Source organism: Brienomyrus brachyistius, chromosome 1, assembly GCF_023856365.1.
Source record: "Brienomyrus brachyistius isolate T26 chromosome 1, BBRACH_0.4, whole genome shotgun sequence".
NCBI lineage: Eukaryota > Metazoa > Chordata > Actinopteri > Osteoglossiformes > Mormyridae > Brienomyrus > Brienomyrus brachyistius.
The window spans coordinates 28,270,127-28,412,798 of NC_064533.1; the positions used below are offsets into that span (position 1 = coordinate 28,270,127).

The following is a 142,672-nucleotide window of genomic DNA, read 5'->3' on the forward strand; positions in this document are numbered from 1 at the left end:
ATGGAAGAGACTTCTCCTCGTGGCTGCGGCTCCCTTATAAAGAGGCCTTACACGGCCCTTTGTGACTTGGACGCAGTGTGGGGCGTGGCGGTGGCCACGGCAGCTGGCGGTGCGGCCCTGGCCTCGATGATTCTGGCGCTGGTGCTGTGCCGCCTGCGACAGATCACAGAGAATCACAGCAAGGTGGCGCCACTGTTCCTGCTCCTTGCTGCCATCGTCGGGCTCTACGGCCTTAGCTTTGGGTTCCTTATCGAGCGCAATGAACCCCTCTGCATCGTCAGGCGTGCCTTCTGGGGAGTGCTATTCTCTCTCTGTTTTGCATGTCTGGTGGCTCAGTGAGTGCGACTGTACCGATTGGCACTGGGTGCTCATAGCGCCAGTGGTGGTGCCTTGGTGGGGCTAGCGGTGGCCTTGGCCGTACTAAATCCAGAGTGGATTTTGCTGACTGAGGTGCCCCAGGGCCAGGAGGCCTGCCAGTACAAGCCACTGGAGCTGGCAGTGGCTTGTACCTACATGCTGGGCCTGCTCCTAATAGTGCTGGGGGTGTGGCCTATGGTCTGTGCAGAGGGCAGCCACAGTTGAGACGCAGTGCTGTGTGGCTACTCCTCACCTGCCTGGCCTCCGCCCTGCTGCGGGGCGCCTGGCTCACCTTTTTCTTGTGTGGGAGCAAGTAGCTTGGCCTGCCCTCCATCTGGGATGACCGGGCACAGGCGGTGGTGCTGGTGGTACAGTCCTGGTTGCTGCTTCTACTACACACCGTTCCCAAAGCCCACGTCACCTTGCAGTCCCCACTCCGCATGAGGGAGGCCAGCATTGAGGATGGCATTCCCCTGTCCCATGTAACCGTGTCCCAGGGCTTGTCAGTCCCTCACAGCACCTCAGGTAAGGCACTTGTTATATATCGCTTTGACCTACTCTGAGTGTTTGAGAGAGAGCATAGCCCTCACGATTTCCTCTCTCCCACATGTACAGCTCCGTCTGGAAGTCAGCATAATGGCAGCGTATGAACAGGGTCCAGCGCTGCCTGCTGTAGCACGATGACCTGTCACATGTTTAACCAAAGAAGCTTGTTATAATTTACTAAAGACAATCATGGAAGTGTTGTTCCTTCAAAGTAGTACAGAAATACTGAGGTGAAAATTAATTAAATAAATCCATCCAACCATCTTCCTAAGCTGCTTAGCCCAGCCTAGAGGACCGTTTTGGGGATTTTATAACAATAAAAACTTTGTAAAACAATTAACAGATGTTGGCGTGGTCTCACACGCAATATAGACAGTAAATGTGTTTAATATTTACCAATTACCTCTGCCCAATCCTGTTTCTCATTTGATTACTTGTTTATGATTACAGTTAACTGCACTGCTACCATGTTTATACACCTGATTAAAATTTATGAAACCGATCCTCGCATGTACTTAGCTTGAATAAATCTCCCACCATGTGTGTACCTTACAGTTTAGCATCTGACCACCTTGTGTTTCCACTGTTGTATTTGGTTCGGTGTTAGTTGGGTGTTGGTCCTTAAGTGTACCTTACCAATATACACCAATTTAAAAGGCAGAAGTTTTAGATATTATGCTTTGTGTGAAACAAGCTGTCAATACACCAGGGGTATAATGAAATATAAGTATATATTACAGTGTTTCCCCTACCATTACATTAGGGGGGCACCTCCCACCCCCCTGGAAGGCCAAGTTAATTTTATTTAATTGTATTTTCTATATAGTGCCAGATCACAACAGAAGTCATTTAAAGTTACCTTTCCTATAGAACAGATCTATACATTGTCCTTTTATTAAACTAAATAGCCTTATGTTATCTTATTTACACAAAAGCTTGTCATTTTGTCTCTACACGGTCGCACGTGTACAATTCTCCTATGCTCGCTGTATCTGCATGGCAGAGTTCCGCCCTCTTGCGCGTGCACAGACACATGCGCGCGCACACAGGTGAGCGCACTCCCACCAGCGGACAGAGAGCATGCGTCAACCACCTAAAAAGCAGACAAAAATGTCTGTTTTTATGACTACTGTCATTGAAAGAAACACAAGAACACCGTGAATCCTGTCGGTGTTCGCCTGCCCCCCCCCCCAAAAAAAGCTGTAAACACCGTATTACTTAATAATCAGCAATAACAACGATAATAAAGATCAAAGAAAGTGGGGAATGAAAATTCAAAAACTATCTGGCTGCAGCCTACCGTACAAATATTAACCTAGCAGGCTAAACCCCTAACAACCCACTATCAGATATTCCAGCTGTGTAATAGTGGGAGCAAGCAAATTAAGAGGTATGAGGGTATAAAGACAATCACAACACAGTTAAACAGCAAGAAGGAGAGAGAAAAGAAAAGAGAATTAGCGTGCCGTTGTGGCCCTGGTACCTAGTCGGCAACTCTGAGCTGTGGGCAATACAGCAACCACTGAAATGCTCCTCCAAGTCGCCAGTATTCTGGGTGAAACACGAAAAAAAAAACGTGCGTGTGTCATTGTCAGTTTTTGTTACTCACGATCCACCATCCAGGCCAGGCGAATCAGATCGTAGAAACGAACATTCGGCCAGCAGATGCTCCTGGACTAACGCTGTGGCTCCCTAAAGTAAGACAGGAGCACAAGAGTTCTTTGGGTTTAACTAACTGATGGTTTATTCTTAAGCAGGATCACCTTCGTCATTGTCACCATCAATGGCACACATGACAACTAAAGAGAGATAAATAAAATATAAATCTATACATCCGTTTGTTCCTTCTTTAAACTTGCCGTTAAACATTTGCCGTTAAGGCTATACAAAGTTATGCAAATCAATGAAAATTAACGCTGAGCTTCTGGTCCGCTTATTACATTTATTTAAAAGAAGCACAACTCCATGCGAATTTACTTGCGATATTAGCTAACAAATAATGAATTTCAAATGAAATATAATCATAAAACAACAGTAAAGATAACTGTATACTGTGTGACTTCGCAAAGCTAACGCAAACCTGTTAGCATTTACATGTCCAGCTTTGTCGCAGAGTCATTAAACGCTCCACCTTCAGCTAACATGAGAAACATGAGTCTGAGCTCTATACGGCGATCATGTAAAGGCATAAACCAAGAGGTATATGTAACGCTCGTGTCACTGAGAAACAGAGAATATAAGCTACTGGGACAGTTCTAGGTTCGGAAGGAGTTGTTTGAATAGCTTAAACAATGGATAAGTACACCAGAGATAAAACCTTGGGTTTATAGCTGGAAATTTTACTGAAATTACACATACAATACCACACAATTACACATACACACACAACAGTAGCAAAATCAATTTGACTCATCTTCCCCTCTTTCCCTTCCTTATTTAGATCCAGGATAATTACTATCCCAGTTTTAATTAGTTTTGTCAACTAGATATCTCTTTTTTTTCCTAAGACCGGTCTGTATACTTACTCTTGGATTGATAATTAGATTCATTAAACTATTTACCTTCTTCCCTTCAGTAACTCAATCTGAAAGAGTCTGCAACTCTTACTATAGCGCCTTTCTTGAATGTACTGACCTTTTAAATCAGGGTTCTTTTAGAATGCAGCTAAAAATATACTATTCAACTCAAACCATATGAACATGGCAAAGGAATTCAATAATGAACAGTACATCACATAGGATGTCTTTATAATACGATTTAGTTCAACGTTCCGTTCACTCTTCATTCATTTAATCAATGAGAGGTAATTGCACAATCCTACCACAATATCAGTGAGATAGTCTTCCAGTAGGAAAAATAAAGTTCAAACCTTGTCCCTTCGAGCCGGTTGTGACGTTGTCTCAGCCTCTTAAAGCGCGAAATCCTTGGGCAAACCTCGCCGTCCGATGTCGTCGTTCACGCGCGTCTCCTCACACATGCACACAAGCTAATGAAACTTCCGTCGTTAACCCTCGATGCCCGGGAAACTCTCCCGGGTAGAATTAAAACCTGGCCCACACAACAGGCCATAAACATTACATTTTTTAGTCAAAAGTACTTCAATCTTAACAGCTGAAAAAGAAAAATGAAGTTTCTATTTCACAGGGAATTCAAAATGGCTACCTCATTTTCCCACTATACGTTAGCCTCAGTACACATTAAAAGTAACATAGAAGACATAAAATAAAAAACAAGCAGACTTTATACATTCAGTTGTCAAGTAAAGCCGAAAAATAACCCATTTACTTTGAATTAGGTCTTCAACATCTTCCGTTCGAAAACGAACTTCAGTTAAACCGTTTACTCGTACAAAATACTTCTGTCGAACTCTTTAAAAACACAACAAACTTACCTCTGGTTAAGGTCGCTACCGGATCAACAATCTGTAACACTGATTTGATGGGGAAAAGATCCGAAATTCACCAAAACTAGAAAATACTTCTAACTTCGCATCTCTACTGCTTCTCTAATCGGCTGCCGTTAGTTCCTCTTTCTTATGCACTACATTACTGCGCGTGCGCGAGGAGGGCCACGCTGTAGGAGGGCTACGCCAAAATCGTAACATTTCTTACAAGTAAACGTTTTAACGTGGAAATTAGACGATCTCACAAATCTTTGTTTTGTGTCTTATCTCATAGTTAATTGTTCATTTAATTATTTATTTTACTATTTATAATATTTGTAACCTGGCTTACATATAACTCAAAAAAATAACAATACAGTCAATTTTTAAACGGCGAGAGACCGGTTCGGAAACATATGGGGAGCTAACTTAACGGCGGTTTGGTTGAAATCTGAAACATATCGGGGGTCAACTTCACGCAGGATGTTCATTTCAGCTGTGAATTCTGGGATTCTGTGTAACTACACTGACAAAGAAATTACGTATAAATAATTTAATGAAAACCGATACATGCGAGGATTTTTTTCTTAAAGTAACACGTGAGTTTTTCAAAACAAACATATGAAAGCATGATTTCGACGAAGCAGCTTTGCGATGGACTTCTCCTCGTGGCTGCGGCTCCCTTATAAAGAGGCCTTACACGGCCCTTTGTGACTTGGACGCAGTGTGGGGCGTGGCGGTGGCCACGGCAGCTGGCGGGGCTGCCCTGGCCTCGATAATTCTGGCGCTGGTGCTGCTTTGCTGCTTGCGACAGATCACGGGGAATCACAGGAATGTGGCGCCACTGCTCCTGCTCCTTGCTGCCATCGTCGGGCTCTGCGGCCTTAGCTTTGGGTTCCTTATCGAGCGCAATGAACCCCTCTGCATTGTCAGGCGTGCCTTCTGGGGAGTGCTGTCCTCTTTGTGTTTTGCATGCCTGGTGGCCCAGTGTGTATGGCTGTACCGATTGGCACTGGGTGATCATAGCGCCAGTGGTGATGCCTTGGTGGGGCTAGCTGTGGCCTTGGCCGTGCTGCAACCAGAGTGGATTTTGCTGACTGAGGTGCCCCAGGAGGCCTGCCAGTACAAGCCACTGGACCTGGCAGTGGCTTGTACCTACATGCTTAGTCTGCTCCTAATGGCGCTGGGGGGTGCGGCCTATGGTCTGTGCAGAGGGCAGCCACAGTTGAGACGCAGTGCTGCGTGGCTACTCCTCACCTGCCTGGCCTCCGCACTGTTGTGGGCCACCTGGCTCACATATTTTCTATATGGGAGCACGAAGCTTGGCCTGCCCTCCATCTGGGATGACCGGCCACAGGCGGTGGTGCTGGTCATACAGTCCTATTTGCTGCTTCTACTGCACGCTGTTCCCGAAGCCCACGCCACCATGCAGTGCCCACTCCGCATGAGGGAGGCCATCATTGAGGACGGCATTCCTCTGTCCCATGTAACCGTGTCCCAGGGCTTGTCAGTCCCTCACAGCACCTCAGGTACGGCACTTGTTATATATCGCTTTGACCTACTCTGAGTGTTTGAGAGGGAGCATAGCCCTCACGATTTCCTCTCTCCCACATGTACAGCTCCGCCTGGAAGTCAGCAGAATGGCAGCATATGAACAGGGTCCAGCGCTGCCTGCTGTAGCACGATGACCAGGCCACTGAGATCATGATCATAAATGCAGTGAGTGAGGGTCCTCAATCAGCACCTCACACACACACACACACTGAGGCAACCCAAACGCTGAACTGAAAATACAGATTTGTTTTTGGATCGTTCACCGTGACTCATTGATACCAAGTAGCCACCATGCCATCCATTCCACTCCCGTTCTTCTCTTCTGTTCCACAGAAACTGTTCACTATAAACCACTAGACTGCACGCTGAGTGTGTTTATGTGAAGTCGAGCAGCTGAAATCACTGAGACCTTTTGTTTTGCCGCTGAATCTAAAGTGTCAGGTGTTTCCTAAACACCTTTGAAACTGTAATGGCAGTGCTGCAAGATGTGGACAGTGGACTTACAAATGAGCCTGAATGAGTGATGCATGCTGTCTATCCCCAAACAGCCTGGAGGCATTCAGCCTTATTAAGAATTATATTAAATGGGATTAGGAAGGAGTTCTCCTTCCCTGGACAGTGAATCGGCACCAATGAAGAACATACTGACCTTTCAGAACATATATCTGATACTCATTTTGGCAGATTTGCATTATATTGTCATATTTAACCTTTGGGAGTTTTTGTGCTTTTTTTTTTGTTTAAAGTTCATGATATTGATAAATGCTTCCTTCAGCTTTCATATTTAGCTCAGCTACCATTTCAAAATTTGTTTAGATGAGAGTGCATTAATACTTAAAATGTCATGCCCGGTTTATTTGAGAAAATGCTTTTTTGCATGGAATTTGCATACGTCTCTAAGAATTATTATTTTCACTGATATTGTACATGGAGGCTTTCATATCAGCTGTATGTACATAGACTGCGTCTTTTCCTGTATGGTCACAGTGAGGCCATCTGCAGTTTGCAAGTTCAAAGCCTGAATATGACTACATTGGACCCACCAGACTGAAGATTATTACTGTATTCATTTTTTAGTGGAATTTTTTCTTTTATTATTTTTAATTGTACTTTTCCTGCAGAGATGAAGAAGGTTCAGGATTTTATCTTCTAATGTCCTTTCGCCACTGAATCACGTCTTTCAATGTACGTGTTGCCAGAGTTGTATAAAAACAAAAATAAATATATGATAGAGACATCGTTTCTTCAGTATCATGGTATTTTATTTAATAAAATACTGATTATTGAAAATTCCACTTTCATAATGTGTGTCCCTAAATAATTGATCACATGAGCTTTTTCCCCATTTCATCTTGTTTTAATATATAGTCAATATTTTACGATGTACAAACTTTTGTTTGCTTGCTTTGTTCGCTGTCTAGGTACCCTGGACACGTTTAAACCTCACTCACTGCTGTCACATTTTTCACAAAACTAACTTGTTGGTATGATTGACGAACCCTAATCATGGTAATGTTGTTCCTTCAAAGTACTACAGAAATACTGAGGTGAAAATGAATTAAATATATCCATCCATCTTCCTAATTTGCTTGCGTCAGCCCATAGTCTAGAACCTGGTGCCTTTCCCAATCATCCTTGGGAACTAGGCAAGGCTGCACCTTGGAGAGGATTTCCAGTTAATTTCAGGACACGTACACACACCTGCATAGCAATTACAGGTAATATGGAGATATCATTTAGCCTAATGACATGTCTTTCGTCTGGGGGGAGAATGCCTAGAGGAGACCTGTGCAATGCCGGAAGAATCTCCAACCCTGAAGGCATGAAGCAATTGTGCTGCCCATCGAGCCCCACCTGAGCATATTTTATGTAAATGTTGTTATAAAAAGCCATCCTTGCGTAGGACAAAGATCCAAATGCCCCAAGCTAAACAATGCTGTCTATAGAAGGTGAATCTCCTTAAATTATGCAAGATTATTTTAGTAGAAGTTGCTGAATGAGTTTTGATGTTTGATTGGTTGAAGAGAGACTAAATAGTGGATTTTTTTGTATGGTTTGCAAACCTATGCGGTATGTTCAATAAAAGGTTGCAGAGAGAATCATCCTCCAACCAGTGCCTGGTTACTTTAAAGACATTGCCTTTTTGAAAATCTTTTTTCAATCAATACACATTCGGTTGTTATTCATGTTTCTCTTACTCTGCACGTGAAAGAAAGTCACAACCTTTCTGTTATCTAATCTGGCAATTCCAAACACAACAAACATAACCACTCTAAGATTTTTCCCTTAGGATTTGCTAATTTTACATGGTAACCATATCAACACAATCTGTGATTTTGACTCGCCCCCATGCAGGTTAGTCCAGGTTCCTCCTAAGTTTACAAAAACTTGTTGAAAAATTTGTTTAAAAAATCACCAGCACTGACATTCTTGTAGAACATACAATTGGAGAATAGTTTTTGAGTTGGAAAGATAATGTTCCAATTATTTTGGTACAGTTTTTCATTTCATCTTATACTTGTATTTTACAAATGGTCCTTTTTTATGACGTAGATTTTCTTTCTCTGTGTGACTTTAAAATCACTTCAGCAAAGGGGCCGTAACATAAATAACATTAAAAAGATTTCTACATTTTAAACTTTAAACTGGGGCGGCCTTATGGAAAACTCGTACATACAAATGAAATGCCATAAAGTCTGTCGCATTAAAAAAAATAAGGTCAAATACAAAGGTTCATACTTTCATATTTTCTCAATTCTTTATGTTGTATTTTATGTTGCACATGAAAACACTGCATGGCTTCAGCGCTTCGTCAGCTCAGCTAAAATGCTCAAAAACAGAAAACAACTTACCCCTGTAAATATGGCATCCATGATGTCATCAGTTTTCACCCATGGATTTCAGCACATAGGCTGCATATACACAGGCTCTTAGCCTACTGAACAATACGAGTCAGCTGGTCACTCTCCCGGCAGGGACAGTGGCCACTGAAAACTACAATTTAACACAGGTGAGGCACTTTTTGTACTTTTATTTACAGTTTTCAGGACTGGCAAATCGAAGGTGCCATGGGAAATGGAGGCCAAATGAAGCAGTCGCTCAACCGATCCAGACAAGATTTATATCGATTTTTGCCAAGAGGTAGAGCTTTCAGAATAATGTGTTTTATCAAGGGCAAAAGGGAAACTCACATTAGCATGTCGCTCAGCACAAGATTGTTAACAATTCGAGTTTATCCACTTACGTAAAACTTTTGGAAATTGATTTATGTTTGGTTAGCATCTGGGGGCGGCATGATGGTACAGTGGTTAGCACTTATTATTATTAGCTCTTGTTATTTCCACCCACCGGCCACTGGTGTGGGACTCTTGACAGAGAATCTCTCTGACTTGGATGTCCAATCGGGTGTAGTTATTGGAGACACACCCCTGTCAGGATTTATCCCCCATGGATACGCGTACTCTTAATTTGCACATGTTCTAATGCATCACCATGCCGCCCCCTCTTGAGTGTTGACTCAACATGCTGAATTTTAGTTGTATATTAGATATAATAAAAAGATTTATGGGTGGCATGGTGATGCAATGGTTAGCACTGTTGCATCACACCTCTGGGACCCGGGTTCAAGTCTCCACCTGGGTCACATGTGTGTGGAGCTTGCATGTTCTCCCCATGTCGTCGTGGGGTTTCCTCTGGGTGTTACAGTTTCCCCCCCGTGGTCCAAAGACACGCTGAGGCTGATTGAAATTGCTAAATTGCCCGTCGGTGTGCATGTGTGAGTGAATGGTGTGTGAGTGTGCCCTGTGATGAGCTGGCTCCCAGTCCTGGGTTGTTCCCTGCCTCGTGCCCAATGCTTCCGGGATAGGCTCTGGACTCTCTGCGACCCAGAAGGATAAGCGGTTTGGCAAATGGATGGATGGATGGGTTTCTGTAGTTGTAAACATGCATTTCACCAAGTGCTAAAACTGACTAAAAGCAACTTAGAATCTGTATTTAACTGGGTATAAATCTGAACTCTAGATGTCTCTTTTTTCTGTTTCCTCCAAAACGTTCGACTGCTCTGGACCATCCGTAACCATGCAACATTTTTCAGGGTTTGTTTTGTATATCCATTCTCTTTATAAATCTGATAAACTTTGTATAAACGTGAGTACAAATGTTTTGCAGCTATTTTGTTTATACAAAGCCTTTATAAATGAGGCCCCAAGTTCCTATGAGTCAAGTGTAGAATCCAAGAGCATCTATGCCGACCATAACCAACAGATGGTAGGTGAAAATGGAGTAAGTCTTTGGTCGGATGAGCTAGTTTCCCATTAACATTGCATGTATTTATTTAGGAGATGCTGCCCCCCCTTTTTTCAAAGTGACATAAAAATGAGGCAGATAACTTTGCAATGTGATCCATGACACACAATTTCACAGGAAACATCTGGTTCTTATCCTTAAGTTGCTCCTACACAATGTGCTTAATGCCCTCTTTCTCCTTGTTCAAGGCCTCATAGGTAACTGCAAATGATGACTCATTCTGCATAAAAGTTCTCTCTAAACCTTGGTTATTATTCATATCATCACTAAGTACCATGAATTGAAACCAAGGTTGAAACCTGTGAGTGACAAGACAGTTGTTTCTTGGATGATGTTTCTGGTTAAAATATGGTTCCAGTGTAATTTCTCTGTCAGATCCGTAATATTTGGCATTTATTTTTTGCCTGCTAATTAGGCTTGTCATTCTGCCTGGAAACTGGATTAAAGAAGATGTTTTAATTACTATCTAGAGGTATATTACTAATAAAGTGCAACTATTTTTATACAAGCTTTTGCATAAGTAAGGGCAATATGTGATTCAATTGTTTCATTCAACAATTTTAGGTCAGTTTTCCCCAGATCCCCAAAAACAACAAAGTTAGTTAAGGTTAATTAAAATGAGCTGGCAGTTTATTAAGTACCCTTTAACATAACATTTTCTGAAACCACTTGTCCTATTCAGGGTCATGGCGGGAGGGGTGGGGGGGGGGGTGCAGATGCTATCCCAGAGCCTATGAGCACAAGGTGGGGAACAACCCAGGATGGGGTGCCAACCCACCACAGGGTACACTCGCACACCATTCACTCACACTTGCACACTATTGGCCAATTAGTTAACTAATTAGCCTCAGCATGTTTTTTGACTGTGGGGGGGAAACCCCACAACAATATGGGGAGAACTCCACATAAACTCCACACACATGGAACCCTGGTGGAGAATCGAACCCACATCCCAGAGGTGTGAGGCGCCAGTGCAAACCACTGTACCACCATGCCGACCCACATTAAAAATATAAAAGATAAAGGAAATGCTTGTGGAGGATGGATGGAATATATTAAAATACTTGCAATGTCTGATTAAGCTGATACACATGAACACATTTAGGTGCATTTTCACTGAAATGTAAGGCATTTAATACACCATTGATTACAGCCAATGAAACATATGAGGTTCATCCATTTCAATAACTAGTCATCCAAGTCAGCACTGGAGTAAGCCTAGAGCATTTAAAGAAGCACAAAGCATCCTAGTTGGATCATTAGCCCATCACAGGGCAAGCACTCTGGCACTAGGGGAATCTGAGAGACATTGATTATTCTAATAATGTTTTTGGACTGCAGAAAGAAAGTGTAGAATCTGGAGGAAGACACTACAGCCCTGGGGAGAACATGCAAAGTCACATACCTGTACGGACACAGCCTGTAAGGTTGGGTATCGAACCCACAGTTGTGAAAGTGCAAGGCCATATTGCTAATGACACTCAATCAGTGATAAAAGTTGACAGCCCAGGGTTGGAATAGATGGATCAATGGTGTCACCATGTGCTTCTGCTAATGAAACTCAGCCAACTGGCTACTGGAATCACCAGGGTTTAAATAAGGTCAGCTGAGGGGAGGGGGTTAGGGTAGGGTTGGGGAATGTGAGATTGATGGAAAGTAGTGGGAGTCCCAATGATAATCCCAGTGACAGACCCAGTGATAATTCCAGGAACATATCCAGTGGCAGACCCAGGAATGATCCTAATTGCATTCCATGTGGCAGTTCTAGTGACATTTACAGTGGTAGTAAGTCCCAGTGATAGAAAGTCTTGGTAGTTTAATGTTTTGAGAGTTCTTTTGCCAGATTATTTTGACTGCCTTTGCAAAATGTAACTCCGTCCCCCGAGTTCTGCTCTGTGTTGCTCGTACAGGCTCAGCTCCACTCCCACTCTCTGACCACATAAACAGCTGGATCTTCTTACTGTTTAATGATGGAAAACAAGTGAAAGATGAGTATGTCTATGTTCAACGAAAAGAACATATATAAATACACACATATATATTGTTCTGTTTATTATTTTGCAATTGCTCAGTTTTAATGGCTTCAGTTAATCAGTGAGTGGATATTTTTCTATAGTCAGTCATTGCACAGAATTACCATCAATCACAAGGTGTGAAAGAGACCCAGTTGTAAAGAAGATTATTATACAGTATTTTACAGGATGTATGCATGCCGACTACATGTAGACGGGAACTCTACACTGTACACAATTTCAATGAATTAATTAATTAGCACACAGTTTATCGAGTACATTTGCTCAACACAGCACACTACAAACTGCCTCAGCTCACTTCTGGAGTGGCACTTTTTCTTGGGGGTGGTGCTTAAAGCCCACCCATGCTCAGAAGGGTGTGATGAGAAAGAATTGATTGAGCTTTCCTTCATTTTGACTGAGACGTGCTTCTCATTTCCCAGCAGGAGTAAAGTAATAAGTGGTAAGCACACTGTGATCCAGTTCAGGGAAATGGGAGCAAAGGCCCTTAAAGGTAAGAGACAGGCTTACAAGAGAACAGAGAAATAGTTCAAGGCCAAGGTGCAGCATACAGGAAGGAGCCCAATAACCAATCACAGTGATATCAAGGCCTTTTAAGAACCTCTTTGCTATTTTCCATACTTTTACCTGTGGCTTCAGAGACCAACAAGCACTTGTATTTTCCCTGACACTCTAATTTCATGTTGGTGCTGTAGAGAAGGGATTATGATCATGCATTGTCATGATGCATCTTGATAACAAAAAGCGGAAACTGTTTCACCTTTGAGCCGAAAATGGGCTGTTAACTATGACTGATAATAGCTCAGGTTATTTTATTGTAGAGTTGCAGTCAGTTTATCTTCAGAGAGAGCGACAATGCAGCTTTTGAGCAGCCAGACATCGAGGGACAGATGTGGTTTGCTGTTCAAGGTCAACCATTTTCCTAAAAGCAATTGTGTTTGCTCAATTTAGCATTTAATGTGCAGCATTTATTTATTCGTTTGTTTTTAGAAATTAAATATAAAAGCTGCTTTTTAATGCATCTGCTATTAAGCAACGTAGTTCTTGAATAAAAGAAAAATATTAAATTTCTTTTAAAATGTAAGGTTAGAAAGTATGGCTTTGATGTTCTAATTATCAGTCTGGACATTTTAATTATAGCCCATGTTAAACCTATAAACAAATAGGGTTAAGATAACACTCTAGTATCTTGTATGTGTGCTAAGGGCGTTTAAATGATAAATGCAGACACACTCCCTGTCAGCAGCAAGCCTTATTAGTGATGTGTGTGGCTCAAACACATGCTGTCAAATGTCAATACAGTAGCTTCAAGTTAACAGGAGAAAATAAAACCTTATCCAGAATGCTCATTGGGTGCAAACAGATGTGTGTCCTCCATGCTAATTTAGCTTTGTAAAAAGTGTCACTTTTTAATTTGGGTAAACCTGTGATGTCTTAATGATGTGTTTTGTACTCAGTTTGCCTGGTGGTAATGGTGGCATATGAATGGTAGCGCATTCCATTTGCATGGACTACATTTCCCATCATCCCCTGCCAACTCGCACTCAGAAAACTGCAAATTTCTACACAGTAGTTTATGGCTAAGCTCATTTATTTACACCAACACCTTTGTGAACAGTGAACCGCAGACATACAACAAACATGCACACCACTGTCACAAACTCACACGTTTGCCGCTTTCTCTGGTCCCCTTGGCATAAAGGTTCCCTGCGGAAGCACATGCCACCGTGGGAAGGTTCCTTTATTGCCAATTGTGGAACGAGGGTAGGAGATGGTTTGGCAAAGGGGGGTGAGTGATGTCATGTGTATTATTACTTTGTTACGCACTGTTTGGTGTGTTGTTTGAAATGTCAGGGAATGTATGTGGCTAATGTCTAGCTATTCTGTTTTGTTGGGTAGTGAAAGTAGGTATTGTAAGTTGTAGTCCTGAAGTACTCAATTCTGTTTCCCCCTGTATTTTTGGCCTGTCCCAATTAACCTATTGGGAACCGGTATATAAGAGGAGGGGGCTCAAGTAGAGTTTTTTTTTTTTTTCTTTGTTGGCCTGGACTTGAATGCCAGTCTTGGTGGTGTTGGCTGAAGTGAGTTTTTTCCCCTTTGTTCATCTTTGAGTGGTTTGCCCTGTGGTTGAGTAAAGCGAATAAAGCTATACGTTCTTTTTGGCGCCGACTACTGGAGCTGCACTTTGTGCACTGCATATCAAGGATATGGTTCACTCTTTTTCTATAATCATAACAGAGTCTGCACTAAGGCAACAATGCTTTTTACCTTTGATAATAGAAGGTACTGCTGAATCCTATTCACAGCTGCTTGAACTTAAAGGACTTCTATAATTAATAAATATATATATATATATATATATATATATATATATATATATATATATATATATATATATATATATATATATATATATATATATATATAATATAATTATAAGCCATAAAAATTAATTTAATGTGACTAAAGACCATGCCACTCATCTCAAATGTAAAAGTTATTGGCTGGCATCTTCCTGACTGACATGATGGATCTGCAAATAACCAGGGTTGTGGGTTCCAATCCCACCCCAGCCCTGAGTATGTGCTGTTTGAATGATCTCCCAGCAGGTTCTCTGGCTATTCTGGTCTCCTACCGCAGTGCTCAAACATGCAATTAGGAGCAACAACATTTTTAAATTGGCTGTTCTGTTGCTATGGGCCCTGTGCTTACCCCACACTCACTGTGACTCTATAATGGATGAGCAGTTTAGAGAAGACAATATAGTCGATGTCTTTTCATGAATCTGAATGGACATTTAAGCGTCTTTTGATTAAATTTCAAATGTACAATTTTAAGCCTTTCAAATGCACAATTCCCCACTAACCATCAAGCGTATATACAATTACACAATGTGTCACATACTATACATACCATAATATGGGGTGTGTGTACTGTATGTGTGTGTGTGGATTACATGTATATTACATTGTGGGGACCAAATATCCCCCATAATGTAATAAAAACCTGTCATTTTGACATTGTGGGGACCATTTTCAGGTCCTCACAAAGATCTGGGAATGCACTCATCCATACATTTTCAGAAACCACTTGTCCTATTCAGGGTCGTGGGGGGTCCGGAGCCCCCAATGAGACAGGGAGAACAGGTAAACATCACACACACAGAAATCCAGCAAAGACTCTAAGTCCCAGATGTGCAAGGCGACAGTGCTGACCACCTTACCCACTATGCCCAAAAAGGCAACCAAACAACCAGAAATGTCAAAAGTGTCTTATTTGGTTTGGTTACTTATGGTTAGGGTTAGAGCTGGGTAGGGGTTAAGGTTGTCATGTTGGGAACGGAATGAATGGAGAGTCTCCACAAAGATATAATTACAAAGTGTGTGTATAAAAAGCAAGAGAACATGGGAATGGGAATTCTAACCTTGATTAGCTGACAGTGACAAATGCCCTGTTGAAACATAAGTCTATAAGGCAATATGATTTTGTTGACTGTGGTGCTGGCAGCATGGCTGAACAGACTGGCAGAGTGTGGGAAAGTGAGTTATTGGTGCAGAGTGCAGCTGGAGCTGCTGTGCCGCCCGGAGTGAACCAGATGGTGCCTCTGTGACAGCTGGAATTAGGGAGAGGAAGACGGAAGCCAGAGGCTGGTATTAACTCGGCTATGTAGCTTCACTGCTGACTCTCAGCAGCAGACGAGTCTTAAGGCATTTACACTCTGTGGGATTTAGGGATATTTGGAGGGTCTCTGTTGTACGGATATGTGATTGGCATTGCAATGGGGGTTTGAGGGAAGTTATAAAAAGAAATCTTTATGGCAGGTTTTCCTTTCTGTGAGGTATGGAGATGATCGAAAATGGTCTGGTGAGGGAGAGGGTGGGGGGGGGGGGGGGGTGTATAGTCCATCATGTGATGGATAACCTGAAAACTAAAGGATTTAAGAAGATGGCTTTACTTTTTCTGCCTTGGGATAATGCCATGTTGACTGATATTTCTTTTGTTTTTGGTATTTAGCTACCCTAAGATAATTGATAGCACAGATGAATATCGACCCCACACAGCAATTTTTATTAGTTTCACTTTTAGGTCAGCTGTCTCCATCCTATTATTGCTCTCTTCACCCAAAGATGTGGGATGACAGTATCTTCGATGACCGGAACACTTTCGTTCAAAATTCTCCTTACTTCAGGACGATATTTTGACTTTACAGTAGTGCAGTAGTGGTGCACATTTGTAGTCATCAAACTAATTTTGATTCGTTCCTGGTTAGCGACATGCTGTACGATACTATCTATCGATGCCAAGCGATGGCAACATCTACCCATCTAACCCCATCGTAAGTCGAGGAGCATCCGTCAACAGCATTGGTCTCCTAGACTTTATTCAGATGAATGGTTCTTTGACGCCTAAATTTTTCTTTGACGTGACATGTGACCAAACTGAATAACAGAAATCTGCTGACACCAGCAAGGATTGTATGCATTGTTCCTGTGACTGAAGGATTGACACTTTGTCACAGTCTAAGGTTGTGCACATCCTATTTTAATACACTGAGGAGCAGATTAATCGCTGAAAAAGGTTATACATGTAAAAGAGACGACATATGGGATCACACCAGTCATCGCAGTTGTTTCAGAAATCATCTTTTCCCAGAAGCCACTGCTGCAGCGGATGATTTGGACAGAAATTTTGGACAGAGACATTGGACAGAAATTTTTACATTTATTAAGATTCTGCTCAGCACTTCTGAAATATGGACCTGGGTGTGTGGTAGGACCACTCATATGCAAGAAGCATGAAATAACCCAAAAATTATGCAAGAGAGGTTTGGGGGGAGGTTCCCTGTATCCATTGTTTTGATATCAACAAAAATGTCTACAAAGATAACAGTGACAGAAATATGGATATAATGTATCTTTGCATCAGCTCACTTCTTGAATTATGTATGTGATAATAACCCCTTGCTTATGTCATTTTAATGATGTGCAAATGTTTTATGGTATGCTTGAACGGAGGTATCATCTGTGTTGTATGTTATAGTGTAATTGTTTCGTACTTGCAGAAATGCTCAGCCACTTTTTGGCTGGATATAATGTTAATATTTGTTTTTACTTGAATAATGGTGTATGTTTTGGAGTGTATTTAATAATTTAATGTTTAATAAACTCCTGAAAAAAATTTGCTGTATTTAATTTTCAGTGAAACGGCTGGAAAAAGCTGTACCTAATTTTAGTATGAAATGCAGGATATTTTGTTACCCAGTATTGCTGTTGAATTATTAAATAATAGATATCATGGTCATATAAAGTTAAGCGTCGCCAGTAAACCTTTTAATTCTAAACATCAAATGCAGGTAGAGAAGGCAGAGGAGCTTCAAACATATTTACTCTTCGAATTCACGATGGCCTCAAAATGCACCAGCCACTGTTTTTTAGTTGTTTACAAGTTTATCTGTTGTAGTTATGTATTTCATGTTCTCACTGTCACTTCTACATGATTTCTATGCTCCACTGTACGTCGGGGGGGGGGGGGCAATCATATCCGCAAAGACTTGGTGTGACAACCTTCACGTCAGACCTGAAGCACCAAGAGAAGTTCTGTGTACGTGCCAATGTGCTGAGAATAATACTGAAGCTAATGCTGCTGTTGTTGATTCTTAAAAATTTACAAAAATAGATTTATGACAAAAAATTTGGTGCCTGTTTTAAGTATTCAGTTAGTTTTTCTCTTAAGCCTATTATGACTTTAATAATCCTAGAATTATAATTCCTGGCAGATAAACTCCATACTCAGGGGCAGTACTGTTGCCTCACACCTCTGGGACCCAAGTTCGAGTCTCCGCCATGTGTGTGGAGTTTGCATGTTCTCCCCATGTCGTCGTGGGGTTTCCTCCGGGTACTCCGGTTTCCCCCCACAGTCCAAAAACATGCTGAGGCTAATTGGAGTTGCTAAAATTGCCCATATGTGTGAATGTGTGTGTGAATGGTGTGTGAGTGTGCCCTGTGATGGGCTGGCCCCCCATCCTGGGTTGTACCCTGCCTCGTGTCTGTTGCTTCCGGGATAGGCTCCGGACCCCTCGCGACCCAGTAGGATAAGCGGTTTGGAAAATGGATGGATGGATGGATAAACTCCATACTCCCACACCTCTGCATGGACAAGTGGGTATAGAAATTGGATGGATGGCTGTGATCTGGTCAATTTTTAAGTAAATAATAGTATAAATAATGTAACCCTCAGTTGCCTGAAAACCATTGTAATTGATTTAAAAATATCATGGCATGAACATGGAATAATGCATTTGTTCACTCTGTGGTCCTTGTACACAATCATGAGTGACAGCGGGTCCTTCATATCGTCCTCAGGCGTTCTTTGTTGATCAATCACTGCTGTCCGCAGTGACTCATTTGGCATTTTCAGCTTCCTTCTACCGGCTTCCCTCCCTTTCCTGTCCTACTCTACCATTCTGACGATCCCATGCTGGTAGATTAGTCACATCTCCAAGGTAACACCTTATTCCCATGGTGCAGGTTCTCATTTAACCACACGGATGTGAAAACCACTCGTCGCTATTGCAAGGAATCATGCCAAGCGCTGCTGGAGTGGCATTTGGGGGATGCTCTGATTGCTGTCTTGTAAAGTTGCCGTATGGGAATGCTTTGAAGATCTAGGGATCATTTTAATTAGTAATCAGTGACAATGCACCAAAGCCAGAACTGCTCTTGCACCTGATTGGTCACTGCCACAAAATAAACATTTGCCATCTGCCTATTTGTCATTTATTCAGTTTTACTTGAAGGTAAATAGAGACGCGTCCTAAAGCAGATTATTAAAATGATCACTTCGCTGCTTATGGCTCAGATTTGTGGGCAACTATTATACACAAAAATTGTGTTTGGAATATTAATATTGTTATTACTAAGCTTTACATGCCGTATGTAAGACACCTACAGTGTAGACATGCTGATCCTTCAAAGGTAGAGCATAACGGTAACCATAGAAACCCTCATTCATAGGGTAAAAGAAGAAGAGGAATGCAGCTGCATGAAAGGGGTGAGACTTGCTAGCCGCCCATATGATCCATTTGCCAAGAGGCTATTAAATTTAACGTTTCAGGGAAGGAGTCTTCTGCTGGTTATCCTTCACCTGTTTATACTGTTCATAAACCCATGCATGAGTACACTCGTCAGAGAAATCAGAAGAAGGTATGGAGCATATAATCTTACTAGCGCAGGTCAAGTTTGTGGTCCACCTGCTGTATGCGGAGTGTTCAGGGTGGAGAGGAAACCAGCCACTCAAGATTCCGTGTCATTATTAAGCGATTAATTTGTCCATTAAATGCAAGAATCCAAGCACTCGTGAGAATAGATAAAATGGTGAATTAATCATTATTACATCTTTGCAGCTCATATTGTACTCCTTATTCATATATATTTCAGTGAGGTTTCACTGGCAAGCAGTGCTTCTCTTTTCTCATGCAGTGTGTCCATGTTTGGCATAGTTTTGTGACCAATGCAAATGCAATTTAGGCACCGGATTTTGGGCCTTTTTGGAACCCTGTTAGTTGAATCACTTTATTTTGAAAACTCAAGTATGCCGATGGTCAGGCCTCTTTCACAGACCGCTAATTAGCATTCACCCGACTCTGACTCACCTTTGTTGCTGCATATTTTCCCATTCATTATAGAAGACTGAGTGACTGCCATCCCATCCCCCCATCCTATGCCTACTGAATGCTGAGATTCAGCCTCAAGTCTCCCTCTGATCATTTCAGTGGTTATGAAAGATGGATTAGTGATCATTATCTATTCATTAAATATGTAAGGCATTCATCAATCTTCAGTACCACTTGTCCTATACAGGGTTGCCAGGGTCCAGAACTTATATCCCCAGACACAATGGATGCAAGGCAGGGTATAACCCAGGATGAGACGCCAACCCATTGCAACGGTGCCAGGGGAGCATGCAAACTCCCCATGCTGCGAGTCTGGCTGGAGAATCACACCCAGGTCTCCAGAGGTGTGAGTGAACGCTGGTAACCACAGCAACCTCCCCCTTTTAAGTCTGAAATCCACTTGTTATTTGATTAACAAAGCAGTCATAATGCTAATTAAGTTTTAACAAATGTATCTTGACTCCTTCAGAGTTTCAGCCCTGCTCCTGTTATACCCTTGAAAACACCTGACAGAAGCCAGAAACTCTCATCCTCAAGAGATGCAATAGTGGAGCATCTCATTTACACTTGAAACACAAGGTGAGGTGGCTTGTCATCTAAATAATTACCCCGCTATAGTAACAGCTGATGTAAAGCAAAAACCAGGATAATCTTTGGTCCCGAGGGACCGGGGCTTCAGAGCTCTGCAATACTGAAAATGACATGGTCTCTGGGTGTGTGTGGCTGGTGCCATCTTAAGGAACCTGAAAAGCACGTCTGATTCGCTGAATTAATAATATGTGAATGTGCGGGTGTGATTGGAGGGAGCGAAAAAAAAGTAATTACAAAAATAATCACAAGGGGGCAGAAAAGGTAAATTGACTGTAGTAGGGTGCTGTCAGAGTTCGCGGGTGTGGAGGGGCAGGCTGGCAGGAAGGAGGCAGGGAAGGACGAGGCAGGCAGGCTGAATACGGGGAAAACGGGGATTTATTGCGGGGAAGACGGAAGATAGCCAAAAGACAGGGCGCAATAACAAGACACAGCTGGGCTTGATTGGGGAAGCACACGTGGATAATCAGGGGGGGCGTGGCACACAGGAGGATCGGAGGAGCTGGGCGTGACAGGTGCAACACAGGTGTGCTATTTAAAAAAGGAAAAATAAGGTTCCATGTGTGTGGAATTTGCATTACTCCAGCCCAACCCCAACCCCCCTCAGTCCAAAAACACCATAGCATACCACATAATACTAGTAGTAATAATTTTATACACATTTAATAACATGTATAAGTTAAGGGGATGCACTTCATCACACCATTACCTCACCCATCCAGGGTTGGGAGTTTGCATTCCATCCCTGCTGGAGGTCATGCTTGCATGTTCTTCCTCAGATAAACAAGGTTTCTCCACAGTCCACAGATATGCAGGCAGGTTAAGTGTAATCTCTAAACTGCCCATAGTGTATGAGCATGTGTGCTATGGGATGGACGGACATTCTTGTGGCCTGTGCTGCCAGGCTCCCCCCCCCCCCCCCCCCCCACTGGATAATCAGTTTAAAGATTAATGGATGGATGGATTTATAAATTAGGCCTCAGAGTGAGCTTTCAGTTCTTAATTCACAAAGGTTCATGTATTTTCAATACAATATGTATGAGCAGCACTGCTTCAAGAACTCTCATGCTCTTTTATTCAATAAGCAGGCATTGAAGATATTGATTTCTAAGAAAATAATATATGGTCAGATATGCCATATTTTCAGTAAAATGATTGAAGTTTATATTATCTTAACAGTGTGGCATGGTGGCTCAGAAGACAGCACTGCTGCCACACAGGGGTTTGAAACAGGGGTGGATTAACTTATCTAGGGTCCCTAAACTAACATCGGTATGAACACTTAGTTATTGCTAGTTGTCACGAATGGGGAAGGAATGATGATCCAAATGCAGCTAGGAGTAAACAAAAGGGACTTCACTGAAAGACTGAAACACACACTATGTAACAAACAAATTACTACATAGGGGCAAAATAGGAGGGAGGGAATATCCCAAGGGGCACACGCCCCTAACACAGAGCATACTAACACTAACCAGTCATGAGTGGGAACCAACACAGAGCACTAAAACTAACAAAGGAGTAGATAAAGTGGAGGCACATATATACACTAATAATGAGGGCAACATGAGCAACAGATGCAGAACATAATAACTAAACATTAGGAATCACATGTAATGGGGAACAGGCTAGGGTAATTATGAAGACGAGGGGACGACACTGGATTTCTGCTAGCTGGACAGGACAGAATAGATGGAGACAGATCCTGACATAAGTTAAGAAGCTGTACTTTTTTCCTGAGGCTGGGTGGAGCATTAGCCTGTAGGCCTGTAGCCTGAGATATCCTATACATTATTCTGCCCCTGGTTCAAAGTTGTTGTGATGGCTGCAAAGAGTTGTGTCCAGAAATTGTGTTCACTGTGTGTGTGGAGTTCATGCATGTTCTCCCCATCTGTTGTGATGGTTTCCTCCAGCTTATTCTCATGGTACAAAGACTTATGGTCAGGCTGATTGCTGTCTCTAAATTGCCCGTAGCATATGTGCCTTGTGATGGACTTGCATCCTGTCCATCATCCCAGCTAAAAGACCCCCATGATCATGACTAGGCGACGCCCCTGGAAGATGGATTGATGGCGTCAGTTAACGAGAGATCTTCAAAGTACAGAAATCTAGGTAAGCTCCAGTGTCTGTTTAGCAGCGAATCACAAAAAGCTAATGAAAGTGAACTCACTCAAGGCCGCTCTGTGTAGATCAGTTCAGAGGGAAGATTCGTCCCTGAAGGTTTCAAGTGGATGCCAGCTTTCATTTCACCAAAGCAAATTAATTTAAAGGAGTACATTGGAGCTTGGGGATACCCTCAGCTAGTTTCAAGGTCTTAATTGGAATATTGTTAAAAATTCATCCAAAAAATATGCACATGCTCCTGCCCTGCAGGGGTGGAGTCACCATCTCTACAACAGATGAAGCAGTGGCTCATTAATATGGCTGAGCTTGTGGGTGGATGGTTCAGTTATCATTACTTCTGGTAACAAAGAATTTGGAGTAAGGACCAAGTTTCTGATTTCCGTAACACTGAGCCCATTATCCTCCCGAACCTTATCAGAATACCTGACTGCAGAAAAGGCACAAATAGCGTTGTTTTCACTTCAACAATGCATTATTAAATTGTATTGATATAGGATATGAAACCCGTAGACCCCTCATTGATTTCAATTAAGAAATGTACTGTTAAATACTACTTAGAAAAGCTTTAGACATAAGTACAAAACAGACTGCAGAAATAAACAATACAAACCTGTTATGCAAATATCAAAATTAACCTTGGAAATCAAGCTTGTGTTGAAAGAACAACACAATGGTAAAAAAAATATATAAACATTGCCTGTCAAAATCACAGTCTACCACTTTCAATATTTGAAGCATGTTTCATGCATATCTGATGAGAATAGTCTAATTCTCTGCATTCAATGCATTAGCGCTTCTTAATCTGACCATTGGAAAAGTAATTAGAAATAAACAAAAAATGAGAGCCAGTAACATATTCCCAATAACTCACAATGTCATTTGAAGTTTGTAGAGATTCCCCAATCAGTGCATGGAATGGATTTGAGGTACAGGATGATTTGATGGCTGGCCATCAATATGCCAGGCACCACCAGGGGGAGCACTCAGCAACACACGCCAATTATAACCATGGTTTCGTCATCTTCTTAAGTGATAATAATAGGACAAGGCTGGCGACCCATGATTGCCCTCATCGGGGGGTGAAGCAGTCCTCCTTGGTGAGGCGTAAAGCCCATGCAGGGAAAATCCCTGAGAGAGAGGAGAGAAGGAATGGGTCTGTTAATAATGTTAGTGAACTTGCTTTCTTTAGCGAATATTTGAGGACGATTGCCGCCAGTCTTAAAGCCCCCAATATTGGTATTACTTTTTGTTCTGTCTTTTTGCCAATAAACTTACCCAGTTGGGGGTTTTCCTGTATCTCTATCTCCTGTGCCTTCCATCCATCCATTTTCCAAACCGCTTATCCTATTGGGTCGCGGGGGGTCCGGAGCCTATCCCGGAATCAATGGGCACGAGGCAGGGAACAACCCAGGATGGGGGGCCAGCCCATCGCAGGGCACACTCACACACCATACACTCACACATGCACACCTACGGGCAATTCAGCAACTCCAATTAGCCTCAGCATGTTTTTGGACTGTGGGGGGAAACCGGAGTACCCGGAGGAAACCCCACGACGACACGGGGAGAACATGCAAACTCCGCACACATGTGACCCAGGCGGAGACTCGAACCCGGGTCCCAGAGGTGTGAGGCGACAGTGCTAACCACTGCACCACCATGCCGCCCCCTCCTGTGCCTTTTTGCCCGTAAAAACTTTTTTGACATTGGTACATGTAAGGAGTTTTTTCAAGCATTTCTACCCTTGAGGCATGTAGAACATGGTAAGCATTTGCCAGTCTCAGCAACATGAACCTTAGCTAGCTGTTCCACAGCGTCTGAATAACACTGTAGTTCCAGAGATTTTTCCATGGATTTTCTGCGGAATTACCTGAAAGTTTTAACCATTTCATTTCCACTAACTGCCTTTAACTGGATGCAGGTTATGTTTTATATTCCAGCAAACTTTACAGTTGGCACAATGCAGTCAGGCAGGTAACATTTTCCTGGCATCCGCCAAACCCAGACTCATCCATCAGACTGCCAGATAGAAGCGTGATTCATCACTCCACAGAACTCATTTATACTGCTACAGAGTCCAGTAGCGGCGTGCTTTACACCTTTCCATCCGACGCCTGGCATTGTGCTTGGTGATACGAGGCTTGTGTGAAGCCCATTCCATCGAGCTCCCAGCTCAAAGTTTTTGTGCTTTTCTTGTGCACTTATTGAGTCAACAGGTAGTTGGTGACTTTTATGTACTACGTGCTTCACTACTCTGCAGTCCCGTTCTTTCACTTTATGTGGTCTGCCACTGTGTGGCTGAGTTTCTGTTGTTCCCAAATGCTTCTTCTTTGCAATAAAGCCGCCACCCACTTGCAGTTATGTATGATCCACCATGGCTGGGAGCAACTGAGAAGGATGGCAGCTCCATTACAGAGAGAGAAAGCTTAGCAGCGAAGGAGGGGAGGGGAGCTAAGCAGCTACACAGCTTCCCCGAACTCCCCTGTCCTGACTATGCCAGCACCTATCCCCGAGCCCCCCCTGGCCTGACTACATCAGCACCTATCCCCGAGCTCCCCCTGGCCTGACTACGTCAGCACCTATCCCCGAGCCCCCCCTGGCCTGACTATGTCAGCACCTATCCCCGAGCTCCAACTGGCCCAACTATGCCAGCACCTATCCCCGAGCTCCCCCTGGCCTGACTACGTCAGCACCTATCCCCGAGCTCCCCCTGGCCTGACTACGTCAGCACCTATCCCCGAGCTCCAACTGGCCTGACTACGTCAGCACCTATCCCCGAGCTCCCCCTGGCCTGACTACGTCAGCACCTATCCCCGAGCTCCCCCTGGCCTGACTACGTCAGCACCTATCCCCGAGCTCCCCCTGGCCTGACTACGTCAGCACCTATCCCCGAGCTCCCCCCCAGCCTGACTATGCTAGCACCTATCCCCGAGCTCCAACTGGCCCAACTATGCTAGCACCTATCCCCGAGCTCCAACTGGCCCAACTATGCTAGCACCTATGCCCGAGCTCCCCCTGGCCTGACTATGCCAGCACCTATCCCCGAGCTCCAACTGGCCCAACTATGCTAGCACCTATCCCCGAGCCCCCCCTGGCCTGACTATGTCAGCACCTATCCCCGAGCTCCCCCTGGCCTGACTACGTCAGCACCTATCCCCGAGCTCCCCCTGGCCTGACTACGTCAGCACCTATCCCCGAGCTCCAACTGGCCCAACTATGCCAGCACCTATCCCCGAGCTCCCCCCCAACCTGACTATGCTAGCACCTATCCCCGAGCCCCCCCTGGCCTGACTACGTCAGCACCTATCCCCGAGCTCCCCCTGGCCTGACTACGTCAGCACCTATCCCCGAGCCCCCCCTGGCCTGACTACGTCAGCACCTATCCCCGAGCTCCCCCTGGCCTGACTACGTCAGCACCTATCCCCGAGCTCCCCCTGGCCTGACTACGTCAGCACCTATCCCCGAGCTCCCCCTGGCCTGACTACGTCAGCACCTATCCCCGAGCTCCCCCTGGCCTGACTACGTCAGCACCTATCCCCGAGCTCCCCCTGGCCTGACTACGTCAGCACCTATCCCCGAGCTCCCCCTGGCCTGACTACGTCAGCACCTATCCCCGAGCTCCCCCTGGCCTGACTACGTCAGCACCTATCCCCGAGCTCCCCCCAGCCTGACTATGCCAGCACCTATCCCCGAGCTCCCCCCAGCCTGACTATGCTAGCACCTATCTCCAAGCTCCCCCCTGGCCTGACTACGTCAGCACCTATCCCCGAGCTCCCCCTGGCCTGACTACGTCAGCACCTATCCCCGAGCTCCCCCTGGCCTGACTACGTCAGCACCTATCCCCGAGCTCCCCCTGGCCTGACTACGTCAGCACCTATCCCCGAGCTCCCCCTGGCCTGACTATGTCAGCACCTATCCCCGAGCTCCCCCTGGCCTGACTACGTCAGCACCTATCCCCGAGCTCCCCCTGGCCTGACTACGTCAGCACCTATCCCCGAGCTCCCCCCGGCCTGACTATGCCAGCACCTATCCCCGAGCTCCCCCCAGCCTGACTATGCCAGCACCTATCCCCGAGCTCCCCCCCAGCCTGACTATGCTAGCACCTATCCCCGAGCTCCCCCCCAGCCTGACTATGCCAGCACCTATCCCCGAGCTCCTCCCCAGCCTGACTATGCTAGCACCTATCTCCAAGCTCCCCCCTGGCCTGACTACGTCAGCACCTATCCCCGAGCTCCAACTGGCCCAACTACGTCAGCACCTATCCCCGAGCTCCCCCCCAGCCTGACTATGCTAGCACCTATCCCCGAGCTCCAACTGGCCCAACTATGCTAGCACCTATGCCCGAGCTCCCCCCGACCTGACTACGCCAGCACCTGTCCCTGGGGCTCCTAATCCTCCTTTTCACTGGATTGTATAACCTTCATTATCTATTAAAGACCAGCCTCTCTGGGCTACTTCTTGTGAGGTGTCTGTTGTGTGCATGTGGATGTATTTACACCCCACCACAAAGGTCTTGGAAGCAGCTGTAGTGTGAATAACAATTCTATTTTTATTCCAAGAATGCTTAAGTAGGATACTTCCTTGCGTTTGCAGGCTGGTTCAGACCCAAGTCTTTTCCTTGGGTCTTAAGATCAAGCTTTCTCCTGGCTGTCAGCAACAATAGGAGATCTACATCCCAATTATGCTCATATGACCTTTGAGCAGAGCAGATATTAAGTTCCATTGTCACTACTGTAGATATCACTGTGAATAGTACAGTAAACATTAGGGATGAATATGGATACATTATTCAGAAACGCACAGATAATTTGTTGCAATCAGATATTTTTTCTCCTTGAACTTTTACGATATTAGTTGTAAAAAGTCAACAAAATGTCAATGACTGACAGTTCTATGTTTCTTGAAAATTATTCATTTCAGCATGCATGGCCTTTTATTCCACTAACTACTCATTTCAGTCACCACAAATGTTTTAGAAAGAGATCGCTATATTCTGCAGCTGACCCACCAAGCTAACAGGCAGCGGGCTGAGAATTGACCATTCCTGGGTGTCACTCTGGGTGTCATGTTCTGTTTGCCTGACCCTATAAAAGTAACTGTACTATTGTACAGAAGTAATTCATGTTCCCCTAGCAAACTGCATAGTAACATTAATATCAACAATCAACAAAATATCACAAATGCCACGTCATTGGAAGTTAAGATCATTACCAATCAACTGAAGAACATTTTTCTCTATAACTACTGTATATAGCAATTTCCAATTCAAAACTGAATTTTCAAATTATATGTTTTTTTTACAGTTTCTGATTGTTCAGTGCCCCTGGTTTGGCGGGGGGGGGGGGGGTCATCAGATAGTTCATAAAACTTAGTGTAGTTAAGAAATAACAATTGTATTGCCAATGAATATTAGTTTGGAAACCACAATTTTAATATGACCTATTATATTATCCAACCCCCCAATTAGAGACAGAGAGATAATTTTGTTGGTTGAACAAACACAGAGACTGATAATGACATTGCAATGCACCAATAAGTAAATGTTGAATTATTTAAATGGTGAAGTGCTGTGGAACTTTGCATTATGTTGCTTCACTTTTTTATTATGTGACATGAGTTTCAATTCAGAACCGTGAGCTTCTGTGTTTTGCTTCCGTGGGACCTTCGTTAGTTTGGTGCCGTTTAGTCTGCCTTCCGCATGCGTCTCCACCACCTGCCTACGATGTAGGGCCACAGTTTGCCTCACTAAACGTGCATCAGTCGAATCATTCATCTTCAAGCCGCTTGTCTAGTAGCAGTTCTTGGTGAACCTAGAGCAAATCACAAAAACAGGCCTAAGATCACAAGGGTGCCTAAGGGTGCTTAACACCTTCAAATTAATGATGTGTCCCTTCAGGTGTCACAGGACACAAATGCAATCACACACAGTCATACAGTAAGGAGACCTTAGAGACTTCCAGTCAATTAACTCATCTTTTTTGTTTTTTGTGCTGGGGAAAATATTAGCCTTGTATGATATTTGGTGTATTTTTACTTTTAATATTATCAAATCTTTCACCGAAATATATTACATAACCAAAGTGAACTAATTGTAATTTGATACTTTCATCATTATAAAGCGTAATGTGACACTATAAACTCAATGGTCAAAATGACTCTTCACAGTGTGCTCTCAACCAAAGTTCAAAAACAGGTGAAGCCGTCTCTGGGGTTAGCTAATTAATTTCAATTTCAAATGCTTGCAGCCATGGCCTGTTTCAAAGACACTCCCACCTCACTCCCTCATACTGAGTAACATACCCGGGTCTGACATCTCGTCACAGCGCCACCTGGCTGTGAGGATGTCTCGGCTTGTAAGGATGCCTCTGAAGGAGCTGTTGTGGGCATTCGCCACTGAGCAGAAGCCCCAGGACTGTGCCATGTAGAGATAAACATAACAGCCATTACGCTGATGATTCGCAGTAATCACGGTTCTTTCTATGAATTTCATTCTTAAACATGAGGAAAAAAAATAAACTGGGATGGTACTGTAATTCTCGTCTGCTCGTTTGAATCTCAATCGAAGAACTTACATTTTTCCAGAATTTCCCGCTGGGATCAATAAAGTTCATGTTAACCATATTTTTTCTGCTAACACTTTACTTAAGGCCATGTTTTTAGTAGTTTATAAACACATTCATAATGCATTCATAAAGCATTATAAACATGATACATTTACAATGCAGTACAAAGCATCCTTAATGCTTATAACAACTATTAAAATGCATTATAAAGGTATATATAATACCTTATAGATCAGAGCTTCATAAGGCAGTCATAATGCATAATACACATGGGTATTACGTGTTAAGCCTTTTGATAAATATTTAGAGCCATGTTTATAATGCTTTATGAATGCATTATTATTTGTTATGAATGAGTTTATAAATTACGAAAAACTTGACCTTAAGTAAAGTGTTTTTCTTTGTTTTCTTGTGGATAGATGCGTCTCTTCTCCGTTGGTTTGCAGCCACAAGGTAGCTACTCACAAATTAGACAAACAAAACTAAATTCCGTTAGATCAGAAAAGAAGTTTAAAAGAGATAATATGTGCAATTAGTCGTCTTTTATATATCCCATAGAAACTACTCTAGTGCAATAATGCAGCACTGTACTGGGACTTGTCATTAAATAGAGGGTTTTGTGGGTGTCGATGTCAGCGGCCCAGCCAAGATGCAGTAACCAGTGTCAAATCCCTCAGCCAGGTAGCTCTTACAGGTAAGAGTCACGTTACCTGTCTGAAGTCGGATAAAGTCTGTTCACCCTGTTTCCTTGCCATTGAAACTCAGGTAAGGGTTTAAATGGCACGGACAGGTTGGTGTCCCATACGCAGATGTGTATTAGATATCCAGTAGAGTCCATGGTGTAGGGGACAGACAACACAAGTCGCTAACAGATGAGGAGCAGCCATGAAACAGCTGGAAGAGAATAAGTGCAGCTGGAAATGTGGCTCCAAGTGAGTCTGTGGGAAGGACATCAACCGTGTTTCCTGTTCCTTCACAAAGAGTGGATCACTGCCAAGAGGTAACACAACTCCGTTTTTCATATTATAAATCTGATTTAGTTATATACATGTAACCACATAATACAGTCTGTTTTTAACAGAAGATAGGTGCTGAAACCTGTAACACAATGCTTGCAGAGCTGACATATATAATTTTATTTGCACTTAAACGTTGTTGCACTTTATATGAGATAATGTCTGTGTAGAAAATATTTTTGTCTATAAAATTACTGATCATAAAAAGCCAGGCCTTCAGAGATTTCTTAATTTAATGAAATTATATTATACCTTCGGCTATAAATATTTTAAATGAGATGAAGTGTACTCTTGGGTGCTGGATTGCCTGTGGCTTAATAATCGCAGAGTTGGGGTGTAAATCATTGGCCCCAAGGTAATTCAATTTGATTATGATCATTTAATAATTCAGTTAATCAATTATTTGATTATTTTGATAAGCAAATCTAAATTCATACCTTTTTTTTTAATTCACTCAAAAAACACCCACAAATATAACCATAATATCGTATAATTGGGCTCCGCCTGGGTCGCATGTGTGTGGAGTTTGCATGTTCTCCCCATGTCGTCGTGGGGTTTCCTCCGGGTACTCCGGTTTCCCCCCACAGTCCAAAAACATGCTGAGGCTAATTGGACTTGCTAAATTGCCCGTAGGTGTGCATGTGAGAGTGAATGGTGTGTGAGTGTGCCCTGCGATGGGCTGGCCCCCCATCCTGGATTGTTCCCTGCCTCGTGCCCATTGCTTCTGGGATAGGCTCTGGACCCCCCGCGACCCAGTAAGATAAGCGGTTTGGAAAATGGATGGATGGATATTGTCCATTTTTAAGGCTAGCATTACTTTTTTCTTAGCTAGCTAGTTAGCTACCACTGAGTTTTTACCATAGCTACTATAGCTAGCAAGAAGAATGACTTTCTGTGCTGCAAAAGAGGGCCAGTTCCCAAAAGCGTCATAGCTGAAGGATTATCTTAACCAACAGAGAAAGGGTTCTGTGCTACAAAACAGGGGTGAGTTTATCAAAAGAGTCATAGTGCAAAGATCATCAAGTAGTGCTTCCTTTATGAATATTAATGAAGCTTCCCCTGTAATTTTTTCAGAAATGTGCATGATGTCACTGCGACTTTGCGTATCTTCCTGCACGCGCAAAAGCACAAAAGCACACAACCCTGAAATAGTAGTATCCCCGCCCCCCCCAAAAAAATCATGCATTGATGCAGTTCAATCACAACCTTAGTAATCCTTTTATCACGATGCATCAATGCATCTCTACAGCCCTACCACAGACCCACAAAACGATAGTGGAGGTTGCTCATTCTTAACAGGTTCGGCATTGTACAAGTTCTGGATATATGGTTAGAACATGACAAGTTTGCAGTGTTGTACATTATGAATAGTTCCATAATTGTAATATAATGTAGTTAAATGCCAGACAATGTTTGATGTCGCATTAATGATTATTACTTTTATTTTCAGGTCAGCCTTTCACAGTCTGCGAGATTTCTCTCCGTTAGCATGCCTCAAATGCATTCATGATCCTCCTCTCTTAGAGACTTCAACATGCCAGTAGAGTCAATCAAGATATGTTTTGACAAACATATTTCTCCTTTTCATTCAAAAGGATGGATTTTACATGGTGGCAATGGAAAGCAAGATCATCTTCTACCACTAAGGAAGGTGGCGATGCCAGATGATAGTTTCAGCTCAGTTCTCCATAACTGTTGTGGTATCTCGTCCAACTGAATCCAAACTGTGGCTACTTGAAATGATGAGGCAGATGTTGGAGGATGTCACAGATGGCTTTGGCATGGAAGAACTGGAGTGTAAGATCTGCTTTTGCATCTACACCCTGGGAAGCCGCCGGCCTAAGGTGCTGGACTGCTGTCACCGACTTTGCACCAAATGCTTGACTAAGATACTTGATATGGCAGAGGAACGGTCCATCACCTGCCCCTTCTGCCGCTACCCCACCACCTTGCCAGAGGAAGCTGTGAGAGGCCTCCCAGATGACTGCAACCTGGTGGCAGCCCTGACCATTCTGAGACGCGATAGACGGAACCTCAGCCAGAACTCCACCGCTGAGCTCCTCCTCAGCCCCAGGCATCTCGGCTCACGGGTTAACACTCCCACTTCCTACAACTCCTCCAACTGCCTGGTCATCACTATGATAGAGAATACCCAAGAGCCAGCAAGCCCCCATCCCAATCCACTAACCCCTAACCCAGAGTACAGCTCTCCCAGTCCCGAGTCTACAACCACTGTCTACCAACGCAGGTCCACGTTGGACTGGACTTCCATCATCTGCCAAACCTCAGCCAAGGCACTGGTCTGGCTGTTTGGCCTGTTCTACATCAGCTCCCTTCCTCTAGGGGTCTACCTGCTCATAGTGCAGGAGACAATGCTGGGGATCCTTTTGGTCAGCTTAGTGCCTACAAGCCTGGTGACCTTCATGGTTTATGGTCTTTGCCAGGACTTGTGTCAGAAGTTCTGGCACTGCATATCATCCTAACACCATACAATAAATATGTGTATGACAGAGTGACTATTCGGAATTAGGGACTTGGTGACCAGTAGAGGGTTATCACCAAGGACGTAGCTTTGGTTTGAACATTGGGGGGTTTGAGGTCTCCACCCATTTAGAGTGAGACATTATTATTGTGGGCTTTGTATTAGCTGGTTTTGATTATTGCGGGAGTTGAAAGCCCCACTGCAACTTACGCCAATTGTAATCACCACACGGTGACTATGACACAGCCTAGACGTCATGTCAAGATTGGGAGGCTGTGCCTTTGATCTGAAAGTTTCTGGTTCAAACCCCCAAGCTGACATATTGGTTTCACCAAAGGACCCCAGAAAAAGGTCCTTAACTCCGAATTGCTGCAAGATCAGGCTGACTTTGCCTTCTCATTAGTAACTTGGATAAAAGATTTATGATTATATTAAAACCCCATTACAAATTATATTTTTGTATTTCCGATTTTTTTAATTTTTGTGATTTTGTGAAAATATCTTTTTACAAAGCCAAAATATTTAAAAACCTACTCATTATACTTCCCTCTTTTGTATTAATGAATTCCCAAAACATGTCCTGTCATACATTCATAATGAAATGCTATATATATATATAGCGATCAGACATAACATGAAAACCACTGACAGGTGAAGTGAATATCATTATCTTGTTACAATGGCACCTGTCAAGGCTGCCATTATATATTAGTCAAGTGAACAGTCAGTTCTTGAAGTTGATGGGTTAGAAGTAGGAAAAAGGCAGCATAAGGATCTGAGCGACTTTGACAAGGGCTGAATTGTGATGGCTAGAAGACAGGGTCAGAGCATCTCCAAAATGACAGGGCTTGTGTGATGTGCCCAGTATGCAGTGGTCAGTACCTACCAAAATCAGGCCATGAATGCCAACCAGTGAACCAGTGGCAGGGTTATAGGCACCCAAGGCTCATTGATGCTCATGGGGGGTGAAGGCTACCCCGTCTGGTCCGATCCCACAGGAGAGCTACTGTAACACAAATTGTTGAAAAAGTTAATGCTGGTTATGATAGAAAGGTGTCAGAACACACAGTGCATCACAGCTTGCTGCCTATGGAGCTGCATAGCCGGAGACCGGTCAGAGGGCCCATGCTGACGCTTGTCTACCGCCGAAAGCTCCTGCAATGCTATGCACCTATACTGGGAATGTAAGCATCAGAACGGGACCATGGAACAATGGAAGGTGGTCTGGTCTGATGTTGCATCATGTGGATGGCCAAGTGCATCATTTACCTGGCGAAGCGATGGCATCAGAATGCACTGTGGAAAGAAGGCAAGCTGGCGGAGGCTGTCTGATGCTCTGGACAATGTTTTGCTGGGAAATCTTGGGTCCTGGCATTCACGTGGGTGCTACTTTGAATATACCCCTTCATAGCAATGGTATTCCCCTGTGGTAGTGGTGCTTTTAAACAGGTTAATGCTCTCTGCCACACTGCAGAAATTGTTCTAGAATGGATAGAGGGGCATGAAAAAGAGTTCAAGGTGTTGACTTGGTTTCTAAATTATGCAGATCTGATCACACAGGTGTGGGATATGCTGCACAAACAAGTCCGATCCATGGAGGCCCCACCTCACAACTTCCAGGACTTAAAGGATCTGCTGCTAAAGACGTAGTGCCAGAATCCACAGGACACCTTCAGAGGTCTTGAGGAGTCCATGCCTCAGTGGGTCAGAGCTGTTTTGGCGGCAGGAGGGGGATCTACACAATGTCAGGTAGGTGGTTTTAATATTATGGCTGATTGGTGTATATGTTCGATGCTATAAGCACTTATAACGCAAATCATACTGCTGAACTGTTATGTCTATTTGTGACTGTGTGCTACTGTGTATTTTACTGGGCTAGGCCAATGTCTAATCTACCAATGAACAAAAAATATAAATGAAACATTTCATATTAAACATAGGTGTGTATATATATATGGATATATATATATATACATATATATATATATATATATATATATATATATATATATATATATATATATATCCATATCTATATACAGTGGGGCAAAAAAGTATTTGGTCAGCCACCGATTGTGCAAGTTCTCCCACTGAAAATGATGGCAGAGGTCAGTAATTTTCATCATAGGTACACTTCAACTGTGAGAGACAGAATGTGAAAAAAAAATCCATGAATTCACATGGTAGGATTTTTAAAGAATTTATTTGTAAATTAGGGTGGAATATAAGTATTTTGGTATTTCGGTGGCTGACCAAATACTTTTTTGCCCCACTGTATATCTTATATCCATATCTATATATATCCATCCATCCATCCATTTTCCAAACCACTTATCCTACTGGGTCGCGGGGGGTCCGGAGCCTATCCCGGAAGCAATGGGCACGAGGCAGGGAACAACCCAGGAATAGGGGCCAGCCCATCGCAGGGCACACTCACACACCATTCACTCACGCATGCACTCCTACTATTTAGCACGTCCAATTAGCCTCAGCATGTTTTTGGACTGTAGGGGGAAACCGGAGTACCCGGAGGAAACCCCACGACGACATGGGGAGAACATGCAAACTCCGCACACATGTGACCCAGGCGGAGACTCGAACCCGGGTCCCAGAGGTGTGAGGCAATATGTGTGTGTATATATATATATATATATATATATATATATATATGTTAAAGCTATATTTATACAAATATAATAATACCAACATTAAATATGAATATAGCTGCTTTCATCCATCCATCCATTTTCCAAACCGCTTATCCTATTGGGTCGCGGGGGGTCCGGAGCCTATCCCGGAAGCAATGGGCACGAGGCAGGGAACAACCCAGGATGGGGGGCCAGCCCATCGCAGGGCACACTCACACACCATTCACTCACACATGCACACCTACGGGCAATTCAGCAACTCCAATTAGCCTCAGCATGTTTTTGGACTGTGGGGGGAAACCGGAGTACCCGGAGGAAACCCCACGACGACACGGGGAGAACATGCAAACTCCGCACACATGTGACCCAGGCGGAGACTCGAACCCGGGTCCCAGAGGTGTGAGGCGACAGTGCTAACCACTGCACCACCATGCCGCCCCCTAGCTGCTTTCAATTCAATTTTATAATTTCAATTAAAAATGCCAAAAGTATTTTTTTTGGTTACTTATAGTTAAGGTTAGGGTTGGGTAGGGGTTAAGGTTGGGATTACGGTTTTGTCCATAGAAATGAAGATATAAGTACAGGTCTTTCTGAATGTGTGTGTGTGTGTGTGTGCGTGTGTGTGTGTGTGTGTGCGTGTGTGTGTGTGTGTGTGTGTGTGTGTGTGTGTGTATTCTTTGGAAATGTTTACTAGTATTTGTATTGAAACTAATGTGAAATCAGGGACAACTGATGACTACAAAGCACTAAATACTAAAACGTCTCAGTATTTCCTGCTTACCAATAACTCCACAGAATATCTACAACAGAGACATTGTAGAAATATTTATGCTCGGTTTTTGTTTGTGTGACTTATCCTGTTGGGAGCCACTTTCATAAATGTAACGTGATTTATAGTGTCGCGGAATTGAGGTGGCGTCTAACATCTGCCGGGGCTGCTCTCCTCCAGCTGCTGCAGGTGGCTGCTTTTCGAACCCTTGGCCACACATTCATCTCCTGCAGCACGTTGGACAGCACAAGTGATTTGTGGGGGAGCAGCAGGGAAGAGAACTAGAGGAGCAGATGCCAGATGGATTTTGATTTCAGGCAAGCTGGCAACTGAGTATAAAACAGCACTGGACACAGCTAAAAAGCGGAGGAAATCAAATAAGAGAAAAGGGTGTCTCTTGTGAGGTTTCATTACAAATATAAGACTGTCTGTTCACTTCAATAACATAAACGTTCAATAATGTGTGCTTTCAATACCTTATACAATGCTCTTGGCACACTGCCAGCTACACCTTGGCTTTAGATTCGAAGAAAACCCGATTTTTCATGTTCATGTTTATTTCAAATTATTTTCATATCATAGAGATTTTCAAAATGAAGTTTTGAAATGATACTCACTGACTAAAAAACCCCAAAGATCTCCCACTCCCAGGTAAATGAACCCAAGATCTTTAAATAGTCAGTGTTTTCATCTAAAGTTCATAACGAAGTACCAGTTTTACATAATTTATGTGACATGATGTGAACACAGAGAGGACAGAACTTTGTATAAATGTGTCATTCGTTGAAATTATTTGCGATGATTTGATCATTTGCTGTTCTAAAATTATACTAGAAGAAAATAAAATGTATTATTTTACAGAATGGCTCGGTAATCAGCCAACACATCTATGAGGCAGATATTTACAGTGGCAATTTTATGCCATGAATTTTATTCATAGAGCAGCAGGTTTTGATTTGACACGCTCCTGAGATATTAGTTTCCCATTCCAGGAAGCTAATGCTTGGTAAAAGTGTGGAATAACAATTAGTAAATGAAATAGTAAGCAGAGAAGCCTGTTTCAGGTTACACTGTGTAGAGCCATGAATGTTTTAAACAGCTGAGACCATGCCAGATTAGAATTTTAAGTAAGGTCCTATAGAAGAACCTTGTCTGGAACTGACTGTTACCTGGGATTCTTTAGGATTTCATGTACTATATACATTTAGTGTCAATACTGTAGACATTTTTTTCATTTGATCTCACGTTAAATATTAAACGACGTTTAGCATTCCTAAATACGAATATGTCTAAAAGCAATCGCTTATACATTACCAAAACAGCAAGATACTGAATGCAAAATCAGTGTTATAGAAGGAAATATCACACGTCTTCACTCCATTCATTTTACAGTGGGCTTCCATCTCCCTATTCTGATGCACAGACTTACAAAGTTTGATATGGAAAAGCAGAAACTGACAATAGTATGAGATTTAGGACCCAAGAGATACAGACTGAAATATGAGTTGAGCTTTCTGGTGATTAATGTATACATTTTAAATTTTTATTTCTGTATCATGTGGTGTATATGGATAATATTCTTAGGTTTGTGCCCTCAGTGTGAATTATAATATAGTTTTAATAGCAAACCACATTACAATGCTGTCTTGAAAATATCATATACACAGTAAGGTTATGCTCCAAGTATCACATGGGCCAGATAGATGCCCCCTGGTGGACATCATTCAGCACTTTACAGCAGCATCCTGATTTGGAGTTTTATTTCAAGCTGTTGTTTTTACGGTGCTGTTTGATAATGACTGATAATCACTGCCCTAGTCCTACAGATACATGTAAGTATCACTGCAGTTTTATCCCAGAAATCTGCCATCACCTGACCTCAGAGTCTACAACATCACATCAGAGTTCTAGAACCTCACTTTCATTCTGTGTCTTCCTCTTAGGTAGTCAAATAACTTTTTCAGTGCAACGGTCTAACACACATGTGCAATATTCCACTTTTTGTGTACAATATACTGTCTTAATATTATTTCTGTGAAATAATTCACTCATCCGCCCAGGTCATGTACTCTGTACCCTGTATCTGCATCTGTACACAGTGTGTATCCACTTACTCTGTCCTGCAATTAGTGTGTTTGCTGCTTTTATTTATTTTTATATTATATATATATTTTTTATTGTCTCTTCTCATCTGTCTCTATCTATCTATCTATCTATCTATCTATCTATCTATCTATCTATCTATCTATCTATCTATCTATCTATCTATCTATCTATCTATCTGAACCACCTTCCTGTGTTACCATTATGACACACAGTACTGTGTGGAAGTCTTAGGCAGCCAAAGAAAAAGATGTTTAAATGATCTTTATGTTGGTGTAAAACTTCAATATTATGCCTGTCAAAGTGTGTCAGCTTAGCCATTTGAAAACCTCTCCTAACGTCACCCCAGCATTTGCAGCAGCCATCCAGCACATCCATGTATTTTTTGACCTGGCCACTAGCACACCTCTTATAGCTAATCAATATCTGACTGACTTTTTTAACTAATTAAATTAATTAAGTGAAATTCACCAAATACATGGAACAGCTGAGGTGCCCCTGAGGGGAGGTTTGGGAACTGAACCGGTGTTCATCTAGCCATCCAACTAGATATCAGGAACATTTTGGAGAACAGAAGAAAGTCTTCTAGTTTTTATTGTGTTATTCTTAATTTGCACATGTTCTAATGCTATATGGTGTTTTTGTTCTTGTGCTAAAGTGCACTTACAGTACTAACCGGATAAACAGCTTTAAAACCTTTCTTTTGACAGCTTCAGACTTCAGCACAGTAACGTATATATAGGATGCTCTCTGCTAGCTATGTGATGTCTGCACAGACCTTGCTTAACAAGACAAGTGACAAATCCCGGCTAGTGATGTTCATATTTTAGCGTGAAACCCGCTTCATGCTCGTATCCCCGAAAACAGAAAAATGGTTTTCAGAAAAAAAATCCACCACGTTTCCTTTCTCTGTGATATATTAGGCATTTATAGCCATTTCCAATCAGTTTAATGTACGCTGCTGTACGGACAGCATGCTGCATTGAGGTCAGCTGAGAATATGGGTTCAAACAGACACAAAAAACACTTTGAATACCCCATATGAAATTGTACCTAGTTTTTCAGTAAAACTATAGATCTTCTAAAGAAAAAAAAATATTAGAAATACCACAAAAAAAAAAAAAAAATTCTGCACCCAGAAAATTACAATCATGTTCACATTGACATTCAGCCGTTACTACACCTCAGGAACCAAAAACTGTTAAGATAGTGAAAGCACTCTAGAACTTCCTATTACACTCCATTGCCAGGCACTGATTGGCTGTTCTATAATGTACTTAATTTACTTTAATAATGCTGCTGCCAGTTCTAACCTCTAAACCTTCTTTTATTCTTTTGATGCCCGTCTAGGCTTTGTAGGACGGAAGATAATTTCTTACACTCTAGGATTTTCTTTAATTTTTCAAAATTACGCTGAGGGCACGCTTAGGTAGCTTAGCTGTCAATCTAGCTTCTGTGAAAAAGATATATTTAAGACTGTGAGGTACAGATCAGTTAAATCCTTCCATTACATTTGGTGCCATTTTAGTTTTGTCCAGTAGATGCTGCTATGGGCCCAAATACTGTATCCATCCATCCATCCATTTTCCAAACCGCTTATCCTACTGGGTCGCAGGGGTCCGGAGCCTATCCCAGAAGCAATGGGCACGAGGCTGGGAACAACCCAGGATGGGGGGCCAGCCCATCGCAGGGCACACTCACACACCATGCACTCTCACATGCATTCCTACGGGCAATTTAGCAACTCCAATTAGCCTCAGCATGTTTTTAGACTGTGGGGGGAAACCGGAGTACCGTGGGGGGAAACTCCACGACGACATGGGGAGAACATGCAAATACTGTATCTGTAGTCTTAAATGATATCATAATTAATACGAATTTTTTCTTGAGGATTTATGAGTGTGTATGAGGTTATTTGTTTGTTTTAGTGAAATTGTAAAGGTGAAAATGAAATGAATAAGACATCAACTCGTCACGCTTCAACCCAATTGAAAAGGAACTTGGGTTTTACGTAAATATACATATTCTTTCAGCTTCGCCTGACTGACGCAGCACCATAGATCAATACTTCCCTTAAAAGTGATGATGGATATAGACATCAACTCATCTGAGCTGTATTGGTTTTTGGAAGCAGAAAAGGACAGCCAATACAAACTGATACCACCAACACAATGAGTACAAGTCATAGAATCAAATCCAGGGGTGGATAGTTCAGGTCCAGAAAGTAGGAATCCAGACCAAGGTTTTGTTTCAACCAACCAGTTGAGTATTAAGAGTCACAGTCATAATGCTCAACTGGACGGTTGAACCAAAACCTTGGTCTGGATTTCTACTTCCTGGACCTGAACTATCCATCTATGGATTAGATTTTATGGCTTATACTCATTCTGTTGGTAGTACCAATTCGGGACCTGATCTTTCCATCTCATCTGGGTTGTGGGTTTGAACCTTATCTGCCACAGATTACATATTTCCTCTATTACATTGGCTTCCTCCTGTGGCTCAACCACATGTGATTTAATGTCACTTCATGTCTGAATGGACTGGTCCCAGTACCAGGTTTTCTCATACCCTCTGCTGGCTGGGATGGGCTACAGTACCTTCCATTTGTTGTCAGTATGCACTTGAACTGTGCTGGTACTCACCAGTACGCAGTACCAGCACCTCTCATATCTGCTGAAACTGAATAACAAGGGGAGTCCTGACACCTAGCACTACATAACTAAGGGAGTACTGGCACATGGTACTGAACAACAAGGGGAGTACTGATACCTGACACTAAATAACAAGGCGAGTACTAGCACTTGGTACTGTAAAACAACGGGAGTACTTGCACCTGGCACTAAATAACAAGGGGACTACTGGCACTTGATGCTGAATAACAAGGGTGGTACTGAGACCTGGTACTAAATAACAACTGGAGTACCGGCACATGGTACTGAATAACAAGGGGAGTACTCAGACCTGGTGCTGACTAACAAGGGAAGTACAGACACCTGGTACTGAATAACAAGGAGAGTACCAACACCCGGTGCTGAATAACAAATGGAGTACCGACTCATGGTACTGAATAACAAGAAAAGTACAGACACCTGGTGCTGAATAAGAAGGGGAGTACCAACACCTGGTACTGAATAACAAGCGGAGTGCAGGCACCTGGTACTGAATAACAAGCGGAGTGCAGGCACCAGTTTTTCACCACTTAAAGCACTGATTTGAGTGAATAGGCAGCTCAAAGATAGATAAAAAAATAATTGTGACAGCCTCAGACTTCTGCATTATCGATACTGTTACCAATGTTCCATTAAGGTATGGGTTACAGTTGTAAGCACTTTGCCATCATGCTACCCATGCTCAAAATAGTTAAATAAATAACTTAAATGACTATGAACAGACACATCTAATCTAATAGATGTGCCAGAAGGCTCTCAGTGACAGCTACTGAACCCAAGAGGCAATAAAAGAGAACTTATCTTCGCAGAAAGGGAAGGAGAAGCCAAAGGGGAAGATGTTTCTTTCATTTCCGTATTTACATACTTCTGTATCAAGATATGAATCTTTCAATACGGACTGAAGAAAGAAAAATGCAACTATTAACTGATTTTAGGTTCCAGACATACCACGGACATTTACTTCATAATATGTATAAGGAAAAGTCCGACTTTTTATTATTATTTAATCAATAATCCACAGATAACATTTTAAAAAAATCTGTTGTATTATGCTTTAAAAGCATTGTTGCTATATGTCCCTCAGAATGTGCAGTCTTACATTTTATTTCGAGAATGACATTTCACATTTTGTTTTGTTTTCTCTTTCTGTTTCTGTAGTGAGTAGTATTCCTAGAAGCACAAAAGTAATCATTCATTTTATATAAATAATTTGAAGAATAATCAGTTATAATTGGGGAATTTATTACAGATCACTTGTGATTAACCATGATCTGCTTGATGATCTGCCTTTTACTTTGTGACTAACCATTATCCATTATAATTCGGCCGTACGTACGAAGTGCTTTTTGGGCTTATATCACAGCTGTGTGTGAAGGGTCACTGCAGCCTTTCTTTCTGCTTTCATTTATCCCTTATCCTATTTCAGGGGCATTGTTATTGATATTTTGATATCACGTGCACCCTGTAATAACAAGAAAAGCAATAAGCACGCCAAAAGCTTTTTTATTTTCATTTTAATTTTAACTGTTGCATTAAACTACACAGACATTAGGACCACATAAGTCACTACCGCAAAGCCACTACATTCCCCATAGTGCATCAAGTGCGGCGTAAAATCAAGCGCTGTGATTGGCGTAGACGCTGTTTCCTCATGAGTCAAATGGGGTCTCCGAACGTCTTTGTGTCTGTCAACAAGGTCACTTGTAAACGCGTGTCAAACCTGCGGTTCCCGAAACAGGTGGACACCATAGATTATGAACTACTTGTGTGTGAATTTTTCCAGTGATGAAACAGGCTTTGTAGAAGTATTTTTTATGTTGTCATACATTTCGCTTTTGTCACTTAGCAGAACCAGTGTGGAGACGAACGAGAGAAACGAAAAATCGTTATGCGTGAGGTACGCCCCCTGTAGGCGTAAAACGCGAGTAAAGAAATGATGGTCATGCATGAGGTACGCCCCCTGTAGGCGTAAAACGAAAGTAGAAAAATTATGGCCATACATGAGATACGCCCCCTGCAGGAGGTACCACGCTGACGTCCGGGGGAAGGCGCACAGTGAGGTAAAGGGTGCAGCTCCTTACCCCGGCGATCTGAGGGTTTCGTGTCAGTTAATCATTTAATCCATAGACAGATCCTGCTTTTTAACACTTATTTAAGTGAATACGTCGCACTTTTTCTCTTAATATTTAAGTGACTGCGTTTCAGCCTGAGCTCCAGATGGACCACAAGGCGCGCCTTTGAAGAGATGGACATGATCGCCGTGAGGCTCGGGACGCGTCAGTGTTTCACCGCCGCTCTTCGCAGTCCGTCGTGCCCGAAACACTGTGTCACCTCGGCTGCTGACCCTCCGCAGCCCGACGACCTCGGCAGACACATCACCCGGAGGGCTTCTCGGCCAGATCCCCCCGGTCCTGACCCTCCGTCTGGCTCATTCTTACGGCGGAGAGGAGCGGGAGCACTCGCCGGCTTGGGCTACGGAACTTTCTGTGTGCGACGCTGGTGCAGAAACGAGCTTCACACGGGGTTCGGCGCCGCACTGTCGCTTCTGAAGCACACAGTTTTAATTGCCCGAGGTAGGAAAACCCTTTCTAAGCATCTTATAGACTATAGTTACAAAGCTGGTTGTGAAAATCCATCAAAGGCAGCCAGATGGTGACGTCATCACATCCAACGCGTGAATGCGATGAGTCTGATGTATGTACTGTCCGAAGTTTAAGTCTTGAGTAAAATGGGAGTATCTGTTTCTTATGCACTTCCTGGTTTCAGTATATTGTACATCTCAAAGCTCTGTTTCTGGACCTGCAATTGCGTCGGTGATCCGGTCCCTTTGACAAACCGAAACTGATCTGAGGTCGGTCATCAGTAGTATGGTCTTTGAAGGCATATGATATTACGGATATTGTCTGTTAACTTGTGTACTATCCGAAATCCGTTTTGCTTTGGGTAGCAGTAAGTCTGAAAATATACCCCCATTTCTTTAAGTGATTATTCTTCAGTTCGTGCCAGCAGTTTACTGCTGTTTTTGAAATATTGCCTATGAATACGCAAACATCCGTCAGTTCTTGATCGATAAGTGTGGTTTCTTAGACCGCCTACTTCACATATAAAGCTGAAATAAAAGGGGGATGAGAATATTTGAGCTGTTTTAGTTCACATTTCTACGAATAACACAGCTTCATACTGTTTATAAATCGCTGTCATTTTAGTAAACATAAATCGAGCTGTTACTGTGAATATAAGGCGTCAATAACGTTAAATATATATGAAGTATTACGTGATGTATAAAGTATACCTGTATTATTGTAGTGTAAACCACATTGTTTGCAGTTAAAATATTGGTGACCTTTTCAAACTGTAGAATATCACATACACACACACACACACACACACACACACACGGGGAAAATCTTAAGTAGGCCTACGTTTCACTAACCCCATGTACTCCAATATAAAATATTGTGAAAAGTCTTAGGCAGTCAAAGAAAACGCTGCTGTCATATTCATGTTGGTGTAAAACTGCAGTATCATGTCTGTCAAAGTGTGTCAGCTTAGCCATTTCACAGCCTCTCCTAACGTCAGTATTTGCTGTAACTGTCCAATACAATCGTGTATTTTTTGACTTCCCCACCTCATATAGCTAATTGTTATCTCATTGAGTCATTTAAGTAAGTTAATTAATTAATTGAGCTGGTGGTGCAATTAAATACATGGAATAACTGAGGTGCCCCTGAGGAGAGGTTTGGGAACTGAAGTGGTGTTCATCTAGCTATCCAAGAAGATATCAGTAACTTTGTGGAGAAGAGGAAATTCTTGCTTATTTTTATCGTTGTACTATTAATTTGCATGTGTTGTAATGTTAAATTGTGCTTTTATTGTTCTGAGCACATATACTTGCTACCCAAAAAAATATCTTTAACCATTTTCTTTGACTGCCTAAGACTTTCACATAGCATTGTACATCAAATAATATACATATGAAACCAGTAGGCTTTCTAAGTTGTTGAACCTGTATTTCAGGTTCCTTATCACACGACGTAATTGTCTTTGCTTTGATTATCATATCCTTAACTATTATACGAATATAAAATTGTTTCTAAACAATTATAATATAATTACGTCTTGCTTTCAGTGTTTCTCAGTATGAGTGTACATATGTGGTATTATATACAGTACAGGCCAAAAGTTTGGACACACCTTCTCATTCAATGTGTTGTCTTTATTTTCATGACCATTTACATTGGTAGATTCTCACTGAAGGCATCAAAATTATGAATGAACACATGTGGAGTTATGTACTTAACAAAAAAAGGTGACATATCTGAAAACATGTTTTATATTCTAGTTTCTTCAAAATAGCCACCCTTTGCTCTGATTACTGCTTTGCACACTTGCTAAACACCTCTGGGAACTCCTTCAAGACTGTTGGAAAACCATTTCAGGTGACTACCTCTTGAAGCTCATTGAGAGAATGCCAAGAGTGTGCAAAGCAGTAATCAGAGCAAAGGGTGGCTATTTTGAAGAAACTAGAATATAAAACATGTTTTCAGTAATGTCACCTTTTTTTGTTAAGTACATAACTCCACATGTGTTCATTCATAGTTTTGATGCCTTCAGTGAGAATCTACCAATGTAGATTTGACGTAGGTCATGAAAATAAAGACAACACATTGAATGAGAAGGTGTGTCCAAACTTTTGGCCTGTACTGTATATCATCACGATAGATCTATTAATCAAAACCAAAAGTAAAAGAAAAAAGATTGTTGCTGTTAGTCCGGCATCTCTAAGCTGTCAGTCACCCGTGTAATGTAAATTCACAAAACACGCTAGTTAAAAGCTGTAGACTGTAGACACACTAGCAACTGGGATTTCCAGCCTTCCTGAAACCAGGGACTAGCAAATAAAGATGGAAAAGAGCTTTAAAGTGTGTTTTTATATAAAGAAAAGGTCCTCTGAGGTGAATGAAGGCCCATTTTTTGCAGACCCATGCAGCTGCCCTGTGGAGCCCAGGGGGTTATGGGCCCCCTGTATACTAGGGAAAGACCAACAGAAAATCAGCGACACTTGCTTCATGGTCCCTGTTGCTGTGAGATCTTATTGGGATATCAGTGGTGATTCCTTAAGTCTTCTGATAGACTGGCACTGCATCTTAACATACGCTGCAGTTTATCAGTATCAGCAGTTTCCTTATCTAAATGGATATACACAGTTTGCTCAAGTAGCTCACTGAGTAGTCAAGCTCATCTAGAAGATCTAGCTGCTTCCTATTGGCTGGGAATTAGAGGTTCGGGATTGATCTATGTCACCAATGGTATAAAAATCCCACTTGTAAAGTCTCAGCAGCATAGTTTCAGTGAAATAATGATTTATTGACCAAAGTAATTCATGTGAAACAGTGTAGACATACATACACAAGAGGCAGCTCAAAATCAGATAAGGACAGGTCTGCATTAGGCCTGGGCAGTATTCCGCATTTCTACAGTATATCAGTTTATTTTCAAAATGAGATATAGGATAGCACATTACTATTTATGTTGATATACTTTTATTTTGATTAAAATTATGGCTTTGTTAAAGATATTTAATAGAGACCAATAGTATTCCGTCCTGGTCACTAATTTCACGATAGCTTCAGTCGTGTTGCTGCACAGAATCCCAGAATTCATGGCTAAAATAAAACTGTTAGGTTTTCACGCAGAAGTCAGACTAAGGAAAAAGCAAGGAATCATTGTTGCTTGGTTCAATTTCACTTTAAAACATTTCCAGACGGCTCTTTAGATTTAGTTTTTTATTCAGAATCGTTCACTATCTGTTATGCCATAAACTGAGAAAAAGAGTTTGTTGGTGGACATAGTGGAGTGAGATGTTTTTGTGACGTCGCTGCTTTATTTGACCCATGCAACGCTGATATAAGCATAAATTATTTTTTTCTTTATTTTGAGACTTCTGTTTGGAAAATGTCTATACTGAATGCAACGGGGAAGGAAACCCTGTATTCTATATTGTTTTGTCTGTTTCCTTTAAGAAATGTGTTTGGGACATTTCACAGGTGGCTTTGATTTAAAACTGAACATTTAGCCCACTTTATAGAACATATTAATGTATATGCAATGTTGGTCTGTTCTGCCTAAAAATATGGAGATATGATATTTGGTCCATGTCGCCCAGCCCTACTCTGCACCCACTTTCATTCACCATACGACTCTCAACAACAAGGACTGAGGGTGACCTCCTGGGGTGTGATGAGCCTGAGACGGGTATAAGGCAGGAAAGGATGCTGGCCTGTCATATTAACTAGCTTCCCAACAAATGCTAATTCAATAAGATCCTTATCACCTTTGGTGTCAGATGAAACCCTAATTTTCTCCCCGACATCCCCCTTGATCATCATAATTTGCTGACTGTGTCCCTATTCAAATCGACCAAGAACACTGGAGCATCTTCAGTAGTGGCCTGTCATCCAGAGGACCCAAAGAGCAGGCCATGAGCACTTCCTGTCATGTCGGGGATGCCAATCAGCTGTTCTTGATACATAACCTGATGTATAACCTGACCTTGTCTACCTGTCCTCTTCATTACAGAATTGAGTACCTCAATCAGAACCCTGCAGTCTGAAACGGCCAAGTCGGAGAACAGGAAGTTCTTCTTTGACACCCACGCTGTGGTTCGTCTGCTGGAAAACAGTGGTTAGCCACACAATGACTTAAACAACATTATATGTGTAATCCCTCTGAGGGGTGTACTATGAAGCGAATTTAATGGCTTAGTGTGGTTTCTTGAGACTTCCAAGTTTTGGGTACTACAAACGCAATTTAAAATGGGGGATATTGCCATGGTAATTGAGCTGCCTAACCTGTTCTGAGCAGGTTTAAGTACAGGCTTTCAGTTTAAAACAGACATAAATTCTGCCCTTTTACCAAATAAATGTGGCCTGTGTATAGGGGTGGATTAAGGGTCTGTTCTCACTAGGCGATCCGTACCGTGCCCAAGCATATTTGTCCCCCAAAATTTAGTTAGTTTGACTAGTGTGATCACTTCATACTGTACCCGGGCCTCCTTGGGCAAAATTCAGTTGTACTTGAGCACGGTACGCATCTCGTGTGATTGCTAACCGTGCCCGAGCACGAAACACAGACATGACGTCAGTGGTGCGACTGGTACACGCATGTGCACATGTACACTATACATGAACTGGGCCCGGAAGGAACAGATTGGGTAGGCTGTACAGGTTGGGTAGCAAAAAACATCGTGGCCAAGGGATCGCTATGGTTTACGGGAGAGGTGTAGTGTTTGCTGGAAGTTTGAGTCGTGCTCAAGCACGGTACAAGGCAGCCAGGCCTAGGGTGAGTGCCCCCTAAATGTGCCGGTAGCGCTGAAAATGAAGTTTGCCAAGCAGAGTGAATATTAACTATCTCTTGCCAATCAGAAGGTGACTCTTAGTTTGCATCATAAGTTGCTGACACCAAAACCACCCCTTGAATGTCAACACGCACAGATTCTGATTAAGAAACTTCAAGTCAATTTACCAATTTGATAACCACTATTGTAGTACCATTTACCACTGATTGTGACAATCAGTGTTAGTTAAACTGATTCGCATTAACTCTGAGATTGTGAAGCTTGCTTTTTAGTACATCCCACTGGTCTGTAATAAGTTACTGGAGAATAGTTTGGAAATGAAACACTATCCAAAATATAGATTTTAGAAAGTAAGACTTTGACAGCTTTTTTTATTAATATTATTATTTTTAAATCATACTGTTACTTTTTCAGGGTTCAGCTCGCAGCAGGCAGAGGTCGTCGTGAGCGCCCTAATGAGAACCACAAATTCCAACATGGACATCATCTATAAGGACATGGTGACCAAAGTTCAGCAGGTACGCTGGGCTGTTTCCTTACTGTTAAACAGGTCTGCATGTTTTTAATACCTCAGGCTCTTCAGTGACGTGATTTATGTGGCGGTTCTTCCTTTGTTTGTGTTCTATTTACCGTATGAAATGTATTGTGCATATTAAATTGTGCAATAATGAAGTACATTCTGATGCACATAGAGCATTGTATACTGTACTGTAGTTACTATAATGCGTTTTTGTTCCAACTCAGCAAAATACTTTTTGGTATGTTGATCATGCAGCACATACATTTTTATGCAAACTGTGCAATAAATTTAAGTGCTATGTAACTATTATCTGAAAATAAACACGACTAATCAAATATATAAAACGGTTGAAACCAAGAGGTGTCATGCACAGGTTGATTTATTGAATGTAAGCATGCAGGTTTTCTGTTGGCCTGCTATAGGAAATCATGCTTCAGACAGTGATGTCCAATATTGCCGCCGTAAAGAAAGACATGGTAATACTGGAGAAGAGTGAGTTCTCCACGCTGCTGACAGAGAACGAGGTGAGACGAGTGCATTGCATGCACAGGAATTGGAGTTATGGTGTTATAGATGTATGATCTGTAAACACTGAAGGGACATTCTGCTATAGGATATTACGCGTTAAATATATACTGTATATATATATTTATTATAGAAAGTCAAGATTGAGGTCCTTCAGTTGAAAGTGCAGTTGAATGTGAGTATGAAACTATTCATCCTGTAGTGTACCAGTCCTTTTGGCAAAAGTTTGAATTTCATAAATCACTAAATCAAAATAAACAATGAAACTTTGTGTTCTGCTTTAGGATGTGATGAACAAAGTGCGTTCAGATTCTATTTTGGAGATGAACCTGGAGAAAAGCAGAGTGAAGGAAATGGTAAAGTCCATTGTGTGGGGGCTGGTGTCTGTGGGGTATGTTGTATAGCTTTTATTTGTGTAAGTTTGCACTTGTGAGGTTATATATTTCCACATTTTAACAAACCAGCCAGAAAGTGCTTTTGTTTCGTGAGAATTGTTTATAATTTGAGCTGTTGGTTAAGTTCTCCATAAACAAGATTGATGGGCCGAATGGCCTCCTCTCGTTTGTAAATTTCTTATGTTCTCATAAATTATTTAAATAACATATGTACAGATATGGCCAGAAGTATGTAGATGCCGACTTGACCGACATCTCATTCTGAAACCAAGGGTATTAATATGAAGACGGAGGGATAGGCTCCATCAGCAGCATTCAGAACATTTTGATTGGTTATAGATTTAAATGGCGTAATAAAATAAAGACTGTAACACATAAACTTGAGTCTTTTTTTAAATGGTTATATTTCCCACTCTTGTTATCGTAGACATTTACAATAACATTACAGAATGCAGAATTAGGGAACGGTGTGACATTTTAAAGCCATTATTTGTACACGATGTCAGAAGCACAATGGCTTTCAAAATGTGCTTCTTCTAGGCGTTTCATCTCACCTTCTCACATCTGATCTCATTCATAGTGGACATTCCGCTTCAGCCAAGTGATGGGATTTATTTCGGTCAATGGACAGACTTGAATCAATACCGAGGTTTTTTGTTTATTGATTTCACAATTGTTTTATTGTTTCTAATTCTGTAAACTCTGATTGCAGAGAGCGGAATATGAAAGAAAAGTACTGGCAGCACGAACACAAATGATGGAGATGGTATGTATGAATGGCCAGCAGATGTACCATGATGTTCACCTTACAAATAGAACCTGACAATTTCACTTCTCATAGTTAAATTTTATATAATGCAACAGAAAATGTGCCAGTAACATACGTTTTAACCTCATTACCAAAAATCCATTGAGCAGACCACAGGCTCTTCTTGAGGTCATGAGGTCTTGCTGATAAATGGTGTTTTTCATCACCTTTGTCGCCTTTGACACCTTCTTCCAAACTGGCTGTGTCATACATCCCTCAGCTTTGAGGGAGACATGTTCCCCTTGCCCATATTAGGACATGATCAGATTGCAAGAGTCCCGTCATCACAGGTCCTTGGAATAACAAAAAATGATACAGGACTAGTAAACTCATTGTCTCCCTCTTGTGGATAAATAAGTGTACACTACTTTGCAAAAGCCTTTTGGCTGCCATTGAAAATAATGTATATTGGTATAGAACTATAATTTTATGTCTGTCAAAGTATTAGCTTAGCCATTTCAAAACCTCTCCTAAAGTCACCCCAGTATTTGCAGTAACCATCTAACATATCCGTGTTTTGGCTGACCTCATACACTAGCACACTTTGTTTAGTCAGGATGTTAACTAACTTAGCTGGTGGTGAGATTTAATGAAAACATGGAATGGTTTAGGTGCCCCCGAAGAAAGGCATGGGAACTGAAACAGTGTTCATCTAGCCATCCAACAAGACATGAGTATCTTTTAGGAGAGAGCTTTAGACATTCTTATACTTTTTATTGTAATACTGTTCATTAAACAGTGTTTTTTTCTGAGCAAATACACACTTACTGCCCAGATAAACAGCTTTCAAAGTAAATTTCTTTCGTACAGTACTCTGTCATTTTTGTGCAGTTTATCTGTTTCTTGCTTTTTAAATATATGTCTTCTAAAATGATGTCATGACCATTGATTTTCAAGTCCTGTCCAAAGCTACATGTTCATTTTGATGATTTCTATGTTCTTGTACTATAATACAAGATTTGTTATGGGGTCTTAATTAGGAATCCTGTTCTCACGCCTAGAATTCAGAGCAGGATCGTCAGATAACCCAGACTAACATGAAGATAGACACCGAAGTGGCTGGACTGAAAACCATGCTGGAGTCTCACAAGCTCGACACTGTAAAGTACCTGGCAGGTAAGCATCTGTCAATCAGTGCAGTTTGTCAGTGGAATAATTTTGTTATTCTGTTTAAAGCATTTGAACTATTTTATGTTGTGGTTTAAATATTAAATTAAGCTAAAACTAATAAAAACTTTTTCAGTAATCAGTATTTCTAGTAATTCGGTTTGGAGACTCTCTTGCTCCTACGATAATTGAAGAACAAATTACCAAAACTCACTCGTGATAAAGTCATCATGTAATTCGGTGAAGAACTTTCATTAAATATTCAAAACTCGCAAGTCCACAGAAATTTTCTCTAAAACATATGGACTGGTCCACTACCCTCAAGATTTACACTGTGTTATTCGGAACACGTGTGACAATAAAACTTGAAACTTGAGTGAGTTTTGAGAATTTGCTCTTCAATTAGCCAGGCTAACTATGTGAACTGCAAATAATTCCTGGATAATGAAACAGTTCTGAAAGATTTATATTTAAGGAAGCAGAATTTTTTTAATGATTAGTGCTTCTGTTTGTTTTCCTTGCAGGATCGGTTTTCACGTGTCTCACTGTGGTCCTGGGATTTTACCGAATATGGATGTGACGTTAGGCGGACTACTGCCTCCATGTTCTCGGTTCCTCATTACTGTAGTCAGCGCTTAAGTTTTGCGTTATCTCAGGTACAAAGTGCTGAATGGGAGAGGTCGTGCACAGTTTGGGGGTTTCATATCTGACATGAGCGTCGTAAACAAGGGGTTAACTGGGTCGAAGTTCAAATGGTGGGCTTTTCTAATAAATGTATCTATTTATTTTAAATTATGGACCACTCGTTGAATAATTGTGATGTCTGCCGATTGATATATTACAGGCTGTTTATCATTTTTGTTTAACATTTGCTGCCTTGTAACGTATTCCAAGAATTTGTAGCTGTGCCTTAAGCAGTCCATTTGAAGTATCCCTTATGAAAAAAATGCAACCTTTTCTCTTTAATTCTGACCATCCAGACTATTATTCTTCTGGCTTCAAGGCCCATCCTGCCCTACATGGGGTGGAACATTCAGCAGAATGCATGTCGTTCACTTGATATGTGTTAGTCTGAGATTGTCAGCATGGTCAAGGCAATCCATTGTTTCAGATGACAAACCACTAAGAAGCTTGTGGGAGAAACACTTGTGCCCTTTGGTCTTGGTGAGATGTAAACCATGCCAAGCAAAACATACCATGATAGTGTTTTCTCGCATTATACAGGAAATGCAGCATATAGTTAGCTAGAAGTCAATGCAAAATACTCACATTTATAATCCATCCATTTTCCAAACCGCTTATCCTACTGGGTCGTGGGGACATTTATAATCGTATTTCATATGTTGTATATGGTTTAGTTTTGATTTAATTTATGCAGTGTACAAACTTTACAAATTTTTCAAATAGCCTTAATTTGGAATAAATATAAGATTTAAAATTGTCTGGTTACTTACAGGCATTTTTAAAATAGTGTTTTTTTTTTCTCAACTGTTGTCATCCTGGAGTTTTTGTATCTGTTCATTCTGGTTTGATGTCACCTGCACTATGGACAACTGCACTATTACAATGCAGACATTATATATGAAATTCTTTAATTAGCTGTACATTACTTTATATAGTCGATTCATTTTTTTCAACATGCACTATTCATACCTGTGTTATTCAGTGTAAAACTTTTTTCCCCTTTTAAAAAATATTTTGAAATGAGTTTAATCCATATCCATCCATCCATTTTCTCTAACCGGGTGTCCTGTGCAGGGATGCGGGGGTCTGGAACCTATCCTGCAACCAATGGGCACAAAGCAGGGAATAACCCAGAACTGGGGGCCAACCCATTTCAGGGCACACACACCAATGAGTTTGAAATACGATGTATGCAATGTTCACCATTTAAATCAGTCAGCATGTACGCATGAAATTAATGACAAGTTTTGGTCAGCTTGGTGGGCAGCAGTTTCATACACCACCTCTAGGGGCGGTGTGGCTCTGTGGGCTAAGCCTGTGTGCTTGTAATCACAAGGTCACTGGTTCAAACCCACCCAAACCTGCCCTTTCAAGACAGCTTACTCTACAAAGAGGAACTTGAGGGAGGTGTAAAGACAATTTCCCCATCGGGATCAATAAAATATTATTATTTTATTCTATCCAGTAATTACCCTAGCAAGATGTTTTAATATGATTACATTTTAATATGTCTGGCTTCCAAACTTCTTTCTGGATCTGTAGTTTATATAATTTATCAATTATATAATATGATGGTTGATATAAATCTGTGACAATGTATTCATAGTGGGTGGTAAGGTGTCACCCAGGACCACGGTGGCTCACTTTTACCAGCCCGTGAAGAACACAAGGAGTGCCAGAGTGCTGCTTTCTCCAGTGCCACCGCATACTGCAAGGTAACAGTATGACTGTGTCAGCCTCACTCTGTCGTGCTGAACAACTTGGGTGCACACTTTACATTTTATTAATTTAGCACTTTTATCGGAAGCAAAATACAGTTTTGGAGAAAGCCGGGTCAACAATTCCTGGAGTAATTGGGAGCTAAGGACCCAGTAGTGGAATCACTCTGCCTGTTCTAGGATTTTAACCAGTAACCATCTAAACAGAAGTATAGTGTTCTAACCCACTGAGCTACACCTTGGAGGAAGGCAATCCCTGATCCCAGTGCTCAGTCCATCCACAGCTGATGTGTCCAGTGCACATAAGGTTACTGAACCAAACACCAGGACAGCCAGGTGAGCGATATGTTCATGGTCATGCTCAAAAGTCCAAAACCAGTTTAGCGGCGTACCTAAAGCGCTTTAGCCTGTTGTAGTATGTTAAAGTGCCAGCAGAGGGCGCATGACAACATGCAGAAAAATCATGGACTGACACAAGCTAAATAGCAGTATGTCTGTCACTGGTAGACAGTTATCATATTTGTATTTGTCCCTTGAGAAAAAAACGACAATTAAATCACTGCTTTGAATTAATCTTCCTATAAAAGGGAACATTCCAATGAGAATGGGGAGTTTATTCAACAATATTGTCCTGTGTACTGATGCTATGGCGCGTACACTGAGCGTAAGGTGTGTACATCAGCACATCAGGAAAACGAAAAAGTTATGATGTCAAGACAACTATCACTCGGAGCAGCCATCACCAGGCCCGGTGGTGAGTATCCCAGCAGCAGGGACTGATAAGGACGGTGGGGGGCCGGGGGTCTGCGACCGCAGGGGACTCGCCACTTCTTAGAAAATCCGTGTTTTTCTCCACTCACTCGCGGCATGACTGGGAATCCCCCCCCGATTGTTTGGTATCACCGTGAAGCGACGCTCACCTACTTTCTAAAAATTTGCATAGAATTTCCAATGACATCACTCTGAACGACTCATTCCGACTCATTTTGCCAGCACAGGTCACATATTTCAGGGAGTAAAATCCTTTAATTTCCTTTTATTAACTAACCCAGACTTGTTTTAGTAAGAATTAGGTAACATCAACGATTCAGGTGCCGTCTAACAAACTAACAATAAGTTCACACCTTAGTGAACTTTTTGCTCTGGTGATCCTCTCCAGACTCCTGTGTAGGAATATTTAGCTCAGGTGAAGTAATATCTCCACCAATATGTACTGAAATTAATTAAATTTTCATTAATTATTATTTAATGATGATTGTTAACTAATTGTTATGCCGAATGGTTGGTTCCTCCAAACTCGATTGCGAATCCCAGTCTGTTAATGTGAGACTCAAATGGGATTCGCTAATTACCGGTATCACTTTATAACCTGGGTTAGAAGGCTCGTCCAGTGAGCTGCATCACCAGGTGATGTAAACAATCGGTAGCGAAGCTCCCCTCACGGTCATGGAGAGAGAGTCTCGCGATATTTCAGGCGAGTTTGAGGTTTCAGAGCTTAGTAGCCAGATCGCACAGAGGCAGGGACTATTGTGAGCACTCAATGAACGGAGGCAGAAGTAAAATCTTATAAGGCTGACGTTGTGTAAAAGACATGCAGCGGCACTTAGCTGAAAATGCTGAAGACGTAGCTGAACACAAGAGTGAACCCAGCCGGTGTTCGCAATCACAATCAAAAGTCATACAATCAAAAGCACCCAAAAAGCAAAGAACAGAGAAGACAAAAACAGAAACGGCCTGCGAATAACCTAAGGTGACGAGGCGGCAGGTCTTGCAGACGGCCATTTCTGCATTAGCGCACAGTCGCAGAAAAAGTACGTAGTGGGGTGGTCCTTCAAATTGGCCACTGCAGAGTCACGATAGGCCTTTAAGGAGACATCTCCTCTTTGAGCCTCAATCAAAGCCTCCCTAGTAGGAGGGAACCTCGGGGGAAACAACCAGGTTCTCGAAAGTTGGGGTATCGGGTTCACACGTCGAAGCAGCTGCCATAGCTGGTCCTGACATAAACGTGTCAGCCAAATCAATATCTATGCATTGAAAAAAGCAGCACATCATTTGCGCATAGTACTGGATCGGGGACAACTTCGGGTAGAGGGACGAGTCTCTCTCCCGCAGTGTCATTACCCGGAATGAATGTAACACCCAGAACAGGTAATTGTTTTTGTACTGCAACACGCACATATCCTGAGAAGACAGGGGTACTCAGGTATACTGTGCGTAGAGGAACAGCGGTCACACGCAAATCAATGCTCTGCACCAACACATCGGTATCACAATAAGACATATCACAGAGTGGAACAACAATGGTCACCGGGTGTCGCACATCACCTTCACCGAGCGAAACAGAACCGCGATCTGCACCCTTCTATTCGCAACACGGGCATCCTTACGTTTAAGGGCGGACAGATTGAAATGATGTGACCCACCTCGTGGCAACAGAAGCATGATGAAACAGACGAAGGAGAAGGTGCTACAGGACGGGGATGAACTTTTCGGGGTAGCGGAGTCGGCGTGACCACAGTCCTATGAGTCAACACGAACTCGTCGGTGAGGGTGGCACCTTCAGCTAGAAAAGTGACTTTCTGCTCATTCAGATTCAAGGACACCACAACACGATCGGGAAGAGGAATGGCTCACAATCTGGCCACTGTGAAAGACTTGTATCTGTCATTCCTAAGATGAATTGATGCTGTATTGGCTGCAAAAGCAGGCCCGACAACATACTAAATAATTATTGTGGTCTAAAAGCAGGTGTTTCAGTTTCACAGTCCAACCCCTGTACATGTGTGTCTATGTCTGTCATGGAGAGCAAGATGGGGTAGAGGAAAAGAAAATTCATCTGCAGGGATCAGAGTGTTATTAAAGAAACTCAAATTAAAGACCTAAAAATATGATAGTGTTCACTTCTGCTCTCTCGAAACCACTACTGTGAAACCCTAACTGTGTCTTACTAATTTGCTCTCCACACTCAAATTTAATCACATGTCACTATGCACTGTTCGCACAACATGTCACGCAATGCCACCAGTAATAATTCCATAACAAAATTCACAAGTTCTTTTGAAGGGCCACATCATTCAAAACGCGGGAAACGAGGAATCAAAAGCTAAACTTGTACTTTACTGTGAACGTCACTTGTGCATTTGTGCTGTTTGCCTGTGCAGCTGTCATTGTTGTGCACGAGCTACTCTTAGCCAAGAGGAGACTCTGCAGGTACTATAAGTTCAAAGGAGCAAGAACTGCTAAAAAGTACAATAACATTTCTGTATGTGTGCAGCCTCTCAGTACAACTGCTTGACAGAAACGTTTACATGGACGTAATCATGTGTCGGCAGCTTAATGTTTAGGAAAAATGTAAAGTGTGGAGGCAGGGGGAACAGAGGACACAGCTGAAAAGATAACAGCAAAGCATAGGAAGGCGTCACCCACAGAAGGGGAGGGTTTTTTGTGGACATTACATTGAAGTATTTTGCAGATATAAGTGATACATATTTGAGAAAGCAGGTTGAGCCAGTGCCTGCAGTCGCTGGGAGTTAAGGGTCCAGTTGTGCTTTTCAGAACGTCGGATTTGAATCAGCACCTACGGGGGAACCATGACAATGCTTAGGGGTTAGAATTACTGCAGTCCTACATAATTTTTGCATTTTTATATAGAACAACAGGTGCAGTGACCGGTTGAAAACCCCTGAAGGTGTGGACATACAGCGCTACCCCCTGAGCCCTTGAGAAACAGTCAATTTGCACAAAAAGCACAAGATTTTGCAATGCGATTTTTTGTTTTCACAACACATCTTACTCTTAGATGCCACAGACCTCAAACAACTTGTGGTTGGGAGCTGACAGATTAAAACAGTATGGGACACATTTCAGAGAAGGATGCAGTGTCTGGTATCTTCCTAACAACTGAATGCTCGATCATGAAGAAAAGATGGTATGAGCTGTATCTCAAGATATATTACAAATGTTTGGTTTATCTGTGTAATGATTGGTGTTATTAAGAGAGTGACAAAGTATTAGGGGAAGGGCCATGCAGATATCTGCTGTCCGATGAGCTGGCGTCGCTGCAGCTTGCATCTATATTCAGCTTGTGCTTATGCTGCAGCTGTGTTGTTCAGCCACACCACTTCCCCTCTCAGCGCCTCCCCTGTCTCGCCTTCATGCCAAATGTGAAGAAGCAGAAAAACAGCAGCTCACTTCCCCTTGCGTCTGCTGGACACATACATCCTGAGGCACAATACTTTTACCTCCAGTTTGAAGGACAGCGGAGCGACATCCCTCAGAAAATCACAGCCGTCAAACCCCACAGGTAATGTAAACATCCTGTTCTGTTACCTTGCTTTACATGAATAATACAAGCACCAACACACACTCCGGGCAATTTAATGAAACTAAATTGGCTCAGTGGGGTTAGGACTTCTTGTAGCCTCTGACCAGAAATTTGTTCATTCAAATCCTGTGGCAGGCAGAGTACGTTCCTCTGTTGGGCCCTTGAGCAAGGCCTTTAGCGCCAGGGACTGTCTGGCGTGTCACTTTGGATAAGAGGGTCTGCAGAACAATTTAAAAAATGTTAAATGTGCAAATTGAGCCTTTGGGGAGGATGGTGTGTGGTTCAGTAGGTTAGGACACTGTACCTTTGCTGGTTCGAATCCCAGCGCCAGCAGAGCGAATTAACCACTGTGTCTCAGAGCAAAGCCCCTAACCCCATATTACTGTCTGCTTTCTCAGAAATGTCAGTCACTTTGGATATGAATATAAAGGCTTACTTCATAAAATGCGAATCCTAACTCATGATGATATTTTATGAAAGAATTGCGATTTTATTAAAAAACCATTACAGATTTTATTTTAATATCTGTGATGTCTTAAATTACATTTTTATATTAAGCCAAAGTACCTAAAACTTCATTAGTTTGCTTGCTTCATTTGTGTTAATTTTAGTGCAAATATGGACTATTATGAATATGAAATGCTTGATATACTGTAATTAGTTCTGTTATCCTTTTGAATACATATGGTTTAATTTCATATACACTTTACATACCATGAAAAATACTGCCGAACAGTTATGTCTATGTATGCAGAGAGTAAACTACATGTCTTTGGTCTGCGGAACTTAGTATGTGACATGAGAAGCTCACACGGGCTGCACACACGGGCTGCACATGCAGAGAGCAGAGGCAGGATCAGAACGGCAAACCTGCTGGTGCAAGACGACACATAGACACCTGGGAAAAAAAAACACACTATGTTAACCCAGCCATCCAGGCCAGCCTAAGCCACCCCATCGCAGGGCACACACACACTCATTCACTCACACACACACTCATTCACTCACACACACACTCATTCACTCACACATGCATTCCTACGGGCAATTCAGTAACTCCAATCAGCCTTAGCATGTTTTTAGACTGTGCGGGCAAACCGGAGTACCCGGAGGAAACCCCACGACGACATGGGGAGAACATGCAAACTCCACACACATGTAACCCAGGCGGAGACTCGAACCCGGGTCCCAGAGGTGTGAGGCAACAGTGCAAACCACTGCACCACCACATTATGTTAATAATTATTTTAAAAGGCAAATATATTTAGGAAATACAAACTGTCCCTGGGTTAGGAATACGGACAAATCGTACTTATGACTGGGCTTCCAGAAAGTTTATTATATGTAAAAACTTAGGTAAAATATAATGGTTCCTAATAACGAACAAATCGCACTACTCTGTGATGTTCATGAAAACATTGCACGGCTTAGGTGGTTCATCAGCTTGATATACAGCACTGTATATTATTATTGTATTATTACTGTATAATAATAATAATGTTATTTTTCCAACTTACCTATAAATTCGACTTAAAGAAGGACTTGGGAATGGAACTCGTTCGTAACCTGGGGACTGCCTGGACCGAGACTTTTAAGTAAATTTCTATCTATGACAGATCAGATATTTATGCTATTTTTAATTTTTCACTTCCTCGCTGTTCATTCAGGTGCCCGGAGATGCCTAATCTGAACAATACTTCCAGTGTTACTTTTCCTCTGGATGGAACCAGCTCTGTCGCATTGGTGTGGATCTACAGTCTGACACTAATCGGCGGGATCGTCGGGATCATCTTCATGAGTTTCATCCTGAGTCGGCAGAAGGACAAGCTTTCCATCACGAACATCTCCATCATCAACTTGGTGGTGGTCCACGGCACGTTTCTTCTCACGGTGCCCTTCCGGATCCATTACTTCGCTACCCAAACATGGACTTCCAGCTTTTACTTCTGCAAGCTTATAAGCATCGTTATCCACACACACCTGTACCTCTCCTTTTTCTTCTACTTGGCCATCTTGGTGGTGCGGTTCTTACCTGTCATAGGAAGGAAGCCGATGGGCTTCAACCGGCCGTTAATAGCGTTCCTCGCCAGTGCGACCGTCTGGCTGTGCTTCTTCCTTAGCATATTTCCACTTCTCTGGATAAACTATGGAAAAGACAAGAAGAATAAGAATGATGGAACATGCTTCGGGTTTCAGTCGGATATCAAGGATTATGTCATAACTGTCAACATCATATTGGCTGTCGTCATAATAGCTACTAGCTGTGCTGCCCTAGTCATCCTGTTATTGGTGCTAATGAAGATAGCAAGGTCAAACCATGGGAATCTCTTCTCCCACCAGGAGTTTCGGGCACAAATAAACAACATAAGGTTCATCGCCATCATGTTTATCTGTTTCCTGCCCTATCACACCTTCCGGATCTATTACGTGTTGCACTTACACAACGATCAAACTTTAGCAAACAAAAATGAGGTATATTTGGCCATTACGTCATTGTGCTGCTGGGATCTCCTGACGTTTGTTATAATTAAAAGGTGAAGGATTATCTCTCCCATTTATTCCGGCGTCAAAAAACGGACACTGAAGAAAATCAGCTTCCATACATACATCCATCTTCTACTCGTTTATCCTGGTTAAGACAGTGAGAACTAGTATTCAGTGCTGTATTTGGACAATCCAGGACCATCATCAAACACTTGCTAAAAATGCGGAACATGAAGAATGATCCATGAATTAGACTTCACTTTCCAGTGAAGCAATGGCTTTATTGACATTATAAAGCATGAACTATCAATTATTACTATTATTTTCTGTGTATAAATGGATAGAAATCTTGTGCCTTGCAAACTTTGTTTTTTTTCACAGGTTACTGTTCAAATGTCCTTTTTTATCTTGGATGTCAAAACAACTGTGTTTTAGACTGTAAACTTCAGCTGCCACAAAAGTAACTGTGTAGTAAATATGATACAAAAAGTTATCTGTCTGAATGTGGGGGGTGGCGTTGCGTAGTGCAAACGGTAACAAATGTTCACTATGACAAACGGTCTTGCTGTAAGCGCCTAGCCTACAGCATCAGTCGTCAGGTCAGTCGTCTGCTTCACTAATATATTTTCCTAATGTGAAGTACATACAGCATACTATCTTTTAAAGAATGTATAAAAAGCCCGATTTGAAAAACAATGCATGCAGCTCATTTTATACTACTTATGTTTTGTGTTCCATATACAGAATGCAAGGATTGCAAGATTCAAATAACCACTGTTTTTTGCACAAGTTCCTCTAATACTTTGGAATGAAGAGTAACAGAAGCATGTAGTTTTGAGTATTCCCGATAGTGTTATATGTGACAGGGGCACTCCATCTTCCGTCTCATATTTCAGAGGACAAACGCACAGCTAGCACACCCTCCGGCCACATCAAAATGGCAGATTATTGAAGTTGCCCCTGTCGAGTATCTTCAGTTTCTTCTATAATGGGGAACCCAAAATAAAGTCTTGTCCAAGCTGATTTGCCTGTTGCATGTGGCTTGACTGGCACATCATTGTTGTGCTATAGACTAATAAATTATTATATACATTTTTGCATATTGTCACTGGTGTAAATTCTCTTAAATTAACTGTTTACTTAAATGTTTACTTTGATTTAAATGCTTTTTCGTTTAAACTGTGTTTGGATATTCAACTGAGTACATTTTTAATCACGCTAAGGTCTCCAACATTTAAAATACAGTTTTAAAATACTGTACAATGTCCAGTACCTGCTTCTCATTTGCATATTTATTAATCTGTTTTATGTGCCACTTGGTCACATTTTACTAAGAAAATGTTTTACATTACATGTTTTTACATTTCTTCATAGACCACAATTTATAAGCTACATAATCTATTATAAACTGATCCATAAAAATGGTACGACAAATGGATACTTTATTATTGTAAACACATTATTTTCATTTTCTTTTTACAATATGACACTTAAGGTCAGCCACGTTCCAACTCATTAGCGTTACAAACAAAGATGAAGAATTAAATGTCTCATAAGTGATATAAGTCTCCCATATTGCTGGTCCTAAACAGACCACGTATTGCCAGCCTAGTCTATCAAAGGTGGTGGAGCTAGATTCAGTTTGAATTCAGGCAGCTCCTTAATCCCAGGTTGGAAGATGCCAGGCTTCTGCTTGAAGGAATCCCGGCCAGGCATCTCTCGTCCGGTGAGTTCCATCAAAATGGAAATCTGTTGTTTTGTTAAAACAAAAAAGAAAAAAGTAAAGATACACATACAAATGAAACTTTATTCAACAGTGGCCCAAAACCTTTTTGTTTGGAGATTCCCCAAAAATATCAGTCAAGTCAGGCCCTTTCAATAAAAAGAAAAATTGAAAACTTGGTAAGGCTACGTTTAGCTGAGCTAAGTTTACACTCCATAGTTTTCCAAGTCATCAGATCCCTATACCCTTCGCACTACACAACTTGTCATTTTGTAATCAGTAATCTTGATGTTGTGGCTCACACATACACGACTGATCAACGGCAGGGCTCATGCACTACAAGGTATTTCACCGGGAGGAATCGCTGATGCGTCTGTCTGGTCTCCAAACTACGTTTTGTTACAAAACCACACGTGAATGACACTGGAAAAAAATCACAATTATAAATGTCAATGTGTTACAAACTGTTAAAACACTTTAATTAGATGGCAACACATACGCATGCCATTCACAAATGCACGACAAATTAACCCTTGGGTTTCACCTCACCCCAAGTCTTCCGCTTTCAGTAGCTATTGCTCATCACCACACTCATTGCCAGTTACACTTTTCACACTACAGGAATAGTAAGATATTTATAATAAATAATAATAATAATAATAATAATAATAATAATAATAAGTCTAGCATGCAAAAAATCAATATACAATAATAAGATATTTGGCATGCGAAATTTCTGATGGGTGTCTGCGATGCATCGGTGATTCCATTGGGTCGGGTCTTTGAACAGTTTACACCAGGGGTGTCAAACTCGAGTCCTGGGGGCGCTGAGTTCTGTGTAGCTTAGTTCTTTCCCTGTTCCACCACAAATGATTCAGTTCAGAAGCTGTGTGGTAATTAGCACAAAGAGTTGAATCAGGTGTGCTAAATGAGGGGAAATCAAAAACTGCGAAGGGCTCCAGAGTTTGACACCTGTGGTTTACACATAGCGACTGAGCACCAATTCGCCAGCACAGATCACGCACCAATTTTCCTCCAATCTGGGCCTTTTGTTAGCAATGCAATGCAATGCAATGCAATTCTATTTATATAGCGCATTATCACAACATTACATTGTCTCAATGCGCTTTACATTTCTGCCACGTAAAGACCCCCCAGTGAGTAAGCCAAAGGCAACGGTGGCAAGGAAAAACTCCCTAAGAGGAAGAAACCTTGGGAGGGACCAGACCCAAAGGGGGGGCCCATCCTCCAGGGGCCGGCAGAAGAGTCAAACAAAACAAGATTGTATAATTTAAGCTAATACAGGGGTTGAAATTTCAGTCTCGATGCAGGGGCAGACCGGTACAGACCGGTGCAGACCGGTGCAGGCACGGGGTGCTTAATGCATGATGGCAAGATCAACAGTGGCACAGCAGCGAGTGGAAAATCTGGAAAGCGGTGAGTGGAAAAGTCATATAGTGTGAGCATAATGGAAATTAGCTGCAACGCTCAAACAGCAAGAGTAATGCTGTTTTTATCATCATTATCAATACCTAAACATATATGTAAATCACACATGTAAATTTCACAGTACTGAGTCAGCTGACAGAAACCTGACCGAAACGGACTCTCGCCTTGTCGCTATTTCTGCAATGACACCTGCTACGCACAACTACGTCATTCAGCTGACCTTTAACCCAGACAGAACTCTTCACGTATGAGAAAGGAGTTCATGGAGGAATAAGAACATCATATTTGCTTAGGTTTTAAGGGTAGATAAAGCACAACTATTCAAGCTTGGAGTAAAAGGCTGGAGAATGTGACGTACCCGAGAAGGGTTCTTGAAGGCTCTCTTCAGAGAATCTGAAGCTGCAATCTGAGCCCGATCCAGCTCTGTTAACTGAGCAGTGTTAAAGGATATTGCTTAATGCAGAACGACACCTGGTGAGTGTTTCTCCTTAAACAGTGGCAATACACAAACTTTTATCAGTCTGCTGATAACATTATCATTTGAACTGCTTTAGATTAAAGATGCCGTTGGCACAAGTCTAAGAAGATATAATGGCCATTTAATGAAAAAAATAAACTCAGTTTGTCTTTGATGTGTGCAAATGGTCTAATAAGCTCTTTCAGAAACTGCTTCAGTAACTTTCACAGCCATTCAGCTATACCTCCTTACATAATGAGAATGATCAGAATTTAAAAGGGAACTAACTGCAGTGAATGCATACATACCTCAGACTCTTGTTCAGCCTTCTCAGCTGTGATGGGAAACCACTTCCTCTTAGGTGACTGGCACTTTAAACAGGCCCACTCCGGGGCCTGAGCCTCCTGTTGTCTCAGGCTGTTCTGAAGGCAGCCATAGTGGTAAACATGGCCGCAGCTATATTGATACAAGAGGGCAGAACGAAAAATCAACTGATCTTTCACAGAGTGGTGTCGCATGAGAAACGCAGGCCTAAGTCAACAGTGGGTTCCGGTCGCCTCACCTGAAAACGACGAGCCGGGCCTGGGAGTTGCCCCCCCCCCAGCTGTACCTCTGAGTGCACACCCCACATCGTTGATGGGAGGGGGCAAGGCCACGTGACACGGCAGATCGCAGGCTGCAAAGATACCAGTGCAAGTCCTGGCTGAAAAGGCTACTGGCCGCCTCCATGAGGGTCTACACACACAGGAGAAACAGCAGATGGTAGGAAAATGTCCTCCAACAGAAGGGAGGTATTGTTCTCCAACACAGGCGAAGCAATGTTTTCAAACAAAGGGGAGATAATGTTGTACAACAGAGGGAAGACAGCATTTTATTACAGATGATATGCCATGTTCTCCAACTAACATTCTAGAAGAAGGATGACAAACTCATTCATGGAAATGGCCATATGAAAAACTACCAATGAATTTGCAAGCCGACTAAGACCTATTTAGTTTATAACAGTATGACCCAGACTTTAATTATTATTATTATTATTATTATAAAAAGGAGATGAACTTTAATCAAATCAAACTTTACTGATCCCAGGCGAACATTACTGAAATAATTATTGAGTGGAAGGATAACCGGTGCCATTTGCAAAGAAAGTTGCTAAGGAATGACAAGCTATGGGGCAATTTAGGGGCTGCACCCTTCAAAGGACGTGGTTGGTATAGACTTTTTCCGTTGTGTCCTTCCAAAGTCCGTGCAATAAATCTTGGTACAGAACGAAAGGATGCAATTCTAGACTGCATTTGAAGGAGCCTTTGAAATGAGACAGCATTATCTAGTGGGTTTATTTCCAAGCATCAGTTACCACGGTGAGTCTGATCTCAGTTTATGGAGCTAAAAGTGATCCGGTTAATGCTTTTAACCCGGGATTGTGTGCGAAACCCGCTTTTTCTAGAGTACTCCCCTAAAAGTTCCCTTTTTAAATAAAACACAACAATGATATAAAACACCTCTCTGAAGATAATTAATTAAATCAGATGCATCCACTAGGTTAATGGACTATTATTCATTAACTTTTGCCTGACATTATTCACTGGAAACTTATTCTAAATGAGGAATAGCCTGAGTTAAGTTCCAAAAGATTTAAAAAAAGACTACAATTAGAATTGCTTTGCTGAATTTTGTGCTACTGTAACTTAATGCAGTATAATGGGGTGGGAAGAGGAAAAATATAATGCAAGTTCACACAGGATGATTCCTACTTCCCGGATTGCGTTGTACTGGTACACAAATTCATCGTGTGGTTCACTTACATCATTTTCAGTTCAGAATACACAAAGCAGAAGAATACATTTCCTGATATGGTCGAAACCGAAATACACTACATGGAAAAAAGTATTTGATCTTTTAAACAGGAAAAAACTGCTTCATAAAATAAAGGTTGTCTGACAAATGCAAATCCATTTGCATAAGGCAACTTTGCATCTTGCAAACGTTGTTTAAATATATATTTTTTAACACACTTGTACATTTCCTCAGTAAGATAAGATACACTTTAGTGATCCCAGGGGGAAATTCATTTGCAAATATATTTGTAGTGTCTAATGTAAATATGTTCATTTAAGCTACCCTGATATCGGTAAATTTAAATTAGTGACCAAACATGGCCATTAGCTAATTCAGTAACAGACAATAAGTTCTTTTAGGTCTGGGCGAAGTTAAGGACATCTGCTAATAAACTACTCATGGAAGGCAAAATTCTTTAAAATATTTACCCTGAACGAGCATCCCACTGAACATGAGGACAACAAACAAGTCTGCAGCATTTGATAAAGAATCATTATCAGATGTCACGTCGACATCACATAGATATAGCATTCTTCCAGAACATTCTCTCTGGATCTTCAGTTCCCAAAGGAACGAGCAATATATTTCATGTATTTAGGAGATGCCGTTCTGCGAACGCACACACCCCATGCCTAAGGCATTTAAGCTGACAGTTTTATCAAACTGGTACTGGCTTACTTTCTCATAGACGTAAGCATCAATTATGCCAGAAATCAATGTCTTCACTTCCCCGTAGCTGCCGACGTTGTGAAGCGAATCCTAAGATGAAATCAGATCAGATAAGACCACATGTGTCTGTTACAGTGCAGTAACTTTCACACAGTCTCTGGGTTTAAAACAGTCTATTTAATTCACGATGTGCTTATGAAAAAGACAATGCAACTATCGGTATTGTAAAGTTTGTTTCTTTTTGGGTGTTTGAGGCACGATACTATCTATGACACTAGTGCTGAATCATGCCACCAGTGGCCTATTCTACAGAACTTGAGTGCAGGAAGTTTTTAAAATATGCACAACTACAACTGGTTTAAAATAACTGGATCATCACAACTGATTCATATGTACATATCCATTTAGTATTTATATAACATGGTATTTATATCAGGGTCTATGCAAGTCAGCATAAGCAGAGCAGACTAATAGTAACAGGTAGAAACCCCTCACTCCTCTGTAACAGAACGGGCCCAAACACGTCCTTAATTTTTAGCGAAACCAGAAAGCCCAGTTAGATGGTGGACTAACCTGCCCTACACAGAACCAGTACCTGCATAAGCTGCTGGAGGATGTCCATTAGAGGGATGTAGGAAGTCATGCTTTCTATCACCTCCTTGGTGAGGTTTTTAATGCCTGTGGGTCAAACGGAACAGGAGATAAAATAAAATAGTAAAATGTCATGACCTTTGGGGGCAGGGACAAGGGCAGTGTTTTCCAACCCGGTCCTCGGGCACCCCCAGACAGTCCACATATTTTTTCCGGGAGCTGGAAGGGAGCAAAATTGTGCACTGGCTGGCAGGGAGCTGGGAGGGAGCAAAAACGTAGACCATCTACAGGTCCCCAAGGACTGGGCTGAGAAGCAGTGAATTACGGTACAGCATCTGACTATCTATATTATTAATGTGTCAGTTTGGTACAATTTACAGATACTAAACATTTTCTTTCAAATATGCTACAGATCAGTGTTTCTCCATCCAGTGTATGAGGATCTCCAGACAGTACACACTGTTTCTCCCTCCCAGCACGCATGAACTAAATGATCAAGAACACAGAATAATTGGTCCAAGTGTGATGGGAACTGGGGGGGGGTTGTCTGGGGGTCCCTCAGGACTGGGTTGAGAAACACTGCAATAGATAAGGGTTAATGCACAACCAACCGTACATCATACATTTTTAAACACGTGGCTGCAGATGTGAAGAACCGCCCAACACAGAGTGCTTGAAGACTTTCATGTTTACGAACCAAAAACACATTTATTCGTAGAAATGCTGGAACAGCATTGTTTTTTTAAATCCTGTCGAAGCACCATATACTGCAGTATGGAGCAGTCTGGATGGTACGAAAAATAAGATACTAAGCCTACTACTATTAAACACTTTGCTTATATGAGACCCAAGAAAATGTTTCCAATTAAACTGAAGTCTTTGGCCAAAACCATAAGCCAGCCGTTAATTTGAAATTACCAGCTGCTAAGATGAAAAGCCCGTCTTTATAAATAAACGCGTAAGTGTGAGTTAATGCGCTCCACCCATGCATTACATGTTTTTAATTACACTCCATGGAGGCAAAGTAATGTAAATATATACATTCAGCCATTGTTTCATTCATTTAGATTCATGTACCTCCAGGAAAATTACCAAATTTCCCTGAGGTGCAAATGGGTGTGTGAGCGGTGTGAGTGAGTGGTGTGTGTGAGCGGTGTGTGTGTGAGTGAGTGGCGAGTGTGCCCTGCGATGGCTTGGCTCCCCGCCTTGAGGTATTCCCTGCCTTGTGCCCATTGCTTCCAGGATAGGTGACAGACTGACTATCTGTGCCAGACTGACTATCTGTGCGGTTACAGAAAATTAATCAACATCTTTCAGTTTAGAGAATTTGACATTACCATAGTATAATTAGTTGTAACATTTGATGTTTACTAAGAAATTCCAAAATATAAATTTAAAACGTGTGATTACACATATAGATTATAGTAGATTAGATCACATTAGGATTAGATTAACTTTATTGACCCCAGGGGGATATTCTTGTGCATACAGCAGCAAGATACATAGAGCACAGACAAACATACATATACTGTAGTGCAATATAGACAATGTGCAAAGACAGTGAGTCCCATTATGTGCTAGCCAGTCTAGACACTTATTAAAGATGTGTAGCTACACTTGAGGAGGTAAGATATGGACAACTTTAAAATAAATCTGATCAAGGGAAACAAAGACAACATATTTGGCCAAGAAAGCGTTTAGGGAACAGAGCTTAATGAACCAACTTGGTACCAACAAGCATGCTTGAAGTTAAGGGATGTTAGAGGATTGACCTCAGATTTATCCAGGAAAAAAAATGAACAATTAATGAATAATTTGGGAATTTCATTAGGACAAAATTTTTCTACATTTTTGCAAAAACTTTACCATACCACCAAGCTCAAATCTACGCAAAATGCTGATCTAATTACTGCTAAATGAAATAAAAATTGCAATTATATGCTAAATGTACCTCAGTGTCATAACCTGTTCCCTCAAAAGCCACCACAGGAGTGAATTCTGTAACGTCCAGCCAGAACGCACAATCTGCACCTTGTATAACCACTCACCTCTCTCAACGTCAGCCGATAAGGGGCACTGTATCCGCTCAGCAGGGGACAGCAGAAAGCTGAGGAGCGAAAACCACAAGTCCTGCAAACAGAACAAGCGATACCCTGAAGAGACATGCCAAGATGAACAGAACCTGGTAGATGATCACCACACTATTACTTCTGTCTCATTTCCACTCTTGAGAAGCTCAAGGCTCAGACACAGTAACGGCACTCACATCTCTTTGCTTGCTGTCCAAAGTGCCCGACACCCGCTGTAGGAAGGCCATGACATCACGCAACACTGACTGGACCTCCTGAAAGGGGTTAGTCTCTTCACCCAGACTCCCTGGTAGAACCAAAGGTCAATGACTTGAGGGATCGCTCAAAAACAGGAAGGTTGACTTGGTAAAACTGTTGGCTTTCAGATTCAGAAGCATGCAGCACAAATTTCCATAAAAAGTCAAGATGAAGCAGATTCCTCTAAAACCCAACATCTATGTCTTTCTCCCCACTAGCATTGTTTGATATACTGGTATCTGCATTGTATCATACCACCAAAAATTAAAATAGTACAAAATCTATCACTTTGCAGATTTCGGGTTATCTGAAGAAAACACATGTAGACTGCATACATCACAAACCCTGAAGGTAATGATACGTAGGGTAACGTTTTGAGCAATGGTGCTGGGCAATTGCCAACCAGGTGGAACAAAGGACAACTCATCCTGATCTGGATTATCGTGAAAAATTGCCCACTGCCAATCGAAGAGAAACTGCTTGCCCAATATTAACGGGAAAGTGCCCAAGTAACATCGCTCAGCAACACCACCTGACAACATTGCTGAAAAAAGTTGCCCTGCATATCATCACCCTAAGAATTTCCGCCATGCTGCGGACATGGCCGCAGTTGCACTTCTTTCACGTCTCGTGTGTGCATTCTGCAGAAAAGCAACATAGATGGAAGATGAAAATCACTGTCCACTGTCCACTGCTAGCTGATAAGCAGGGCAGCAGATGAGAGATATGACCTTATGCATTCTGTTTTAAAACAAACAATAAGGGTGAAAGCGCAGAGCCAACAACCCCAATAAGCAACTGCCGCTACAAAGGGGAAACACATCTGTCTCTCACTTACCCTGATTTATATGTGTTTAAAGATTGCCAAGTGTGCAGGATGACAGACATGACACGTGACAGCAGTGTGATTTAGTGATTATGACATTTCGTGTTTCTGTATAGTCATGCTTAACCTATTTGTGAACTCATTCATATCCCTTTCGGCAGTGATGAAAAGCAGACTGGGCTAAACGATTAATGAGACTAACACAAATATACACCTAATGTTGGTGTATTATGGATGAGGTTTTGTAACAGCTGAAGCCAAATTAATATCAGAATCCATGCATTTGAGTTCAGTCTATGCATGTTAAACTTATGTTAAAACTAGATTTCATAAACAGGCCTATTGATTTCAAAGCAATGTAATATGTAAATGGGAATGTTTTATAGCAGTGCTTCTCAACCAGGGGCTGCGGCCGACTGCCAGGCCTCAGCGAGGAACAAGCAATGCCACGCAATTTATTTGAAAAGTGTAGCAAAAAAATACAACATTGCTAGGTTTGGATGGATAAATTTTTACAGCATATCAATATATTTCCAAAAAAAAGATGAATGGCATATTACCATTTATATCTATATACTTCTGTATAGAGCTTTATTAAAGATTGTTATTAGAAACCAATGGCATTCCTTCCTGCTTGTAAACAGTGCGAGAGCTTTTGTCGTGACTTTACACAGGATCCCAGAATGCAAAAAAATCAAACCATTCTGTTAGCAGCTCAAAAGGGAGTTTATGGAGCAGAAAGGTGAGGAATCATTGTTACTTATTAATTTTGTTTTAAAACACTTAAAATTGCCATAATTCGTTTAATTTTGTTGAAAGCTAATACCTTAAAATGAGGGTTTTCTCAGAGAAGAGCATTTTTAATGGCTGTCAGGTTCCTAATATTAGTGCCACTGCGACGCAGCCTCATTGTAACAGGGGATCCAGATGTGAAGCAGACTCTGAATGAATACGCTCAGTAACGGATGGAGTCTATACCGTTAGCAGGGCTGGGAAAGCCGAAAGGTCTGTCCAGGGGGTGCAGGGAAAGAAAGGCACACGTGCAGATAGGAGAAAAGCTAACCCACTCATTCCTAGAGATGGAGCAGGACACACACTTAGAGGATCAAGAAGATCAGGCAGACAGGACCACGCAAGAGGAGATTCACACTCGGGAGGAAGCAGGGGTACCTTCTGCTAGACAAAATCGCTGGTTCCTCATGTAGAAGGAACCGACTAAACTGGTTAAGCAGGAGCAAAACTAAAATGAGGCACAGCTGTTGGTATTCATGTGAGAGAGACTGGGCGCAGGGGGCTGGCTGCAGAGTCCAACCTCACAGCCATTTGCTAGATAAGCTTCAGGGTCAGTTTTTCTGTTCATAAACATTGACTTTCTGTTTTGTGAGAAATGTCATAAACTGAGGGGAAAAAAGTGCTGGACATAGGAGTGAAACCTTGTTTGAATCACGTTCAAATGAAATGACAATGTTTGCCAGTGTCACCAAATTAAAATATGTTTATATTAATGAACACTGGAAATTTCTGGTAATTTCTATGCAGAATGCATACAAGAGAAAGAATATCGTAGCCTGGGAAAGGACACAAACGTGTTTTCCTGGACACAGGGGGTCCTTGGATAAAAAAACCTTGAGAACTACTATATTATTGTATTAATTTAATATAAAGTTCCAAAGTCAAAATTTTACTGTTGATCTAACTATTCCCTATCCTTTATCAGGGTACAGGGGTACAGTTATTTGTACTCTGATATCGAATGATGCGTTATTTGTCATTTGAACAAGCATGAATACAGGTACATTAGAATGCTTCTTTTGGCAAATTCTATTGTGCACTTATTTGAGACACACACACACACACACACACACACACACACACACACACACAGTTGACAGTAAGCCTGGTGTCTGAATGCAGGGTCACCCATCTACCCATTAATCCCCTGGGACATTTCGGGGGTTAAGGGCCTTGCTTAAGAGCCTAAGGGAGATCTGTCACAAGTCAAACCAGCAACCTTCTGATCACAGGCACAGAGGCCTAACCAACTGAGCCACATACATATATAATACAGTACTTGTACTGAAGAGCATATATTGATTTCTGAAACATTAAAATATGCATTGTTATAAGCATGAACATTAGTATGCTGTTTATTTAGGTAAATATGCACTACCCGTACACTCATGAAAGCCCCTCAGATTTGTATATATCATTGTACAGGAAGTTAAGGTCACTCAGTATCCAGGCAACCATGGATGAAAATAACTGCAGCGTGTAAAGCAACGTCAGGCGTAACCCACCTTCACGATCCGCTAGGTCAGGACAACTCGAGTTCTGCAAACTCACTTTAACACACTAAGGACAAACAAAAAGAAGGCAGAACTGGTGACGCATGAAGCGCCAAACCACAGTGCGCTATGCCTGTAAACATGCTCATAAACACATAAATGCTCATAAACTTTCCTCACCTCCATGAGGACTGAAAATGAAGCTTCAGTCTTTCCCTGCTTCTCCAGCAGATATGCCAGTGCATCATGGACCTTGTGTTTGCGAGTGATCTGAGCAAAAACAGAAATGTCCCTCCATCCATTTGCAATCCAATCACAAAGAGACTTAGCCCACTGAGCCACACACTGCCCCCCCAAACTATGCGATCTGCCCTCAGTTTGGTAAGCAGGTTAGTACTGTGCCTGAAAAATTTATGAGATGTGTATTTGCCCAAAAGTTAGTAATCTGTATAAATTCCACATACACTTACGCTTATTAAATTCGGTTAGCGGAGCATGCTACATGCTACTGTTTTATTATATAATGGAAATGATAAGGACTGAAGTGGCGGTGAAGAAATGAGCAGCTCAGCAGCCACAGCATCTTTTCAAAGACGAGATATTGAGGATAAACAAAGTAAAAAGATAGTGGTCTGGCGCTACTTGTTGCAGTTTAAAGTCTGACATGTTTATTAAATACAAGGATACGCCGAATTTATACAAATCACTAACGTTTGGGTGTCACAATATGTATCTCATTAATATGGGCGCACTACTAAACTGCTTACCGACCTGTGGGCATACTGTACATAAACATCTGTATAGTACCAAAAAGCTGGCGACCGGACAAATTATTTCACCCGTCATCTAAAGCCCAGGTGATTATCGCGCATGCGCCACATAATTGCGATTACATCGTGACGTGGTCGCAACAGCCCTAAAGGGTTGGGCCATACAGGAAAGATCTGCGAAGGGAAGAGTGGCTGGACTGAGACAGAGATTTGCATAAAGTCTGGTGCTCAGAAATGAGGCAAGAGTGAGCTAGTACTGTGATATCTATGAGCAGAGAGGGGCTTCCCATCCCAAATGCCGGGAGACTTGTGACGAGAAGGTGAAGTATTACAGGCTGCCTTGTGTGTGGGCTGAGTGCCTGTGGGTGTCTAAGCTCTTCATAAGGCTTTTGGCTTAGTGATGTTCTGGCACCTTGCATTGTGGTATAACAGGTGGATTCCGACATGAGTCAATTTAACTGCCACAGATGAGGTTAAAGGTATAGAATTTCGAAAACGGGATATTGTGCAAGTGGGATCCAGCTCACCGTAGTTTTTACTATGGTAACAAAGCAGGCACACAATACTTAATGAACATGCTAATTAGTCTCCGCTATGAATTGGAGGAAAATCCTTGAAAAGTCCACAGATGACAATCCCCATCGTTACACACACTCACATGCTAATGGCAATTTAGAGATGTGAATTAACCCTCTTAGCAAAGCACTGGCACAGAAATAGCTTGTAAAAATCTAAGAAGGTCAGGTGTGTTACTTCAACTGCCTCTTCTGGCCGGTAGGTGTCTGACAGTTTGAGGAAGTCCATGACGCAGTCTGGCTCAGTCTGACACAGCAGGTCCAGGTATTTCTCATGGTAGGTGTGGTCCAACAGGCTGGAGGCTTTAAAAGGCCACAGATCCACTCTACGAGACACCGCGAAATAAACAGGCAGTTAGCTCGACACATTCACGTTAGGCCATCTTCACGTGGAAGAGCCTCTAATTACCTATCAAATATTTAATATGCATTAATGAATTTAAAATAAGGCAAAGATATACTCTATTGGTTGATTTCGATCCTCACACTGTCCCTTTAGGTTGACGCAAGACCATAAAAAAACACAAAAAAAGTTTATATAAAGTAAATCAAATTAATGTGATCCTAAAACAAAAACAGCGGAAAGACGAATCAATGCAAAGTAATTTTTAGTGATTTAATGAACCCGTACAGGATAAGCAAATATGACAGATGAACAGATCCTACCTAGGGTTGAACAGTCCGTGAAGAAAGTCAAACAGCGATTTTGTGTTCTACGTGTAAAAAAAAACAACAGTGTAAAGAGACAGTAGGGATTTAATCAGATGGAGAATGAGGCTGCAAAAAGAAATCAGTGTAGCTGAAGCGATAAGCCAGCTACCTGCTGTAAGACTTCCAAGATGAGGGGGACACTGCCCTCGAGATGTCGCAGGACGAGGGAAGCGGTGAGGCTTGGGTCTAAAGACAGCAGCTCCTGTGGGGCAGAGATTCCAGAGGGTGGCCTCGTATTTCTGCTAAAGCGCAGCATGTTCACAAAAAGCACCTGTGCTCAAAATAGCGGACGATTCCTTCCCTTTTAAAAGTAGCAGATAAACCGCTACAGGGTTGCATGTGAAGAAGAAAAAAAAAAAGAACAAATGAGGAAGCAGATTTAAAATGACAAAAGTCAGAAGCTGGGGGAAGAAAACTAAAAGACGTTTACCCATTTCCCTCACGCACTCTCTCTAATGCTCATTCACACTGTTCTGACCACTGCAGAAAAAAACACGATGGTAACAGCAGTTTAACAAACTTCTCTGAAAATATTTCTCTCTGGTAAATTTTTTTTAAAAAATCTAGCAGTCTAACCGTCTCCCTGTGCCCATTTCCTCACGACCCACAGGCCATCCCAGGAAGGAGGTCTGTCCTGGGTAGCCAGCAGAATATGTCCACCCCATCGCGCACATACGCCCAGCCAAGGTAGCTCGGATGGTCAGAAACCGTACTTGCAGGTTGCAGATGATTTCATTCTGCAAAAGCACCTTCTGCTCATCTGTCAGTTCACCAGAGCTCATGACATCGTCCAAGTATTGCAGAGTCTCACCCTGGTGAATCAAGCAAACGAAACAAAAACAAAACAAAACAAAAACAAAAACACACAAAACAAAACACAAAAACAAAACAAAAAGACGCTGATTAAACTACACTGGCTATACTGTAGAAAAGCCATTTTTAACCAAATTTTTAACAGCAGTTAGCTATTTTTTCAGAATATTTAGAGCCACGATAAATTTTAATAGTATTACTTTTTAAACAGGCAGTTTTACAGGTGATCCAACCAAACTGTCTTGTCGCATGACGCTCATCAGCATGCAAATTGACATGGGGTAATGACCATCCTCCACATGTGTTACGGCCTGGTTAAGCACAGCTACATGACAGCACGATAATGCAGTTCTTACGCATACTATACCTTTCTTGCAGGGTCTTTCAGATAACAGGCAAGGATCTGATGATAAAGGCGCTTCTGCTCATACAGAAATTCACACACCTGATAACTACAAACCAAAAAAGGTTGTGATATAGAGCGTGAAAGCTGAGAATACGCTTTCACCCCTCTAATGAAAGAAATTTGTGACATTTCTTTACATAACAGCATGAATGCGCCTGAAAGAAGTATGTATTTGTGCTGTTACAACAAGAAATTACCGTGCATTTTAACCTTTATACTGGTGAATATGTACTTGTGTATCAGTTATGTCAATCCCTAGCTAAAGTACAATAAGGCATAACAAATAATGTGTAGGGGAACTTTTAAAGGACATGATCAAACTAGTGAAGCCAGAAGAGGAAAAATGTGTAAAATAAAAACATCTAGTAATTCTGTTGAAGTAACGTTTTACACCATCTAAAAATAATAATAAAAAAAAGTCCGTTTAACTGAACGGTATGGCAAAGGAACATCCAGAACAGGCGTCTCCCTATTAAAGGACAAACTGTTTACTTCTAGCCTCAACAGAAAAAAGCTCTGGAAGCTCAGGGGACTCACAACTGCACGGCCTCAGCCATGGAGAGCAGCTTGGACTCCTCAAAGTAGGCAGCACCACCAGCACTCAGGAGGTCCAGCAGGGCCTGGGCACATGGGAGTGATGGTCAAAGATCAAAAAGTGCCATTACCATAAGGGCTGGGGAAATGCATCCTAAACTTGAGTCATTACAAGTGGGATTGCAACAGGAGGTCACTTTAATATGGAATTCCCCCAGTTTCGAAAGACGTACCGGCCTCTTTCTTAACAGGGAAACCTGCAACGGTTACAGGAAGCTGTAATTCAAACACGCAGAAATCTTGTGTTTGCTCAGAACCGGCCTCCTTACGTCACAAAGGGACAAAGGTAACACTGGCCTCATGATATCTAGCTTTCCTGCTCAGGCTGCCCCCGCTGCTTATGGAGGTCAAACCCATGCAACTGTGCTTACCACACACTAAATGCTTCCTCATTCACAAGGCACACAAGTGTGAGGAGGCCCAGCACCCAAGTCTGCAAAGCACCTCCGCTTTTCTGCAAGAAACATTCAATATTTCAGCTTCAGATGGCGGCCATAAACATTTCTCAGGATGCCAGCTTTTTGGTACTATACGGATTTGGTAAGCAAATTTGTAGCACCTCTAAAATATTAATACGAGGCATATTGTGATGCCCAAAAGTTAGTAATTAATATAAATTTGGTCTATCCTTGTGTTTGTTAAATTCGGTTTGTGGGGTATCCCAAGTACTACTGCTTTCGTACATCATATTAGCACTGAATGGGCGGTGAAGAAACAGAGAGCTCAGTAGCCATAACATTTTTTTGAAATAAGAAAAATGGTGGATAAACAAGGTAAAATACACATTGGTGATATGCAGTTTACATTCCGACTCGCTTATTAAACAGAAGGATACACCAAATGGATTACTAACTTTGGGGCATCACAATACATGTCATTAATATTTTAAACGCATTACTACTCCACTTACCAAATTGCAGGGGTAAGGAAACATCAATAAAGTACCGAAAAGCCAGTGTCCGGACAAATGTTTACATCTGTCATCTAAAGCCCTGTTTTTTTTATCCACCTGCATCATATAATTGCGATGTGATATTGTGCAACTCTGATCAAAAAGGTAAATCATCCATATTTCCATCCATTTTCCAAACCGCTTATCTTACTGGGTCGCGGGGGGTCTGGAGCCTATCCCGAAAGCAAAGGGCACGACGCAGGGAACAACCCAGGATGGGGGGCCAACCCATTGCAGGGCACACTCACACACCATTCACTCACACATGCACACCTATGGGCAATTTAGCAACACCAATTAGCCTCAGCATGTTTTTGGACTGTGGGGGGAAACCGGAGTACCCGGAGGAAACCCCACGACGATATGGGGAGAACATGCAAACTCCACACACATGTAACCCAGACGTAAATGTAAATTCAGACTCGAACCCGGGTCCCAGAGGTGTGAGGCAACAGTGCTAACCACTGCACCACCATGCCGCCCCCAAGGCAAATCATTACTGAACAAATTAAAAATACAGTCACAAACAGTGCTGGAAATGCTAGATGGATTAGCCTTTAATCGCTTTTCAGAGACTGGGCAATAGAGGAACTGATGCTTGGTGACGGCAGTGAATGGCAGCTGTTGGATTTGTTGAACGCACAGTTCACAAGGATGGTGGTGACATCGAGAGCTGCTAGCTCACCATCCAGACTCATTCATCTCTCAAAGAGCTGGAAACTGTTTCTGCTGCAAATTAGTTTCTGCACTTGATCGCCATGATTTCAGAGGTTTCTGGTGTCAAAGGTGTCAAACTCCAGTCCTGGAGGGCCTGAGCGCTGCACATTTGTGGGTTTCCCCTCATTCATCACAGCTGATTCAACTCCTTGTGCTAATTACCACGTTTCTCTTGAGCTGAATCATTTGTGGTGGAACAGGGAAAGAATTAAGTTAGACAGGGCTCCGGTACCTCCTGAGAGTGGTCTCAAAAGTTAAGTTTATTATTATAATACAACGGCAGAATTGTTGTTTAAGTGGTCAAATGGTTAATATTACTATATACTGCGGGAAACTTTCGGCTCATTATCGAGAAATGGGTAGTATTGCTTCAAGATGGAGAGACGCCTCTTTAAGAACGAAAGTTCCGCCTTTACTGACAGCTCACTGCCAGGTCAAACTAACCGCGTCACAAACATGGGAGTGATTCACACCAAAAATATTACGGTATGACATTTTGGCCATATCACACACCTCTATGTAATTATATCTTTACACATTACCAATTACAATTTCCATGCACTTGTTAGCATGCAATATTGTGTGTGTAGCTGTGTTTTATTCTATTCATAATTTTATCCTTGGCTTAATAAGTGGCAGAACTTGAATATTATTGTTACCTGTTGTCTCTCTGCTTGCTGGGTCGTATCCGCTGGGTTGCACAGAAAATCAAGCGCCTTGGTGTAAAAGGAGGACAGAGTGCTATTGTGTGTATGAAACTAATTCAGGAATATTATCCAGTAGGGTACTGAACACCCTAAACATCCTGCCATTCCTGACAACAACAGCATATCTAAAATAACTAATTATAAAAACTAAGAATCACATATCAGACATTTAAAAACAATGAGCTAACATGTTCAAATTTCTATATTTAAGTAATAAAATAATTTTGAAAATAAACATTTCATGCATAGAATTCCTACATTTTACCAATGTTTTATAGATATCCATGTGCATTTAGTTTCAAATTCAGGTACAAAAAATATATATTAAAAAAAGTCTTTTAATCTAACAACAATTATAATTAAAACGAGATGCATGACCCAAGGAAAAATGTCTCAATCGGAATATCACACATACATGTTACCTGGGAAACCGCATGCACATGTAGTAGAGGAATTAAGGGAGGATAAGGACTCACCTGATGGAATAGCTGATGGTTTACAAAGAGGGCATCCTTGGCCTTGGCCAGCTGCCGGGCCAGGAAAGTGAAAAGGCTCCCGATCTGAGAGGGACTGAAGCCTGTGCTCTCCAGCATGACCTTCAGGAAGGCCAGAGATGTTCAGCAAAGAGAAACAGTCAGGTGAGCAGAGAATGGCTAATCGAGTGATTAGCACCAGTATGAAATGAAAAGCAACTCGAATCAACTTGAATACTACAAATACCATATATTTAGCTATTACATTAGGATTAATGCACAGGCCGAGCATTACATGTTTTTAAACGCAGTCCACTAGGTATTAGGTGGTTCTTTGCCCCTGCAGCTCTGAGTGTTTAAAAATGTATAATGCACTGCTTGGAGCACAATAACACATTAACTCATGGTTACCACACATTTGGCATATACCTTTGTAGCTAAAGGCATTATTTTCAAGTTTACGAACCAAAAACAGTTATTAGTAGAACTACTTGTCTATTGCCGAAAACATAAGCCAGTGATTAGTTTGAAATTGCCTGATTCACCTGGCTGGCACTACATGTCTGGTTCTAAAAACTGGATCCAAATCCTTCTGGCCAATGAAAATTTAACGATTAAACAGTGCCGTGGTATACGAGTAAATTTAACACGTTCATGTGCTGCACAATTACGTTTCGGTCAACGATGGACCACATATGTGACAGCGGTCCAATAGTATTACGACGGAGCTGAAAAAAAATAAAAACACACAGAGAAACGCAAGCCCACATGACATCATAGCGCAACGCATTGCTTACATGTTTGTGGTGATGCTGGTACAAACAAGCCTACTGCACTGCATGGCACATAAATTATGTACACAACACTTGAAATTGAAACTACATTACTGGTTTACGTATTTACTGTACTGCACTTTTCATCAGTATTTAAAGTATACCATATAGCCTAGATGTGTAGTAGGCTATACCATCTAAGGCCATACGAGTACACTCAATGATGTTTGCACGATGACGAAATTGCAGTTTTGAATTCTCGGAAAGCATCCCCCTCGTTAAGCAAAGCATGACTGTATGTACACTCTGGAAAAATGCAAATCAAAATATAGTGTTTGAGACCTTCTCAACATTGTTGTCGTGTTAACTCACAGATTAGAGGCCACGTGCAGACCTTAGATAATAAAAAAAAATGTAATAAATCAGTAATGAATTAAACATTTGTTTTGCATTCTCACCTGCAAAAGTATGTCGATCACTCGTTGATGAAACTCAATTGCTTGTTTGTCTTGCAGATCTTCAAATGCCTGGATAACATAAAAAAACAAACCGTGTTTACCGAAATATACACTGAACAAAAATATAAACGCAACACTTTTGTTTTTGCTCCCATTTTTCATGAGATGGACTTAAAGATCTACAATTCATTCCAGATACACAATATTACCATTTCTCTCAAACATTTCTCACAAATCAGTCTAAATGTGTGATAGTGAGCACTTCTGCTTTGCTGAGATAATCCATCCCACCTCACAGGTGTGCCACATCAAGATGCTGATCTGACATCATGGGTAGTGCACAGGTGTACCTTATACTGCCCACAATAAAAGGCCACCCTGGAATGTGCAGTTTTTTGCTTTATTGGGGGTCTGGGGACTCAGAACCGGTCAGTATCTGGTGTGACCACCATTTGCCTCATGCAATGCAACACATCTTCTTCGCATAGAGTTTATCAGATTGTCAATTGTGGCCTGTGGAATGTTGGTCCACTCCTCTTCAATGGCTGTGCGAAGTTGTTGGATGTTAGTGGGAACTGGTACACGCTGTCGTATACGCCGGTCAAGCACATCCCAAACATGCTCAACGGGTGACATGTCCGGTGAGTATGCTGGCCATGCAAGAACTGGGACATTTTCAGCTTCCAAGAACTGTGTACAGATCCTTGCAACATGGGGCCGTGCATTATCTGTCTGAGTGGCTGGTCTCAGACGATCTTGGAGGTGAACCTGCTGGATGTGGAGGTCCTGGGCTGGTGTGGTTACACGTGGTCTGCGGTTGTGAGGCCGGTTGGATGTACTGCCATATTCTCTGAAACGCCTTTGGAGACGGCTTATGGTTGAGAAATGAACATTCAATGCACGAGCAACAGATCTGGTTGACATTCCTGCTGTCAGCATGCCAATTGCACGCTCCCTCAATGCTTGTGGCATCTGTGGCATTTTGCTGTGAGACAAAACTGCACATTCCAGGGTGGCCTTTTATTGTGGGCAGTATAAGGTACACCTGTGCACTACCCATGATGTCAGATCAGCATCTTGATGTGGCACACCTGTGAGGTGGGATGGATTATCTCAGCAAAGCAGAAGTGCTCACTATCACACATTTAGACTGATTTGTGAGAAATGTTTGAGAGAAATGGTAATATTGTGTATCTGGAATGAATTGTAGGTCTTTAAGTCCATCTCATGAAAAATGGGAGCAGAAACAAGAGTGTTGCGTTTATATTTTTGTTCAGTATAAGTTTTTTTTTCTCTCCTTACACATCTGAAAAAGTGGCGGTGTCTTATATCTGGGGTGTAGACAAAAAGGGAATAGATGGCGACAAATACGATGTCTTGTAACAAGCTTTTTGACTGTAATATAGGTTTGTGTGAGGGGCAAAGAGCGTGAGAGTCACACTAGATGGTGTGAGCTGGCAACCCAGACAGAGTGTATGTTTAGCGTATATCACTGAATGTCGTGTTAATTGTTGGGTTCCCTAATAGTGGCTATTAATATAGTGCTGCAACATTCATTTTCAAAGAGCTGTCACGTCATTTATTAATATGGCTGAACCACAATACGCCCCCCCCCTCCCCCAAATGGTTGCTACAAAGTGGAGGGCCGTCTTATAATTGGGGTCGTCTTATAATCGGACCAATACAGCTTTAACTACACTACGTAGCACCATAGATGCACACTGGGAAACATGTTATTTCCTCATGCACCACAGCTACACACTCCTGGCTCACCAGCGACATCACGTTGAGGAATTCCTTTGTGTTGTGCTGAAGCAACGTCCGAATTAACAGGTATGGTCCTTCGCTCGCCTCCACATCCTTCACCCACACTTTGGTGAGGCAAGTGAACACCTAGGGGGAGAAGATTGTGGACATCAGCAGCACCCATTACAGGACCTGAGAGTCTACCAGAGGTTTTAGCTTTTTACCTCTCAGCCACACAAGCTTCATGCTATAGCTCATACCCGAATTTCCAAAACAAAAATCAAAGACGGGTGTTCTAACAGAATAAAATGGTTTCTCATCAATTAAAATCAATTTTATTTATTTTATTAATTAAATTAAATTTTATTTTACTGCTATAAACTGTGTAGAATGTCTGCCGGAGAGATTTGATTAGCAAATGAAGAATTTTTGGTAGTATGGGAAAAGAATCTCCCTTCTAAATGCAGACTCCACACAGCTACAAGGAAATAACTGGGAATATATTAGCCTTACCTGTGTTTTTACAGTCTCCACCATAGGGGGCAGTATTGAGCCATAGGGGTAGGCCTTGCCAGACAGGCAGCAGCTAATTATGGAAGACAGCCATCTAATCAGATCATCAGTCATGAAGATACTACTAAATGAATGTCAGAAAAGGCGATATCATTGCTGAATGCACCCATATGGTTTCTAACCGTTATATATATTTATTTTTTTTATTTATTTTTTTTTTACCTGATGTAGACTAAAACCTTGTTTCCGACTTTCACATGCTCATCTGTATGAGAAAACAGGAACAAAAAGTGGTTATTTTGGTGTCATAATCACACTGATATAGATAGATCAAAATTAAAGTTACACACTGTCATGTCAGTTTAATGTATTATTCTTGATTCAATGGAACATTGACTTTTATTTATTTAACCTGTGGAATTATGTGTGTGGGGTCCAGGTATACATGTGAAAAAAACCTGTTATTTTGACGTTCTGGGGACCACAACGGTCCCCCAAGGGGAAACCCAGCTTTATAAAAACGTGTCTGTGACTGCAATCAAAAAACTAAAAATGCCAAAAGACTTGTATTTTGTTTGGTTTGGTTACTAGTGGTTAAGGTTGGGCCTACAGTAGGTAGGGGCTAAGGTTGTCATAGTTGGGAGTAGGGTTTTGCTCTTAAAAATGAATGAAGAGTCTCCGCAAAGATATAATTACAAACACCTGTGTGCGTGGGTGTGTGTGTGTGTGTGTGTGTGTGTGTGTGCGTGTGCGTGTGGGTGTGTGCGTGTGTGTGTGAGTGTGCGTGGGCGTGTGTGTGCGTGCGTGTGTGTGGGTAAGCTTCATTACATACTAATCAAACAGTGGATGATCATAGTTTGAAATTCGCACACAGCAGGTAACTCTATTGCGTTTGAACTGAATCAAGATATGGAGCAAATAAGTCATATACTAATGATTCCTCCACATAACGCCTGCCCAGCGATCGCCATCATGCTCCATCATGTGCCATCATGCTCCATGTTTGCATTAAAGGGTAACGCTTTACATTAACTACACCTTCATAATGCACCCATTATGCATTCATAGAACATTCATTAGCAGCATGTAAGTAGGCCTTAACGTCCTAATATACCTTAATAGCTTCAATATATATTTATAACATACATTATATAAAATAAACATTATAATTGTATGATATAATGTTTGTTATTAATGTATATTAAAGCTGTTATGTTGAGATATTAAGGCATACTTACATGCTGCTTATCAGTGTTCTATGAATGCATTATGAAGGTGCACTGAATATTCTACTGATTAATTATAAAGGCATTGTGAAGGTTCAGTTAATGTAAAGCGTTAATGAAGTCTCCCAGTAATATTAGTGTGCAAAGGAGGTCCTTTACAGCACCTCGCCTCATTCTCCAGGAAGGCTGCGCGCTCACAGTCATAGAGGCAACACTCTGGCTCAACAGGAAAAACTTCAGCTACCCAGCCATCAGGCTTAGATAACTCCACACCCACCTGAGGTCCTTCTCTATGGGGAGTTGGAGAAACTCCACCCCTGATCAAAACCCACACAAGTCACAAAGGCCAATTCCATCTATCCCTTACCTTTCTATCTATCTCACACACTGGCTCAGGCTGCTCCCTAGCCAGTGACCTACCCTTCCACGTCCCCAAAGCCAGTATTCATCGGCAGGCTCTGATATACCCAGGCCCATCCTGATCATGCATGTAACCCTGGACCCTTGCAGGTGGTGAGCCCACAAGATTATTAAAACACAATGACTGAAACAACTGTAAACAACTTCCTGCTCCGTCTCCCTGCAATTCTCAGGCCACGCAACATTCAGAATGCAGACAGCTAATCTATAAAAGTGCGCCTGGAGATCAGTGGTCTGATGAAGAGATATGATGGCGGACGGGTGACCGGCTTGTGCATTTCCCCTACCTCCTCCCCCAGCGTGAGATGCCTGGGTCATACTGCTAATCAGCTCCTGTCAAATGGTTAAAAATACAAGTTCAGCTCACCGTATCACAAAATGAGCCACAAGACTGAGCTGTAACAGCTTTCATTTTGCTTTCTTCATAGGCGACTCTAGGCTTTCCTCCCAGCGCATGCAAGGTGAGAAAACCCAACCAGTCATTCGTCCAAAAAAATGGTAAATGCACTTACAATAAATTATTATTATACATTGATAGGACTAACTCAAGCCACATAAAATACGACTTTAAAATATTATTTAATTTTATTTAACTAAATATGTTCAATCAGCATTTTCAACTGACCAATTGTACCGCCTGCACCCCAGAAGAAAAAAAACAAACACACATTTATATATTTAGAAGACACTTTTATACAATCTGATGCATAATTAAGAAAGCAATGTTACCCTAGAGGGCCCATGGGAGACATCACTCTGCCAACCTCGGGATTTGAACCAGCGACCTTCCATTCACAGGCCAAGTCCTAACCCACAGAACCATGCAGCACCTCTACAGGTTATTAACCTAGGAAATACATGCCCTTGTGCAAAAGAGGTCTCTTCGTCTCTTGTTACAACTGTGTCCTTTATGGGTTTATAAACGGGAACTTCATAATTCTGATCTTACCACAATATCTCAATGCTTAAAGCCTGTTGCTCCTGCATAACTGCACCTCAACCTTACCACGAAGACTTGGCCTGACAGTTTTACATAGAATTCATAGATTCTTCAATATCGGGCAGTCAACCAAGTATAACTGCAAACAATGACCCTGTCTCTATTATACAACTACAGGTACAGGCTGCGATGAAACGCGACTGTCTGATATGCAATATATGCAAAATATGAATATTTAGATATGAACAACATGGGAAATAAAACATGAACCGCACGGTATTTCCCAGAATGCCGAGAACCTACCTCTAGTGGTGTGACGTAATCATTCATCCCTTTGTTAAACACATGGATGAGAGCATCAGTGAGCTTGTGCTCTCGGGATAAGCGAACAACCTAAAAAGAACACAGCATACTGTGTCAACACAAAGGCTGAGGGGGTCATACACACTTACATTTAGTATAAGTATAGGCTGTAAGTTTTGACATTGCCATTCACTCAGTCTTAGGATCAGTGGCAAGGAGTCATTACATAAGTGTTACAGGCTTCATGTACAATTATCACTTTATGCTGAGTCTGTAATTCATTTCACCAAAAAGTACATGCAGTATAAATATAACATGAGAATATAATTTAAACAAAGTTAACTGGTTTAAACACGCTTAATGTAATACAGCCACTGAAAAGAGGCTACTTGTTTTTTAACAATTCTGCATTTTTAAATCCTGGTTTAATCATGATTCTGCAGGCAGAAGGCTGTGCTGAGCAGCAGGTTGCTCCAGATTCAAAATTTCTAAGACAGCAGTACAGAAGAATAAGGTGAAGCAGGAGACACTGGGAACAACCAGAAACCAGCCAGGTAAAGGGTGGAAGCAACTTTCTAACGCCAGAGATGAATGTTAACGTATCTGACAGATTCTCATGAATCGAAGGATGACATCAAGTGACCTTCAAAAGAACTGGGAAACATTAAGTGCAGGTGTGAAGTGCACTGCTAGGACAGTGTGTATCAGGCTCCTAGAAGCAGGACTGAAGTTCTATAAAGCAAGGATCGAGTCCTTCAATAATGAGAAACAGGGAAAAACTAGGCTGTAGTCTCCAAAAAAATAAAAATATTATATATATATATATATATATATAATATATATATATATATATATATATATATATATATATATATATATATATATATATATATATATATATATATATATATATATATATATATATATATATATATATATTATTCACAGACACACACCCATAAACTGAGAAATAAGTTAAACAAAAAAATGTGCAGTGGTCTCTCTTTTTTCCGCAGGTGTATGTGCAGTTTTCCATTGATTCACAAATTCTCCCTGCACCTCTGTGTGACACAAGGTAGCACAAAGGACAGTTGACTCGTCTACTACATTCACCTGATGGAGGTCGAGGGTCCTGACATCCAGGTGAGGGATAAGCGTGTCCAGGAGCTCAGTCATGCCGTGGTCTGTGTAGTGTGCCACCATGTCCTTCATGACAAGGGGTGGGATGCTGCTCAGCTTGCCAGAAATGATGTGGGGCTCCAGACACTGGAACAGCACCCCAATCGCAACCACGTAGTCCAGCAGCTTCTCATACAGCTCTCCGAACAGCACCTCCCTGAGGCAGGCAGCAGTAAGGCAAAAGGAGGCGGAAAATATACCCAAGGCTTGGAGTTCACAGCAGCGGCGATTCAAGGATTTTTAAGGTAGGGGGCATAAGTAGGTCAATAATTCATACACAGGGGACAACCTTACCATTAGCCAATGATATTTTTTGCATCATTGAGTGACAAGGGCAGGGACACTCCAGGGACCAATGAGCTTTCAGCTGGGGCCAACGCCTCTGTAACCCCACCCATGTCACTCATAGTCAGGAAATATGTACTTTATTATGAAAATGGAAAATATATTTTTTAAGATAAAACACGCAGCTTGATGTGTAAAAATAACTAACAAAAAGTGATATGGACCAGCTTAAATATTTAACTAATATGGCGTCTGCTTATTTTACATTGGCAGGAATCCAGAGTACTATCAATTATATTTAATCTTGGCACGTACTTTGTTATTCCAGAGTGAACACTCACGTTTTATTGAACTTAACGCAGCAGGTGACACAGAGTGGAAGAGTTTTCTGAAGCAAAATAAAGCAATGTTAAAAAAAACAAGGTTCTGTTTTTCTCAATGTAAAGAAAAGCAAAGGTTAAGCATAGCTGATCACATACTGTAGACATTTTTTATTTTAAACATAACAAAATGACTGTTGTTGGGTGTGTTTACTATTTTCAGTAGTAAAAAAATCATTCATTCATTCTTTAGATTTGTTGTTCATTCATATTCACAAATATACTCATCCTGTGTAGCGCCAGATTAAGCGTTTCATAAGAGGCATAGGGCCCGAGGAACGGTACAACCTGGATGGAATGCAGGTCCAACACAAAATAAGACAGATGTCAAAAGTCGCGAGCATGATAAAACACACTCACAAGTAAATTATATTATGTCACCCATGCAGGTATTAACTGCTAACTTGCAAGATATAAGTAATTTCCACACAAATTCAGCATTCAAGAGTAGTGATTCAGATCACTAGCGGTTGCGCAAATTAACCTGACCTTTTGAGAATCTGGGGGAGGAAACCAAGGGAGACCCTGGCCCTCTTATGATCGGTCACTTTCAATGCAATTACACCCGCATGGACCTCCGAGTCTCTAGATTGACAGCTTCGCTAAACTGAACAACAGGCATACAGTTTAGCCAGAGGTCATCCAGTTCTGCGCTCCTTTTCAGAAGGTGGCGGTAGTGCACCAAATATTATTTTCCAACAATCAAAAACAAAAGGAGAATAAAAGGTCTGGCCAAGTCCTGACAAGAAATCCGAAGTTGAAAACACAGTAGACGGAACAATGGGTGCTACACCTGAAGATTTACATGTAAGTGATACTGATAGATGGCTTTGTCAAACAACACAGCAATTTGCTCATTGCGAAATTTGGCTGGAACTAGAGATGAAACGGTATGACCAATCATAGGAGTCTCTCTTTGTTTCCACTCCCAAACTGTTAAAAGTGAGATTGATTTGTGCGAGCAGAATTCACCTTCGAGAGCACAGGTCACATCATGCAACAATATCTCTCTATATCTTGCAAGTGGGCAGTTAACACATGCACGTGTGTATTATAATAAAATTTATTAGTATGTTTTATCGCACTTGTTACTTTTGACATGAATGTGACGCCATAATTATTTGTGCAGCCAACATTTTGCATTATGTTTTAAACCTAGAAAAATGTGTGTTATACAACACAAAGTCTAGAGTATCTTGCTTTACATTCAGACAGAACGAAAAACAAGACGAACTCCCAAACCATATTCCCATAATGCACCTGGAAGTGTCCCTCCATGACCTGTATCTTCCCTTGATCAGGACACCTTCTCAGCAAGAACTCCACATAATCCAACAGTATCTTTCCCACCTGAGGGAGATGATCAATACACATCCCCAACAGGCAATATTATTTAACTATAATTAAATGTAGTAAAAGATGCGTAATTATCATACAATAAGCCAAAACAAACAAAAGGGGATGTAGACACACAATTACCTTACATGCTACTACCTCTTCCTTCAGTTTAGTTTCTGCAGGCAGACCTTATGCATTAAAAACAACAGAAAAATTCATTTATAAAATACTATCAGTAGATCATTATGTCAACACCGCTTTGGTTCCCAAACCTCTCCTCAGATGCACCACAGCCATTCCATGTATTTGTTAAATTTTACCACCAGCTCAATTAATTACGTGTTGATTAGCTATTTAAGATAGGCTAGTGGTCAAGTAAAAAAATACACGATTGTATTGGATGGTTGCTACAAATACTGGGGTGACGTTAGGAGAGGCTGTGAAATGGCTAAGCTGACACACTTTGACAGACATCATAGTTTTACATCATCATGAAGATCAATTAAACAACATTTTGTTTGACTGTCTAAGACTTTTGCACAGTAGAGTTTTAATTACAACTGAAGAAAGTTAACTAAGATTACAGTTTTATGTCTGTAAGTAATTTTTATCTGAAGAATGTTCTTATGTTAGACATGTATTGTGCCTTCAGACCAAATATTGCGGCTGCTCAATCTCCCTTAAACACTGAATAAATGTCGTCTTCTGCTAGTTACATATTAACCAACAGTTCTGCTAAATTGGTAGTAAAATTCCATAATGGAAAACCTGTTTTAAATGTAGTTATTTCCCACCTTAGACATGAAGGCAGTGTACAGTAAGCAGCAGCATACTAATTAACAAGACCAACGCTGAGCCAGTGATTTGTAACTTACCCACGACTGCCTTGGCACTTCCTTCGTAAAACTTCCAGGCGAGACCCAAAGAATCACCGTGCCGGTCCTGCCTCACAAGGTCATCCAATCTCTAAAGAAAGAGAGGACAAAGGCAGACTAATAGGTAAGCATACATTTAACAAACTTACACTTAACTGTTGCCGAATCGGAAACTCTTACCTCTTCCCATGTTTTCAGAGACACCACCTGCACGGCCTATTGACGATAAAACCTAAAATCAGGCTACAAGTGGGCAAACCTACATCAGAAATTAAAAATGAAACCAAGCGGATGTAGAAAGCTGTACTTTAAGAAGTAGTAGTTAATAAATGAGAAACATTAATTTCAAGTAATAAATTGAAACCCAAATAACAGTTCTAAAAGCTGTTCTGAGTTAAAAAATTCATTGATAAACAATTAGTAACAATAATAATACCAAACTTTTGTGTTTACTGTCTGTCTGGAAGTCGACGACTACAACTACAATTAGCAGCACAACAGCAAGTAAAGAACTAAACAGTCAGTCTAAAAATCAGAACTTAATAAAAAGTCTGTGTGGAAGATGTGTACAGATATGTTAAACACTGATTGTAAAAGGACTTTTGTAATGAAACCAATAAATTTGCAGCAGTTTTACAAAATTAAGCAAATGTCCCAAGAATTTCTGTGCGCACTGCATATGGATGAATTTTGCAGTGGGATCAAAAGGTTAATATGTATTTCTTACAGTGAAGGAACATAAAGTCATTTATTACTGTATTGTCAATAATTTTGGTCTGAACACTAAAACAGAAGGCAGGATTTCATAATAAATATGACAAGCTAACTTGATTCACCCTGCTGATTGTCAGAATTTGAGATACTTTAAATTGTGATTTTATTTCAATGATGTGTTCCCCCGAAATAGTGTAGGGCATGGAATCCATGAAGAAATTTGCACCATACATTAAAATATGAGGTTTTACAAATATAGTTCACTGTACAGTGATATGATCCACATCACTGTGATTCATGTTACACACCCAGAATCCAGAAAATTCTAAACATCTGGAGCAGAGTCAGGGTTAACCGAAATCTACCTCCCGCTATTCTGTTCTTTTTTTCATTATGATGCACTCAGGGTATGTGAAAGTGTTTTGGGGTTGAGTGTAACCTGATTTAATTTACAATGGTGATGAAATAACCGGTAAAATGGCAGCTTTTGTCAGAAAAGGAAAAAATCATGTTTAACGATCCTCCAGAATAAAGGGCTTTTGAGATCACCTTATCTCCCAGAAGGAGAACTTTTCCACTGTGAGCACACACTGACTGGTACGTTACACGCTTCAGCTGTGCCTGAAAATAAGAAAGTTATTAATAAATAAAACTCAGAAGTCAGAAAAAGTTTGACAAAAAGAAAGTTTGAGAAAAAGTTTGACAAAAGTCAGAAAACAAGTGGCAAGGCTGCATCCTTGTATGCATCTCCAGAGAGCATCAAAAAAGCAGGTATAGATGTTCTATTCTGCTGACTTATTAGTTTTATTAAAAATAATTATGTGAAATCAACGGTAAATTGCCTCTGTACTTTCCCGCTGAGAATCTGTACACTGGGAAATGCAACGAAATAATACAGATCGCCGGATTTCAACACCTGAATTGTCGGCATTATACGAATTATGCCAGTTTTCCAGTAATGTCTCCCACCCTGACCTGGTCTCCTGTGGGCTTTGTGGAGGTGCTGACCAGCTGCAGGTTCACTAGCTGCAGCTCCTGGAGCTCCATCCCAGTTTCCCTGTCCAAGGCATGGAGCTTCTCTGCAGTATCCAGGATCAGCAAAGTGCTGGAGCTCAGCCACTGGGAGAAAGAACACACAACACCTCATTCAACCTCATTCAACCTCATTCATACAATCAGGTCAGCGTCCCTCAGGTCAACACTCACCTTAAAGTTGAGAATTTCAAAAGGGACACTGTAATCTATCATTTTGATCACTTTCAAGTCTTCTTCAGCAAAGCTGACCTGAATTTCAAAAGAAAACACATAATCAAATAAAAATCTCTGCATCATTACTTAATAGCTTCCTGCACTGCATATAATAATTTCACATGTTCGGTTGAATTGAATTACGACACCTTAACATTAATAAATCGGTCTCATAAGCATCACACCAATGGCCACAACATCAGAGTTGCCAAGTTTCACCTGATAGAGAGAGAAAGAGCAACTTTGGCAGAAAGCCAGCACTGGGTCTGCAGAGTCTCTGAAGGTCAAGAGACGCCAGGAGAGGCTGGGGACGCAATCAGCATGGGCCTACAAAGAACCGGGTCAGTGACAGTGGATCAGACAGCAGCAGGGCACTGAATGGTGCTTTTCTTCAGGAAACTAAACCTTCTAAACAAGCTCACGCTTATGGGTTTTAAAGCTATCAAGTTTCAGGTATCATCACACACGCTGAGGAGCAAAGTGAAATTCTTTTGCTACAGTTGCAGGTAAAAACCACATTAGGGATGCAGTAAAGCAATACAAGACAAGACAGTGGAGCATTACAGAAAAAAGACAGTGTGAGGTAAAGCAGTGCAATACAAAAATGAGTAAACAAATAAGTACAATTAACCCCTGAATTACTGGCAACCCCAAAGAAAGAGAAGTTAAAAATTATGACACAAAATAAACAATGCATATAATAATAAACATTTTCCTCAATGTGTAGAAAAACTCCTTACATTAATTGCTCTAATCTAATAATCTAATTAAATCATTCCTTGCAGAACATTACAGTATATTCACAACAGAGCAATCTTAAGAACACAGGGAGCAAAATTACTTTTGCATTATTATTATTATTATTATTATATCTCATTTATTGTTGTTTTCTGAGTTTGCAACTGTTTTCAAGACAGCAGCTGTATTGCGTTACAGAGGCAGGCTATTTGCATAACCGATCGAGTCCCACCTTTAAGTACCAAAGAACCAAAAAAGTACCCCACTGGCTCTTTTGTTATGGCTGTTTCGGATACCCTAACTGACTGGCCAACTGTGTGTTTCCGTTCTGTTGTCAGAAGTTGATATGCTTGTCCTGCATTAGTCATATGCTTGGCACAATCATTTTTGTTGCGTTTCCTTTTCAAGTTTAATGAGTGCAATAAACATTTAAATTTGAGAAAAAAAAAGTTAGAATTGAAATCACGGTTCTCTAAGCAAAAACTTCACATTTTTTTCAGAATCATGCAGCTCTAGTGTGAAGCCAAGAATATTAACTAACTGGAATTGTACTGTATGGAGGAGTGGTAAAAGATCCCCTGTAAGTGTTCTTCAACCTAGTTAAAAGTTACAGAAAGTGGCTCAGTGCTGTTATCCTGACCAGCTGAGGCTTTAAATATTAAGTGTGGGATCACCAATATATGTGAAACATACATTTCCCATTAAAAATGGTATTAGTAAATAATGGTCCTTGTTTGAAAACACTAAACTGGATTGAAATAAAAACACAAGGCTTGCACCACTGCTTAAGCTCAAAATATCACTCATTGCATTTGTGGTTAAATGTAAATTAATGTTTAACTCATCTTCACGAGGGTGGCCAGTAATTTTGGAGTTGTGCAATGGTCCCATAGTATAAATGTGCAGATAAATGCCAAAATAGTTACATGCTGAGGGGTCATCAGTTTATCAATAAATATGACCATTGCTAACTCAGCTTGGCATGTAAAGTTAAACAAAAAAAAAACTGTCAATTTAGTGTTATTACTACTCTACAGTTAAAAATACAGGTGAAAAGAAAAGAGAGACACAGAACGAGTGTTTTGGACATGAAGAGAGCAAAGGTCATCACCTTAGATGCATAGATCACTCTCAGCTCCGGCTTCTGTCTGACAATCAAAAGCTGGAGGAAACAAGGCAGTAAAACGTCAGTGATCCCAGAAACTGCGTGAAAAGGGTGAAAGAGTGTGAGACGGAGGACCATCCCCACCTTCCGGAACGACACCATGGCCAGCAGGAGGCACTGTGCTGCAGGGTGTGCGCTGAAATCCTCTCGCAGGCACAGCGGCGAGATGCAGCGCACCGTCCCCTTCTCACAGCTGAACAAGCAGCGGGAGTCCCACGTCCGCGCCCCCAAAGACCGCCTGCAGAGGGCGCTACGCATTCAGCTCCGCTCTCCCTGAGAGGCCCTGAGTATCTACACTCTACCAAAACCATTCTGATAAAGTACTCCAATAAAGAAGCAACAGTATATCCAGAGACATCGTGCTCAGAGACAGGACCAAGTTTCTAGATCAGATCCGGCGAAATCTAATTACCGCTAGCAACTGATTTTTTTCTGTATTTATGGTGCACAAATAAATTATGTGTAGCAATTTATTTTATGCACTTAGTTTGCAACTTTCTTTTTTTATTACTGTTAACCGTATGGTCCATGTGTGCATCAGAGTATAACTGAGAATGTATTGTTGATGGAGAGGAATGACAACTTAAGTCTTTTTTTTCCACCACTTATAGACAGAATGTAGCTAAAATTGCTACACTCTGCCCCAAAAATAGCTGAAACAGCGAGTTGACCCATTTTTATCCATCCATCGTTAGAAGGGAGGGGAGCTTGAAGTCAATCGCAGAAAACGCAAAGGGCAGGGTGGGGGACACCACGGCCAGAATCCCAATCATTCGCAAGGACAAACACAGATGAACATACAAGTATGCATGCAAACCCACACTACAAGCAATCTATTGAAGACTGAAGTGTACTGAACAACATGCATCCCACCCCCCGCCCCCAAAAAAAAAACAAGTACCTACTTGAAATAAAGCTCAAACACAGAGCCTGCACTGTCACTGCACACGGCCACAGTGGGGTCACTGGTGAACTGGACACAGGGCGGAACAGCTTGGTTAGGTGCTAACAGCCATGCAACCACAATGTCAGAGCCAGGCCATTGGAGGACCCACCTTGACAGCAAGGACTGCGTTCCCCGCTGGAACCACACCGGAGATGCTCCGCAGCAGTTTTCCAGACTCCACATCCCACTGAAGAATCTTTAAAGTGCAAGACGCTGAGTGATGTGTTGGGGTTCAAGTGATCCGACATCATATACTAAACACCTGAATAGACATCCACTCTACAGAAAATCTCCCCCAAGAAACAGACTGCAAGTTAGCTGCTTATTGAACAGTTCTCACCTGGCTTAGCCTAAGCACCCACATTTTCCCTTGGTCACTATGTAATGACCCAAATTAAAAAAAAATTGGGACCAAATTTAATTCACAAAAAATGCTACAATAGGAGTACATACTGTAGAACATTTTGTTGTTTTTTTTTACCACAACCCATGGACACCACCACCACCCACTTTTGGGTCGCAACCAACTGGTGGAGAAATAGTGTTGTAATGCAGTAGAACAGTCCACGGGGACCCACAGACAGTTCACATTTTTGCTCCCTCTCAACTCCCTATCAAGAAGGTAGCCAAAATGTAAACCAGCTGTGGGACCGCGAGCACCAGATTGTACTTCCAAACTGACCATAACTATCTAACCTTACTGGTCGATACAGCGAGGCACTCGTGTTACCTGTCCTTTGGTAAATGCACAGAGGATGCAGGTGCTGTCGGAGTTAAAGCCCAGGGCTGATACAGGTCCATGCTGCGCCCCGAGAGCCGGGCTCCCCAAGCACAGTTTCAGCACCTGACTGGCATCTGGAGGCAGGTAGAAAGAGGAGCCCTGAGCCTCAGATGCTGTATCAGCAACCCACTCTAATGCCAAGGGACCATCACTCAATTACTATTCCAGTTTGACAACATCTAATGCACACACAAACCTCTCAATTATTTTTTATGATGTGGCACCAGAAATAAGTCCATAGGGCTTATCAGCACATGGATAACGTAACAACAAACTGACATGTTCAGGTATAAACTGCCTGCGTGATACATTTTACATTTACATGTATATATTTATCAGATGCTTTATATCCAAATTAACATGTAGTTGAAAGTAGGGTCAGACAGTCTCTGGAGCAATATGGATTAAGGGCCTTGTTCAGGGCCCCAACAGTGAAATTGCTCCACTGAACATGGGGTTTGAACCAGTGACCTTCTTATCAAAGGCACAGTGTCCTAACCTACTGAGCCACACAGCCTCCAGTTTCACTCACTGTATCTGTACTGTTCTACAAATCTGATTATCTATTCATGTGTGCTAATGTTAAAAGCGTGTGGCAAACGTGCCTTGGGTTACATACAGCATTTCCAGTCATAACCCCGAAATGAGTTACTGTTTAGAACCTGCTTTGTGTTGCTAGGCGACAGGGAAGATGCAGCTGTTACCAAAAATCAGCAACTGTCCCGTCGTGGTTCCCACGGCGATAATCCCACAGACAGCCTAGAATAGACAACAGATAAATAACAGTGAACCCACCTATTTAAAAGTAAAATTAATTCAAATTTGTATGTGTGTGTGGCCCAGATATTCATTACATTTTGGAGACAAATGGTCCCCACAATGTGATAAGAACCTGTTATTTTGACGTTGTAGGGCCCATTTGTTCAGTGCCCACAAGGGGAAATTCAATTTTATAAAAATCTTTGCAATAAAACTAAAAAACTTGAATTCTGATTTGTTACTTATGGTTAAGGTTACGGCTGGGTTGGGGTCAAGATTGTCATTGTTGAGATTAGGATTTTGCCCACAGAAAAGAATGGATGGTCCCCACAAAGATATGAGTACAGGTCTGTGTGTGTGTGAGAGAGAGAGAGAGAGAGAGAGAGAGAGAGAACCAGTGCAAAATTAGAGTGACAAACTAAAGTCTTATCTTGCCCAGAAAAGTGAGGCACAGTGTCCTACTGTGTTACTGTTTTGTGTTACTGTAACACAAAAATGACAGAGTGCCAGCTGCCAGAGGAAACCAGCAGTGCAACAATCTTTTTTTCTTGTGTTGCACCGAAACCACAAGTTTTTGATTGTTGACGCTAAATGTTGCACAACCAAGTATTAAGTTTGTGGAGGAAATTACTTTACATGGGTGATATGAGTGTTGGTAGATTTTTTTTCCTGCAGTGAAACAAATGGTCTTTTTTCCTTTGTATTTTACTAAATTTGTTTGGTGATCAGAAACAATTAAGTGCTATGAATATAGAAAAACAGTGACATTCTGTCACAACACTAATGACAAAAAAATGTCATCGCTCTGAAAACTCTATTTCCTTTTTTGCTACTCGGGGTATGGAAAATGGACTATATCTAAAAGGGAAATTTAAAAATGAAAACATTTCTGAGGTTTGTAAGGTATGAATAATTCCCATGTGAAATCCCACTAAAATTGAAAACCGTGATACTTGTATGAGCCCATATGAATACAGTACTTCCTGTGGCACTGACCCTTACCAAGGCAGAAGTCCTTCCGCCATCATAACGGCCCTAGAAATTAGAGCAAAGTAAAGCAGGCCTCTCAGTGAATGCCATCCATGCTCATGCAATGTACATATACAATCACTTCAATATAACATACAGCATCTCAGCAGAGAAATGTTTCCAGTTTGTCCACAGATGGTTTCTTTTCAATCATACTTTATGATTATGTCCAAACCCGGTGCCTTTTGTACTTGTGTGCTATCCTTGTCTGGCTCTGTATTCAACTCTCCAGCTCAGTAACATTTTATTTTGGGTGAATCAACAATGCTTTACTGCATGTTCTAGGTAAGTTAAGGGAGTTGGCCAATGCCTTACTGCATGTTCTAGGTAAGTTAGGTGAGCTGGCCAATGCTTTACTCCATGTTCTAGGTAAGATAGGCGAGTTGGCCAATGCTTTACTGCATGTTCCAGGTAAGTTAGGTGAGCTGGCCAATGCTTTACTGCATGTTCCAGGTAAGATAGGCGAGCTGGCCAATGCTTTACTGCATGTTCTAGGTAAGATAGGCGAGTTGGCCAATGCTTTACTGCATTTTCCAGGTAAGTTAGGTGAGTTGGCCAATGCCTTACTGCATGTTCTAGGTAAGTTAGGTGAGCTGGCCAATGCTTTACTCCATGTTCTAGGTAAGATAGGCGAGTTGGCCAATGCTTTACTGCATTTTCCAGGTAAGTTAGGTGAGCTGGCCAATGCCTTACTGCATGTTCTAGGTAAGTTAGGTGAGCTGGCCAATGCTTTACTCCATGTTCTAGGTAAGATAGGCGAGCTGGCCAATGCTTTACTGCATGTTCTAGGTATGTTAGGTGAGTTGGCCAATGCTGTACTGCATGTTCCAGGTAAGTTAGGTGAGCTGGCCAATGCTTTACTCCATGTTCGAGGTAAGATAGGCGAGTTGGCCAATGCTTTACTGCATGTTCTAGGTAAGTTAGGTGAGTTGGCCAATGCTTTACTGCATGTTCTAGGTAAGTTAGGTGAGTTGGCCAATGCTTTACTGCATGTTCTAGGTAAGTTAGGTGAGTTGGCCAATGCTTTACTGCATGTTCTAGGTAAGTTAGGTGAGTTGACCAATGCTTTGCCCCAAGTACCATGTGAGATAGATGAGCTGACCAACACTGTACTGCATATTCTAAGTAAGGTCTTACTAATACATCACTCTTTATGGATGCTTCCTCTGTCTACAGCTCCAAAATGAAGACAAGAAGGCATCTGTTCATAAGGCCAAGGAGGCCAAGGATTTACTTAAGACAGACCCCTCATATCAGAATTATCCTTCACATGTACAAGTTTCAAATTTTCCATTTTCAAATTATCACTGAAATCTATCCAGATGTACATACTGTAGCTTATTTTTCTTTTACACAGCACTATTGCATTAATCTTATTTGGAGCATAAGTGAAGCTGGTCAACGGGATCTCACCACAGCAGAGACGACTTGGGCAGAGACGCCTCTCAGGGTGTTGATCTGTAGCACAGGATCCTGGGAAACCACTGGAAGCAAAGGATCTCTGACCCTAATTTGAAATGAATGAGGACTGATCACTAGGAAACAAGACCCTAAAAATAGCTTAATTAAAGCCTCGTGACGGAGATAGCCCTATACCATTGAGAATGTGAAGGGGGCATCACTCCATGCTCTTCTTCCAGAAGTTCCTCATCACTTTCCTGCTTCGCTGCAGCTTTTGCCTCTGCATCCAGTGTGGGGATGGTGAAGTCATCAGGCAGTAAGAAGCTAGCCTCGTCATCCAGGGCAGCATTCTGGCATAGGGGCGATTTGAAAAGGATGTTTGTGATGTCTCCATGGCCAAGCATGTGCGCACACGCACACGCACACACACACACACACACACACACACACACACACACACACACACACACACAGGGTTTACCTATCCTTATGGGGCCCGCTCATTCACTTCTATGGGAATAATGCTAACGCTGACTATGACAACCTTAACCCCCACCCTGCCCTAACCATAACCATAAGTAACCAAGCAAAATGCAAGCGTTTTTGCAATTTTAGTTTTTTCATAGCAGTCATTGATTTTTATAAAATAGAGGAAACCGGTCCCCATAAGGGAAAAAAAAGCGGATATTTATCACGTTATGGGGACATTGTGTCCTCATAAGGATAGGTATACCCGCTCACACACACACACACCTCAAGGCAGCCTGACTAACGACTCAGCTCTTACTGTGACTGGAGAAATGCTGAATTAAAGAAATATTCAAGAATGCATACAGGACTGTTTGGAAAACTGCCATCTGTCTAAAGTTAAGGATTACATCAAAATGACCTCCAGAGCCTAAATTACCCAGCATGTCTGTGTGCCACCTTGGAGATGGTATGTTGGCTCTGACACTCAGCCTAATCATTAATCCATCCCCCAGCCACTAGGGTTGGGTACTGAGGTCGGTATTTTTATAGGTATCGACCGAATGATGTCGGTACTACCGGGTATCAGTTCATGTCAAATCAAACGGTGACAAATTTCGTTGTAGAAAAATTTTAAATATAACACTTAGAATAAAAGTCTGGACCTCTCAGTTTGGTGAGTAAAGGAAATCTCTTTTATTCCAGCAATTCCAGCAAAACGCTCCCATCACACTCTGGCACTCGGTACCAAGTCACCCGGAGCTCACAGAGCAACCAGCTGATAAACCATAACTCCCAATTTCCTATAAGGACTTCTAAGTCCTGATTGGTCACAAAACACCAACAAACCGAGCTCAAACGTATAACAAACCAAATTCTCCTGCTCTATTGGTTTACCTTGGTAGCATGGTAAAATCCACCCATCTTGCTCAATTTACCGGAATCTGTTTCGGCTTCTAGACTCTACTTGAGATATGTATATAAATATTGATCATATGACGTTGAATCACTATTAATGTTTGGGTGTTCCATTGATTAATGATTAACATATTGCCATCCTTCTCACTGAATCACTTCAAATACATGGTCAACATATGATTAGTTTGATTAACATAATTACTTATACATTTGCACTACCGCATAGCTTGCTATATATTGTCTGCCACAACTATTTTATAAAGCTACAGTATAACTCGTTGTGCACCAGTTGGGGCAGCTTCGAATCTCTTCCTGCAGGTGTTTTCTCCCCCCCCCTTTGTTCCGCTGTCTGTCTCTCCAAGGTCCGAGCTTTCCTCAGGGTCTGCGGAACTTACTGCAGGCAGCTATCGTGAAGCGAGGTCACACAGTATTCAAAACAATCTCTTCTTGACTAAGGCCTAAGGCATAACAGACCCAATATGCCAACCTCCCGGGCCTGCCAATGTCCAATTTTACTTCCACAGGTACATTCACATGCTCATCAGCAGCGGCGCGCATGAGCTGAGCGGGACATACGGAACTGGGAGAAAGGTTTAAATTAATCACCAGCTATCTCAGCGTTTCAATGCAATTTACATTTAAAGCAGCAATAGGATAGACTGATATTTAATGCAGACAGACAGATATTTAATGCAGTTACATTTGAATTTGCTATTTAAGCGATCGTGTTAGTTTTGTTTACCATGACAAAGGTTGCCAAGAAAGCTCACTGATGCAGACTGCGCGACATGCAATATCTGCCACGCAAAATGCAGAACTGGGGCTAGAAATACGTCGAACTTGAGGAAACACCTCGTTAAACATAAAATATATTTACGGGCGGATGAATGTCCGGTGTTTGATAATTGGGGCGCCGCAGTTAAAGCTGCAGCCGCAGCTACAGCACCCGCGCCGACAATCACCCGTGCAGCATCGACATCGAGGCCATCGAAACTACGCCGTCGACAAGTTCTACTGCAGCTTCAGCTAATTAGTGAACCATCTGTTTTAGTTATTGTTCGGGATATTTTTTAGAAAAAAACTGTAATAAATTGATATTTTAGTTGTAACATAAGAACAGCAGCTTGTGTGATGCTGCCAATTTTGTTCTCTTGCTAAAATAATTGTTAAAATAATGTTTCTGGTCAGAGTTGTGTCTGTTTCAGGAAGAATTTGTTCAAAATAAATAGGTTGGGGCTTATTTTTTATTACTGTATTTTTAATGTTGATACAAACTAGGCATTACAGATTCAGAGCGCGGTATTGAAGTACCGTTGGGTATCGGTACTGGTACCGGTACCGATATCGGTCCAAATGTGAAAGGTACCCAATCCTACCAGCCACTAACCTAGCACAGAATCACTGGGGGTTTGGAGTAGCATAAAGTGAACGGCTCGGGGAAATCCCTGGACATGATTCCGGCCTAAGCACATGCAAGCACTTTTGAAATGTTATTTCAGCTAACTGCATGTCTTTGGTTACTAGATATCCAGTCCCTAGGGGAAACCTGTGTAACATGGAGAGAACAAGCAAACCGAGAAAGGGAACACCAAATAAGGTAAGGATTCAAACCCCTGACACTCTGAATTTTTGAGGCAACATTCCTGCCCTCAGGCTAATAATGTTAGCAAATCAAATATCTGTAAATTATGAACGCTGTTTTTAACCATTGAACAAACATGAGGCACCAGAAATAAGGTAATGACAATGAGGTAGTTCACATTTTTGCTCCCCCTCGGCGCCCAGCACACCTGCACTAGGTATCTGGCACTCTTGATTGTTTGGTTCAGGTACACCGGGAGATGAGAGGGAGCAAAAATGTGCCGAGGACTGGATTGAGAAACACTGGTGGAAAGTAAACCAGCACTACTGGAGTCAGTTGTATATTAGCATCGTTCATTTTTGTACAGCCAAGTGATGCTGCAATGATACAATTAGGAAACATAAGAAGGTCTGGTGCATCAGTCAGATTACAGTATACTGATGAGAAAGTTCAATGTACCTCATCCAAGATGCTCTCAAGGGTAGGGACATCCTCCACTTGTGGGATCTGAAACTCCTGGTCATCCAGCTGAAAGAAACAGAAATTTCAAACCAGACCCTAAGCCTGTGATGCACTGAAACATAATGACTGATACTTTGTGCTTGTAACAGGCACTTAGATGAGTACAATGTATGAAAACACGCATGTTAAATGACCCATACCCAAGGAAGATGCAGATCGGAATAAAATGGTCAAGACTGCTTATTTCAGTTTCTCACTTTTTATGTTGGCTTTTGAACAGCATGCAAACATCATGCTTACCCTGATCACAATACACAGGATTCCTTAATTATGCAAATAAAGGATTACATTAAGATGAACTTGTCATTCATTAACCGTAATACAAAAATAAGCACCTTACATCTATACAAAATAACAATTATGCGGGAATTAGAAGTTCCCAAAAAGGAAAAAGTGATTACTCAATTTACATATTGTGTGCAAATTCTGGGAGCTGCGACAGAATGTTTTAACTTGCATATATCTCACTCTTGGTAATGGTTTCGGAAATAATCGGTCAGTAATTAGTAACAAAATAATTGAGTGGTGTCAGATATGAAATGTGATTATGCCATTTTTTCTCACAAATACATACTGACATCCTTTCATAAATATGCCACATATAAATACTTTGCGAAATATGGGTGATGTAAATCAATTCTAGCACTTAAACGCTAGAAGTTACACTTAAGTTGTGTATGGTGTAGTTTTTATGCGGAAACATCCGGCAAATGTCTTTCGTTTTCCACTTCTGCTATATTACATGCGAAGTTGGATTTCCCGGTTCTCTTCATTTTCAGATAATATTTTTAGCTTACGCTTGGGAACTATATCAGCAATAGCTAAATTGTGTCCGTTAATTGTGTTCAACGCTAAACTGTCATGAAGTAGCATTAGATTGGAGTTCAGACAGTGCCAGCTTAACTTAAAACCAAAAGTTGGGTTTCCAGTTGTAGATAATTTGGAGGTTTTAAGAATTATCAGCGGTAATGTATGGCATTAAGTTACCTCCAGAACTTCGGGCAAGTCGGTCCCCAAGACAAGCCGTAGCTCTTCATCTATTCGCGACATTATCACACGCCTGTCTCGTGCTCGAGCGCCTTCCCTGCTTTCACTTTGCGATCACATGACCGCCTGGGTGCGGTCACATGACTCCATGATAGACCTTTCAAAAGTTGGTGGGGGGTGTTATGATGGCTGTGCAGCTAAAGTAGCTGGAAGTTCGCCTACTATATGAATATGGCTTATTTAAATTATTCACTTAAATTAAACCTACCTACATGAATGTCTTAGTTCGCACCTTTCACTGGCATTCGTATAATTCAAAGCGGTTTTTCCCTTTTAATGAGTAAAATCCTTTGTTTCAGGCAATAGAACACTAGCACGTGGAGGGGGTGTGACTGTAAGGTGATTTGTTTATTCTACATGGCGCCCGTGGCATCCATCTTAAATATACATTATATGGACAAAAGTATTGCGACACCTGGCCATTACACCTACAGGTACTTTTATGACATTTCTAAATTTATATGGATTCCCCCCCCCCCCCCCCCTTTGCAGCTATAACAGCTGCCACTCTTTGGAAAGGCTTTCCACAGGATTTTGGAGTGTATCTGTGGGAATTTTTGCCCATTCACCCAGAAGAGCATTTGTGAGCTCAGGCACTGATGTTGGACGCAAAGGCCTGACTCGTCTAGTTCATCCCAAATGATTAGTGGGATTAGAGTCAGGGTTCTGTGCGGGCCAGTAAAGTTCTTCCACACCAAACTCACCAAACCATGTTTTTTGGATCTTGCTTTGCGCACTGGGGCACAGTCATGCTAGAACAGAAAAGGGCCTTCCCAAAACTGAGTTGTAAGCATAGAATTGTCCAAAATGTCTTGGTATGCCGAAGCATTAAGAGTTCCTTTGACTGGAACTAAGGACCAACCCAACCGCAGAAAAACAATCCCATGCCATTATCCCTCCTCTACCAAACTTTACATTTGGCACAATGCAGTCAGGCAGGTAATGTTCTCCAAGCATCTGCCAAACCCAGACTCGTCTATCAGGCTGCCAGTCAGATTCATCACTCCACAGATCATGTTTCCACTGCTCCAGAGCCTAGCTTTACACCACCCCATCTGAGGCTTGGCATTGCACTTGGTGGTGTGAGGCTTGCAGGCTAGAATTCACCGAGCACTTCGGAAATTCATTCACAAATATTTGTAAACCTGACTGCATGACTAGGTGCTTGATTTTATACAACTGTGGCAATGGGTCTGAATGAAATAGCTGAATTCAACGATTAAGAGGTGTAGCCCTTTACTTTTGCCTGTACTGTATAGTGTAGTATACACAAAGAGATACACTGCACAATGCATTCAAATGTTTCTGTGCCTCTCTCTCTCTCTCTCTCTCTCTCTCTCTCTCTCTCTCGTCGACATCGTCAGGCAGTTAAACAAAGACATCCAGAATGACAGTCAAATGTGTCAGTTACAAAGAAACAGTATATTTAGGCCTAATTAACCAAACATCCATTTGTTTCTTTGATGTAGAATAAATTGAAAACAAAATGTCCAGAGTTAAAAGGATAAATTACACCAGATACCCTAATAAAAGGCAGACAGTTTTACCCTAAAGGAAATCTGGATGTGACAACTCATGTTTATTAACCATTACACACAGCTGAATGGAAAGGAAAAAAAGAGTGAATGTGAAGGTATTTGATTGTTTTTATTGTGTAGGTTTTATACACCCGGAATGATTGCTAACCATAGTGGGTTTAGTACTGTGATGTGATAGCAACAGCTTTGCCTAGTCTAACGAGACAAACATGCAAGCCCTGAAAACAAGCCGAAAAATAAGTCCAGTATGCGAAACCAGATGAAATACAGTTCATCCTTTGTTTGCCATATTATGTGTGATGTAAATATGTAAATATGACATGCACACAACAGTAACAGAAATGCTGGAGGCATGGTTCTAAGGTTTTAATTTATCGTTTTCTTTTGTTAGTGTGACAGTAACTCCTTATGACTTGCCATGAACTAAATATGCTCCTTTGTTGCACATTTTACAAACAAATTATTGGATGCCGAATCCGTAAACACCACAACACAAAGAAAATATTGGATTGGGTTAGTGTGACCCGGTGTCCTTCCCATCATCCAATGCAGTGACCACCTACGTGAATGATAAGTGTCCAACCATGAGGTGTGAAAGGAGTGAGGAGCTCAGTCAGAGCCAGCAAAAGCATAAAAGTGTGGACACTCAAGTGTTTTTTAAAGACTTTAATAAAAGAGCATTATTTCCATCCACACTATGTCTCTTCCTCTGTTCATTCCAGCACCTGCCTCTCACACTCACCTGTGATGCTACATAGTTTTTTATTTTTCCCATGTGCAATGTCTACAGATTTATTTCTTTTCTGAAGGAAACAGAAGTCTGAATTTGAGGAGCTCTTACTCTACTTTTTAGTGGTAAAAAGACATTCGGGGTGGTTTATGCCTGATTTGAAGGATAAACGTCAGCATCCACCCATATTCCATAATTGCTTATTTGCTACAGCCTAAAGCCTTTTTTCCAGGAAGCAAAAGGCACCAGGCAGGAGAACACCCTGGAGGGGAAACAGTGCATCACAAGGTACCAATTAATTTTAAGATACCAACACTTAAGTGTAGGGTTTTGGGCTTTAGGAAGAAGATAGACACATTATTACTTATTTAATTTTGCTACCACATGCAATATTTTGATACCCAAATGTGACAATAGTATGAGCAACAATTATAATGAAGACCGTTAATATTCCTTCCTGGTTGTGCACGATGCAAGGGTTCAGGTTATGATGTTGGAACGAGTGCTCAGAATATCATAGATTCCTCAAGAAGTCCTGTGGTTTCTGGCACCAAGACATTAGCAGCAGTTATGTGCTATAATGGTGCTTTTCCGCTGCCATCAAGAACTGAGTCGTACCGCAAACTATTGGTTTTCCATTGTAAACGAGGAGAGCTGTGCCTCAGTCGTACCCAAGCCATAACCGCACAAGCAGGACCTAAACCGTGACTAAACTGAGTAGGTTGCGTCACCACCATCTGATTGGTGGAAATGGATGGAGAAACTGGTGACGTGCATCAATATGCATGTATTTTCTGAAGGAAAGACAGGCATATTCTATATATTATTCATTATTAGTAGTATTGCACATCGCAATGCATTGATGCATTCCTGATAACTGGGAACCTGAACATTTCTAACCTCGTACTTATTGAAGTGAGCTGGAACTGCACTGTAACTATTCTTTCATGGCAGTATGGCTCGGGTATGGCTTGGTTCCTAAATGCTAGTGGAAAAACACCATAAATTGCAAGGTGGTGCCTCCATGGATCAGACTTGGTTGTTCAGCACATCCTAGAGATGCGTGATCAGATTGAGATCTGGGGGATTTGGAAGCCATGTCAACACCTTGAACTCATTTTCATGTTCCTCAGACCACTCTGGAACATTTTTTGCAGTGTGGCAGGGCACATAATTAAGAGGCCACTGCTGTTGGGGAGTATCATTGATGTATTTGGTCAGCAACAATGTTTAAGTAGGTAGTTTGTGTCAAAGTAACATTCACATCAATGCCAGGACCCAAGGTTTCCCAACAGAACATTGCCCAGAGCATCACACTGCTTCTGTCGGATTACCTTCTTCCCATAGTGTATTCAGGTTCCATTTCCTCCCCAGGTAAATGACTCACTGGCACCCATGATGTAACAGAAAAGTGACTCATCAGACCAGGTCACCTTCTTCCAGTGCTCCATGGTCCAGCTCTGATACTCACGTGCCCAATGCCCATTGTAGGCGCTCCAATCTATCTGTGGTCACACAGCCCCATACGCAGTAAGCTGCAATGCCACCTATCTATCATTACCAGAATGAACTTTTCCAACAATTTGTACAACGGTTTCTCTTCTGTGGGATCAGACCAGTCCGGCTGGCTTTCGCGCTACACGTGCATCAGTGAGCTTTGGGTGCCCATAACTCTATCGCTGGTTAACTGGTTGGCCTTCCTAGGACCACTTTTGGTAGGAACTGACCACTGAATGCTGGGACCTCCCCTTAAGACCTGCCGTTTTGGAGATGCTCTGACCCAGCTGTCTAGTCATCACAATCTGGCCCTTCTCAGCGTCGCTCAGATCCTTACGCTTGGCCATGTTTCCTGCTTCCAACACATCAACCTCAAAAACTGACTGTTCACTTATTTAGCTAATGGGCACCTTTAACATTGTAACACAATAATCAGTTTTATTTACTTCACCTTATAAGCGGTTTTAATGTTATGGCTCCTTAGCGTATATTTTATTAATTTGACCTTATGTTATAACCCATCATCCGTCCATTTTCTGTATCTTGCCATTGGCATAATCCATTTGTTAAGCATTAGCTTGTTTTCTAAGAGGGACACAACGCCATTCATAATGAAAACACAGCAAAGGCATTGGACAAAACTAAAAATGCTGGCTGCCTGTAGCAGCAACGACCTACTCCTGCTTTGGGCTTTTACTGACAAAGCAAACGCAGATGCTCCAGTATAAATAGCCTGGCAGGATAGTGAACAGGTGCATTGAATGACTGAGAACAACGACAGTCACCTGACTGTTTTTCAGCGCCCCACCCCCCCCCCCCCCCCACCCCACTTCTGAATGTCCACATATATATTCATTCATAAACATTGGCTTTCTCTGTCCTGCACAAATGCTGCCCTAGAAGGGGTCATTTCCACATTTTGTCTCTTTCTGTCTTCCTCCACATTCTGAAATAAAAAGCAAACTACTCCTAGAGGTTCTGTTTTATCTGAAAGGCTAAGTCACGTCTGAGGTCATATATTTGAAATACTTGCCTTTTATTTTGGTTGACTCGTGGTGCTTCATATAGGCTCGAATCTCAAGTCTAAATTTACTTAGTGTTAATCTTTCAGAACCACCTCTGACACACGAATTTCTCAGGATTGTTTTTGTGCACTTAACTGCTTTGTTTCAAGTTTTAAAAATACTAGCTCTCTTTTCCTTGATTTCCTTTAGTGTTATACTCTTATTGGTTAATGTGCCTAGTTATTTAGTCGCAGGATTGTGTCACTGTGGCATGGCTGCATTTCTTTAAATCACCCAGCAGGATCCAATTATAAAAATGTTGTCAGGGAATCTGCCTCCTCCCAGATCCTTTTCTGTTTCTTGTGGTTGTGGTTCTGCTTGGCCACCTTGTTTATGTTGGCTTCAGAGACTGAGCAGCTACATATTTAGCATTGCAGCAATAACTTAATATCAGCACATGGTCTTACCCATTATTTTGATGATGTGGAAAAGATGGTAGGCGCTTCGTATGATGTTAGCTATTTTCTATGAATGTTGTTTTTAATTAGGCTTTGCACTTCAAGCTCCATTTGTAAGGCATTTAGTTGAGAATCCACATCAACAGCAAACAGATTTGCTAATACATCAGTGCACTCTTTGTGCTGTCTAACATCTGAAATCTCACGTGGAAAACCTCTAGCAGCGTTTTCATACACTTATTTCAGCTTTTCTCCAAGTTACTATCCATCTGTCTAGGTTGATGCATTTGTGATATATATTATATTATATGGAAAACATCTCATTCTGTTCCATGGCCCCAATTCAGATTTGTCTGAGAGAATCTTATTATGAAGCAGCACGTCTCCACGAGTTAGAGGTCACCAAATTTGCGAAAAGACAAAGAAACTTTGGGGAAAATGTTTCACAGAAGTTGGCATGACATCGTTAATTTTCATTGCATATCATGTAGAGTGCGAATGCGGGTTTCTTTTTCAGGGAACCATCGGTAGCCAAACCTACTAGCAATTTGACTCTTTCTTATTCTAGCACCTCTTATACACTGCAAGAGTTTAACTTGCTATACCAAGGTCAATTATTCACAAACTACTCACTGCACCATACTGGATCTCACCGAGTGCAGATAAATATCCAGGCAAAGCGGTTCCTTTTCCAGTAATCAGCACAAACACAACAAATATAAATGCCTTTAAACAGCTGAAAGATGCAGTCTTAGGCCATGCAATCTCATCACATTATTCCATCAAAATTTACCATGAAGGTCATCATCGTCATTACTGTACATTTGTCCAGCTTTTTAAATAATTATAATGTTATATGTATTTTTCTTTCCAGTGCCAGTAATTAATAATCTTCTTAAGGCAGAATTAAGTAAATAATAAAGGAGAAACCAGATAATAGAGAGAACATGCAAGCATTTTTACATTTCTTGGCTATATTACAATCCAGGTTGCTTGAATGATGATATTATGTAACTGTGAATATGAAAGCTTTATAAATGAGTTGCTATCAGACTGACAATGTATTCCCTGAATGGCCTCTACAAATCCCTACTTCCCCTACAACCCCCTCCTCAGCATCTATAGTTTTCACTCCCCCTACATACTCACCTCTCCAAAAAAGCATTTATTTATTTATCTAGCTCATTTTATGTGTCACCATTCACTCAATAAATTTTGGGATCTCAAAAAGGAACATACCCTATATATATAATGTTCCTGGAAAGTATGAAAAAGATCCATCAAATACATTTAAAGTTACTGTCTTAAAGTTCACAATCAAATTGTTTTTTATATTGATTTCCCTTCCCTTTGCTGCCACTAAGTGGGGCTGCTCCAGTTTTGGTGCATTTGGTTTCGAAATTTGACAAGTTCCAGATATTCATCCAGGCAATATGTGTGCAAAATCTGAGAAATATCTGTCAAATGCTTTTTGAGTTATCATGTATCGGGTGTGTGAAACTGCCATTCAAACTTTAGTACTGTTTGTTTCAAAATGAAATAAGCCCCAGATCAAAGCTTGAAAAAGATCCTTTGAATATTTTTGGAATTACTAAAAGTATAGCGTCAAAACTGAAGCAGCTGTTAACTGTTTTAAATAGTAAATATATTACATTTGAGGGGGCGGCATGGTGGTGCAGTGGTTAGCACTGTTGCCTCACACCTCTGGGACCCGGGTTTGAGTCTTCACATGTGTGTGGAGTTTGCATGTTCTCCCCATGTCGTCGTGGGGTTTCCTCCGGGTACTCCGGTTTCCCCCCACAGTCCAAAAACATGCTGAGGCTAATTGGACTTGCTAAATTGCCCGTAGGAGTGCATGTGTGTGTGAATGGTGTGTGAGTGTGCCCTGCGATGGGCTGGCCCCCCATCCTGGGTTGTTCCCTGCCTCGTGCCCATTGCTTCCGGGATAGGCTCCGGACCCCCGCGACCCAGTACAATAAGCGGTTTGGAAAATGGATGGATGGATTACATTTGAATTTTCATATGGAAATAAAATATCACTCTCAAAATCCTTAAGGGATTGATTAATATTTTCTGAACAATAATTATGTTTTCCATTACACTTGTTGCAGTTGTTGTGTTGCAGTGGCATACTGGTCGGAGTTGTTACCTCACACCTCTGGGACCCAGCTTCAAGTCTCTGCCCTGGCTAAATGTGGGTGGGGTCTGCATGTTTTATTGTTAATGGGAGTTACCGACTTGTCCATAGGTGTGCATGTGTGAGTGTTTGCCCTGTAATAGGTGGTTGCCCCCTCCTGCAGCGCTCCCTGTCTTGTGCCTGTAGCTTCCAGGATAGGCTCCATGACCCTGATTAGGACAAGTGGGTACAGAAAATGGATGGATGGATAAAACTTGATGATGTATTATTAGAACCAACCAACCAACCACCAAAGAAGTCACCTCCCCCTACGTAAACGTGAAGAAGTGAAGAAATGTAAGATGATGGTACAAAGGGATGCATTCTCTGTAGTTAAGTTGGGCTGTCATTATTTTCATGTTCATATATTAGGGTTGGTCATCACACTTTTAATAAATATCCCAGTCAGAGTTTCACTGCACACAATTGATGAATGGGAAGGTGGGAAGGTGATCTGTTTGATGTCACGTCCTAACCCCTGATAAAATGCCATGTATTTCTAATATTTAAATATATGTATTTCGAGAAAAATAGATACGCAAAGTGGCTCATTGATACTAAATTTTACCATGAGGCATTTTGTCTGCCAATATGAGTTTGAATGTCACATTCATAATGCTAGAATTGCCTTATAACAGTGTAGAGTATGAAACTGACAAAGGCCTCCCATGGATTAGAATTAAGGAGACTGAAATGATCTATTAATATGTTTTTCACATTTAATTCTTTTATAGAACATAACATAACATAACATAACGACATAACATAACTGTGAGTCACCTCTCAATCTTAAATAACAAACAGATTTTTACAAACAGGTGTTTCCTTTCTGCATGAATCCATTTGGGACTTCCATTTCCCTTGTGTGAGTGTGATCTTTAATCTGTCTTTCTATACTATTTATCATCCTGTCGTTTTAAAGCCTTATATTTGGCCAGCCGGGCAAATCAAGATGATTTCCATAATCCATGCTTTTCATTAGTTTTTACATTTTATGTAAATTCCTGCAGTCCCTTTCTTACATTTGCCAAAGAACACTGGCCTATTTTCCGTATTCAGTGTTTGTATGCATGTGTTCCTATAATCATTTTTAATCCGCAGTGCCTGTAGGATATATTCAGCCCTTTGGAATTTTTGTGCTTATCTGTTCTGTATTTGCTGGTTCTGTTTTTAACTACATTTGAGAGTCTGGGCTAATATGCTACCAGATTTAAACAGATTTTAATCAATTTAATGTTTTGAAAACATCACCAGTATTTATCTTCTAACAAATCCAGTTTTATAGAATAGAACAGAAGAGAATAGTGGTACTTTATTGATCCCTGTCTTTTTATCCCATCTTGCTCACTATGAGACACGGACACATATGCAGGTGACAGTCAGCTTGGGGGCCACAGAGCCCTGCTCAGGGGCCTTAAAGTGGCCAGGACAAGCAATCAGAGAATGGATGGATGGATGGATGAACAGACAAAGCATAGTTTGTAAATAACTGTTCTTATAGTATTTTATGTTGTTTCATCCTCAGTACATTGATCCCACTGTGGATTTCCGAACCTTGTTTGTCCTAACAAATAAAAGCGATCCTCATATAATATTCTGTAAACGCCACATTTCACAGCAGGGACAGTAATATCTGGATGATGTGTTGCTGATAAGGAGGTTTCACATGACATAAGGCTTTGCACTTAGATCAGATGATTCAGCTTTACTGCTGCTGGACAGCATCGGCGTGGTAGCTGTGTGTATGTGTGTGTGTTTTAGCTCTGACTGGCATCCAATCCAGTGTCCCCTGCCTTCTGCCCTGTGATGGACTGGCATCCAATCCAGAATGATCAATGCAATGGAATGGATTATCTGGTAAAGGTAAACCATCTCCCTATTTTCATTGGACTTAGTTTTTCAAGCCCCAAATATAAATTATCAGTATATAATATATAATGTAAAAAAAAAAAAAAACTTTTAAATATACCTTTCGGATAGCAATGTTATACATTACAAATGCTCTAAAATGTTTTCCAAGTATTTACACATACTGTAGTGTTGAAATGCCTTTGTCAACCACCGAAAATCTAAAGATAATGCACACAAGAGATACCCCCTGTGAAAAGCAGGCTGAAAAATTCAACAAGGAGCCTGCTAATGCACCTTCAGTGGTCACGGTGACAGCTTGTGATGCAAAATGTTTAAGCAGTTTCAAGTTACACAATTAACCTCTTTCATGTTATATCGTAATAGTTACGTTTCGGCATTAGCACTGCCTTAGACATTTTACCTATTTAGCAAATACTTTTATCCAAAAAAAAACTAATCCCTGGAAAAAGTGGATTTTAAGGCCTTGATTAAGGGCATCTGTGAGAAATCAGTCTGGCATGGATGGGATTTGAACCAATGACCTTAGTTATGGGAAGTCAGTCCTAAGGCACTTGGCCGCACACTGCATCAACAGAGGAATATGTTGGCTCCAAAATGTCTTGACAAATTCAGAGAAAAAAAAAATCTTTAAAAAGACCATTGTAAAAGGAGAACAAGGAAATTGCGTAAGTAAATTTAGCTACAATTAAATGTTACGGAAATGTTTTATTTTTAAACGACAATAGAACACCATGTTGTTAATTGATCGGCAGTTATGCATCTTCATTAGATTTAGTTACGTAACATTTTTGTGCAGTTCATCTGTACCCTAAATGAAGTTACTGAGTTCGATGGGTACTGCGACATTATGCTTCTTAAATGTCTTTGGAATGCTGCTTTTCAGGAGATGGCTTGTATCCTAGCCTAAATCACATTTGCTGTCTGCGTGCTCAGTTTGTCTTTGACAATGTGCCAATTAATCATCTACATGACAGCCCGACTCCCAAAGAGGATAGGAGGAACTTCAGCATCCTTTTCCCTTAGAACATAGCCAGCCCATAATAAAACCAGATGCTTTACAAAAGCACAAAGGCATTGCATTCCCAGTAACAATCCAACTCTCATTCCACTTCTCTCTTGTCTCTTTCTTATGACAGAAGTTTAAAACAGTGCAATGTCTAAATTAAATACAACATATAGTGTATGCGCCCTGTGATGGGCTGACATTGCATCCAGGATGCTACGCTGCCTTGTGTCCTATATGCTGTCTGGAATAGGCTCCAGGAACCCCCACTACCCTGTCCAGGAGGGGCGATGAGCAGATCGAACTGCAAGCCTAACCTTTACCTTGCTGCTTTCATTCTAAAGCTTCACTCATAAAGGTTCTGTCATATGTGCTAATCGGAAGTTGCAGCTGTGGGTTAGGTCCAGTGATCATAGTTCCCTGAAGGCTGAGATGGTCAGTTTTCAGTAGTACCACTGCTTTAGCAGTGCAAAGAAAGGATATCTTGCCATTCTTTGTCTTATTTTACTGGATACATGTACCTTTTAAAGTCCAGGCTGTTCCCTGTCTATCTATAACTCGGCATACACAACGTAAGACAATCCCAGTGCAAACTCATACACTTAGGCCCATTTGCTTAGCGTTGTTTTGTTTAATTCTATGACTTACAAAAACATTTTTATATGTGTAGGTGCCTGTATGGTTCTGGTTCTTGCTTCTGAGAAGTCCCAGTTATGGTTAAAATGCCAAAACATGAGCCCTCATATCTGTTTCTTCCAAAGATGTTAAGGTATGTTGTCTACAATCACGGCAGCAGCACATGTGTTCAATTATATTCGTTATGCCAAAGTCTCAGTTTTGAAAAACTGTTTAAATTTTCTTTGAGGTTCCATTGTTTACGTTGGCAGTTGCTACATCCAGAAACAACAGAAACAATCTTGGACTAAATGCTTTTTGAGGAACAGATTGATTTCGCTTACTTGTGAAAATATTACAAAACAAATACTGATACAAGATAGCTTTATTTTAGAAGTGTTTACACCAAATTAGCCATGGAAGGAATGAACAAGGAGAGGAGATGTGGGTTTTTTTTCCCCAAGCATACTTTTAAAAATGTGAACTTTAGTAGAAACAACAAACAATTACAAGAAACTGTAAAAAATGGGAAATGGCATTTAAAAAGCTGTTCCAGCAGTTTTGTTCAAGGTATAAAACATTTGCATGCAATAAAGCCAGCTTTAAAATCAATGTACCTAAAAATTCTTTCAAATTACAAATAACAAGCATACATGTGTAGTTAACTGGAATTGTTAGTTACTTCTTCTCTCTTTATATATGACTTTATATATTTTGTCAACATTAATTTCATCCTGGCACCTTAACTGTCATTTATGATGCATATAAAATTTATATTGGCATGGGATTTTGCTTATACCATTTACTGTGTTTTATTTCTAGTTTATTTATGGCATAACAATTTTTTATTATTACAAAAACACAAAAGGCCTCATTTTTCATTAAAAAAAAAACAGTGAGTTTGAAATGGAGGCAGGAATTCAGCATTCTGCTACAAGCCATTTTTCACTGTAAGCTGAACCAGAGTATTACATTGTATGTAAATCAGAAAGTCATATGGAAGATCTTTCATTGTGCAGCAGAATTGCATAACGTGCCATAACATTTAAAATGTTCAAATAAATGGCAACTCCCTTTTTCAAAAGGTCCAAACGTAACACAAGGATCACGGCTGCATGGCTCGCTCAGCAAGCCTGTCTTATCTGTGGCTGGATTGAGTTCACAAAAATCATTCTGGCAGCATTATCTCCAAAATGCAGTGCCAAGATGGATGTGGTGCCAGAGCTGGAGTAAGGGGTAGATTAATTTATCTGGGGGTTCTAATCTCACATGAACATGCATACTCAGGGTTTTCCTGATTTAACTATCAATCCCATTTCTCCCAAGGTTGGGCAGGGTTCCAGATGGGTTCCGGAGCCCTGGGATAGGAGGAGGAGGAGGTAAGGAGCACACACTGATTCCAGTGCGTTGCCACACCTGCCACACGACTAACCACCTCAGGAATGAGAACCCGAATGCAGTCAAGTGGCAGGTAATACCTCAGCATCACACTAGTCAAATGGATCAGTGTGAGTCTTTTCTAGTGATTGGAGTGCAGTCATGCCTTAGGATAACCTTTGCATTAATCTGATCCTGACATGGGTCATCCGATATTACATTCTAGCACTACTCCACCTTATGTAACAATCAAGGTATTTGTAAGCTCATATGTAAATGAACATATGCCAGTACGGAAGCAAAAATACATGCATGCTCATAATGGAATACATGAATTCCCTTGTCTTCACTGTTTAGCAGCAAAAGCAAATAAAAATACATAGATAATACATAATTACAACTAAAAAAGTTACCACGGTTAATAGGCAATGCGAATTATGCATTAAATAGTAGCAATTACCAGTTGAATTAGCTTGTGGAAATATGTCATTCATGTACATTTAAAATGTGTCTAAGTATCCTTTTAAAATAAACAGTTTCTGTCTTCTGAGGAAGAAAATGAAGCCTCTGAATTTCTCTGCCCTTATGTGGCAGAAGGTAAATAGTCTAGATATATGTATGGAAATTTAAAATTCAAAGACTGGTTGTTTTTAATGACTGATTCCCTAATTTTAAAGTGAAGTATAAATTTTGCTTATAACAAAAGTTGTTATACACAATTTTAGTATCCTCCAGGGACAGTGATAAAAAGTGGTTAAGGTCTGAGATTTCCACAAATTCAGTATGAAACACCACACTAACAACAATCATTCTGTCTTTCAGTAAGCTTACTTTATAGCTAGCCTAAATATATATGCATTTTCTGAGCCCAGGGATAAACAATCAAATAAAAAGTTTGTGCTAAGCATGCATTTGCTTTCCATCTTTGCTTTGCAAGATCAAGGTGTAGGGTATTCTCAGGCTCAACCATAAGCGATATTTTTTTTATTGTCGACAACAGAAACCAGTCTGAATGCTAAACAACACAGTTGTCTTAAAAGCAAGAGATCAAATTTTAAAAAATGATAAAAATAAATGTTAAGAAATGTTTATAATGACACTCACAGGTGGCATATAGCATGATGCAGAAACAGCAGGAATTGTCTTCCAGTTACAAAACCTAAATATATACTACGTATGAATACTGTAAGTGTATAGGAATAGTGCAAACTTCTGTTAGCTGATAAATGGGATTACTGCGATGGTGAGACTGCCTAACGATGTTTGGGGATACCGGCTATATTCCTGCTATGCCAGAAAGAGTCAAGTTCTCCTCTGCCGGCCATCTTTCTGTGTGTTTTTTGTTCTACCGACTTTTGCTGAGCTTCCCGTGGATGAGCTCAGATCCTTGGTGGTGAATTTGGCGCCTTTGTGACGTTGCGCCTGCAGTCGTTGTTCCCAGCGCTGCATGGAAAGAAAAACAGATGTCAAGTTTACAGAATCTCAGCCAATTATTACTTTTCGGAGTGACATCGCAAGCCGTATTCCTATACACGTAGAACGCTAAAGTTGTGTTAGGTTTTACTTATATTTAAAAAAATGTTTACAAATTTTACAACCGAATGTAAAAATAACGACTATTTGCCAAAAAATTATCTATTGCCTACAGGCCGTCTACAATAAACTGCGCTTATGTCAAACGGAACATTATAAATTGTTTGCTACACATAAAGCACTCCAGGTGTAATCCTATAACTTAGTAAGTAGTGTTATTAAGAAGCTGCTGTAATTTTGGTATGCAGGCGGCGATCTAGGTAGGCGTACTTAACGGAATAATAGTGAGAACATTTAAATGCATCGATGGCAAAACTGGCGATAAAATGCCAACTTTAAACGAAATCCGTTCCTCCTACCTACACACTCAGGATACATATCTGCTACGTATAACTGGGTTATTATACCAACTGGGTTATATCTACTGATGACTAATTTCAGTAATAAACTGCGTATAGGTAAGAGACACGTAGGTCCACAGCAGTCATTCAGCTTGATTTTCTTGTTAAGTTGAAAAAGGGCTCACCTTGTATCTTTTTACAAACTGGTCTTTCCACCTCTCCACCAGACATCCATCCAGCAGCATCAGCCTGGAGTAACAGATACGCAGTTTACTCCAGTTCACCGCCAGTCATGATCGCTTCCAACTCAAGCGCGCATTACGCACGTTTTAAAGCACATTAAAGGGGGCAGTCTGACATGAAAAATAACGCTGGTAAACATAGTAAATATGTTTATGAACATGACGGCGGCGCTTGAAAGGGCTTTTGAGATTTCACAAACTCGTTTTCGCCTCCATGAACCAGAACAGGAACCGTGAGGCTTAGAATTAAGCAGAAATTGTGGACATTTCCATGTTTAGAGAAATCAATGTCCTGTCTCGTGTGAAACAGCCTTAGGCAGGCATGTCTGCCTCTTACCTGGAGCGCCACTCATAGCACATGATGATAAGCTCCTGGTTGGCTTGCAGCTGCGGGCAGGAGCATGAGGAATTGGTGATCAGAGGGACGTCGCCCCTCGGGAAGGGGAGAGAAGCCTTGAAAATTTCCTTCACTTCTACCGCGGTTGTAATCTCCTGGCAGCCGCTTCGAGTTACACTCTTAACTTTTGCACGGATAACTGCAAGAATAAGGGTACAGCGCTTCATTTCGTTAGAAGACTTATTTACACACATTGGTAATACTAGATTTCGGGCAATGAAGCCTATGAGTGAATTAATCATCCAAAGAATACACAAATGTCATATAAAAATAAAATTACGCGGGATGCTGGTTCAGTTCATTAAAGATTTTTTTTTTTGCATAGGCCTCGTTATATAAAGAAATACTATTTAAAAACGCAATTTTAATCTAACTACAAGGCACATGATAGGAGTCATTTTATATGTTTCACTTGAGAAAATTGGAGTACTTACCATAATTGTACTTTTTTTCCATATATGTATTTAAAGTTGCTTTTATTTTTCGGCATTTGCAGCGATCTGTTTAGAAACAATGCATGCTATTTATCTAACTTATTGTGTGTAAAAAGTTAATAAGCCCAACACTTGATGATAATTAATAGCCTACTGCAATGTTCAGGAAACTCACCAGGATTCTTGCAATCTGAAATTTGTGGTCGGTCCAATGCAACATCCTTGGAAAAATCAACCCATTTAAAATCTAGGGGGGAAAGTATGGAAAATGGTTAGAAATCAAATCACCGATTTATTGTAGGTCTAGATACAGGTTTTGAGTGACGTTTTGTAGATTTTGGGAAGCAGCATTACTTGTTTTTTTTTTTTTTCTTTGTCTTACATCGGTTAAGTCACAAGATTTACCTTCAGGTAAATCAGTCACAATGGCTTCAGGTGAAATGCAGACACCTCGGTCGTACACAGGTAAGTCATCGCAAGCTAGGCTGTCCGGCCAGCTGTGGTTATAGCGCCTTAACACCGGCTCGCAGCCGTCCCGGGCTGTCTGGCACACCGACTTGCATGGTCGGATGGGGTCGTGGAGGAACTCCAGGGTGCATATTGGAGCGTACATGGCGCACAGGAAAAAGCGCAGCGCTGGGCTGCAGTTGAAGTCCACCAGCTCTTCATACTGCCCGATCGCCAGTATGGCGTTTTCCTGCGTACTGTGGTGGAGATGATTGGGCATCCGGGTTATGTTCCAGGGCATGCTCTTGCACATGGGGATATTAATGGTCTCGCAAGGTGCAGCGTAGGACACCACTCCAGCATATATCCACAGAAAGACAACGGCGGTCACCATCGACAGCATGTCAATCCCGATTAGTCACCTGCAGCAAATCACTACGGATCTTCAGTCAGAGACTCGTTGATTCTGCAATGCAGTCCACGCATGTACAGGGTGTCCCTTACAATGAATCCCACGAATTTGTCTGTAGGTAAAATAAAGGCGATTTCATGTGTCTGGATTGAAGGGTGCGCTTACAGGACTCCTGTTACAGGAATTGCACAACTTGATTTAGCGTGGGATGAATACCAGCACCACTGGTGACGCGGGTCCTTTCCCAGTCCTTTTTGGTTGCATAATTTGTTATTTTATACCTTCTCCTGTCAAGTGTTACCAGTCCTAAATTAAACTCTCATCCCTCTGCATAGTAAACGCTGACCTGCAGATTATCCCACTGTACCTGTTTCTACCAATGTGTCAGATCTGCAGCTAGGATTAACATTTATGGTGGAAACACGAACTGTTTAAACGCCCCTGCCCGTCACCCACTCCCACACATGACACGCTTTCCTCTGTATTTCTGATTCCCGTCATTCCGATCAGGCGCACAAAGCCATGGAAAATAAGTGAACTCTATAATATACGTCGTCTTAAATACAATATAATATAACGCATTATAGCCTAGCATTTTAAGTGCAATACTGAAGAATAAAGCGTACAATAAGTAATATATGTCTTCAAAATTAGTATATTCAAAGGGTTTAACGAGTTGTGTGTATAGAATGTAACTGTTAAATTTAAATTAAACGTAAGAAAAACATTCAAACAAGTTTTAAAGTAGCGTATGGTCTTATTTAATAGATCATTGACATTTCTCAGCAAAATCTTAATGTGTACAGTTTACGTTCATTGTTGTGAATGGCTTCTATAAAGAAAATACCTGTAGCTCATTGCTGCCGAACACCTTTCACATTAACAATATCTTTAACATTTAGGCCTATGCTTTACCAAGCTAATTAAACGTAAGTCATTCAGCATGTTCCTGCTAGATTATTGTAATTGTAAAACCCACTGCTTTAAAACGGAAATGTCTGTTTTGCTTCGAATACAGAATACCCTGCAACATTTGATATGTAGATCTAGTTGAATACATAAAATTACAGGTTTTATTAGTATACCTTACATTTCCTAGTGCACTGCTACTTGTTAATCATATTGTTTTGTGAAATTTCAATGTTTCTCATTGGCTTGCATGCTGTAGGTGTTGATGCCGAATTCTTACAGTACATGCGGCGTTATTAACTCTCATGCATCTGGCGTGACACTCACGCTTTGACTGGCTCATGCAAGAAACCTTATGCTAAATCTATATTATTCCATGATAAACCTAAAATGAACTACATCAAAAGTGTTGGGATAGTTTGCAAACCCTACAGACTATTCGCAAGGTAATAAAACTGTCACATACGTGTAAATACGTGTTCATGTGTGTGCAGACTTGTCTTGAATTGAAAATCTCATGTCAGCCAACTGGGCAAAGTTTGCAACCCTGTTCATGCTTAGGCTTACATGCAACTCATTTTTTGTATCCAGATTCCTATTCTATTTCTATAAGCAGTTTATCACATTAAACTTATTCATAATAACTTTCCAAAAATCTATGGTAGGATCTGGACGTTGTTGGCTTGTTCGTGCCGAACAAAGGCGACAGATCATGGTTATTTCAGTGTGAGTATTCCTGAGAGCACCTTAAATCACCTCTGCAGGCATCTGGCACAGCGGAAAATCGAGGGCCGCGAGTCTGCAGTTCCTGTGCCCTGTGCTTCTCTCGTTCCGTCAGAGAGACCAGATACAGCCTGGCCACAACAGGTGTTTGACAACTTTGTCCCCTTTAATCACTTTGCTGCTGGCTTTCAGCACGAGGGAGTCAATCCGTAAGACACACACTGGGGTAGTATTAATAGGTTTGCATAACAGAGGCTGGCTAAGTAAATCAAAGCCTTATACACGTTTGTTTTTAGGCCCTAAGCCAGTGCCAGTAATAGGTAAAGGGCAGAGACATAGTGTTAAACAGTTTATCTCTGGCTAGTGACTGGCAGCTTGATTCCTACGTGATGTTCAGCTACATAACCTACATTACATTTATACTTTATTTTCAGTGTATTGTAGAGTCCTTGATTGTATTATTGTTATGTATAGATTATTTCTGCTGCACTGTCTACTTTGCTGCTGTAAAATGCAAATTTCCCACCCGTGGGACTAATAAAGGCTATCTTATCTTATCCTATCTTATCTTATCTTATCTTATCTTATCTTATCTTATCTTATCTTATCTTATCTTATATGGCCCTTTCGGTGCCACTTGAGTTTCAGGTTAATAAGCTGTCCCTAAGCATTCAGCAATATATTAATAGATAGAAAGATAGCTTAAAAAAATTCAGAAACATATTAGAATCAGTTTTGGCTCCTGGTATTTACAGTTTGTACAATCACTTGGAAATATAATGCAGTGGGTCGGTAAGCAAATGCAGAGGTGAGATATAACCGAGTAAGATATCTTTGTAATATATTTCTATATTTGATTACAAGTCAGTCTTTTTATTTAGTAATATATTATTAAATGCTTGGTAACAATTCATTAAAGATCAAACCGTGGAATATTATGAACGTTGTACTTGCAATGCTTACATTTTATTTTCTATTTAGCTTTATATGTCGGTGCCTAAATTTAACAGGAATTCTTCCATTATAACTATTAATACAAGGCCATTGATCTTCTAGCGACTTACCCGGCTCAATATAAAATCATGAGACCATCATTTTTATTTCTAATAGTTAAACGTTTTTTGCAAGTCTTGCTCTTGAATACAATTTTGAAATGTACTTACATGAAGTTTGCAGAAATCCTGCACATCGCAGCCTAATCTGCAACACTATGAACACAGTGAGTGAGTACTTACTGTAAATATTCTTTGCCAGTTACTCCATATCAGCTGATATCTTGGGTCCTGGAAAGGCAAACGTCTGACTATCGCCATTGTCACTGTCAAAGGGTCTTTTAAAAAGTCGTTTTTTATCTCCCTATATGCTGTCTTGTTAAGAGAGAAGCTGCAAACTTATTTCTCTCGGCTTGTGACATATGCGTTGGCTTTTTCTTGGGCAATGGAAAAGGTCTGAACTCATCCCATATCCAGTATTATTCGCAGATTTTGTGGTAATTCATCTTACAGGGGTTTGCCCTCAAAAAGTAGTAGTTTTAAACAAATTATTTCTTTTCTCGCTTTGTTTACCATTTCCATGGAAACAGCACTTTAGAGCTTTTCGGGGATTGCCTGTCAGGAAACGTGCCCTCTTTCCTAATTACAGAAAAAGATAGTGAGATGTAAAGAGGGGCGGTTTTTTCCTTTTTGACTTTCCCTGCATGTGTTGCTCTGCTGTCTCCTGTTTGGTCCCACAGGTCATAAAGAACTCCTTTCCTTTGCAAAATAAGAGCGCTGTCAAAATGGAAACATTTCGCTTGAACAATTTTCTTCTCCTTTTACAAGTAAATGGCCAGATGCACCTGATTCCCGTCTCCCAAACATACTTACATATTTGGAGCATTTTCCCTCTATTTGAATAGTCCTCCACACACAGAGTAGCGCATGAGATTTTCTCTGTGATCTGCTCTCCCTGCAGATCTGACTCAGGAACAGCAAAGCTATCCTGAGTTGACTTTAAACTGTTAATTTTCCACATTGTGCCTTAAGTTATATGAAACCTTATGATACTTTCATGTTTCTTCTCAGACAGGTACATATTTAAACTGACACATTTGATTAGTCGGTAAACATAAGGGTGGTCAGTATGTTCATTCGCTGTTCAATCTCCGTTGTACAGTGTTATTTATTTCTAAGCCATTGTTACAGAATTCCATGCAATACATTTCCTGACATTTCTTGCACTTGCTAAAGCCAGCAGTCGGCCTGTTATAATTATAACCATATTCCAGTTTTTCATCAAAGATTGCATGCATATATTACACTTGGGTCTCTTTTATAACACTTATCATTCACTATGTTTTCAATAGTCTATAAGTACATTTTAAAGAATGAGTTGATCAATATACCCATGAATATTCTATAACTGGAATAAAATTTATGGAATTGCACAAATTGGGTAAATGAGGTACCTTTTTTATCAGATGATGCCCAGAATGAATGAAACCTTCACTGTTTTGATTCACAAAACAACATTCACCCGGGTTTTTTATTGTTGAACTGTCGCACTGTGTCACCCAACCTGGTAAACTTGATGAATATTCATTTATTTTACCACAGCAGCCATCAAGTGTGATGAATGACCAGAGCACCTGCCTAAAATTCTTAGAATAGGCAGAGGTTACAAATAGCTACCTGAATAAAAAAAGCTGAGAAGAATTCGATTTTCTATTGAAGATGATAGTTGGGGTTTTGTAACTGTCCTTAGAGACAGGAATCTTGTGGCTGTGTGACCACTGCTATCGTGATACGCATTACAGCGTAATCACAAGACGCTATGTACATGATTAGCCCTTTTCGGTTAACATGCTTCAGACAAGCTTCAGCTACATTTTCCTCTTCATGCACTCATGCTATATACACTTTAGACCAAAATTGTTTTTACCATTACACTTTAAAAATGACTACACAAATTTTGGTGGTAATGGTTATAAACAATCAAAGGATGTTACAAATCTCGTACATTGGGCAATTAAATAAGTAACTGGAACAACAGTTGAATAAAGTTCTGCAATCTCTAAATATAGGAAGTGCTTCCACAATTTTGGTCACTGGTATATCACCTGTATAAAATTAGTGAGCTATGGCTACTTGCTTTATTGTTACACCATACTTTATTTTGAAGTATCATTGACTTCGTGTGAGTTGACATGGATCCAGAAGTTTCTTTGCTTAATAGAGAAACCTTGGTCACTTGCACTGGTAGAAGTACTGAAAAATCGAAATGAAAAACAATGTTATTTGATTGCTTTCAAGCAAGTTTATTAATAAAACGTTCAACAAGAAGGTTGTCATGAAGTCCACCACATGCTTTACAGAAATTATAGTGGTGAAAATTGATATTGGTTGATATTGTGATGTATTAATTTTTCATAGAGTAGGACTTATACACACAAAATAATCAAGGCCCTTGAGACAAACGAATGACAAAGAAACTTAGTTTGTACGGAAAGTAAATACAATTTACAATATCAAGAACTGCAGCATGAGTTGATATATAGATGAATGTCAATAAATGTCAAGTTTACATTCCAAAATCGTGATATTTTCCAAAAGATATATTACATACAGTCTTATTCTGCTTATACTACTATGAAAAATTCAAAAATTAAGGGAACCATCCTTTCAACTCTTTTAAGTATGTATGTCTGCAGCTTTGAATCGGTGGTAGTTTATCTTTCTTCCTAACCCTTTAGTTTGACTGATTTATGATCGTTCACTTGCTGTTTCCAGCGGTGGATTGTGTCATTATCACTCTCAGAAGCAGACTGACACACATTAGATTGCAGGGAACGTACATATGAAGTGTCTTCTCACAAATTCCATCAGAAAAAGCAGACCCTGGGTGCACCTGTGAGAACAGTCGTTCGATTTAATCGTACAAATCGTTATGAAGGTGAGACCTGGATTCATGTTTTGCTGACGTGCTTCAGACGGCCTTAAGTTTGAGGTATTTCAGATCCAGCTTCACGGGTCCCCTGGAGTACATATTGACAAGCGTTTGAGGAAGTCGTTTTCCCACTTGATCCATTTAAGGAGACCTCTGGGACTTCCTTAGGATGCCCATTCCAATGCACAAGTAAATCACCAGGCAGTGTTTGTGTTAGCAACGCTCGCATCACACTGTAGTATCCAAGGGCAACTTCCTCCCTTAGGGGAACTTCCATCATAATCACAAGACAGAGTCTCCGACCCCTTTTGGTTATTTAATCTTTTGGAAATCGATTAACGTCAGAGGAACACATGGACATATTGACACGCACATGGACATAAAGACACTGAAATAGCTGTAGTCAACATAGATAAGTTCACAAAAGAGGCAAGTGATTTCTTACATTGGCGAGGAATCAGTGAGTGTTAAAATACTTTCTAAATATTCCTCTGGTAAATATTTAATTTTGCTTTTGATGGAAGCAACGGATACTTTAAGATTTTAGGAAATCTGTTTTAAAAATCAGTTTACAAGTTTAGACCATTTGAATTATAAGAGAATGGAAATATAAAATTTTGTTTTTGGTATTTAGAGTCCCGCGAATGAAAAACTCAGCTTAGCTAGCTGAATAAATTAGCTAGATGAATAAAATGGTTAGTTAGTCCCAGAGCCTTTAATGAAGCAGAATTTAATCCTTCTCACGTGCAAAAAATGCTTCCTATCTTTCGGACACCAGCTGTTCACATCAATTGTTGTTGAAAGTACAGTAAGATGTGGGTGGATTTTCCAGTTCCTGTTCCCGGCCCTCTGCATTGCATTATTTTTGTGTATCGTACATATACAATATACATATATCATCTATGTAGGTTATTTTTCCTCATAATTCTCTTATTTGTTACTTGCAATTAATTGTTGTTATATATTATAGTCTGAAGGAAGGTACGCAAGTAAGCATTTAATTGCGCTTGTACGAAACTCCCGCATGGCTCAGTGGGTTGAGTGTAGTTCGGTGCTGCACACTCAACCCACTGAGCCATTCGACAGTCTGGGGAACAGAAATAACACAGTAGGGCCAAAGACAATGAGAGGACAAAGGGGATGGCTAGCAATGGCTGCTGGCTAAACGAGGACGAAACACAAGGACAGGGTCAGGTGGGTGCTGACCCTGACAAACTCAGAGTGCGGTTAACTGCTTTAGATCATCTTACTGTATTTTCAGAGCCTTGGGATGTTCGGATATATTGGGCAGAGAGGCACTCTGGTGCATCACAGGAATCCTGTACACTGTGGGGAGACCGTTTGGTTGTGTCTTACCTCATTTTTCAGCATTATCTGACAACGTTTTGACTTCTGTGGACTGGCTTATTTTTGTGAATTCACCAACCCTTCCGCAAACCGCCAGCACTCCGTGGCTCAGGGGAACGCTGGACTGAACCAGTGCCGGTTCATTGACTGGGAGTTGGGAACCCCTGATGAAAGGAAACAAAAAAATGCAGGCAGAACAAAGCTTCTTTGTGTTTTATTTGTATTGATAAATTATATGAAGTGAACTGTTATACAGCCAAGTAATCAACAGTCGTACTGAAGTGACAGAGAAACGACGTAATCAACTAACTGAAAAATAATTGATACTTGATAATTTGATTAATATATGTGCTCAACAGCATCCAACCAGTACACGTGTATGGATTCAAACACAATGCATAATGGTTTTATATGGCATCATAACTAAGACATGCACCCTATATTGATCTTTTAGGAGAAGCTAACGTTCAAGAAAAGTGGGTATTTAGATTGCATTGGAAATAAAAGAGGTGGGGCTGCCATTCCATTTCTGTTTTTTCACAAAATCTTACCATCATGAAAAATAAACACTGAATAAGGTCTCAAGGTGCATGCCAGGCATCATGCATGCTTATCAAGGTGCATGCCAAGCAGCATGCACGGTTATCAAGGTGCATGCCAGGCAGCATGCATGGTTATCAAGGTGCATGCCAGGCATCATGCATGCTTATCAAGGTGCATGCCAAGCAGCATGCACGGTTATCAAGGTGCATGCCAGGTAGCATGCATGGTTATCAAGGTGCATGCAGGCAGCATGCATGATTATCAAGGTGCATTCCAGGCAGCATGCATGCTCATCAAGGTGCATGCAGGCAGCATGCATGCTTATCAAGGTGCATGCAGGCAGCATGTATGGCTATCAAGGTGCATGCCAGGCAGCATGCATGGTTATCAAGGTGCATGCCAGGCAGCATGCATGGTTATCAAGGTGCATGCCAGGCAGCATGCATGGTTATCAAGGTGCATGCAGGCAGCATGCATGTTTACCTGAAATCTGTTCTGTTTATTTAGGGTCGAGTAACCGTTTCAACTCTTCTGCCACTCTCTCAAATTAAGCATTTGGCTAGTTGTAATTTGTTGATTCTGCTAATCTTTTTTTAATAAGAGGACTAGAAAATTACCTAAATAGAGAGTTAGCTAAATAGCTAGTGGCTGTAAAAATAATGCAGCGATTCTAGGAGCTTTGCTGTTTGGCTACTGCCAATGTAATTCAGGCTGCTGCCTTCAGAAACCTGGGTTTAATCCCAGCCACAGGCTGCTCCCAGCAGAATCACTCATTGTCTTCAGAAAGGGGATTAGAGACCTACATTTGGCAGCCTTTCAGGTGGAATATCAACAAGCCAACCAGTGTTTATAAAATAGAATAGTGATACTTTATCCATCCCCATGAGGAAATTCTCTTTTTGCCAGTCCTATCTTGTGTCTGCATATCTTAGGGAGAGCATATTCAAGTGAGAGCAGGCTTGGGGGTCACATGGCAGGGTCAGGCAGTGTGCAGTGGCCGTGGAGTTGGGGGGGGGGGGGAGCTTGCTTAGGGGCTATTGGCTGTAGGATTCATAACAGTGACCTTCTGATCGTGATCATGGTCTAACCCACTGAACCACACAGCATCCCCTGTTTGTTTATTTGTATCCTTCATTATAAAGTCACTGAACTTGTGATCTAAGACCAGAGCAAAGGTATGTAAATGATCTGTGTAAGGGTTGGGTAACATAGCAATCCTCTGAGCTTTAATAAACAGCAGCAATTTGATGAGTATTAGTCATAACAATTGGTACAAATGTTTCATAAAATTGACACGTTGTGTTCACTCTTTTTCTTTTCTTTTTTTATTTATTTCTGATCCTAAATCAAAACATATTTATTTAAAATCGCGTAGCTAATGTTCTGCGCGTGTTCACGAATAACGCAAAGCGGACGGCTACATATCTCTTGTGCTAATGCTGTTCTTTTGACTTTCCGCAATAGATGGATTATCCCTGTCTATGCTTCAAGTCTCTGCACCTCTGTAAGCTTGCGAGCGGATTTCTCTGTGTCACAGGTGAGTGACAGTGACACACAGTGTGGCGTCACACAACCTTCGTCAGTGCAGACGATACAACAGGCACAGGATTAGCGTCAGTCATTCTAGAAGAGCTATACACAGTGGACCTAAATTTAAACCGTCCCCCAGGACAAGGTTATGACAGTACAAGTGCAGCAAGTAGGATTTACAAACCAGGATCAAAGACAAATGCCCATTGGTCATAAACACGTCATTGCTGCCTATTCTTCCTGGGTCATTAGTTTCTGAGTGAATTCTTATACTATATGCTGTATGTAGCACTAATCAGTTCATAATCTTAACTGAAACACTAAAGTAACGATTTGAGTTTTCCTTACTGAGCTCCTTTTTAATGGTTTCTGGACGTTGATGGCATTCTTCAGGCTCATTTGAATGTTGTTTTAAGAAGCATGTTTGCTTGATTTTAGTTGCTTGCTCCAAAATGTATAGGAGGTTACATAGTCAATGTCTCCATAACCAAAAGCATTTTAAGTAAAATGTCTCGCAGGTTTTAGGAGATATCCTAGATAGTATCTTTTAATTCCCGGAGGGAACCGTCATAGCTTCAAGAAATACTAAGTGTCACTGCATCCCTGCAGTGGAGATCTCCGCGCAGTGTTTTTGTTGAGCCCCAGTTTCTTGTCACATTCATACAGCTATGGAGAAAATTAAGAGAGCGCTGTATGGTACATAAGTACGTACACAAGAGTAAGGAGGAGACACTGGGAAGCCACTGGGAAGCCACTGGGAAGCCACTGGGAAGCCAGCCAGGTAGTGGAAGGAAGCAGCTTTCTGATGCCAGAGATGGCGGATAACTTATCCGATAGCTTGTCATGAATCGCAGGATGACATCAAGTGACCTTCAAAAGGATTGGGAAACATTAAGTGCTGGTGTGAAGTGCACTGCTAGGACAGTGTGTATCAGGCTCTGAGAAGCAGGACTGAAGTCCCATAACGAAGGAAGAAGCTCTTCATTAACGAGAAGCAGGGAAGAACTAGGCTGCAGTTTGCAGGAAAGATTATTCACAGATGTACACCCATAAATAGAGAAGTGAGTGAAATTAAAACTGTGCTGTGGTCTCTTATTTTTCTCCACGACTGTGTGTACTCACCACTATTCCCCTGGAAAGACTTTGTTTTATTCTTTCTTAGAGCTGTTCCAGTTTCTTGCCACCTGCCTCTTTCTCGTACATGTCACACGGACAGAGACAGGCCATTGTTTTTTAATAAAGAGCCTTCGGTATAAATGCTATAATACATTATTCAATCCAGTTGGACTGTCTGCAATCTGACTGAAGTGCCAAAAGTTTTTTTTTTTAAAAGCGCACACTCTGAACACAATCGGAACACACTCTGAACACATTCTGAACACACTCCGTTTTATGCTTCTATGCAGGCGTGAAAAGGTCAGCTCCGTGTGCTGTGACTCTGAATCAAATGTTCCTTCTGCTCTGAGGTTATTCCAGCCTTACATTCTTCCTCCGTAATGAACCACTGATGAATGAAGAATTGTCAGTGGGATTCACCTATAGGGAATGTTAGATCTGTACCTCCATTACGGCCTGTGACGTATTCATCCAAGAAGACCCATGGTTTTTCCGAATAAAACATCTATTGGGCTTCTTTTCAAGGTTTATTTCTGCCTTCATGCTGCTTGCAACCTGATATGCAGAATCAGCTTCTGGAGGCACCAGCAATAGGCAATCGGGTGAGTTTGTGGAGTCAGAATCAGCGAGTGGAGTCAGTGTCAGCACATGGAGTCAGAGTCAGCGAGTTGAGTCAGAGTCAGCGCGTGGAGTCAGAGTCAGCTTGTTGAGTCAGAGTCAGTGCGTGGAGTCAGAGTCAGCGAGTGGAGTCAGAGTCAGTGCGTGGAGTCAGAGTCAGCACATGGAGTCAGAGTCAGCGAGTTGAGTCAGAGTCAGCGCGTGGAGTCAGAGTCAGCTTGTTGAGTCAGAGTCAGTGCGTGGAGTCAGAGTCAGCGCAGACCTACAGGTTCACTTCAGTAATCATTCATTTTATAGTGCAGTTAATGGGTGATCTGGATTCCTCAGTTTAATATATAAAGCATAATATTTTATGCATTCTTATTAAATTGAAGGATATCATGGAAAGAATTCTAGTCGTATCTGTGTATATTTGCATGTATGTACTTTATGCGTGTGTGTGTATGTATGTATGTACTGTATGCATGTGTGTAAGTATGTATGTATGTGTGTGTGTGTGTGTGTAAGTATGTATGTGTGTGTGTGTGTGTATGTGTGTGTGTGTGTGTGTGTGTGTGTGTGTGTGTGTGTAAGTATGTATGTGTGTGTGTGTGTATGTGTGTACTCGCATAGGTCACATTTAAGGACATTTTCCTGAGTACACACCAGTTAACTGGGGACCTCTTGGCAAATGGGGACCAAAAACCACGTCCTCATTTGTTTAGCTATACTATCATGTTCAGTATGCTAAAAAAACATCACTGGCCAAAAAATTTCACGTGTCCCGAAAAATGACAAAGACCTGATTTGTGTACCAAAAGTGTGTGTGCCTCCCCCCCAGAGTGTGTAAAACGCAGCGCCCCAACAGGAATTCATGTGAACTGCACTTCCTTACTCTACGCACACATTTTGATCAGGTGATCCAAACAAACCAATGAAAATCTACTTTTTTGATGTGGATGATCTAAACCAATGAAATTTTACTTTTGTACTGGAGGAAGCTTTAGGCTAATATTTAGCATAACGTAAATATATACAGTATATTTACACATTGCTAGCATGCCCTGGTAATATTATTTCTATCACGCAGTAAAAGTACATCAGTATATATAACAGTTTAATATAACTGTAGCATGCCAACCATAAACATTCTGATAAAGTACAAAAATAAGGAACAGTATTAGCAAATTTACCTACGCCGATTTATACTTATTTGTAATGTTAGCAATCACTACCATGTAGTCTTCTTAGCAAACCACATTCAGATAAAACAGAAAATTAAAAGCAACATATAGCAAATATGACTCTAATAATTCCATGTAACAGGTCACCACGCATACATAGTAAGTGTAAGAAAGTAAGAGTAAGAAAAATAAGGAGCACTATATAACAAATACGACTATGCTAATTCCATACATCAGGTTGCTAGAACCGCTAACATGTAGCGTGCTTGGCAAACTACATTCTGATATATTATAAAATAAGGAGCAATATATGGCTAATATTAATATGCTAATTCCATGTATCAAGCCACTATATATAACGCTAGCATGTATTATGCGTACTAAACATTCTGAAAGCAAAATAAATGTTTATAATACTACCTGTTTTAAGTGGAAGTCCTATAATTTTAAATAGTTCTTTCGGCCGTCATATATATTACATGTGCAATAACAAGCGCGGAGGAATATTTATGTCACACTGCGCAGTTAACAAGTGGACTAAGTGGATTTTGCGGCTATAATTTGGAAAGACGTCACTTTCGCGGGGAAACATCGGAGGAAGGATTTCGCGCCAACAGGTAAAGTTGTTCCATTTCTTATCTACATTAGAATTTTTAATTTTTTTTTTTACCGAAAATAATATACATTTTGGAAATAATTTCCGCATTAACTTAGTAAGTAAGTAAAATGTATGGGAATTAGAAGCGTAACAATTGTAGTTCTTTAAATGTCTTAAAAATAAGAATTTGAACAGACTATAGGCACACACCTGTTTTAAAGAGTATATCATAATTATGCTATTCTTATTAACTTATCTTTAAATTATGAAGTGTAAATGAAATACTGGATATGTAGCACATGACATGTAGCCAATTTGAAACACTCGGTCCATGTACGTGAGCTGCTCGCTTATATACTGTATATATATAAAATAATGGGAAACATAATTATATATAATCTATAACATTATGAAGGTGTTTCCCATTATTTTTAGTCTTGGAAAACGGGACTGGGCGATATATCGAATTTTTATCTTATATTCGATAACTTTTTACATACGATTTGCTTGATAGTGTATCGTCATATCGATTTTATTTATTAATTGTAAATATACACAATATGATTTGCTCTAAAATGGCACGACAAACAGAGCAGGCAGTGCAAGAATAAGTAACGCAATGATGGCGCCGGTAGTAATTAATGTTCCGTGGTGCGCATGCGATGTTCAGCAGAGATGCATTTTTATGTTTTTCAGTTAGGAAACACTACTTTCAATAAATAAAACCATTCATCAAAAAAAAAAATTCATTCTGACTTTCTATCCTAACTTTTCAAAAGTATTTTAGAGATATTTAAAAAATATTTAAATACATTGAATATCGATACAGTGACCTAAGATATCAAGATTTTGTTTTTCAACTATATTGCCCAGCCCTGGAAACCATGTCCTGCACAATATTTTGAGTTTAATTGAGTGACAATTAATGTTTCTATTAAATAATGGAATTATATTTGTTTTTTATGAATATAATTTAAGTGATAACTGTAATCTGCATTGTTACAGAATGAACTCCATTAGGAGAAAAAGATGTCATCCATTGCAGGATGTCAAGTTGCATATCAGATTAAAGTCTGATAAGGCTGTGATTGAAGAGCGTTATATTAATGTTTATAAAGGTATGTATCACAAATGTGGACTTCTTATGTAATATTCTTGGGATGTGTAATATTGTGTCTGTTTAGACTGCATTTATCGATGAATTATTGTTTTCTTGTAGGAAGAGGAGTGTTCAGCACGGTGGACATTTGCAAAGGAGATTTTGTAGTAGAATATAGGGGTGAACTGTTGTCGGAGAAAGAGAGTTTTGAACGAAAGAATGGATATAGTGAGGCTAAAAGTGTTTTTCTCTATGATTTCCAATGGAAAGGGAAGAACTGGTGGTAAGCAGGAACTTGACAATTTTAAAAGTGTTAAAATACTTTTGCTGATTTTGGTTCAGGTGAGTCACTGTATTTTGTCTTCTACACAGTATAGACGCATCTCAAGAGGACAAGTCTTTAGGGAGGCTTGTCAATGATGAGCACAGGAATCCAAACTGTCGAATGAAAGTAGTAGATGTTGAAGGAAGTCCACATCTTTGTCTCTTTGCTGTTAGAGACATTTTGTCAGGAGAAGAGATTAATTATAATTATGGAGATTCAGATTGGCCTTGGAGAAGACAGGTATTTAGGTTTCCTCTTTTTTGCTTATTTTGGCATTTTTACAACATTTCATATATTACTGTTTGCAAGAGTTGCTCACAGTGTGATAATGGGTTGCATAGGAACAAATTCATTTTACTGTTTTGTTCTAAATAGCTCTAAATTAAAACACAGTAATGCCATTTTAAAGGTGGCTGTATATCTGTTTTACTTTGGATATCTGTGAATGACAGGCAAGATTACACTGTATAGTTATATAGATTGAGTTGATATTGGTGTGACGGAATTGTTCAAAATGAGGACATAACACACAGTGATTGGTCTGGACACTCAGAGGAGACGTAGAGATTTTATATGTCCCCATTTTGGAATTTGTCAAGTGTGCGAGGGTCCTTATTTTGCTCACACACAATGATTGTAGGTTGCATAGGAACAAATTTATTTTACTATGTTTTGTTCTAAATAGCTATAAATTAAAATACAGTAATGCCATTTTAAAGGTGGCTGTATCATCCCCACCAAAAGAGAAAAGTGTCCAGAATGACAGCCAGATACCCCAGTTGGAGTCTGGCTACATAGAGGTGAATATAACATTTTGTTCAGCTGTATATTTCGAATGTTCCTTAGTATTTGGTAAAACCACTTAATAATTAATGATTAACACAAACACTTAACACATTATCCAGCATGAATAATATGAGCATCCTGTTCCATCATATTTAATAAGGTGCACACTTTAATCCTAATTTATCAGTGTCTCCTCTATACATCAGTGACCCATGTGTGTTTCTGTTCCTTGTCTCAAAGTATAATTTTATCAATTATAGGCAATTAATCCCTGTTTGTCATCTCTGTGTAAAATTTGTGTTTTAAAATTCTTGATGGCTTAATTCCAGTAAAGAATATAGGCAGTATGCAGTCCTGGATTGTTGTATTGAATTGTTAACACTGGAATTTTGTATCTTTCTTTCTGATATAGTCATTCTTTTACTGTTTTTTTCCTTTATAGGCAATGGATGACTCGCACGCCAAAAAAAATAAGTCGCTAATGGACAAACAAATGACCCAGGCTAGTGACAGTTTTGGTGAAGTTATGACTGCGGAGAGAAAACGGAAGACCTCTGTGGTAATATATCTGTTTTACTTTGGATATCTGTGAATGACAGGCAAGATTACACTGTATAGTTATATAGATTGAGTTGATATTGGTGTGACGGAATTGTTCAAAATGAGGACATAACACACAGTGATTGGTCTGGACACTCAGAGGAGACGTAGAGATTTTATATGTCCCCATTTTGGAATTTGTCAAGTGTACGAGGGTCCTTATTTTGCTCACACACAATGATTGTAGGTTGCATAGGAACAAATTTATTTTACTATGTTTTGTTCTAAATAGCTATAAATTAAAATACAGTAATGCTGCTTTAAAGGTGGCTGTATCATCCCCACCAAAAGAGAAAAGTGTCCAGAATGACAGCCAGATACCCCAGTTGGAGTCTGGCTACATAGAGGTGAATATAACATTTTGTTCAGCTGTATATTTCGAATGTTCCTTAGTATTTGGTAAAACCACTTAATAATTAATGATTAACACAAACACTTAACACATTATCCAGCATGAATAATATGAGCATCCTGTTCCATCATATTCAATAAGGTGCACACTTTAATCCTAATTTATCAGTGTCTCCTCTATACATCAGTGACCCATGTGTGTTTCTGTTCCTTGTCTCAAAGTATAATTTTATCAATTGTGGGCAATTAATCCCTGTTTGTCATCTCTGTGTAAAATTTGTGTTTTAAAATTCTTGATGGCTTAATTCCAGTAAAGAATATAGGCAGTATGCAGTCCTGGATTGTTGTATTGAATTGTTAACACTGGAATTTTGTATCTTTCTTTCTGATATAGTCATTCTTTTTCTGTTTTTTTTCTTTTATAGGCAATGGATGACTCGCACGCCAAAAAAAATAAGTCGCTAATGGACAAACAAATGACCCAGACTAGTGACAGTTTTGGTGAAGTTATGACTGTGGAGAGAAAACGGAAGTCCTTTATGGTAATATATCTGTTTTAGATCGGATATACTTCGGACTTATGTCCCCATTTTGGAATTTGTCAAGTGTGAGGGTCCTTATTTTTCACTATCTTGAGTGTGCAAATTCTCTGAACATAGTTTAATTTCTTGAATCCCAGTTTGTTTTTTGGAGAATGTACTGTATGAGTTTCTTTTATGCAATACTTGACTGTGTTCTTCTCAGAATTAGTCTTATACTGTTTACTGTACTGTATAAGCAAAGCAAAGACTTGCTAACTAGTTCTGCTTGATTAGTTGCTTGTGTGGTATCATGCTGATGATATGGATTAATATAAGCTTTTCTTTGATGTGTCAGTTATCATATAATACATTCTCCCCAACCCACACCTCTTCGCTGGGTTTGCAATAATTCTCTCTGTGTAATAATTACAGCCAAGTGCAAATATCTGCTCTATGTGCAGTATTTTACATTGCTTGTAATTCTCTGTGCAATGTTTATATTATTGGCATTTGTTGCTTAAAAATTCTGTATTGTTACCATATTAATTGTATTACCACACTTTGTTAAACATTAGTACTAAGGTCTTAGTCACAAGTTAACTTTTTTATTTAGTCGTTTCAGAAACGCATGGTGTAATGAACATGTAATCATTGTGTGTAATAACACTAAAAGGCTTCTTATTCTAATGGTGAAGACCTGTGCAACTTGGGGTGTGTCAAATGGCACTATTGTCATCTCACACTAATTTTAATTCTTAGCATAGTTGTTTGCATATTTTAGGCAAAGAAGAGGAAAAGCTATTGTTAGGTATTACTGTTGTGTAAAATGAGTGAGAAGTTTTGAAAATAGAAGATCGAATCAGCCTACCGGAAAAATAAAAATTAGCCATGTTTTCTCATGTCCCCAGTTTTATCTTGAAATTTAGAGGTATTTGTTTTGGTATTTCCATATGTGAAATCTGTTTACATATTTTTTTCTGCTTTTGTCATTGTAGGCACGATTACAGAAACTGAAAAGGCACCATAGCAAATGTCTAGAACACTATGTGATGGAAGACAATGAACGAAGGAGACTTGAAAAAGAACGGACCTTGCTATTGTGTAAAGTTAGTCAGATTAATGAAAAGGTAAAAAGAACACGTTTAATTTTATTTATTTATTTTTAATATTAGGTGCTGTAGGTTAATTTTTCTCCTTACGTAAGCTTGAATCTGGATCTGGATTACCTTCTGCCTCTGATGAATTTGGTCACCTATCAGCTGATCAAGTGGAGGTATGTTCTAAGGACTCATTCAAGTAGACATTTTACACTGTTTTTGCATTGGTAAAAATGTCAGCCTTATATAAAGTAAATAAAAGTATATATGCATAGGTCTATAACATGAAAATTCCAAATAAATTCATTTAGGGTCTAAAAGTATGTTCATAATGTGCATTGAATATTTTCTGCTTTTAGAGTAACAGTAAAGGAAGCATCTCTGAAACGAGTTCACAGATTGAGGACTCTCCAACGATGTCAAAAGTATAAAGTGTAATCAGATTAATAATAATAATAATAATAATAATAATAATAATAATGGGTTTTCATTGCTAACTAATTTAGAACATGGTTTTGCTGCATGCTGGCCAATTATTGTTATTGGCATTGTCAGTGTCAGGTTATACTAGTTTTTACAAATAATATACTGTATTCTTTGATTATGATTATTTGTCATTTACACACAATAGTTTTGCTCATTTTATATCTTAAAAATATCAGAGTAATGACCACAGACATAATTAGGATGGTAAATCCTTAATCTATGAAATTTTCAAAATAAATTCTCTGACATTTGCAGTTAAATTCCTAACATTATTTTGACATATTTTATCTAGTGTGTTCTATATTCTCTGTTGTATCTTTCTGGAGGCTCTACGGTAATTACTTCTTACTGTAAGGCTGAGTACCTATGCTGATTGTATAGAGTGGTTACTTACACTGTATATATGAATGAGCGCTGGTTATTCCCATCCCTTCAACAGTTTTGCAATTTGAAGTGATGACATTTTAAACACTGGCTTTTGGTTCACTTTCATTTTCCTCTACCTGCAGTTTCTGAAAATCTGTAAAATTTGAAATACTTCACACTTTTTAGTTGTTTTCAGTTTACATGATAAAGTTAAGCTTACAGATACTCAGTTTAAAATAGCCCAACATAAAGTTTGAAATGTTTATTTTATTTCTAGAGTATTTAAAATAAAGCCAGCTAGTTGGATTTTTTTGCATTTTAAATCAGTTTTCCCTGCTTGGAACAGTCAACAAAATACAAAATTGGTAGTTTTCTGATTTTAAGCTTAAGATGGTGTAATTGTAATTAGCCTCATGTAATTTGAAGCATTAACCATTTAATTCTTATTTCTTTTGCAGGAGACTGTGATGAACACTTACAGTTCATCAGATGTTTCTGAATACACTGACTATAGTGATGTAGACTATGTGCCAGATAGCGACGGAAGTCATTTGAAATGTATATTCTTATGTCTTGTTTAATGAAAGATGCCAATTTATACCTGTGTGTATATATGTATACCTACATATGTACATATAGGATGGAAAAAACAATAAATAAAAGTTCTTGTTAGTTACAAGATTTTGTCCCTATTTATCCATTTGTAAGGATGGATAATAATAGACTGCTTATTTTCTGCAATATTTCCATTGCACATTAACACTTTATTTTCCTGATCAGCTCTATAAATTCATGTTTCCCGACCGTGTTATAAATAGCAAACAACTTACAAACTGTTCCTAAAAATCATAAAACGCATTAGATGCTTTTTTCAAATTGTAAACAATGAGAATTACATTTTATTGTAAGTTCTTCTTGACAACTTCTTTTGTGTCCTCATTTGGGGAAAATGTCCTCAGATTAGTGCTGAACTGGAGTTTGTGTGTGTGTGTGTCGCCATGTCCTCAAAATTCACCTAAAAAATACATGACCTCATTTGCAAGGGTTTTTTTCATACTTTTAAAACAGGATTTTTTTGGAAATTTCAACTGATGGGCGTGTTTACGGCATGCGTATTAGCCATGTTTAGCAATAATTTTGGTTCCAAAGCACTGGGAAAACCTTGTCCCCAAAGTGAGGGTGTTCTGACATAGGTCCCCAAAAGTGATCTATGCGCGTATGTGTGTGTGTGTGTGTGTATGTATGTATGTACTGATCTGTAGCTCTGGGATGATTGTTTGTTTTTCTTCTTATATTATCCATCCATCCATCTTCTGTAACCACCTGTCCCATTCAGGGTCGCGGGGGGATTTGGAACCTATGGGGGCAAGGCAGGGAACAACCCAGGATGGGGCGCCAACCCATCACAGGGCACACTCACACGTATGGCCAATTTGGTAACTCCAAATAATCTCAGTATGTTTTTGTACTGTGGGGGGAGACCTGAGTACCTGGAGGAAACCCCACAATGACTCAGGGACAACATGCAAACTCCACACACTTGGAGTCCTAGCAGGGAATCCCACTCCCTAAGGTGTGAAGCAACAGTGCACTGTGCCACTATGACATCCACATTATATTTTCCATTACTATTCTCACTGTAATCCGTTTTCAATCCCTTACTCCTGTTGCTCTTTAACTCAGATCTTCTAAACTTGTTTGTATTTTATGCTTTGTAAAGCACTTTGGTGTACTTTGAAATGTGCTGTTTTGAAACGTACTGTATAAATCAATTTTACTTGCCTGTCTGTCTGCCTGTCTGTCTATCTATCTATAAAAATCCAGGACATGAAGGACTTTTGTTGATGTATGTTAATTTTTTTTTCCTGTTTATATATGATAATGTGTAGTATTTGCAAAATCCTCTTTTAAACCTAAAAAAAAAACTTAACTATGGTCACAGTTGAAATATTTTATTTTATCCTGTATCCTGTAATTTCAAAGGTCAAACCAACAACAACACTACCAAAAAACCCTTAAACATTCAAATACTTTTGAAAATACTGCCACGACAATTGACTTGCTCTGACATTCACTGATTTTCCTTTAAAACTGTGTTTTAACAAGAGCTTGGAGAGGCCTGGCATTTGTAGGGAACTTTATCTTTGAATTGGCTCAGTTCTGACACCAGTCAGAGTCTCCCTGACACGCAGCTGGTGTGAGGTCATTGCAGCTCAGGTCTCACTGCTGTTTTCATTACGTGGGATTCCGGAAAGTGACAGAGTGTGTTAGACTTGAGCAAACACAAAGGCTTTCTTCTCTTCCCCTGCATTATCCCCTTTCCAAAAGTGATAAACATTTTCCTATTGAGCACTGTGCTAGCACTGCAAAAATGCACAAGACCGCCATTTTCAAAAACATATTTATAATTACCTCTTTATGGTTACTAAGAAAGAAACTGACATTTATAAGGAATAATACAGGGTAAAATAGACCTAAAAACACATTTTATTATATTTCATATTAATATAAACCCTGGAAGATTAAAACCAAGTCACTATCTAGCCTCTAGTCAATAAAGAACTATAATGAAAATGTGTAATTCCAGTTTAAATTGAATAAAGATTAGCTAGTAAAGGAAAGTGCATTTTTGTTTTTTTTCACGTGACAGAGTGAAAATGTTTATATGTGAAAACAGTTATACTGCACTGTTTTCATTTATTTGTTACTACAAACATGAATCAGTCACTGCCAGGCCTGCTCTGTCTAGCTGAGGGCCGATAAATCTACGTGCCAAGCTAGCCTGCTTTCCTATAAAAATAAACGTCACTGATCTAACGTATAAATAACCTGTATAAATAAGTCACATTTTCAAGCGGACTCATAGCAATAACAAACATCTCATACCTATTTTATTTAAATGGTGGTGTTTAAAATGTTCCTCCTCATCATTTAGTCAACACGAATCACCAACACCATGTGTAAAATAAAACACATTTCACTTTTTTTTTTTTTTTGGGGGGGGGGGGGGGTCCTGCTGCAGTAATAGATGCAATTAAGGTAATTGGCCATAGTGTATCATTATGTGGACTGGTGTAGCCCAGTGTTGCCCCCACCCACAACTAGGATCTGTGGATAGCAGCTAATAGGGTAATAATACCTGTCAAGTTGCAAAAAACTAATGTTTCATTTATCTATAATGTCACAGGTAATTGGAACGACACATTATTTGCCATTTGTACATGTACATAAAAAAATCTGCAACCAAGCTGGGGGTCTGAGCGCAGGGCCGTTCATTGACCCAGCACCCCTGAAACAGTTTTTAGAGTCAAGGGCCTTGCTCAAGGGCCCAACAGTGATATGACTCTTCTGCCGAAAATGGGATTTGGCCCTCCTAGTTTCCGATCATGGACACAGAGGCCTAGCCTTCCGAGTTACACACCTCCCTCTGATTAACGTGGTAACATCAAGTATAAAACCGCAAATCTTTTGCGCTACAAGGAGGCATCTGAGGTGAGAAGGCCAAATTAACAGCTCTCAGAAAGACAGTTGCTAAAGGGCATGCGATACCTTAATACTGTGATGTGGTTTTCGCCATGGGGAATAAGTGAGGTAGGTGTTAACGTCAATGCGAGCTTTCAGATTAACGACATTCAGACGGGCACCGCGTCAGTCCGCCTTAAAAGCCGCTCTCCTGAGCCCCCTTTGCAAAGTGGGCGTCCAGACCAGCTGTGCTCATAGGTCATCAGTGCCCGGGCATGCCAGCTGGCAGCTGATCTGAGCCCGCACATGCAATGTAGCGCGCCCGCAGACGCGGTCAAGAGTGTGAAGCAGAGTTACTGCCATGCTGGAGCGAGAACACGACCGAGCCTTTAACGGTAACCGTGCATTTTATTCCTTAGTATAAACAAACAACGGCTGCTCTGGCTTCAAATCAAAATGCAGACTCCTAAATATAAACCTAATAATCCCTTTTTGTATTCAAATACATCGTGATACAGATACATGTCCTTTATTTTAGCTCAGTTTTCTACCTAATCTACCTAATCTTATTGCTACAACATTTAGCTGCAAAAGTACATTTGTGTGTGTGTGTATATATATATATATATATCTCACACCTCTGGGACCCGGGTTCGAGTCTCCGCCTGGGTTACATGTGTGTGGAGTTTGCATGTTCTCTCCATGTCGTCGTGGGGTTTCCTCCGGGTACTCCGGTTTCCCCCTACAGTCCAAAAACATGCTGAGGCTAACTGGAGTTGCTAAATTGCCCGTAGGTGTGTGTGTGAGAGTGAATGGTGTGTGAGTGTGCCCTGCGATGGGCTGGCCCCCCATCCTGGGTTGTTCCCTGCCTCATGCCCATTGTCAAAATTCTGTTTGATGAGTATTTCAACAAAGTGTGCTTGTACATTGAAATGTAATATAACTCTGCACTCATTGCCATGACTGGAGACAAAAAAGTTGCTAAATATGTTCTGTTTGTCTAAGGTCTAACAAAACATAGACAGAAACCCCTAAATTGGATGGTCCAACTCACAATGCATGGTTTTCTGCCCAACAATCTCTGATTTCAATGGGCAGAATATAACGGGAAACAGGCAACCGCCGGTAATTTGGGTCACTGACTGGACTGAAGGACCTGGGACAAGCAGACTTTTCTGAGATAGATGGTTGGTGGAGGCAGGATATTGAACAGAAAGAACAGAACCTGGAAAAAATATGGAGAAGACAAAACCAAACAAATTAATTATGGAACGAAGACCACAAACATGGAAACATGAATGATATTCCACCCGACCACCCCTAGATACAGGTGTGGGGACACCGGTGTAAGACTTATTAATAATTTAATCTCAAAATCTGAATCATATAAAAATAGTATTTATTATTAACCACTCTATTGAACAAATTAGTGCATCGCATTACCACATATAGCAAAAGGATGCTGTATTTATACAGCAATTATTTTTAGCCCAATAACAGGAACTCGGGAAGATCTAAGCTACAATTATCTTTACTCTTGTTTTATGGTACAATAAGACAAAGAAACAAAGTTATTATTTGTAGGTGCTGAGGACTCTAAGCTCACTAAAATATATCTGTGCCTGCTGTGTTTAAGGTTTTAAAAGGGAGGATTTGAA

The 142,672-nt window shown here is 40.8% G+C and overlaps 6 protein-coding genes and 1 pseudogene across 15 annotated transcripts; 5 read left to right on the plus strand and 2 right to left on the minus strand.

Annotated features, from left to right (window-relative positions):
* LOC125750206 (G-protein coupled receptor family C group 5 member B-like) overlaps window positions 1-7,000 on the plus strand; it is a 7,063-nt pseudogene extending 63 nt beyond the window's left edge.
* Window positions 7,001-30,027: 23,027 nt separating this feature from the next.
* Window positions 30,028-32,828, plus strand: LOC125748694 (E3 ubiquitin-protein ligase RNF182-like). The gene is made up of 2 exons (XM_049025172.1): window positions 30,028-30,124; window positions 31,736-32,828. The coding sequence occupies exon 2, from the start codon at window positions 31,805-31,807 to the stop codon at window positions 32,621-32,623; it is 819 nt and encodes a 272-aa protein (XP_048881129.1). The 5' UTR covers window positions 30,028-30,124; window positions 31,736-31,804; the 3' UTR covers window positions 32,624-32,828.
* Window positions 32,829-42,366: 9,538 nt separating this feature from the next.
* mcur1 (mitochondrial calcium uniporter regulator 1) lies at window positions 42,367-52,964 on the plus strand. Of its 3 annotated transcripts, XM_049025081.1 has the most exons (10): window positions 42,374-42,874; window positions 43,020-43,387; window positions 47,394-47,498; window positions 48,586-48,689; window positions 49,114-49,215; window positions 49,350-49,391; window positions 49,501-49,572; window positions 50,324-50,377; window positions 51,421-51,535; window positions 52,051-52,964. In XM_049025081.1, exons 2-10 carry the CDS (start codon window positions 43,060-43,062, stop codon window positions 52,104-52,106), a joined length of 978 nt encoding a protein of 325 aa, XP_048881038.1. In that variant the 5' UTR covers window positions 42,374-42,874; window positions 43,020-43,059; the 3' UTR covers window positions 52,107-52,964. The 3 variants fall into 3 exon arrangements, 2 of the variants coding, with proteins under 2 accessions (XP_048881049.1, XP_048881038.1); XR_007399639.1 differs by having other exon boundaries at window positions 42,367-43,387; window positions 49,501-49,607; window positions 52,051-52,074; XM_049025092.1 differs by lacking the exon at window positions 49,114-49,215 and having other exon boundaries at window positions 42,372-43,387.
* Window positions 52,965-58,101: 5,137 nt separating this feature from the next.
* Window positions 58,102-61,828, plus strand: LOC125748686 (probable G-protein coupled receptor 141). The gene is made up of 2 exons (XM_049025160.1): window positions 58,102-58,231; window positions 59,920-61,828. Exon 2 carries the CDS (start codon window positions 59,930-59,932, stop codon window positions 60,788-60,790), a length of 861 nt encoding a protein of 286 aa, XP_048881117.1. The 5' UTR covers window positions 58,102-58,231; window positions 59,920-59,929; the 3' UTR covers window positions 60,791-61,828.
* Window positions 61,829-62,161: 333 nt separating this feature from the next.
* LOC125748588 (vacuolar protein sorting-associated protein 8 homolog) lies at window positions 62,162-103,435 on the minus strand. Of its 3 annotated transcripts, none has more exons than XM_049024893.1 (45): window positions 103,315-103,435; window positions 102,265-102,333; window positions 99,033-99,187; window positions 98,850-98,943; window positions 97,410-97,442; window positions 96,353-96,407; window positions 95,598-95,722; window positions 94,977-95,063; window positions 94,827-94,894; window positions 94,006-94,159; window positions 93,868-93,918; window positions 92,238-92,345; window positions 91,977-92,054; window positions 91,746-91,889; window positions 91,320-91,391; window positions 90,237-90,272; window positions 90,057-90,147; window positions 89,323-89,369; window positions 89,104-89,193; window positions 87,805-87,851; window positions 87,113-87,335; window positions 86,000-86,089; window positions 85,044-85,089; window positions 83,333-83,375; window positions 83,111-83,183; window positions 82,625-82,744; window positions 80,852-80,920; window positions 79,624-79,743; window positions 79,100-79,156; window positions 76,715-76,797; window positions 76,139-76,223; window positions 75,672-75,770; window positions 75,068-75,160; window positions 74,914-74,960; window positions 74,426-74,573; window positions 73,083-73,172; window positions 72,915-72,969; window positions 69,731-69,840; window positions 69,513-69,594; window positions 67,469-67,551; window positions 66,883-66,963; window positions 64,928-65,100; window positions 64,674-64,821; window positions 64,267-64,338; window positions 62,162-62,485 (listed from the first exon to the last, which is right to left on the minus strand). In XM_049024893.1, exons 1-45 carry the CDS (start codon window positions 103,375-103,377, stop codon window positions 62,345-62,347), a joined length of 4,098 nt encoding a protein of 1,365 aa, XP_048880850.1. In that variant the 5' UTR covers window positions 103,378-103,435; the 3' UTR covers window positions 62,162-62,344. The 3 variants fall into 3 exon arrangements, 2 of the variants coding, with proteins under 2 accessions (XP_048880850.1, XP_048880865.1); XM_049024908.1 differs by having other exon boundaries at window positions 62,344-63,345; XR_007399602.1 differs by having other exon boundaries at window positions 62,350-62,485; window positions 62,768-64,338.
* An 11,199-nt stretch (window positions 103,436-114,634) lies between these two features.
* LOC125748644 (secreted frizzled-related protein 4-like) lies at window positions 114,635-119,855 on the minus strand. The gene is made up of 6 exons (XM_049025067.1): window positions 118,997-119,855; window positions 118,767-118,838; window positions 118,592-118,657; window positions 118,098-118,296; window positions 117,704-117,767; window positions 114,635-117,087 (listed from the first exon to the last, which is right to left on the minus strand). The coding sequence occupies exons 1-6, from the start codon at window positions 119,439-119,441 to the stop codon at window positions 116,947-116,949; spliced, it is 987 nt and encodes a 328-aa protein (XP_048881024.1). The 5' UTR covers window positions 119,442-119,855; the 3' UTR covers window positions 114,635-116,946.
* A 10,952-nt stretch (window positions 119,856-130,807) lies between these two features.
* On the plus strand, window positions 130,808-138,231 carry LOC125748608 (uncharacterized). Of its 6 annotated transcripts, XM_049024984.1 has the most exons (11): window positions 130,808-131,940; window positions 132,927-133,039; window positions 133,141-133,303; window positions 133,393-133,585; window positions 134,065-134,145; window positions 134,574-134,690; window positions 134,998-135,078; window positions 135,508-135,624; window positions 136,599-136,730; window positions 136,808-136,876; window positions 138,011-138,231. In XM_049024984.1, the coding sequence occupies exons 2-11, from the start codon at window positions 132,928-132,930 to the stop codon at window positions 138,131-138,133; spliced, it is 1,188 nt and encodes a 395-aa protein (XP_048880941.1). In that variant the 5' UTR covers window positions 130,808-131,940; window position 132,927; the 3' UTR covers window positions 138,134-138,231. The 6 variants fall into 6 exon arrangements, with proteins under 6 accessions (XP_048880941.1, XP_048880949.1, XP_048880931.1 ...); XM_049024974.1 differs by lacking the exon at window positions 130,808-131,940 and having other exon boundaries at window positions 131,957-133,039; XM_049024992.1 differs by lacking the exons at window positions 130,808-131,940; window positions 134,998-135,078 and having other exon boundaries at window positions 131,956-133,039.
* The last annotated feature ends 4,441 nt before the right edge of the window (window positions 138,232-142,672 follow it).

Coding starts and splice junctions, on each gene's coding strand:
- LOC125748694 (XM_049025172.1), top strand. CDS start 31,805: ATGATAGTTTCAGCTCAGTTCTCCATAACTGTTGTGGTATCTCGTCCA.
- LOC125748686 (XM_049025160.1), top strand. CDS start 59,930: ATGCCTAATCTGAACAATACTTCCAGTGTTACTTTTCCTCTGGATGGA.
- LOC125748644 (XM_049025067.1), bottom strand. CDS start 119,441: ATGCTGTCGATGGTGACCGCCGTTGTCTTTCTGTGGATATATGCTGGA. Junction 118,658..118,766: donor TTCAGATTGCAAGAATCCTG/GTGAGTTTCCTG, acceptor GTTTCTAAACAG/ATCGCTGCAAATGCCGAAAA. Junction 117,768..118,097: donor TGCTATGAGTGGCGCTCCAG/GTAAGAGGCAGA, acceptor CTGTTACTCCAG/GCTGATGCTGCTGGATGGAT.
- LOC125748608 (XM_049024974.1), top strand. CDS start 132,847: ATGTTTCTATTAAATAATGGAATTATATTTGTTTTTTATGAATATAAT. Junction 134,691..134,997: donor GAAAACGGAAGACCTCTGTG/GTAATATATCTG, acceptor GCTGCTTTAAAG/GTGGCTGTATCATCCCCACC. Junction 136,877..138,010: donor TATCAGCTGATCAAGTGGAG/GTATGTTCTAAG, acceptor TTTCTTTTGCAG/GAGACTGTGATGAACACTTA.
- mcur1 (XM_049025081.1), top strand. CDS start 43,060: ATGGACATGATCGCCGTGAGGCTCGGGACGCGTCAGTGTTTCACCGCC. Junction 47,499..48,585: donor TCGTCTGCTGGAAAACAGTG/GTTAGCCACACA, acceptor TTACTTTTTCAG/GGTTCAGCTCGCAGCAGGCA. Junction 50,378..51,420: donor GAACACAAATGATGGAGATG/GTATGTATGAAT, acceptor TCTCACGCCTAG/AATTCAGAGCAGGATCGTCA.
- LOC125748588 (XM_049024893.1), bottom strand. CDS start 103,377: ATGTCGCGAATAGATGAAGAGCTACGGCTTGTCTTGGGGACCGACTTG. Junction 91,890..91,976: donor TTGAAATTCTCAACTTTAAG/GTGAGTGTTGAC, acceptor TCTTTCTCCCAG/TGGCTGAGCTCCAGCACTTT. Junction 72,970..73,082: donor CATTTTCAGTCCTCATGGAG/GTGAGGAAAGTT, acceptor GTTTGTCCTTAG/TGTGTTAAAGTGAGTTTGCA.